At 39.5% G+C, this 144,179-nt stretch overlaps 1 protein-coding gene across 1 annotated transcript; it reads left to right on the forward strand.

Annotated features, from left to right (window-relative positions):
* Positions 1-23,820: 23,820 nt before the first annotated feature.
* On the forward strand, positions 23,821-114,889 carry TACR1 (tachykinin receptor 1; the record flags this gene model as incomplete). Its single annotated transcript, XM_082642270.1, has 5 exons — positions 23,821-24,209; positions 88,622-88,816; positions 105,633-105,783; positions 112,862-113,058; positions 114,598-114,889. 5 exons carry the CDS (start codon positions 23,821-23,823, stop codon positions 114,887-114,889), a joined length of 1,224 nt encoding a protein of 407 aa, XP_082498396.1.
* Between the last annotated feature and the right edge of the window lie 29,290 nt (positions 114,890-144,179).

Here is a 144,179-nt window from a genome sequence, read left to right on the forward strand (position 1 = left end):
AATTAGCAATTCAACTTTATAATTTGAATCTTATAATTTGTATCATATAACCCGTATCTTCCTTCTTTCACTTAATGTTACTTCATTAGCAAAGATGTCATTAAAAAAATATTTCACAACTGAGAGAACATAGGTACAGAACCAGTGGAGATGATGCTGATGCTCGGCTAGCTGTGGAGTGGGAGCAAGGTCCTGGAGCTGCCTACTCTGCCAGGCTTTCACCCTCTAGTGACTAATACCTCAAAAATCTATGTCAGCATCAAATATACCTAGAGAGCAATATACTATAGTTATATATGTGGATATAATACATGCACATAGTTTTAAATTAGAAATCAAATGCTACTAAATGGCTACTAGAAGCTACGATTACTATCTTTTTCTTTTCTTCTGGCATTTATCTCTATATTTCAAATACACAAACATACATCACCTGCAATAAAGTCAATAAACATCTAAATGTACATACACACTCATATACACAGATATATACATGTGTCTGTTTGAATATTATTTATTGACTTTATTGTATTACAGGTGAAGTGTTTTGTGTCATTTGTTTATTTGTTACCACATTCTTTTTTATTCCTACTGTTCCATCCTCTTAATATGGCTATATGAAAGTTTGGGAGTCAGTCTGTATTCCTCAGTTTTATCATTTTGACTATGCAAACATTGTTCACTGCTGCTCCAAACTGAGTACTGTGATTACATCTTAGAGAAGTGGCTTAGAACCTGACAATCTGAGTTTGAATTCCACTCTGGTACCTTAGGTACATCACTGCTCTATTATTCCCTCACTGTATAACAGAGAGATCAAGAATATCAACTTGTTAGGGTGATTTTAAAGATTAAATGAGTTTACATGTAACAAGGCTTAGAACATTAGTCTCATATCAGGAGTATTCAATAAAATTTAGCTATAATTATTGCTCAACTTATTTTGTACTATGGTATTAATATTGCCCCACTAAAATTTTGGCTTTTGTTTTAATCTCTTAGTCTTTTCACACCATTTAATGGTTCTATAAAACACCTCAAACCAACTTCCTACACATTCAGATATATCAGGTAGTCTTTCAGGGTTGAGGGATTTATAAGAGCGGTAGGGCTTATGGTAAGCTGGAGGAGGTATCCACTCAGAGGTTCTCTGTCTGCTTGGTGCACAGCTGTCCCCAGAGCTCTTCTTGCCAACATCCTTGGATTTTCCTGGCCTTCCTTCTATCTGAGACCCTGGCTTACTGAGCCCTATGCTCTTCTCTTTTTGGTGTAACTCCTTGCTTTGGTAGAAATCATCCATCTGTGGCTTCTTGAGAATATTTGAGCCAGGCTAAATTCAGGCATAGTTTTTGAGATTTTGCTTGTCAAAATATGCCTTTATTCTATTTTTCTACTTAATTGACGGTTTGGTTAAATATAGACCTCTAGGTCAAAAATCTGATTTTTAAAGGTATTTTTTTCTGGCCTATAGTGATCCTGTTGAGAAAGTATACTGACACTCTCATTCCAGTCTTTTGTCTGAGACCTGATTCTCCTTTCTGGAAGAATTTAGACTCTTCTATTTATCTCCAGTGTTCTGGGATTTCATAATCATGTTTGTGTGTTGTGGTTCCCCCCTTCCACCCCCACCCCCCATTCATTGTGCTGGGCACTCATTGGGCTGAGAAATCTGGAAATGAATATTTTTAGTTTTGGAAAATGTCCTTGCATTTCTTTTCTTTGATCATTTTCGTTCCCACTAATTTAATTAATTCTCCTATTAGTAAGATGTTGGCCCTCCCAATGGGTTCCCTGATTTTCTGCCTTTCTCATCTTTGTCTTTTCTTCTGCTTTCCAGGAAATAGTCCCAGTTTTGTCTTCCAAACACGTTACTGGATGAATTCTTAGCTATCAGGTTTTTAAATTTCTAAGATGATAGCACCACTCATTAGCAGCAAATTTAACTTTATGAATAGAACATAATTTACTTAAATTTTCCCCTAATATTGGGCACTTTGATAGATTACAAATTTTTATAGAAAATGAGGCAATAAACATGTAAATATATCTGCAACTATAGATCCAATGAATTCAATACAATTTTTCAAAAGTGAACGTACTGAGACAAATAATATGAATATTTTAAAGTTCTTTGTTATTGACTTATTTTTCATTTCATTTTTTATTGAAATATAGTTGACATGCAATATTATTAGTTTCAGTTGTACTATATAGTGATTTGGAATTTTCACACATTATAAAATGATATCATGATAGGTGTAATAACCATCTGTCTCCATACAAAGTTATTACAATATTGCTAATGATATTCCTTATGCTATATATTACATCCTTATCACTTATTTTATAACTGGAGATTTGTAACTGTTAATCCAGTTCGTCTACTTTTTCCATTCCTCTATCATTGGACACTTAGGTTGCTTCCATATCTTGACTATTGTAAATAATGTTGCAATGAACATAGGGATGTATATATCTTTTTGAATTAGTGTTTTTATTTTCTTAAATAAATACCCAGAAATGAAATTCCTGGATCATATGACAGGTCTATTTTTAATTTTTTGAGGAAACTCCATATTGTTTTCCATAGTGGCAGCACCAATTTGCAAACCCACCAGCAGTGTACCAGGATTCCCTTTTCTCTACATCCTTGCCAACACTTGTTATTTGTTGCCTTACTGATAACTGCCATCTGACAGATGTGAGATAGTATCTCACTGTGGTTTTGGTTTGCATTTCCCTGATGATTAGTGACATCAATCATCTTTTTTATGTGCCTGTTGGTCATCTGCATGTCTTTGGAAAAATGTCATTTCAGGTCCTCTGCCCATTTATTAATCAGATTGGGTTGTTTTTTGTTTTATTCTTTTGTTTTTTGCTGTTGAGTTGTATGATATGAGTTCTTTGCATATTTTGGATATTAACCACTTATCGTATATATTGATTGTTAATACCTTCTCCCATTCAGTAGGCTGAATTTTCGTTTTGTTGATGGTCTCCTTCACTGTGCAAAACTTTTTAGTTTAGTGTGCTCCCTTTTACTTATTTTTGCCTTTATTTCCCTTACCTGAGGAGACATAGCCAAAAAAATATGCCTAAGACTGATGACAAAGAAAGTATTGCCTATGTATTCTTCTTGGAGTTTTATGGTTTCAGGTCTTTGAGTTTATTTTTGTACATGTTGTGAGAAAGTTTGATTATAGTTTTCCCAACATTATTTATTGAAGAGGGAGATTTTCCCCCAATGTAGATTAACTGACCATATAAGTGGGAGTTTATTTCTGGCTGCTCTATTCTGTTCCATTGATCTATGTGTCTGTTTTTGTGCCAGCATTATGACACTGTTGTGATTAGTATAGCTTTGTAGTATATTTTGAAATTAGGGAGCAACTTTGTTCTTCTTTCTCAAGATTGCTTTGGCTACTTGGGTCTTTTGTGTTTCTACACAAATTTTAAAATATTTTGTTTTTGTTCTGTGAAAAATTACTTTGTATTTTGATATGGATTGCACTGAATCTGTAGATTGCCTTGTGTAGCATGTTTATTTTAACAATATTATTTCTTCCAATCCATGAGCACATTATATCTTTCCATTTGTTTGTGTCTTCTTCAACTTCTTTCATAAATGTCTTATTTTTTTTCCTTTTACCTCTTTGGTAAGATTTATTCCTACGTATATTCTTTTTTTATGCAGTTGTAAATGGAATTGTTTTCTTAATTTCTTTTTCTGATAGTTCTATATTAGCGTGTAGAAACACAACATATTTCTGTACATTCATTTTGTATCCTGCCTCTTTAATGAATTCATTTATTGTTTGAATAGTTTGTGGTGGCATCTTTATGATTTTCTATGTATAGTATCATGTCACCTGCAAACAGTGACAAATTTACTTCTTCCTTTTCAGTCTGAATTACTTTTTTCTTTTTCTTGTATGATTCCTGTGGCTAGGACTTCCAATAGTATGTTGAACAAAAGTGGCAAGAGTGGGTATCCTTGTCTTGTCCTTGATCTTAGAGGAAAGACTTTCAGCTTTTAATCATTGAGTACGATGTTGGCTATCGGTTTGTCATGTAAACCTTTATTACCTTTATTGTGTTCAGGTATGTACCTTATACCTCCTTTGTTGAGAGTTCTTATCATAAATGGGTGTTAAATTTTGTCCAAATCTTTTTCTGCATCTATTGAAATGATCATATGATTTTTTATTCTTCAATTTGTTAATTTGGTGTATCCTACTGATTTGCAGAAAACTGAAGCATCTTTTTATCCCAGAGATAGATCCTACTTGATCAAGGCGTATAATACTTTTAATGTACTGTTGAATTCTGCTTGCTAATATTTTGTTGAGGATTTTTGCATCTATGTTTATCAGTGATTTTAGCCCATAATTTTCCTTTTTTTGTGGTATCTTTGTTCTGGCTTTGGTTTCAGGGTGATGCTGGACTCATAGAATGAGTTGGAAAGCATTCCTTCCTCTTCAAGTTTTTGGTATAACGTGAGAAAAATAAATGTAGAATTCCCTTATAAAGGCATCTGGTCTTGGACTTTTGTTTGTTGGGAGTTTCTTTACTACAGATTCAATTTCATTACTGGTAATTGGTCTGTTCATATTTTGTCTTTCTTCCTGATTCAATCTTGGGAGGTAGTACATTTATAGGAATTTGTCCATATCTTCTAGGTTGTCCCTTTTTTTGGTGTATTATTGTTGATAATAATCTCTTATGATAATTTGTATTTATTTGGTATCAGGTGTAACTTCTTTTTCATTTCTGATTTATTTATTTGGGCTCTCTTTTTTTTTTTTTTCTTGATGAGTCCAGCTAAGGTCATTTTTCTCCAGGTATTTTTTATTTTCCTCTTTGGTTTCTTCAGTGACCTATTGATTGTTTGGTAGCATATTGTTTAGCTTTCACATGTTTGTGGCAGGGTTTCTTCCAGTTTTTTCTTGTAGTTTATTTCCAGTTTCATAACATTGATGACCTATGGAATCATACTTGGAACCAAGATGGAAAAAATGCTTCATAGGATTTCAGTCTTCTTAAATTTACTGAGACTTGTTTTGTGATCTGGCATGTGATCTATCCTGGAGCATATTCCATGTGCACTTGAAAAGAATGTATATTCTATTGTTTTTGGATGGAATGTTTATATATATATATATATTTACATAGTTATATATATATATATATTTATTAAGTTTATCTATTCTAATGTATCATTTAAGTCCACTGTTTCCTTATTGATTTTACGTCTGGATGATCTGCACATTGATGTACATGGGTTGTTAAAGTTGCCTGTTATTATTGTGTTGCTGTCAACTTCTGTCTTTATGTTGTTAACATTAGCTTTATGTATTTAGGTGCTCTTATGTTGGGTGCATATATATTTACAATTGTTATATCTTCTTCTTGGATTGATTTTTTTATTATTATGTAATGTCCTTGCCTCTTGTTACTGTTTTTGTTTTAAAGTCTATTTATCTGATATAAGTATTGCTATTGTGACTTTCTTTTCATTTCCATTTTCATGGAATACCTTTTCTCCAACTCCTCACTTTCAGTCTGTGTGTGTATCTTTAGATCTGACCTGAGGTGAGTCTTGTAGGTAGCATATATTTGGGTATTGTTTTTTATCCATTCATCCACTCTATGTCTTTTGATTGGATCAGTTAGTCCAGTTACATTTAAAGTAATCATTGATAGGTTCATTTTACCATTATGTTCAACTGGAAAACATCTGATTATTTTTGTAGTAGTTGTTTTTGTTGTTTTGGTTTCTTTCTTTGTCTCCTTTTGCTCTCTTCCTTTGTTAATGTTTTTTTAAACTTTTATGTATGTATGTATGTACGTGTGTATTTATTTATTTATTCAGGCTGCACTGTACAGCTTGTGGGATCTTAGTTCCTCAACAGGGATTGAACCCGGGCCCTGGCAGTGAAAGCACTGAGTCTTAACCACTGGACTGCCAGGGATTTACCGTCTTCCTTTGTTTTTTGGTGACTATTTTTTGTTTTATGTTTTGATTCCTTTGTCTTCTTTGTGTGTGTATCTAGTACAGATTTTTGGTTTGTAGTTACCATTAGGTTTATTTTTAACAATCTATATATTTACATATAATTATTTTAAGTAGCTGATCTCAAGTTTGAAGGCATTTAAACAACCCTGCATAATTACTCCTCCTCCCATGTTTACTGTTTTTGACATCATATTTACATCTTATTATCCCTTAAATATTTATTGTGGATCTATATGATTTTACTACTTTTGTCATTTAACCTTTCTACTAGCTTTGTAAGTGGTTGATCTACTACCTTTACTCTATATTTGCCTTACAAATGAGACATTTCCTCCTGTAAATTTTATTTTTCTAGTTGTGGCCTTTCTTTTCTGCTTAGAGAAGTCCCTTTAACATTTCTTGTGTGAAGCTGGTGTCATGGTGCTGGACTCTTTTAGCGTTTGCTTGTCTGGAAAACTTTTGCTCCCTTCTTCAAGTGTGAATTCTTGGTTGTAGGTTTCTCCCTTTCATCACTTTAAATATATCATTCCACTCTCTTCTGTCCTGCAGACTTTTTGCTGAAAATCAACTCATAGTCTTATGGGTGTTCCTTTCCTTGTATGTAACTAGCTGCTTTTCCTTTGCTGCTTTTAATATTCTCTCTTTATCTTTAACTTTTTGGCATTATAATTACAATGTATCTTGGTGTGGTCTTTTTTGGGTTGAGCCTGTTTGGATCTCTTTGTGATTCCTGGACCCGGAAGTCTGTTTCCTTTGCCAGGTTAAGGAAATTGTTACTTCTTATGTCTTCAACTATGTTCTTTGCCTCTCTCTCTTTTGTCTTTCTGTGACACTTATAATGAGAAATTTAGGATGTTTGATGTTGTCACAGAGGTCTCTTAAACTGTCCTCATTTTTAAAAATTCTTCTTTTTTTCTGTTCAGCTTGAGTGATTTTCACTATTCTGTCTTCCAGTTTGCTGATTTGTTCCTCTGTATCATTCACCCTGTGCAGAGGCTGCCAACTGCTGGTGGGTAGGGATGGGTCTTGTCATGGCTGGCTGCACAGCCAAGGGGGTCTAGGTCCTGGTGCTGGGCCACTTGTGGGTAGGGCCAGGTCATGAGGTAGCTGGCTACAGAGTCTGAGGGGTCCTGGGATTAATTCTGGCCCAGTGGTGAGAGGAGCCAAGGTCTCAGTGTGACTGGCTCTGTGGTTAGTTGTCTTGGAGTTAGTGTCAGCCTGCTGATGAGTATGACCATGGACCAGAGGCGTCCCAAGACTGCTGTTGGCCTGATAGTTGTTGGGGCCTGACATGGCTTGCTGCAGGGTCCATGGTGTTCCAGATCTAGTGTAAGCACACTTGTGGGTAGGATCAGATCCTGAGGTGGTAGACTATGGGACCCAAAATGTCCCAGTGCTGGTGTCTGCACATTGATGGGTGGGGCCAAGGCCCAGAGAGTCTTGGGGATGGTGCCAGACCACTAGTGGGAAAAGCTGGGTCCTTGGGTCTCTGGCTGTGGGGTTAGGGGTCCCTGAGATGGGTTGGCCCACTGGTGAATGGGGCCAGAATCTAAGGGGTTAGTTCTGGACCACTGGATGGTGGAGTCAAGTTCCTGCATCTCTGGCTATAGGCCTGGGGTTCCTGAAGCTGGTTTTGGCCCAGTGGTGGCTGGAGATGAGGCCTGAGGGGTCCCAGAGCTGGTGTCTGTCCCCTGGTGGGTGAGGCCAGGTCCTGGGGCTAATGCTGGTCAAATGCTGGACACAGCTGGGTCCTGTGATCTCTGGCTATGAGAACGAGGAGTCCTGGAGCTGGTGGGTGGCTCTGTTGTTTGGCTCTGGGGCCCTGGGTGTCCTGAGGTTAGAGCAGTCCCACTGGTGCATGTGACCAGGCCATGGGCCCTTGGTGGGTGGGGCCAGCTCCACTAGCTCTGAGCTAGAGGTACTTTGGAGAATAAATAGGAAGTAAGTGCATCCACCCTTGAAATTATGAGAAAGAAAGAGAACAGCAGCTATTGGAGGTGAGATAATGAATAAATATCAATAATTAAGTGTGAGCAGGAATTCGGAACAATAGATGACCATGAAATAATAAACAATCTTAGAATGGGGCAGGGGCTTAATCCACTGTACTTGAAAATGAAAGGAAGGATGACCTCAGAAGGCTAGATGACCTAGAAACATTTGGATTATACATTGTCATTATTTGTCTCATTTTTCTTCTCCTGCTGCACTCCATATCTAACTTATTCCCTTATTTGTTCCCCTAAATTGCATCTCTCTTTAGACTTACTTACCTGGAAATTGACTGGAATTATTATGACCTTTTTCAAGCCTAATAATTTATTGTCTACCCTTAGGAGACAGCTTATTTGACCCTAAATTTTTATAATAAATAAGAAACATGATCCTATTCTTTGTAATTATAGTTTCCAAGGGTGATTAAAGCAGATTTCTAGCCATAGCTTATAATATGACTGAGACATGAGTCATAGACTCAGCAGTGAAGTAAGCTACTATCTTCTATCCTCCATTGTTTCGATAAGAAGCCAACCATGATTTACATCATTGTTCTACTGTATGAAATACGTTATTTTTCTCTGGCTACTTTAATTTTTTTCCTTATCTTTAGATTTTACCAGTTTGACTATGTGTCTTGATGTAACTATCTGCTTGATGTTTGTGTGGCATTTTGAATCTCTAAGTTGATGGCTTTCATAAACTGTATTCATTAGTTCTTTAAGAATTTTTTCTCCCTTCTTTCTCTTTTCTCCTTCCAGTACTCCAACTGTGTATGTATTAAGCTGCTAAATAAATGGTTCCACAGGTGTTTGAGGGGCTCTGATGATTTTAAGTCAATCTTTTTCTCTATAACCTTCAGATTAGATAATTCCTTTTGATCCATTTTCAAATCAACTGACTTCTGCTATTTCCAATCTATAGTTAAGTCAATCCAATGAATTTTCATTTCAATAATTTTATTTTTCAGCTCTAGCATTTACATTTGTTTCTTTAACATAGCATCTATTATGCTATTTTCCACTTGATTATTTATTGCTGAGATTTTCCACTTGATTATTTATTGCTCATATATTTTTCTTTAAGTTCTTAAACATATTTGTAAGAGCTGCTTTAAAGTTCTTTTTTGCTAATTACAGCATGTAGGTAAACTTGGGATTGGTTTTTATTTTCACTTCCTCCTTCTCCTTCAGTATGGCCATGATTTTCATGTTTCTTCACATGTCTCATGACTTTATTGAAAACTGGAGATTATGAGTTTTGGAGTTTTAACTGGAGATACTGTACATGTTGAGAGCTGCAAAGTGTCAAGGTGGTCAATCTAGCCAAACTAAATCCTTAGTTCACTTTTTGTGATAGTATAAGCAAGAGGTCAAAAAAAAAAAAGAGTATTGTTGGCTCTCCCAATGTTCCCAGTGACAAGGGTCAGTTGGATCACTGCAGCTGGGGAACCAAAAGTTCCTGCTATTTTCTGGAACTGGATGCCAGGGTGAGAGAGAGGGGAAGAACTAGGACTGGAAAAGACTGAGTCAGAGTAGGGAAAAGTATCCTCTTGGAACTTTGATAAGGAAATCTTGGCAGAGGAGTCTGAACATGTCTTAGCTGAACATCCTCCCCACCCTCCTCCTTCCCCACATAAGGAGGTCTCTGAATGGAAGTGCCTGGGATAGAATTGAAGATATTCATAAGAGCATAGTCAGCCCAGGGATAGGAAGTGACTGAGTCCATTGCTACAACTACCTTCAGAGGACACAGGGCACTAGCTGTGCACCAAATCAGATGTGAAGAGAGCAGCTTTTCTCCCTATGAGGCTTGCTAGGTAAATTTTGTAACTGCCTATGGTCAGGCCTGAAATATCACACATAGGATTCTGACCTGAAGCTAACTCCAGTAGAGGCTTTAGATTCTGTCATGCTCCTCTGGAAAGTGATTCTTTTTTTCTAGCAAGAGTTAACTTGGCTAGACTCAAACTACAAACTGTCTTTGTTTCAATTGGCAGCTGCTAAAATCTTCATTTAGTTCTTTCAGCCTCTGGCTGCTGCTTTGTGATCAGGCTCCCTTGGGTGTCTCCCTTATTTGTGTAGTTTGGCAGCTAATCAAAGTTTTGGGCATATTTTAAATGAATATTTTGGGATTCAATCGCTCTGAAACATCGTTCCTTCTAGAATTTCTCCCATGTAATAAGTTGAGTTGTGGATATATCCACATTGCAATCTCAGGAACCTGTGAACTTTACCTTATATGGCAAAAGATGTGATTAAGTTAAGAATCTTGAGAGGAGAAATTTATCCTTGATCATTTTGGTGGGCCCTAAATGCAATCACATATATCATTATAAGGAAGAAGCGGAGGGAGTTTTGAGACAGACAAACAGAGGAGAAGACGGGCAGAAGAGGAAGAGTCAGAGATTCGAGTGATGTGCCTACAAATGAAGGAATGCCTGGAACCAAGAAGCTAGAAATGGTAAGGGATTGAGTTTCCCTAGAGCCACCAGAAGGATCATGGTCCTGTAAACACCTTGATTTCATACTACTGATTTTCAGAACTATAAGAGAATAACTTTCTCTTGTTTCAAGCCACGCAGTTTGTGGTAATTTTTTACAGCAGCCAAAGGAAACAACTAAACCTCCTAACTTTCTGGATGCTCTGCCACTCTGACCTTTGTCCTCTGGCACCTCAAGACAGTAAGGCTGTTGAAGTCTGTGGTTTGGTAAATGGAAACAAGAATCATCAAGAAGGAAAAAATAAAGGGAGTTTCATGGTTAAGGTCCCACAGCAAGTTAATGGCCAATCGATGTCATCATTATTTATTTGTAGATGTGGTGTGATTTTTAGGCATTCAGACACTTTCCCTGTCCACAGTTGCCTCTGTGGTGCCTAAAATCCTATCATCACTAAGGAGAAGTTTTATATGAATAGTAAAGAATTTCTGGCTTTTAGGGTCTTCCATTATGATGGAACTACTCTCGGATGAGGTAACAACTTCTTCCACAAATGAACATGACAGTGAAACTCTGTGGAGCTCCTGGGCATGGAAGCCTATGCACGTTTCCTCTTTCTTTTTTGAAGGGAATATACTCCAGCTTCCATGACCTTCCCTGAGTTCCAAAGGGCAGATTCAAACAGCTGCTAATCAGGGAAGGGAAGGGATGCAGAGACAAGGGAGGGGCAATCAAGAAACAATAGTACAACCTTGGGGCAGTTCTAGTTCTGCTTCAAGGGATACACATAACAATATCTTTGAGCTCTTTACAGAACTAAAACTCCCAATAAATGAAAGACATCAGCATTCTTCATTCCAGAGAAGATCACCTTAGGCCAGATTAAAGGAACCGGGAAACTCATCAAGAGATTACCTGAAACCAGATTAAAGGAGTGCAGGCCCTGCACACATCCTAATCTGATCAGCAACCCCACTCTTGAACTTTTGCTATAAAAATCCTCATCGAAGCAATAAAGCTATTCGTTTCAGCATCAACAATATTGAAAACAAACTTAAAACAAGGCTCTGTGGGAAAGAGACAATGTTAGCCATCTTTGGGAGGGTAAGGACATGACCCATGTCCACTGATTTCTACTTCATTCCTTAGCTTCCACAATATTTAGCTTATATATTTAACACTCAGAACTAGGATCAAAGTGTGCTGTTGAGCCAGGCAGATTGAAGGAAAAGATAGCCTAGGAATGGAAGAAGTGGCAGGAAGATATGTAAAGTAGCTGACCTAAAATTATCTACTAATTAAATTAAGGTGGATTAATTTCTCCAGAGGGTGGCAGGATGCTTTGTTTAGATGGGGTGAGGTAATTGAAGCTGTTCTGTAATTCATCACTGAAGTTACAGCTTATCACTCTTATTTCCCATGGAGGCCTAACCATAAGTAAGCAGAGTATGCTACCCAGAGGTTTGGAATGTGCTTGTTTTATTTCTATTCAAATGCAGTGCTGAACCCAAGTCTTGTGGTTATATGATTGCTAGAGTCTTCAGTGGAAGAGTTAATTCCTCAGTACATCAGAATATGTCCAAGTTGTCATGGTAGTGCTGAGCATAGTTGGATATGAATGGCATAATCAATTAAGGAAATCATCAATCTATTAATAAATTAATAAACGCTAATTGACTGTAGAAAAGTGGGTTAAGCATTTTAGGGGGATATAAATAAGTATAAGAAGTCCCTGTCCTTAAATTATGTAGGAAATACTGAAAGGCCATTTTCAGTCCTATAGACCTCACCTCACTGTACCAATATTAACCACAACCTGTAGCTTCATTCCAAGTCCATTATAGGTATATCAGGCACTCCTTTCCCTGAGAGAACTCTGGGAATCATTTGCCATCACCAGGCTGCTGTGAGTGACACATGCATGAGACCACATTAACATTGAGACACAACTTCCTCTTCTACCGCTGCTTGGGGACTCTTCATTTAACTGGCCTTCTGCCTTAGTTCCTAGGTTTTTGTTTTATTTTATTTGTTTGTTCCTGTTCTTCTTATTAATGGAGCCCAGCCCTGAACACCAGCTCAGTCTCAAGGTACCTGCTACCCTTAGTCTCTTTGCCCTAGCACTAAAGCAAGATTCCCTCACTTTGGCATTATCAACATTTAGGGTAGAATGATTCTTTGTTGTGGGTGGCTGTTCTGTGGATTGAAGGATGCTCTAGCAGCATCCTGGCCTCTAATCACTAGATGCCATTAGAACCAACTATTTCCCTCCCAGGTATGACAATCAAAAGTGTTTCCTCCAGATATTGCCAAATGTCTTGGCGGGGCAAAATCACCGTGAATTCAGAATCCTTACTCTAGACCCTCCTATAAATCTCTCCATTGACTCAGAAAGACTTCCTTTATCTAGGAGTTGTTGACTATAATCATAAACTTCTTACCTTTACTTTTTTATCCTCCCACAAGTAGACTAAGCATTTAATATTTATTTTCTTAATGCTTAGGAGGCTAAGTACTTCTATCCTTGAGCCAAGCTCTACTGAAGATGGATGCTGACTGGAATCAGACTGAGGTTGACAATATCCTTTAGAGTTGATAATTTGAAGAGTTAGCTGGCTGGTTATGCTTAGTACACAAGTTGGCTTGTCCATCCCACTTCTACCTCCCCACCTGATAGAACAGGCTTGTACTTGCCTAACAACTGAGAACACTTAGTACACATTCAGATAGGGCCATGTTTTTTATGGCAAACATAAAACCACAAGAAGGTTCCTAACACTGTAAAGCAGTATACAATAAATGCAGAGTGAAGGATGGCTGCCACTAACTGGGATAATTGTGGAGCATCTGCAACTTGAATTGGGCTTTAAAGAAAGGGATGATTTGATGGAATAAAAGTAGGAGAGTAAGGGAGTTAGTAATTATAAGTGTTTCATGTGCAAAAATTAATATGAGCAGTGCAAAAATTTGGGAAGAACATGATATGCCTTGGAGGGCCAATGTTATGAGGAAATGACCCAGATAGGAAAGAATGAAGATGTTCAGGTGTGAAAATACACAAGAATTTTTCAACAGTAGTTTGAAGGTATGCCTGTCTAGAGTGATTATTATGTAAAAAAAATTTAAGTATCCCTTAGAAGACGCCTGTCTTCTGGCAGAGAGGACCTGAGAAAAGGTGTACTTGATCAGATACACTGTTCATCAACAAAAATACATTGGCAAAATTCTCCTAATTGTATGAAAAGAAATGAACAGGCAAGAAATTTATGAAGTTTTTGAGAAAAATGAATATGGGGACCTGTCTCCAATGTCAAGAGTGAAAGTTTGGGAAAGAGGAGATGAAGCTGGCAGAGTAGAGGGACATAGAGCTCAACCCCTCCTACAAATACATCAAAAATACATCTACATGTGGAAAAATTCTCACAGCATACCTATTGAAAGCTTGCAGAAGGTCTCATCCAACTAGAGCTGCAGGAAAGATTCCCATGTAACTCGGTAAAAAGGAGAAGAGGAATCGGGATGGGACCTGAGTTTCTGGGAGGGAGCTGTGAAAAAGGAAAGGTTCTTTCACTCTGGAGCCTCCTTCACTGGCTGGGAGGTTCATCAAGACAGATAGGGAGATTCAGGGGCTTGAGAGGAGAGTGTGGAAGCTGGCCTGAGGCCAAACAGGGTAGAGAGAGGCCAGCACAGATGGTCCTTGCCACATCATCACACTTCCCAGCCCGAAACATGTACCTGCTGGTGTGTTCAGTGACTGGCTGCTGAAACTCAAGCTTCAGTGGACTGACCTGGGGAGAAAACTCATCTTTGCTGTGAAGAGACAGCCTGAAGGGCCTGGAGTGTAGCCTGGACCAAAACTGGAGCAGGATGGAATGCAGGTTCACCATAGGAGCCCCATTGTCAACATAGGAAGGGAAGGGCGTGGGTTACCATTGTAGCCTCATTGTGTGCTCACAGCAGGGGACAGCTCCAGCCATCACAGGTTTCGCAAACTTTGTGGGTGCACACATGGGGAGGCAGGGCTAAAATCGGAGCCAATTACCAGCACTCCCACTGTGGACATGGAGTTGTGGCTTTGGGGTATTTTTCCACTGGTGGCTTTGTGAATCTGCACACATGCCTGAGGTACATCTAAGCCAATTACGGGCACTCACACAGCAGGGGTGACACCTGAGGGCAGCATCAGCAACTGTGATCTTTTTGGGTGTGCACAGCAGGTGGCAGGCAGCATCACAGAGCTACACGTCCCAGAAGACAGCTCCTGGCGAAGAACCTGAATGGCTCCTTTCCCAGAGGGAGCAATCCAGTCCCACCTACCTCACACTGAAGCTTATAATTGGATGTGGGGGCTTCTACTTCAATAACTGGGGAGCAGACTCTGTCTCTGACAGGGCATTGACAACCACAGAGCAAAGAGGTGGCCCCACCCAACATCCACTGCAGGCTCTGGTCACCACAATACCAAGCATACCCCCTATCAAGGGGACAAGGGTCAGCACAATCTGAGGAAAGATGTGGCAAACATCAATAACAAAAAACAAACCTTGAACCAAAAATACTGGACCCTCATAGTCTACACATGGCTGTTCCCAAATAAAAACAACCCTTCAATACCACAGTAGATAACAGTTTCTCCTAAATTCATAGAGTAAAATGAAAAAGCATAGGAACTGCCTTTTTCAATTAAAAAACAACAGAAATTCCCCTGAAAGAATAAACAATGAAACAAACCTCTGGTAGACCAGGCCACCAGAACCTGAATTCAAAAAGGAGGTAATAAAAATGCTGAAGGTACTAAGGAAGACTATTGATAGAAATGTGGATCACTATAGCAAGGAACTAGAAAATATAAAGAGGAGCGAATCAAAATTAGAAAACGAAATTACCAAGATAAAAACCAACCTAGAAGCAGTGAATAGAAGACTAAATGAAACAAGAAAACAAATAAGTTACCTGGAAGATAGAATAATGCAAATCACCCAATCAGAACATCAGACAGAAGGGCAGAAAAAAAAAAAGAAAGCAATATATGAGATCTATGGGATAATATAAAATGACAACCAATTCATCATGGAGTTCCAGGAGGAAAGGAGAGAGAGAAGGGCATCAAAAATGTATTTGGAAAAAAAAATGTATTTAAAGAAATTATGGCTGAAAATTTCCCAAACCTAAAGAAGGAAACAGATATCCAGGTACAGGAAGCATAAAGGGTCCCCAAAAGATGAACCCAAACAGACCCACACCAAGACATATAATATACATATTATTATAAACATACAATCAGAAAACATGTTCAGGTAAGACAGCTGCTGAAAGAGTTACATGAACACCTGAATAAAACATTACAATAACAGTAAGTATCCTTAAGGAGATTCAAGAAACTAAACAAAAACATTTTGGCTAAAGTACTCTACATCTGTATTAAAAGACCCAAGGGAAAGGTTTAGAAAAATCAAGTGCAAGAAATATATTTGAACACAAATCAGAAATACAAAAAAGATGGAAACCATGAGGAAATTTTAAAGAAACTTTCAGAATCACGTTCAAAAAAAAATTTTTTTTACTGCAATTCACACAAGGCTGTAATGGAAATAAAAATTTCACAAAACAATACTTACCCTAACTCTATGTGTTATGCACTCTGACATTTCTATTCTGTTATTTCATTTTTTAGATACTAGTTACCACCAAGGGGTGAAGCATAGTTTTTAAAACATTCACAGAATGAATACAAGAGACATAGCATGACAAAAATAAGAGTCCCAAAAGGAGAAAAAAGGGCTAATGGAAAAGAGGTAATAATTTCAAAAAATACTAGAAGAAAATTTTCTTGAGATGAAGAAAGGACTCATCTAGTTTCATGCTTCATTTTAAATAACAGACCCCTTTATTTCCAAAACTTGCTTAAAGAGAAGACTGACTCAAAGTACTTGATAAAAGCACAGACCACTGAGCCCCAATCCAGTCCTACCAATTTAGAATTTTTAGGAGAAAATGATAACATGTTTATTTAACAAGCAATTCAAGATATATACATACACTACCAAACGTAAGGTAGATAGATAGTGGGAAGCAGCCGCAGAGCACAGGGAGATCAGCTCGGTGCTTTGTGACCGTCTGGAGGGGTGGGATGGGGAGGGTGGGAGGGAGGGAGATGCATGAGGGAAGGGATGTGGGAACAGATGTATATGTACGACTGATTCACTTTGTTATAAAGCAGAAACTAATAAAAAAATTTTAAAAAGATATTCTTATCATCTGAGAAATTTGGAAAACACTTAGACCTCTTTTAAGCTCCCCAAACTTTAATGTGCATACGAGTCACCTACAGTCTTTTTAAAAATACATCTTTATTGGAGTATAATTGCTTTACAATGTTGTGTTAGTTTCTGCTGTATAACAAAGTGAATCAGCTATATATATACATATATCCCCATATCCCCTCTTGCGTCTCCCTCCCACCCTCCCTCTCCCACCCCTCTAGGTGGTCTCAAAGTACTGAGATGATCTCCCTGTGCTATGCAGTTGCTTCCCACTAGCTATCTGTCTTACATTTGGTAATGTGTATATATCAATGCTACTGTCTCACTTCATCCCACTTTACCCTTCTCCCTCCCCGTGTCCTCAGGTACATTCTCTACATCTGCGTTTTTATTCCCGTCTTTCCCCTAGGTTCATCAGAACCTTTTTTTTTTCAGATACCATATATATGTGTTAGCATATGGTATTTGTTTTTATCTTTCTGACTTACTTCACTCTGTATGACAGACTCTAGGTCCATCCACCTCACTGCAAATAACTCAGTTTGGTTTCTTTTATGGCTGAGTAATATTCCATTGTATACATGTTCCACATCTTCTTTATCCATTCATCTATTGATGGACACTTATGTTGCCTCCATGTCCTGGCTATTGTAAATAGTGCTGCAATGAACACTGTGTAATAAGACCTACAGTCTTATTAAAATGCCTACCTAGTTTGATAGTTCTGCATTGGCCCAAGCACTTACATTCCCAAGTAGATTCCGGGTGATGCCAATGTTGCTGGTTCAGGGACCAGGAGTAATACTTTGGCCATAGTTAAAGATTAGATGCTTCACAGTTCATTTTTTGATACATAACATTGATACCAAACCTTATCAAGATAGAAGAGGAAAAAAAGGTAGACATGAATCTCACTTAGGCAAATAGATGCAAAATTGTTAAATAAAACATGAGCAATTTGATTCCAGCAATGTATCAAAGGAATGATATAGCTTCTGGCCAAGCAGAGTTCGTGCCAGGAAGGTTAGGGTAGGTCAGTGTTTGGGTCAGTGTTGGGAAGTCTATCCATTTAATCCATTGTGTCAACAAGTTAGTGAAAAAAATTGCACACTCATATCAACAAATCCCGAAAAAGGCATTAAAAAAAAAGAAATGATATGACATTCCAATGAAAACTTCAAGGCAAAATATAGTAGAAGGAAGCTATTTAAACATAAAAGACTGTTTAGCAAATTTAACAACAAATATTATCCTAAATGGTAAAAAACCAAAGCCATCCTAATTAACTTCAGAAACTGTATGGAAATACCTGCTATCACTGTTTTGAATTCGACTTTGTCTTGGAAGGTAAAGGAAATTCAATGAGACAAGAAAATGCTAAAGGTGTGATTGAAAACTACAGAAACTCAAGTGGAAAACACTAGAATTTTCTTGAATAAGAAATTTAGTAGAATGGCTAGGTCACACTCACACAGACACATATAAACAAATACATATACACAGAAGTCAATAGGCTTTCTTTGATCTAGGGTAAAAAACGAAAATGTTTCATTTACAATAGAAACAAAACACATGGAAATACATTTAATCAAAAGACTGGATCTATTTTAACCAAAATTATAAAATCTTTTTTGAAAAGCATAAAACAAGACTTGAAGAAATGGAAAGGCATACCATGTTCTTGGAAGAAAAAATCTAGTATCAAAAATGTCAATTTGGGGCTTCCCTGGTGGCACAGTGGTTGAGAGCCTGCCTGCCGATGCAGGGGACACGGGTTCGTGACCCGGTCCGGGAAGATCCCACATGCTGCAGAGTGGCTGGACCCATGAGCCATGGCCGCCGAGCCTGCGCGTCCGGAGCCTGTGCTCCACAACAGGAGAGGCCACAACAGTGAGAGGCCCGCGTACCACAAAAAAAAAAAAAGAAAAGAAAAAAGAAAAAAAAGGTCAATTTTGTCAAAATTAAATAAATTACAGGCAGTTCCAATTAGAATAGTACAGTAGTCTATTTTTTTGGGGGGGAATTTTAAAAGTTGAATTAAAAATACTAAAATTTAAATGTGATGTCCCAAAATAGATAAGAAAACCATGAAATGAGCACTTATGTGAACTTGCCTTACCAGTATCAGAATATTTTATTTCTGTGTTAGTCAGGATAAGCTACTATATCATAGTGAGTAACAAATTAATCCCAAACCCTAGTGCTTTAACACAAGAAGAATTCATTTATTGCTTATGCTACATGTCCATAATGATTTGGCAGGGGACTGTGTTATTCAGTCACTCCGGAATTCCAGATGATTGGGACCTGTCCTCTTGTAGCTGCATCATTTGGGACTTGGCAGGAGACAATATATGGAGAAATCTCTCTCTCTCTCTCTCTCTCACTCTCTTTCTTTTACTCCCTCCCCTGCCCCCCCCCACACACACTTCTATGCTTTAGCCTGGAAGTGATACATATCATTTCCACTAACAACCTGTTGGCTGAATTAGTTGGCTCTGCCTCATTGCAAGGGGGCTAGGAAAAGTAGGAGCTCATATGAATTATATGTATAATGTTGCTATAGAAATAGATAAATATATCAGTGGGAAAGACTGGAGAATATAAATATTAAATCACATATATTCAAAAATTTATCCTATGACAAGGATAATGATTTAATTCACTATGAAAGTGGATAGAGCTGTGAAAATGAGCAAACTATATGAAAAAAGTATTTTACATGATATAAAATAGCAAACTCGAGGTGAATTAAAGGGCTTAATGTAAAAAAAAAGAAACAGTAAAAAACTGAAAAGAAAATCTAGGAAACAATGTGAAAAAAGCCAGGATTTGGGGAGGTTCTTTTAAGCCAGAACTTAAAAAAACCCGAAAACTATTAAAGCAAATACAGAGTACTTAAAAATTGTTTACATTTTTATGGAAAATACATAAATTCAAGAGATAAATAATAACACTAGAAAAAATATTTGAAATATTCATGACATGCAAAGTGTATGTATGTATAACATACAAAGAGCACCTAGAAAAAAATGACCAGAAAGCAATCCAACAGAAAAAGGGACAAAGGGGTATGAATAGACAATTTATAAAAGGGAAAATCCACATAACCAAAAATATTAAAAGAAGTTGTCCAAATTCTCTAGTTGTCAGGAAAATAAACACTATGTATTAACAATGTTAACATATTTTAGACTGACAAAACTAAAAAATCCTTAATATCTATTACTGTAGGTGATGTGGGGAAAACAGTAATTTAATCACTAGTGAAATGTTATAGTGTTATACCTTTTTAGAAAGCAATCTGGCAACATAAAATAGAAACATACAACACATATACATATATGCATATGAATATGAACACAATCCATTACCTAGCAATTCCACTTGGAATCTATCCCATTGAAATAAAGCATCGGACTGTGGAGACATAAAAATGTTTACAGTAGCATTGTCTTTAGCATCAAAAACTGGAAGCAAAGTGAATTTTAATACAAATAGGGAAGAGAGTGTATAAATTATGATGCATCTATACCACAAGAATAATATTTAGCCATTGAAAAGAATGAGTTAAATCTACCTGTTGTCTCTGAAGCATCCAAACAATGTTTTGAGTGAGAAAAACAAAATTCAGGTGATAGTGAAAATCCTATATGTGTAAATGTATGGCTATTGTGCTTGTATTTCTGCCTATATGCTATTAAAGGGCCTGGACAAATAAGAAAGAATTTATACTAAGTTGTCAACAGAATTTTCTTTGAGCCTGGTGGGTCTGTGTTGTGTGCCAAGGAGGAAGTTCAGTAGAAAGGAGAGCTGAGGAAACAAATATCAACTCTTGGAGAAAAAAAGCATATATAGGATCTTACTGATAAAATTTTGCAAAGTTATTCCCTGTGTGGGGAAGGAGTGATGCCAGAGCAAGTCCCTGATTAGAAGGTGTGTGTGTGTGTGTGTGTGTGTGTGTGTGTGTGTGTGTGTGTGTGAATTAAGGACAACTTTTTTTTTTTTTTTTTTTTTTTTTTTTTTTTTACCTTGTAGCTGATTAATTAAGGACAACTTTTGCTACTGTATGGCTGAGGCATTTTATTAATGTGAAACTATCATGAATATGCTTTGTTTTTTATGTGGGAAAGAAATTAACTTCAGCAAATCATACATACTTAGGACATGGCTACCAGTCATGAGGACCCAGGAACAGGAAGGAGCTACCTAGGGCAGCCTCACCTACTCTTCGGGGCCAGGAATGCAGACTCTTGAAGACCAGAGTAAGAAATGTAGGTGTTCTTCTGAGTTAGCTGGACCTTGTGGGACTTTAAGCAGGGTGACATGATTTGACATATGAAATGTATATATGGGATATTCTCCTCCCTTTCACACTCAGCCTCCTCTCATCCTTAACATTCTTCAGGCTTAACATTCAAATCCACAGATATGATTTTCTACACTCTTCCCTGGTTCCCCTCATTGTCTAGATTAATGCCTGCCTCTTCTCTTATCAGGCCTAATACCTTTGCTCGTCATAATACTGCCCACTTTGTGTAGGTAATTGTCTCTTTCTCTGTCACTATACTGTAAATGTTTTCTAGGCTATATCCACAGCACAGTAGTACCTGGTTCAAATTATCGTCTTGCCCCACTAATGGAGGATTAATAGATAAATCCTGATTTTTTAGCATTTATTTTAAATTTATTTGTATTTAGCTTTTATTATATACTTAGGATTTATTCTCTTTCTCCCCACCCCACCCGCAAGCATTGAGTAAAATTCCTTTAGAAAAAGTCAGGCCGTCTCCACCGGACAGGGAGAAAGAGGGAAAGATAGCTTTAAGACAGCTTGGGAGGAGAAATTAAAGGTGGACGGACACATACATACTCACGCTCTCTGTCAGCTCTTCGAGGTGGTGGAAGCAGCAGTGAGAGATCCAGAGTGGAAGAGAAGGTGTTCCCTTCCACAAGAAGGCTCTCCTTTGCTGCCTCTCTGAATGGGGTGGGGTGGGGTGGGATGGGGCAGGGTGGGCACTGTTCTTTTCAAGGTATCACTGGAGTTTTCTTTTCAGGGTTTAAGGGTGCTTGGAGGAGCAGGCAGTGCAATATGCGATTCATATAAACGCTGAAATTCCAGGATTCAACAAAAGCAGAGTGAACTAGCAGATTCCCCGAAAGCATCGGATTTTAGCCCGGCTTAAATCCATACAATACGTTTCTGAACATTAAAGCGCTTCCCGCGAGATACTTTGCTCCCTCTCAGGAGAAGCGCTCAACCAGGCAGAACGAGTGCATCAACTCGGCTCCCAGTCGAGCGCCGGCTTACTCAAATCCGAGCTTCCGCGCCCATCTCAGCCCACATCCCACAGTTCCGAGTCCCCGCAGTGAAAGGTGCGGGATCGGGCAGAGGGGTAGATGGCCCCCAGAAAGGCTCGGAAGATTCGAGTGCCCACGGAACCTCATCTCCCAGGGCGTCTGGCTGGAACGCCCTCAGAACCTCAGTCCACCTCGGTTTCTGCAAAACGGTTGGCACCTACTGGCGAGCCCCTCCCAGCTTCTCCCAGCGCCCTGTACCAACTTGGCCATTTGAAATGGTCTTGGACTAGGAGAAGAGGCCTCGACGCCCGCCAGGGGCGGGTCTGGGGTGGGGAGATAAGGCGAACAGTCATGCCCTCTAGTATTTATGCAAACCTGGCAGCCGGGTGGGGAGAGGAGGAAGAGCCCCCGACGCCACCCCGGGACCGGCTCTGGCCCACAGGCCGGAGAGGCGCGGAGGCAGAGGCTGCTGGTCTCGGGGAGGCCAACGCGAGGACGCAGTGGGTGCTGGCAGAGAGCCCAGAGATGCGCGCCTGGGAGACATACCGCTTCGCAGGGAGCTCAGCCCAGTCCCCACTGCCTGCGCGGGGACCTCATCTGGAGAGCGCCACTGGAGCTTTTCATGGGATGAGGGGTGGCTGGGGAAGGTGTCCCCAAAGCTTAGAACCTGTCACTGCTTCCCAGGGGAATCGGCCTGCTAGGGAAAGGAACTAGGTATTTTGGGAGTGTTTCGGGCTGGAGCGAGGCCCGGAGCGAGCGCTGGCACGTCGCCCCCACACTTGGCCAACTCCGACCGCCAGAAGCAGGGGCCTCTGCAGAGCTATGGCAGCATTCCTGCCCTCCCTGGATGTTGAGCGTCCATCGCTACAGCTCTTTTGCGAATCCTTCCTTTCCCCTTGGTTCATCTGGGGTTCCAGCTGCGGACCCCATCTGGCGCAGTTACTCCGAGGTGACCTATCTAGCGCCCCCTCGAGGAGTGCGTGGGGAACCCGGCTTGCAGACTCTCACAGCAGGTAGCAGCAAAAGGCTTGGTGGCTGTGATGGTGCAGTGAGACAGTTGTCAACAGATGGTGCAGCTGCAGCTCTGCGCAAGGGGGCTGGCGAGCACGTAGCCAGGTACGGCCCCTTCCCAGTGACGTCTTCACAGTGGGTTATAAAGACCTCACGCGCAGGCTGCCGAGGTTCTGCTAACTCCCGAGCTGAGCAGGACCCGAGCCAAGAGGCGCCTGCAAAGCTGCAGACAGTGGCGGCGGTGGCGGTGGTAGTGAAAGCAAAGGAAAAAATCTCCAGCTGGGCGCAGGGCCCCGGAATTCCTGCCACAGGCTCTGAACTTTGACAGGTCGTGCTGTGACTAATACCCCCACCCCCACCTTCGCCCCGAAGTCCTCACGCAGCACAAGGCTTTGCCTTTCCCGCTGCAGATAGGAGGAATAACAGTTGCAAGCAGCAGCAGGTGCAGAAAGGTGGAGGATCTCTGCTTCCTGGAACCGTGACCCGTGGAATTTCTTTCTCTTTTCCAGCGCCACGCAGGAGAGACGCTGTCTCCAGATTACAGAACTCAAGTGCTTTCTGAAGCTCGAAAGTGGAGGAATTCAAAGCCACCAAGGACATACAGCACATCTAGAAGCTTTTATCTTAGTGCCAAGTCTTCTGCTTACAAAGAAAGAGTTCAGCCCAGAAAGAGCCTGCAGCCCTCCTGTCCTGGTTAAACAGGTCTCTGACCCCAGGCGCTGGCTCAGGACCCTGCTGCAAAGGATTTGCGTGTGTGTGTACAGAGAGGAAGGTTTAATCGCTTAGCAGAAGAATGGATAACGTCCTCCCTGTGGACTCAGACCTCTTCCCAAACATCTCCACCAACACCTCGGAGCCCAACCAGTTTGTGCAGCCGGCCTGGCAAATTGTCCTTTGGGCAGCTGCCTACACAGTCATTGTGGTGACCTCCGTGGTGGGCAACGTGGTGGTGATGTGGATCATCTTGGCTCACAAGAGGATGAGGACAGTTACTAACTATTTCCTGGTGAACCTGGCCTTCGCAGAGGCCTCCATGGCTGCATTCAATACAGTGGTGAACTTCACTTATGCTGTCCACAACGAGTGGTACTATGGCCTGTTCTACTGCAAATTCCACAACTTCTTCCCCATTGCTGCTGTCTTTGCCAGTATCTACTCCATGACAGCTGTGGCCTTCGATAGGTGAGCTTGCCCTTTGTGGAAAAGGGAAAAAAATCCTTAAAGGAAGATAGCATTGCTATGGAGCTTCAGGGCTGGATAGTGCCTGGTTCAAGGTGGAGATTGGCCACCTGAACCCCTGGATTTATACTGACAGTTAGCTGAATCAGTTGTTGATGGGGGATTTTATCTTATCTCACGATTTTCTTTTCTATTTCTCTTTCTTTTTCTACTCTTTTTCACCCATCACCAGTCTCCCTTCCTTTATGTATACATCCCACCTTTTTTCTTCATTTCTCTCTTTTATTTTCCCCTTCTCCACTCATCTTGCTGACATTTTCCATTCAACTCCTACTTTGCTTCTTTCCATATATTCCTTCTCTCTTTTGCCTTTAAAGCCTGAAAGGGATACCCAGGATGTGGCCAAGGGGCCAACCCCTGGCTAGGGCTTTGTGAATCCTTGCAGGCCTGCTATTCAGCTGTACAGCCTTTTGATACCTTCCAGTTTTAAGTATACATAGGACAACTTCCTCATTTTCAATCTTTCCTGAATATTCAGGAACTTTCTGCTCCCAACACAACTCTCCAATATTATTTGGATGTGAAGAGCATTTTATTAGAATCATGAAATACTCAGGATTCTAATCCAGCTCTCTCTATGCTGCTAGGGGCTCTCATTCAGAAAAGAGAGGCAGTTATGTTGTTCTGAAGGAATTCCACAGTTAAGGATCCAAGAGTTTTTCTAAACTTCTCTGGCCATGTGAGGACAATGTTTTTAGCCTCTCTACATCTACAGAGAAACATGCTTGGCAAAGGCAATTAAAGGCAATTGAAAGCTCTTTCCCTCCTGCACCCAACAGGCTAGGGTTTGAGAGGCTGATTAAAAGTGAAAATGTTGGCATTTTCACATATTGGAGCTACAGTTCTGGAATGAAAGTGTCCTAAGGTGACATGATGGAAAATTGATCATTAGAGCACAGCTCTATTTGTATTGACTTTTTTGTGGGTGTCCTAGGTTGCTAATGTGTATATCTATGGGTGTACAAGTGTTAAATGTTTACCTAGGATGTGGAGGTATGTTTAAAACACCTACCACTGTGATTGTAAAATGAGTTCTTTTGATGGCCTTGCTGAGATAAATGAATATGAGAAGCCCAATGAAGGAGCTAAGAGAAAAACTTCAACAAAATCATTCCCAAATTACTGAATTCCTTTGCATAGATATTTGTAATTGATTTGAGGTCTTTTGCAGGTTCTGTAGTCAATGATCACTTTTAAAATCAGAGAAAACAATGTTTCCTTTGCAGTGATGTCCAAATGCTAATTTTTAAGTTCCCTTTATGCAACTCTTAAGTGCTTAATATGTTGTGTGTAAAATAAGTGGTGGTGAATCAATTTATACTTTATATGTAGAAGGGAAGCCAATTACTCAAAGTGGTAGTGAAGTGAATTCTTTTGTAAATTTATCTCTTATGCTATTCTGGTTTTTAGATATTTGGTTTGCTGAAAGTGAGGTACCTGTAATCTTTCTGCACTGACTTGCTCTTTTAACTTCACATCAGCCCCCTTAAACTTAGAAAACTCACAGCATGATGTATAACTGATTATATGTGCAGTGAAACCTGGTGCCTTTTCGGCCTTACACACGCTGTCTTGATTATCCCTAAATTAGAGGGGAAGTTGGTATTTTTGCTACACCGGGTACTCGTGTGAGCTCAGGGGAGACCTCACAGTCAGCATGAGCCCAAGCATTCAGTAGCTGATGGAACACCAGAGGACAGCTCTCTTGCTTTGGCTTACACAGAAATGACATGTTCCACAGCCCTTCTCCTTCTCTTTGAACTTAGAAGGTTAGGGGCAAGATTCAGGGTCAAACTCTTCAGTGGGTTGGGCAAGGAGCCAGATTTTGGCTGCTTTGACTCTGGCATCACAGGCTCCACTGTTTCTCTCCAGGCAAACCATAGACCCTGACCCTTCATGACACCTGCTCAGTGAGGTCAGAGGATCTCTGGTGTCAGAGCTGAGAGCAATGACAACAAGAAATGTCACCTGTGCCTGATGTGCAGATTATCAATGGCATGCTCAGGGCTAGAGTTCAAGGTAGAGTTAAGGATGATGCCTCAAGGCTGTGTCGCCAAGTCCTCCAAGTGTTCCTTCTGTTTTTCCTTGCTCAGCCTCATGAGCTGAGTAAATTAATCTCCTCAGGCCCTCTGATGAATCTAGCTCCACCACAGGCATGGTCATCAATTCTCTCCCAAGAATGCTTTAGAAAGGAAGAGACCTCCAGCTCTTTCCATATGAATGATCGCTTCTTTCTCCATCATGACAATGCAGACTTTGAGGAAAGGTTAAATTATCTTTTTGTACGCTCCTTGAATTTTTAACAGGTAATCTTTGAATCATCTTAAAAATGAAAGCAACGTGGTTTTCCAGATTATAAAATTAAACCTTGTTCATGAAGGACATAGAAACAAAAATACAAATCAACCATTAATTCACAATGCAACAGTAACACCTGTTAACAGTTGAATTTCTTTTATGACTATTACACTACATAATTGAAGTCAGAGCCTAGATAATTTTGTAGCTTACTTTTTTCCATTGATATTAATGGAAAACATTAATAATATTTTCCCATGTTATTAAAAAGTCTTCAGTCACATAATCATAGTGGCTTCCTATTATTCCATTTTATGAATGTGCCATTATTACTTTAACCATCTCCCTACTGCTGGGAATCTAGGTGATGTCTAGATTTTTTTGCCATTATGATTAAAGTACTAATAAACATTTCTGTATGATAATTTTATTCTGCTTTCTTGAATATTTCTTTAGGGTAGATTTCCCAGAAGTAGAATTACTGGGTCAAATGAAATGAAATTTTTAAAAACATTTCCTCCTAACTTTAAAAGATTATAAACTCTGGGCAGAGCAAGGAACATTTCTCTTCTGTCTTGTTTATCTTCTCAGAACAGAGAAGAGTGCTTCGCACTTAACAGTCACTACATGTTTATTGATTAAATGAATGAATGAATGAATAAAATAATACATGTTCCTGGAAGAACATCATCAATGGCATGCTCAGGGTTACATTAGGCATAAGGCTTCAAGGCTGTATCTCCAAGTCCTCCATTTAAAAAAAATGTAAAAATCTACAATTCCACTATTGACAGTTAACCTTTTAAAAGTCTGGAATGCTAGCTTATACTTTTTCTGTGTTATTTATACCACATAAAGTCACTCATACTTTTTAAGATAAATTTTGGATCATAATAAAAACAGTTTCAGCAGCTGTTTTTTTTGTGTGTGTTTTGTTTTGTCCCTTAGCATCATATCATGGCCATTTTCCATGTCATGAAATAGTTTTCAAAATAGGATTTTTAATGGATGCATTATATTGCAAGGCTGTAATCATTTATTTAACCATTTCTCTATTTTTAGATGTATATTGTTTCCATTTTCAATGATTACGAGTAACTTTGAAATTAATATCCTTGACATAAATCTTTAGAGCATCCCTTGTTCTTTTCATAAAATAAACTCCTTAAAGTTAAATAGTTAGGTCAAACCGTCTTGGTAAACTATGCCAAATTTCCTTCTAGAAACAAAATGTAAGCAAAGAAAAAACTTCAGCTGCAGATTGTAGAACTAATTTGAATCTTTCTTGTAATCTTTCCATAGAATGAGGGGAGAGAGGGAATGAATGAGGTCCCCTTCAGAAGGAGTACTTATTTACTGAAGGCAATGACTACCTAGAATTTTTAAAAGCTGCAGAGATAAATATACTAAATAATATCATGTCTAACTCTAATTAAACTCCAAAAAACACCAGGGATTTTACTTTTTAAAACTCCATAAGATTTTTAAATTCCTTCCTATTGTACAAACTAAAAGGTGTGTGTGATGTTTCATGAAATTAGAAGCTGGAGGACACTGAGAGGTGACACCATTTTTCAGGAGCCAGTGATGATGACTGGTTCTAGTTTTGTGGAGCAACATCTAAGAAGAGAGGAGGGGGGATCCAATCCTTAAGCCCCGCAAAACGGGCTACAAAGGCAAAAGGTAACCTGACTTGGAACTGAGCACACAGCAACAGGAAGCTCAGAAAAGCTTTGGTCTGATAACACTGCTTCTCTACCTGGTAGGGGCAGTTATAATTTCATCAAGATGAAAGGTGAAAGTTGCTCACTACTCAGATTGGCTCCAGATATGTTGTATTTGAGTGAAAGAAAACATCTAATGATGGTCTCTGGACAATATGAAATTTGGTGAGGACCAAAAATATAGTTCCTCAGATAGGGGTAATTGTTGAAGATAGAAGAGGGAATGAACTCTCTGAGAGATTAAAAGAGGAACCAAGAGTAAAGACATGCATAAATAACAAAACTCTGCCTATTAATTCCCTGGTATCCATTTCAATCTGTTCCAGTCATACTCAGCTACAAGTCTAAATAGCCTGCTTCCCAAGTCTCTGCTAGACCTGCAGTCTGTCCTTGAACCTCACCTTGTTGACAGACTTGGATCTCAGGGTAGTCCTTCTCCATCACCCAGAGACGAGTCTTAGATCCCAAGATCCTTTACACTAATTTAGATAGATCTTACAATCCATGACTAAGCACCTGAGTGTTGATGAGAATGTCCATTCACTAGAGCTCATCCACAATAACTGACCCTGTCTTTCCAAATCAGGAATCTCGAATATCAGGGTTGATGCAGATCAACTTGAGTTGTTACATCTTGGATGAGTCATTTTGGCTGCAGAATTTTTCCTGGAGAGGTATAATGCCCACCTACTCTCTGGAGTTGCCCCACTGCACTTACCACATCCTCTCCCTATTCATATGACACCCCCTGCAGTGTCCTGAATGGTCAAGGCCCTTGGTGGTGAGGATGGGGTTAGCTATCAGAAACATAAATAGGTTCAAATGGGGGAAAATAAAGAGCAATTCTCAATGTAAAAGCATGTAGTAGGAGCACAGGACTTTGTTATTATTATTGTTGTTGAATTAGCAAATGGCAGAATAATGATCGTGAGGGAGAAACACATGGTTAACCTTGGACAAAGATCATCAGTCCATCAAGGGATGGGCCCACCAGGTAAGGTGGTTCCTGAATCAGGGCTTCATGTCTTCCCTCAAAGGGCTTATACTACATAATGAGGCAAATAAGACTGATTTAAAGATAACTATAACATAAGGTGTTATGTGATAGGTTTCACAGGTATTGTACAGACAAATTCTATAGGAGGGAAGAGGAGGGAGGTTATCTAGCAACAGTGATCAAGGAAGACCTCAAATGGTGGCAACTGATTTGGACCTTGAAGATTAGATAAGATTTTTAGAGAAGAAGATAAATAATGGTGACATTCTAGGTAAAAGAAACAGTGTGACAAAAGTATGGAAGTAAAAAGTTGCAAAGTGTTTGGGGAGAATGACAGGCTGACTCAACTGAAGCGAATTCACAACCGAATCAGGGAACGAATGGAGGAGTTGGTCAGAAGAAAATGAGTCGATTTTGTTGGATTTTATGTGAAAATATAATGATTAGTTGGAAATGCCCAACAAGCAGTTTAAGAGATGGGGCTAGAGAATGAGAACCCAGGGACCAAAATGTTTACTTAGGAATTTTCCAAACAGATGGCTTATGGGAGAGTTGAAAATAGAGAACATCTCTTTTACCTATATATGTGTTTCCAGAGAAGAGACCAAAGATTCATGGAAATGTGCTATCAGGCCATAGGAGGGGCAAATGAAGAAACAGAGAGTTAGTGGAATAATCAGGATATGAGGAGTGACAAAAATTAAGAGAGGAAAATTGTGGTGGGTTATATTAATTATAGCGTCATTAGAATCCAAGGATGATGACATTGATTTTGGCAATTAGAGAACATAGGTGAGCTGTGATAGTGTCAGCAAAGTATGATAAGGGGGTATAAAGTTAGATGGCAGTGAGGGAAATGGCCTCTTACTCATCCATCCATCCATCTATCCATTCATGAAACCATTTTTGAGCCCTTAACTATGTACCAGATGCTGAGGCAGTAAAACATTGCCTTTATCCTTCTGCTCTCTGTCTTCAGCTATTGACGAATTTATGAGCACCGTTATAACCCAATGTAATAAGTACCATGCAGAGGGAGTTTGGAGACAAAGCAAAGAACTGTCCTTCGGAAGATGGGAAACACGGTAAAATAAAGCAAAGAAGAGGAGGGGAGGAGGAAAGAAAGCAAAGTACAGAGAAAACAATGTGGAGTTTGGGTTTTTAAAAACAAACTTCAAGAGCACTGGATCAGGGAATTATCATAAGTATTTATTAATGTTTGTCACTTGGAAACTAGAAAGGAGATTTTATGTTAATAAAATTTATAATGATACCTTATGATGCATGCTCTCCAATCCATTGTCTCATCAAATCTTCATTACCAATGGGGATTGTGTTTCCACCTTGTAAAGACTATTAGAAACAATTTCTTTTAGCATCATCCTCTCCACTCCCTCATAGCTTGGAGACCCATGCAATTTTCATCTATGTGCCTTAGATATCTGCCTGTATACTCCTGCTCAAGGTGGCTTTTGAGTGCTATATCATTTAAGGAAAGTGATGAAAGGGTCCTACTGTGTCAGAGATGATGTTAGAGCACTTTTGACAAGTTTTCACTCAAATAGTAATTCAACCCCGCAACCTTCTAGACGAGGTCATTGTAAGAGGATCAAATTCTGCTTAAATATTTTACTCAATTTGTCTCATTTGTTAAATCCATTCCATTTTGAATCATTATAAAATTATTCCTTTTGTTGAAGGAATAATGCCCCTGATTTGGGTTGCCCTTACTAGTATAATGTCTCTTCCATGTGGCCGTCTCTGATAGATCCCTCCTGAAGCTTCTCTATCCTTGGTTAACTGTCCCTGATTCCTTCATCTTTCCATCTTCGTTGGTCTCTACTTGCTATTCCTGTTTGCTAATGGTCCTTTTAAATGAGAGTTTAACTAATGTCATGAACTGAGCATTACCCTGTTACAATCACCTTGTCCATATCTTCCTGCTGTGGGGCTGGCATACTACCTGGTGACTTTGTCTTCTTAGAGTTAGTTCAGGTGTCACCTCCACCAAGAAGCTGACCTTAATCTACAAGTCTAGATGAGGTGTCCTTTTTATATATTCCTATGTCATTTATGCAACTCTCTGTAACTTATTGGTCTCTCCCACACCTCCCTGCCCACTAAATTGCAAACACCATGAAAACAGGAATGCTTTATCTGGTTTCCTCTTACCAGCAGCTATCCAGTTGCCTGGCACAGAATAGGTACTCATTAAAGTGTTTATAGTGGTTGATATGACTGTACCTCTCTTCTGCACACATCAACCAAAATCTAAAAGCTAGATCCAATGCATCAGACAGACTTCAAAGCACACCTATGATGCTATGCTTTGAAGCAAAAGAAAAATCAGGCCAAATTTATGTCTACCACGGAGTTTTGCTACAATATAGAACACTTTTGGTTTAGAACTCCCTGTTCAAGAATAACTACATGTACTAATTCACCTTGTCTCTTCCATACTTCACTTGACTTGTCCCCACTGGATTCCTGACCCACACTCTGTCCCCAACAGGTATTACACCCCAGGAGAACACCTTTAGTTGAAAGAGGTGTTTATCATTTCTACCTTACCTCCAGTCTATCAAGGCATACTGATAACTGAGATATTTCATGAACACTTCTGTGGCCCAACTGTTGCCAACCCCTCTGGCTTTTTCTCCAACAGCCCTGCTAGCAACAGGAAGTGAACTCTCTGCTTTACTTAGCCTTCCTGAGGCAGGACCAGCAAAAACCTCTCTTCCATCCAGCCCTACAAGTCCTATAACTACAGTGGTTGTCTGAACACCTAGACTATACCATGTTAAAATACCACCACAGACACAGCAAAATTCCAGCAGAGTGGCCTGAGAACGTCATAGACCTGGAGGACAGATGGGGAAACTAACTTACATTGCCCAAACCTTCTCTCTTGCCACATTTAGAAGCTATGATTACAACTTATTAGAAGGGGAAATATGAGGCTCTATGGATAAGAACCCCAGGGATGAAAAGACGGTTTAATGATGCCCATGTGATATAAATCTTAGCATGAGTATTAATATATGAACTGCCTTAGGAACTTTGTCTAAGCAGCCTGGAGTCTGATGCCCTTTCCTTCTCTTTATAATTCTTTACTAAATCTACTTTCCAATTCAGCTTTATCATTACGTTTAATATTTGGGACTCTCCGTGAAGTGCCTTTCATGTCCTTTGTATAAGAATGTCTTTTAATAACCTTACATCTGACCTTTGATTATGGAGTTTAGTGTAGGAAAGAGCACAAGCAGTGGATTCCAACAGTGGTTCTACCACTTACTAGGTATGTGAATATGGGCAAGATACTTAACCTCTCTGGGCCTCAATTTCCCCATCTGATAAAAGGGATATTAATAAAAGTTACCTTGTGGAATATTGCTGCAAGGAGAGAAGGAAAAGGAAAGGAATGGAAAGATCTGAAAAGTTCCTGATCTGTGATCTCCAATAAACACTGACACACCATTATAGCCATTATACACACCCATTTCTGTCAGCCTCCTCTTGGATTCCTTCTATATTAGGTAGAACAGCAATAAGGTGAAACAATTATATCCTTCGCCCCAATAAATATAGTTTAAAATACTTCTAATTGGGTCACCAAACCTGTTGCTAAATGCCATCCATCTTCTTTCCCACCTGTGGAGATGCACACACCTTCTACCAGAAGCCAAGCATTTGGATATTGTATACTGTTGACTCTTGAACAACAGGAGTTTGAATTGCATGGGTCCACTTATACCCAGATTTGTTTCAATAGTAAATAATATAGTTCTACTCAGTCAGTGACTGGTTGAATCCACAGATATGGAGGAACAGAAGGCAGGCTATAAATTATACCGTGGATTTTCAAGGGTTGGTTCCTCTGATCCCTGTATTGTTCAAGAGTCAACTGTATTACAGCCCAGAAAAACCAAATCATTTTCTTTTATACCATCTCCAAAATTACACAGTCACTTCCTACATCCTGTATGTCCCAAAGTCACCACCTTCACATGAAGCATCATTTTCATGTTTAATGACTAGGGAGAACTTGGTTATAGCAAAAAACTCTTACTTGCTGCATGTGTTTTCGTTGATACTTAATTTGTATTTCTTTTGCCTTTGAACACATCTTCTAAATCTTGGAAGTTTTCTTATAAATCTAGTTTGTATGTATTAAACATCCACTTTCCCTTGTCCTGGGACTAATGATCAATTTACTATTAAGTATGAGATGGCGTCCTTCCACCTAAACATTTAGCAACATTTTCAAACTTAATCAATTGAACGATCTTACATATTTCCAATTAGTCACAAAATTTTATAAATAAATCAAATAAGCTTAAAAATGTAAACATCACATTTAAACTTGTAAATTTCACTAAATATTTCAAACTATAATTGCAAACTTAATACATCTGGTTTTGTTAAAACTTCAGATCCCTAACTGGATGATTTATAAGTAGGAGAAACAAAATCTTTCTTGGAACTTACATAATTCCAGCAAAGCTAATAAATCAAAACTTCTAAATTAACATATCAAATTCTCTTAAAACATGTCAACCTCCTAAGAACTACACTTACAAATTCAATAAATGAGGTTCTCATGAGTATCTAAACAATGACTATGATATTACTTAGTTAAATCTTCTTAAGTATTTCACTTAAAATTATAAATCTGGTAGGTCAAATTCTCTAATATTTCAGATTCTCATTTCCAACATATTAAAAACAATCACACATAAAGTAACATATACTACTCATAAAACTTACTTCTACACCCACACTTCTTACATAGAAGTACCACTTCTCCACTGTCTATTAACTTTTAAAAAAGGCCTTGCTATGGTTACAGAGTTACCCAAGCAGAGGTGGCAGAATCATCTTCTCCTTAAGGGGCCACTGAGTTTCTGGAATCAGGGTTGAGTCAGAGATCTGAATCTGGGTGTGCCTTTCAGGGGTCTTGCCCAGAGCTGCCACCCAATACCCTGTGCCCTTTTCACAGTGGAGCTCTGCTGGCTCAGTGCCCAAGGTACCACCCACACGTTGCTACTGGAATTGACTTTTGTAGGCCCACTGTGTCTGGTATTTCTGTGGCTTCCTTCAAGTTTTACCCCTTACCAAATTTCATCTTAACATTTTATCATCTGATTTACCTAGATGGAATCACACAGAGCTTCAGACCATACTTAGTTCGCATCCAACTGCTTTACTACCTGAGTAGAACTAGCTGCATACTGTATTCTTTTTTATTTTACCTTCTTATCAACTTCCATTTTGGACTAGCTCATTGATATGGATAAAATGACAAGAAAAAAAAAAACTACCATCTGTCCTGGTTCCTTCAGTTTCTTTTCTGAGACTTTGATGTCATGAAAAATATGTGCCAGAATTTTTATGGATGTATCCTGTCCCTTCACATGAATCATTAAAAACGGAAGGGCCTCCTTAGGGCCCACTGGGCCTTTGGCTTCTGGAACACACAGGGCTGAGTCCATGTTGACAGCTTGGAGGCTTCAGGACACAACAGGGTAGAGTTCATGCTAATGGGAGCCAAGTCTCCTCAGGACTTGCTGGGTCTTCAGCTTTGGGACGTTGTGGGGTCCAGTTCACACTGATGGGAGCCCCGTCTCCTCTGGACCTGCTGGGAGGTGGTGCAGCTGAAGGAAAAGGTAATCCACAGGACCCAAGACATGATAGCTACTAATATACTATTCCCATGGTGCCCCTTAATAACATGAGGACTCCCGGAAAGGAAACAAATATCACAATTTGGTTGAATTTGGTCTGGCCATGTGGCTGACAGGGTCTTTTTCCTTGGCCTGGTGTCAGGTTTGTGCCTCTGAGGTGGGAGAGGTGACTTCAGGATATTAGTCCACCAGAGACCTCCCAGCTCCACATAGTATCAAATGGTAAAAGCTCTCCCAGAGATCTCCATCTCAATGCTAAGACCCAGCTCCACTCAGTGATCAGCAAGCCACAGGTCTGGAAACCGTATGCCAAACAACGAGCAAGAAAGGAACACAACACCATCCATTAGCAGAGAGGCTGCCTCAAATCATAATAAGGTCACAGGCACCCCAAAACACACCATCGAGGACAGTGCTGCCCACCAGAAAGACAAGATCCAGCCTCATCCACCAGAACACAGGCACCAGTCTCCTCCACCCATAAAGCTGGAGTAGCAACCCACTGAAACAACCTTAGCCACTGGGGGCAGACACCAAACACAGTGGGAACCACAAACCCACAGCCTGCAAACAGGAGTCCCTAAACACAGTAAGTTAAGCAAAATGAGAAGACAGAGAAATATGCAGCTGATGAAGGAGCAAAGTAAAAACCCACCAGACCAAACAAATGAAGAGGAAATAGACAGTCTACTTGGAAAAGAATTCAGAGTAATGATAGTAAAGATGAGCAAAAATCTTGAAAGTAAAATGGAGAAGATACAAGAAACGTTTAACAAGGAGCTAGAAGAACTAAAGAGCAAACAAACAATGATGAGCAAGACAATAAATGAAATTAAAAATTCTCTAGAAGGAATAAGTAGCAGAATGAATGAGGCAGAAGAAGGATAGGTGACCTGGAAGATACAATAGTGGAAATAAGTACTGCAGAGCAGAATAAAGAAAAAAGAATGAAAAGAATTGAGGACAATCTCAGAGACTTCTGAGACAACATTAAATGGAACAGAATTCAAATTAAAAGGGTCCCGGAAGAAGAAGAGAAAAAAAAAAAAAAAAAGGACTGAGAAAGTATTTGAGGAGATTATAGTTCAAAACTTCCTCGATATGTGAAAAGAAATAGACAATGAAGTCCAGGAAGCACAGAAAGTCACATACAGGATAAATCCAGGAGAAACATTCCAAGACACATAATAATGAAATTATCAAAAATTAAATACAAAGAAAAAATATTAAAAGCAGCAAGGGAAAAACAACAAATAAAATACAAGGGAATCCACATAAGGTTAACGAAACTCTGAAAGACAGAAGAGAGTGGTAAGACATATTTAAAGTAATGAAAGAGAAAAACCTACAACCAAGATTACTGAGCAAGAATCTCTTTCAGAATCAATGGAGAAATTAAAACCTTCACAGACAAGCAAAAGCTAAGAGAATTCAGCATCACCAAACAAGCTTTACAACAAATACTAAAGGAATATCTCCAGGCAGTAAACACAAAAGAAGAAAAAAATACCTACAATAACAAATGCAAAACAATTAAGAAAATGGTAAGAGGAACATATATATTGAAAATTACCTTAAAGGTAAATGGATTAAATGCTCCAACCAAAAGACACAGACTGACTGAATGGATACAAAAACAAGACCCATATAAATGCTGTCTACAAGAGACCCACCTCAGACCTAGGGACACATACAGACTAAAAGTGAGGGGATGGAAAAAGATATTCCATACAAATGGAAATCAAAAGAAAGCTGGAGTAGCAATTCTCATACCAGACAAAATAGACTTTACAATAGACTATTACAAGAGACAAAGAAGGACATTACATAATGAACAAGGGATCAATCCAAGAAGAAGATATAACAATTGTAAATATTTATGCACCCAACATAGGAGCACCTCAATACATAAGGCAAATGTTAACAGCCATAAAAAGGGAAATCGAAAGAAATACAATGATAGTAGTGAATTTTAACACCCCACTTTCACCAATGGACAGATCATCCAAAATGAAAATAAATAAGGAAACATAATCTTCAAATGACACATTAAACAAGATATATATATATGGCTGATTCACTTTGTTATAAAGCAGAAACTAACACACCATTGTAAAGCAATTATACTTCAATAAAGATGTTAAAAAATTATTTTTTTTAAATGGAGGGGTAAGCGCCTGTTGGTTTGACAAATCCAGGCTCTCAGCATGTTTCACATCTGTGCCTAGAGACGTTATGTGCCTCCTGTGTAAAAGGTCTAAACAGCAGTTTCCACTCCTTAGTGGCAAGGCTTTTATTCTTGGAGCCTGGAAGACTTGAATCATCCAAATGGATAATGAGATTTTCCTTTCTTCAGATCAGCTGGGTTACCCTATGTGAACAGAGTCTCATGGCTTTTTTACAGCTTTAGGCGTGCTGAGTTCCTTTACCTCACCTTCTTTCTCAGCGTCATAGGTTTCAGATAACAAAATAAATGATGCTCTGTTCTTACAGCTGAACCCAGTACTCTAAGCCATATATGGACTGATGAGCATTCAACCTCACAAATCGCACAACTGCCTGCAGGGACAGTGCTGAACAGTCATACCAGCTACCCTTCCAATCTATCATAGAATATAACAGAGACATTAATTTTTTTTTTTTTTTTTTTTTTTTTTTTTGCGATACGCGGGCCTCTCACTGTTGTGGCCTCTCCCACTGCGGAGCACAGGCTCCGGACGCGCAGGCCCAGTGGCCATAGCTCACGGGCCCCGCCGTTCCGCAGCATGTGGGATCTTCCTGGAACAGGGCACGAACCTGTGTCCCCTGCATTGGCAGGCGGACTCCCAACCACTGCACCACCAGGGAAGCCCCAGAGACATTAATTTTTAAAAGCATTATTTGTACATTTAGTGGCATGAGGTGAGATTAGGAGGATAAACTTAAATACCAAACTTGTACAATTACTTAATTAACTAAATTTTACTGTGGAGAAATTTCCTCTTGAATAATTAATATGTTTCATAAGAGTATTTGTCTGACTCTGAAAATGTTTTTAAAAACCTCATTAAATATTCTTCTATAAGATCATGTATAATGGTTACAAAGTGTTATAATTTTAACAATCCCATCTCCAAAAAATTTGTAGGTGTTTCTAACTTTTGCTACAATATGTGATTTGTTATTGGTACGTTTTAGCTAAATTTGCACACAGGCACAATTATTAGGATAAATTCTTAGAAAAAAGGTTATTAAGGGTGTCAGATATTTATAAGGCTTTGGCTTCATTCTGCTAAATTGGTATTCAGAAAGTTTTAACAATTTAACAGGATGAATCAGAAAATATAGACCCATTGTATAGGAGTGCTACTTTCCCCATATTCCTAACAATTTCACGGATATATTTTCCAATTTTAAAGATTAAAATTGCTAATTATGATTGATTTCTTACTATTAAGATTGAATATTTTTGTATATTTATTATTCCTTTAGAATTCACTTTTTGTGCATTACCTACTTATGACCCTAGATTTTATTTTATTTTTCTTTTTTAAATTAAATTTAATTTTTTTATACAGCAGGTTCTTATTAGTTATCTATTTTATATATATTAATGTATATATGTCAATCTCAATCTCCCAATTAATCCCACCGCCACCCCCCCACACACACACCTCTCTTTTCCTCCTTGGTGTCAATAGGTTTGTTTTCTACATCTGTGTCTCTATTTCTGCCTTACAAACCGGTTCATCTGTAACATTTCTCTAGATTCCACATATATGTATTAATGTAAGGCATTTGATTTACTCTTTCTCACTTTACTCTGTATGACAGTCTCTAGGTCCATCCACATCTCTACAAATGACCTAATTTCATTCCTTTTTAATATTCCATTGCATATATGTACCACATCTTCTTTATCCATTCGTCTGTCAATGGGCATTTGAGTTTATTTTTGTGTATGGTGTAGGGAGTGTTCTTTTTTTTAAACATCTTTATTGGAATATAATTGCTTTACAATCGTGTGTTAGTTTCTGCTTTATAACAAAGTGAATCAGCTATACATATACACATATCCCCATATCTCCTCCTCTGGTGTCTCTCTCCCACCCTCCCTATCCCACCCCTGTAGGTGGTCACAAAGCACAGAGCTGATATCCCTATGATATGCGGTTCCTTCCCACCAGCTACCTATTTTACATTTGGTAGTATATATAAGTCCATGCCACTCTCTCACTTCATCCCAGCTTACCCTTCCCACTCCCCGTGTCTTCAAGTCCATTCTCTATGTCTGCATCTTTTTTCCTGTCCTGCCCCTAGGTTCTTCATAACATTTTTTTTTTAGATTCGATATATACAGGTTAGTATAAGCTATTTGTTTTTCTCTTTCTGACTTACTTCACTCTATATGACAGACTCTATGTCCATCCACCTCACTACAAATAAGTCAGTTCCGTTTCTTTTTATGGCTGAATAATATTCCATTGTATATATGTGCCACATCTTCTTTATCCATTCATCTGTCAATGAACACTTAGGTTGCTTCCATGTCCTGGCTATTGTAAATAGAGCTGAAATGAACATTGTGGTACATGACTCTTTTTGAATTATGCTTTTTTCAGGGTATATGCCCAGTAGTGAGAGTGCTGTGTAGTATGGTAGTTCTATTTGTCGTTTTTAAGGAACCTCCATACTGTTCTCCATAGTGGCTGTATTAATTTACATTGCCATGAACAGTGCACGAGGGTTCATTAGGGAGGGTTCTAATTTCACTCTTTTACATGTAGCTGTCCAGTTTTCCCAGCACCACTTATTGAAGAGACGGTCTTTTCTCCATTGTATATCCTTGCCTCTTTTTTCATAGATTAGTTGACCATAGGTGCATGGGTTTGCCTCTGGACTTTCTAACCTGTTTCATTAATCTGTATTTCTGGTTTTGTGCCAGTACCATATTGTCTTGATTACTGTAGCTTTGCAGTATAGTCTGAAGTCAGGGAGTGTGATTCCTCCAGCTCCATTTTTTTCCATCAAGATTGCTTTGGCTATTCAGGGTTTTCTGTGTCTGCACACAAATTTGAAGACTTTTTGTTCTGGTTCTTTAAAAAAAAATGCTGTTGGTAATTTCAGAAGGATTGCATTGAATCTGTAATTATTTTGGGTAATGTAGTCATTTTCACAATATTGATTCTTCCATTCTAAGAATATGGTGTATCTCTCCATCGGTCTGTGTTGTCTTTGATTTCTTTCTTCAGCGTCTTATAGTTTTCTGAGTACAGGTCTTTTACCTCCTTGTGTAGGTTTATTCCTAGGTATTTTATATTTGCAGTGGTGAATGGGGTTGTTTACTTGATTTGTCTTTCTGATCTTTCATTGTTAGTGTATAGGAATGCAAGAGATTTCTGTGCATTAGTTTTGTATCCTTCAAATTTACCAAATACATTGATTAGCTCTAGTAGTTTTCTGATGGCATCTTTAGGATTATCTAAATATAGTATCATGTCATTTGCAAACAGTGATCGTTTTTCTTCTTCTTTTCCAATTTGTATTTCTTTTTTTTTTCTTTTTCTTCTCTGATTGCCATGGCTAAGACTTCAAAACTATCTTGAATAATACTGGTGACAGTGGACATCCTTGTCTTGTTCCTGATCTTAGAGGAAATGCTTTCATTTTTTTCACCAAATTGAGAATGATATTTGCTGTTGGTTTGTCATATATGGCCTTTATTATGTTGAGGTAAGTTCCCTCTATGTCCACTTTCTGGAGTTTTTTTTATAAATGGGTTGAATTTTGTCAAAAGCTTTTTCTGCATCTATTGAGATGATCATATGGTTTTTATTCTTCAGTTTGTTAATATGGTGTATCACATTGATTGATTTGCATATATTGAAGAATGCTTGCATCCCTGGGATAAATCCCACTTTATCATTTTATATGATCATTTTAATGTGTTTTTGGATTCTCTTTGCTAGTATTTTGTTGAGGATTTTGCATCTATATTCATCAGAGATATTGGTCTGTAATTTTCTTTTCTTTTTTTTTTTTTTTTGGTAGTATCTTTGGTATTGGTATCAGGGTGATGGTTGCCTCGCAGAATGAGTTTGGGAATGGTCCTTCCTCTGCAATTTTTTGGAAGAGTTTGAGAAGGATAGGTGTTATCTCTTCTCTAAATGTTTGATAGAATTCGCCTGTGAAGCCATCTGTTCCTGGACTTTTGTTTGTTGGAGGGTTTTTAACCACAGTTTCAATTTCATTACTGTGATTTGTCTGTTCATATTTTCTATTTCTTCCTGGTTCAGTCTTGGAAGGTTATACCTTTCTAAGAAGTTGTCCATTTCTTCCAGGTTGTCCATTTTATTGGTCCTGAGTTGCTTGCAGTAGTCTCTTAGGATGCTTTGTATTTCTGTGGTGTCCGTTGTATCTTCTCTTTTTTTAATTCTAATATTATTGTTTTGAGTCCTCACCTTCTTTCTTGATTAGTCTGGCTAAATGCTTATCAATTTTGTTTATCTTCTCAAAGAACCAACTCTTAGTTTTATTGATCTTTGCTCTGTTTCCTTTGTTTCTATTTCATTACATCTGCTCTGATCTTTATGATTTCTTTCCTTCTCCTAACTTTGGGTTTTGTTTGTTCTTCTTTTTCTATTTTCTTGGGGTGTAAAATTAGATTGTTTTTTTGAGATTTTTCTTGTTTCTTGAAGTAGGATTTTATTGCTATAAACTTCCCTCTTATAACTGCTTTTGCTGCATCCATGGGTTTCGGGTTGTCGTGTTTTCATTGTCATTTGTTTTTAGGTATTTTTGAATTTCCTCTTTGATTTCTTCAGTGATCTCTTGGTTACTTAGTAACGTATTGTTTAGGCTGCATGTGTTTGTGTTTTTTATGTTTTTTCCCCTGTAATTTATTTCTAATCTCATAGCGTTGTGTTTGGAAAAGATGATTTCAATTTTCTTAAATTTACTGAGGCTTGATTTGTGACCCAACATGTGATATATCCTGGAGAATACTTCGTGTGCATGTGAGAAGAAAGTTTAATCTGCTGTTTTCGGATGGAATGTCCTATAAATATCAATTAAATCTCTCTGGTCTATTGTGTCATTTAAAGCTTCTGTTTCCTTATTGATTTTCTGTCTGGATGATCTGTCCATTGGTGTAAGTGAGGTGTTAAAGTTCCCAACTATTATTGTGTTACTGTCAAATTCCTCTTTTATAGCTGTTATGATTTGCCTTATCTATTGTGGTGCTCCTATGTTCAGTGCATATATAGTTATATTTGTCATATCTTCTTCTTGGGTTGATCCCTTGATCATTATGTAGTGTCCTTCCTTGTCTCTTGTAATATTCTCTATTCTAAAGTCTATTTTTTCTGATATGAGAATTGCTACTCCAGTTTTCTTTTGATTTCCATTTGCATGGAATATCTTTTTCAATCCCCTCACTTTCAGTCTGTATGTGTCCCTAGGTCTGAAGTGGGTCTCTTGTAGACAGCATATATATGGGTCTTGATTTGTATCCATTCATCAAGCCTGTGTCTTTTGTTTTGAGCATTTAATCCATTCACATTTAAAGAAATTATCAATATGTATGTTCCTGTTACCTTTTCCTTAATTGTTTTGTTTTTGTAGGTCCTTTTCTTCTCTTGTGTTTCCCACTTAGAGGAGTTCCTTTAGCATTTGTTGTAGAGCTGGTTTGGTGGTGCTGAATTCTCTTAGCTTTTGCTTGTCTGTAAAGCTTTTGATTTCTCTGTTGAATCTGAATGAGATCCTTACTGGGTAGAGTTATCTTCCTTGCAGATTCTTCCCTTTCATCACTTTAAATATATCGTGCCACTCCCTTCTGGCTTGTAGAGTTTCTGCTGAGAAATCAGCTGTTAACCTTATGGGAGCTCCTTTGTATGTTATTTGTCATTTTTCCCTTGTTCCTTTTAATACTTTGTCTTTAATTTTTTTCAGTTTGATTACTGTGTGTCTCAGCATGTTTCTCCTTGGGTTTATCCTGCCTGGGACTCTCTGCAGTTTCTGGATTGAGTGGCTATTTCCTTTCCCATGTTAAGGAAGTTTTCAACTATAATCTCTTCAAATATTTTTTGGGTCCTTTCTCTGTCTCTTCTCCTTCTGGGACACTTATAATATGAATGTTTGTGCATTTAATGTTGTTCCAGTGGTTTCTTAGTCTATCTTCATTTCTTTTCATTCTTTTTTCTTTATTCTGTTCCACAGCAGTAAATTCCACCATTCTGTTTTCCAGGTCACTTATACATTCTTCTGCCTCAGTTATTCTGCTATTGATTCCTTCTAGTATATTTTTCATTTCAGTTATTGTATTGCTCATCTCTGTTCTTCTTTAATTCTTCTAGGTCTTTGTTCTGTAATTCTTCTAGGTCTTTGTTACACATTTCTTACATCTTCTTGATCTTTGCCTCCATTCTTTTACCAAGGTCCTGGATCATCTTCACTATCATTATTCTGAATTCATTTTCTGAAGGTTGCCTATCTTCACTTCATTTTGTTGTTTTTCTGGGGTTTTATCTTGTTCCTTCATCTGGTACATATATATATATATCACAGCTTATTAAGCCAATCATCTTTGATGGTTACTTGGGTTGTTTCCATTTCTTGGCTATTGTAAATAGTGCTACTATGAATATTGGGGTGTCTGTATCTTTTCAAATTAGACTTTTCATTTTTTTCCAGATATGTATCCAAGAGTGGGATTCCTGGGTCATGTGGTAGCTCTATTTTAATTTTTTAAGGAAACTCCATACTGTTTTCCACAACGGCCGCACCAATTTACATTCCCACCAACAGCATAGGAGGGTTCCCTCTTATTCGCACTTTCTCCAGCATTTATTATTTGTAGTTTTTGATGATAGCTGTTCTGACAGGTGTGAGGTGATACCACATGTGGTTTCAACTTACATTTCTCTGATGATTAGAAATGGTGAGCATGTTTTCATTTGCCTGTTGGCCATCAGTATGTCTTCTTTGGAGAAACGTCTATTTGGGTTTTCTGCCCATTTTCTGAATGGGTTTATTTTTTTTTTTTGATTTTGAGTTTTATGAGTGGTTTGTATATTTTGGATATCAACCCCTGATGGGTCACATCATTTGCAAATATTTCTCCCTTTCCTAGGTTGTCTTTCATTTTCTTAATGGCTTTCTTCACTGTGAAAAACTTATAAGTTTGATTAGGTCCATTTCATTTATTTTTCCTTTTATTTACCTTGGGAGAGTGCTCTAAGAAAATATTGTTACAGTTTATGTCCAAGACTGTTTTGCCTATGTTCTCTTCTAGGAGTTTTATAATGTCTTTTCTTATATTTAGGTTTTTAAACCATTTCAAGTTTATTTCTGTATTGGTGTAAGGGAGTGTTCTAATTTCATTTATTTACATGTGGCTGTCCAGCTTTCCCTGCACCACTTGTTGAAGATACTGTCTTTTCTCCATTGTATATTCTTGCCTTCTTTGTCATATATTAATTTACTGTAGGTCTGTGGGTTTATTTCTGGGCTCTCTATCCTGTTCCACTGATCTATATGTCTGTGTGCCAATACCATGCTCTTATGATTAACTTTATAGTATAGTCTGAAGACTGGAAGGGTTATGCCTACAGCTTTGCTCTTTTTCCTCAGGATTGCTTTCGATCTTCTGTGGTTTCATGTAAATTTTAGGGTTATTTGGCCTAGTTCTCTGAAAGGTGCTGTGGGTATTTTAATAGGGATTGCATTAAATTTGTAGATTGCTTTGGGTAGCATGGCCATTTTCACAATATTAATTCTTCCAATCCAAGAGCATGGGCTATCCTTCCATTTCTTTGAATCAACTCCAATTTCCTTTATCAAAAATGTTTTATAGTTTTCAGCATATAGGTCTTTCACTTCCTTGGTTAATTATATTCCTAGGTACTTTTTGGACCTAATTTTAAATGGGATTATTATTTTACTTTCTCTCCCTGATATTTTATTGTTCAAACAGAACAATAAATGCAAACAGATTTTTGTATATTAATCTTGTATCCTGCTTCCTTGATGAATTCATTTTGTTCTAATACTTTTGGGGTGGAGACTTTAGGATTTTTCTTTATGTAGAAAAAATGATTATGTCATCTGCAACTACAGGAAGATGCTTACATATGAATGAGTTCTGTTCTGAGAGTGCATTCTTAATCCCAATTTGTTTGTAAGTCCAAAAAAGTTAGCCTAGGTACCCAGTTAACACAATAGGCTATACAGTACTATACAGTAATAGGTTTATAATACTTTTCACACAAATAATACATAAAAAACAAACACAAAAAATAAAGAAAACATTTTTAATATTACAGTACACTACCTTGAAAAGTAGAGTAGTACAGTACAACAGGTGGCATACAGGGGCTGGCATTGAGTGAATAGGCAAGAAGAGTTACTGACTGGAAGAGGGAGAGGAGGTGGGAGATGGTAGAGCTGAAGGATCATCAGCAATAGTAGATGGAGGGCAAGCTGCAATTTCACTCACTCCTGACGTTGATGGAATGCACGTTTGCATCCTTGAAAGTTCACATCTTGAAGGTTCGTATGTAAGGGACCTACTGTAGTGACAATTTGACCTCTTCCCTTCCAATTTGGATGCCATTCATTTCTTTTTCTTGTCTGATTGCTGTGGCTAAGACTCCAATGCTATGCGGAAGAGAAGTGGTGAAGTGGGCATTCTTGTCTTATTCCTGAATTTAACAGGAAGTCTTTCAGCTATTCACCATTGAGTACTATGTCAGCTGTGGGTTTGTCATAAATGGCTTTCATTATGTTGAGAATTGTTCTCTCTATTCCCAATTTGGTGAGAATTTTTATCATGAATGGATGTTGAATTTTGTCAAATGCTTTCTCTGCATTTATTGAGATGATCATGTGTTTTTTGTCTTTCTTTTTGTTAATATGCTGTATCATATTGATTGATGTATCCTTGCAAACCTGGAATGAATCCAACTTGATTATGGTGTATGAAGCTTTTTATGTCCTGTTGGATTTGGTTTGATAATGTTTTGTTGAGGATATTTGCATCTATATTCTTCAGAGGTATTGGTCTGTAATTTTCTTTATTTGTAGTATATTTGTCTGGTTTGGGTATCAGGGTGATTGTGGCTTCATACAGTGAATTTGAGAGTGTTCACTCCTTTTCAATTTTTTGAAATAGTTTAAGAAGGAAAAAAAGTATTAGTATAAGTTCTTCTTTGTATGTTTGGTAGAATTCCCCAGTGAAGTGGTCTGATCCTGAATTTTTGTTTGGAGGGAGATTTTTTTTTATTACAGATTCTATTCCACTTCTAGTGGTGATCTGTTCAAGTTATGTTTCTTCTTGACTCCGTTTTGGCAATCTGTCCATTTCTAGAAACTTGTCCATCTCTTCAATTTGTTAGCATATAACTATTCATAGTATTCTCTTATGATCTTTTTTTGAGGATTTTTGCATCTATGTTCATCAGTGATATTGGCCTGTAACTTTCTTTCTTTGTAGTATCCTTGTCTGGCTTTGGTATTGGGGTGATGGTGGGGCTGGGGTTTGGGGCATCGTAGCTTCAGGAATTGAGGTACTTGTGCTGCTACCTAGGATCTGGGCTGCCTCTCTGGTAGACTTCTTCTGGGGCCTATCTGCCCCAGATCTAATGCTAAGCTGTGGTGTGGAGTGGGAAGAGCTGTGGCACTCTTGTTGGGAAACAAATCACTGAGTACACCTGCCCAGGGCCTGTCTTCCTAAGATTCAGCACTTAGCCACTGTGTGTTCTTGTAGCATCAGCCAGTGCATGCATTGACAATTGTCTTCTGGGCTCAGCCTGGATCACAGCTCAGGCAACTTGCTGTGTCTCTGCATAAATAGACTGAATCTTTTCCCTGATCTTGCATCAGGCTGTGGTGCGGAGTTGAGTGGGGTTGGGGCATTCACCCCTTCAGACTGGGAAGTGCAGCAAGGTGGCAGCTGCCTATACAGGTCTCTCTCTGCCTTGATTGTTAGCAAGCCAGCACTGTTCGCCAGTAGAGTCAAGGCTTCCACAGCCCTTCTATCTTTCTCAATATATTTCTCAACAAGCAAGGGGGCTTGTCTCCTCCATGCAGGACCCCAGGGCTCAGATGTGCAGTTTGTGAGTCAATCTTCTCTCTCCTCAGGGCGAGAGTCCACCTCTGTGGACCTTCTCGTCCTTACAGATCCCTCCCAGGGTAGCAGGTCCTGACCTGATGCCTTTTTTTTCACATCCTACCTGGTTATGTGGAGATTTTTCTTACAGCTTTGGTTGTATAGGAGATCTTTTGCCAGTTTCCTGTTAGTTTACTGTGAGAATTGTTCCACATGTAGATGTATTTTTGATGAGTTTGTGGGGGTAGGTGAGCTCCATGTCCACCTACTCCACCACCTTGTTCCCACTCCAGATCTAGACATTTAACTTACTAGTTTTTTTTTTTTTTTGGAGGGGGGAGCATTCATCAATAAATTTTTTTCTATTGCCTGGTTTCCTAGTTTTAAACTACTCTAGAGCTCCTAGAATAAACAGTATTTGGTCTTATGCTTGGATCTAAATTTGCTTGCTAATATTTTATTTAAATCTTTGTGTCTTTGCTGTAAAGACCAATTGCCATTTCACCTTTTTTGATGCTGTCTTTTCAAGTTTTTGTTTCAGGGCTATAAGTGAAATAGGTATTTTCTAAAATTTATTCTGTTGGCTGGAAATAAACGAACTTTGGCAAGAAGCTTATGTAGCTTCCCACTTTTTCTCTGTTTACTCATCACACAGTAGTACAGGGCATTTCCCAGGCCCTCCAGATGAAGCAAAAGAAAAAAAAATAACACAATAGGTTGTTGATTCAGAAAACCAGTGGGAGTGAGGTCGACACAGTAGTTTGCAGATATCACCCTCTCAGTTTAAAAGCCTCACCAGCAAATGATATAAACACATGGAAAGAACCCAAGCCACACACGTTTGTGAGAATGATCAGTGCAAAACCAGCCCCAGGCAGAGCAGGAAAGATGCCAGCAGTAGTTTTCAGTGAATTGAAGTCCTTAATTAGAGGGAGAGGCTGAGCCTTGAGGCACCATCTTTTTTTTTTTCCTGCCACAATATGCAGTGTCCCAGGAGAGACAACACCTCATGGGCAGACAGATTTGGGGAAAATGAAACAAATAAGCAAAATATAGCAGCAAATACTTTATCAACTTGGGAGTACATTTTGTAAGACATTCAACAAGCCTGTGGTTAATAAAACTGCTTATATAAGGACCTCAGTTTAGAGAGCAAAATAAGCATTGCAATTTTTAAAGTTAAACTTTACTTTTAAAACATGGAGTTTTACTTTTTCCAGACTCTCTCTTCCCAAAACAATATGAATAAGGCAAGCCAATATCACTGATGAACATAGATGCAAAACTCTCCAACAAAATATTAGCAATCCAAATCCAGTAATACATTAAAAGGATCATATACCATGATCAAGTAGGATTTATCCCAGTGATGCAAGGATATTTCAATATCCACAAATCAATCAGTATGATACACCGCATAACAAACTGACAAATAAAAACCATATGATCACCTCAATAGATGCAGAAAAATATTTTGACAAAATTCAATACCCATTTATGATAAAAACTCTCCAGAATGTGGGCATACAGGGATCATACCTCAACATAATAAAGGCCATATATGACAAAGTGACAGCTAACAGCATACTCAATGGTGAAAAGCTGAAAACCTTTCCTCTAAGATCAGGAACAAAACAAGGATGTCCACTCTCACTACTTTTATTCAACATAGTTTCAGAAGTCCTAACCATGGCAATCAGAGAAGAAAAATAAATAAAAAAAATCCAAATTGGAAAGGAAGAAGTAAAACTGTCACTGTGGGCAGATGACATGATTCTATACATAGAAAATCTTGAAGACACCACCAGAAAACTACTAGAGCTCATCAATGAATTTAGGTAAAGTGGCAGGATACAAAATTAATACACAAAAATCTGTTGCATTTCTATACACAAACAATGAATGATCAGAAAGAGAAATTCAAGAAGCAATCCTATTTACTATCACACCAAGAAAAATAAAATACATAGGAATAAACCTACTTAAGTGGACAAAAGTCCTGTGCCCCCAAAACTATGACTATATTAGTCCATGCTACTCTCTAACTTCATCCCAGCTTACCGTTCCCCCTCCCAGTGTCCTCAAGTCCATTCTCTACCTCTGCATCATCATTCCTGTGCTTCCCCTAGATTCTTCATAACCAATTTTTTTTCTTTTTTATATTCCATATATATGTGATAGAACACGGTATTTGTTTTTCTCTTTCTGACTTACTTCACTCTGTATGACAGACTCTAGGTCCATCCACCTCACTGCAAATAACTCAGTTCCATTTCTTTTTATGGCTGAATAATATTCCATTGTATATATGTGCCAGATCTTCTTTATCCATTCATCTGTCAATGAACACTTAGGTTGCTTCCATGTCCTGGCTATTGTAAATAGAGCTGCAATGAACATTATGGTACATGACTCTTTTTGAATTAGTTAAGGTATGCTACACTGTGTGCCTCTACCACATTTTTTTTTAATTCTATCATTTTTCTTAAAGAAGTATTTAGGTTAGGTCATGAAAACACTATATTTTTGGATGACTTTGACCTTCATAAAGCTGATTTTGTAAACTTTTAATTGTATGGCTGTCTTCTGAATTTGCAGATATCACAAAGGAATAACATTTTATTCCAAGATGCACTTTCAGAACCTTCTTTTGTTCATGATGTGCAAATAGATTTCCAGTATGCTTCTGAGTAATGTTAATGGGAAGATTTCCAAAATTTCCTCTTTTTCTTTCCTTTCCTTTTCTTTTTTTTTTTTTAATAGTCTGTACTTGTTAGTCTTGGTTGGGCTTCTCCAACTCAGTTTTGACTAATTCATCCAATATTCACACTGGATTAGTGATTACCTGATTCACCCACTTACTCTTAGTCCAGAACTGCCCAGGTTTTCTCTGCAAGCTGAAGAGAAGACATGGCTCAATTCCACAAGCTGAATTTGTACACAGGGTGTCCATTTTTTTTATTTGCAACTTTTCCTAGGAATTCATTTTTTTGGAAGTCTACATACTTGTTTATATGCAGCTGGTATTTTAGGGTCATTTTCTATTAACTTTTTAGCCATTAATGTTCTTGTCATGATAAATATGCCTGATCTGCTTCTGCTTTATATTATTTGTTGTTGTTATTGTTGTCTATTTACTGTTTTCTGGTTTATACCCTCTTTACTACATGAACTGTGTTTTCTTTGACTTTGTTTCCACTAGTGATTTGAAAGTTACATACTCTGTAGTTAACTTTTGGGGTTCCAATTGTACATTTAAAAAAATTTGACACTATTCTTCTTATCGCTGCCAAGGCCAAGAATAAAACTGTATTTGTTGCATAGCTCTATGAAAAAGTAACGTTTTAGCATGCATTTTTAATTCCTCTTTACTTTCACTGACTCACCCAGCTTTAGAAGTTATATATGGGGCTTCCCTGGTGGCGCAGTGGTTGAGAGTCTGCCTACTGATGCAGGGGACATGGGTTTGTGCCCCGGTCCGGGAAGATCCCACATGCCGTGGAGCGGCTGGGCCCGTGAGCCATGGCCGCTGAGCCTGTGCTCTGCAACGGGAGAGACCACAACGGTGAGAGGCCCGCGTGCCGCAAAAAAAAAAAAAAAAAAAAAAAAAAAAAAAAAAAAAATTATATATGATTTTTTTTCTAGTGTAAAACCATTATATTGAGAGGCTTGGTAGGGGTATCAAAGAGCTGAGAGTGAAATCTGAAGTCCTCAGCCTCTCTGGGATCTCCCCAGCCTTACTGTCACAGAAAGATATATATGGGATTTCATTTTTATTGGAATATAGTTGCTTTACAATGTTGTGTTAGTTTCTGCTGTACAACGAAGTGAGTCAGCTATATGTATACATATATCCCCACCCTCTTGGACCTCCCTCCCACTCCCCCCACATCCCACCCATCTAGGTCATCACAGAGCACGAAGCTGAGCTCCAGTGCTATACAGTACGTTCCCACTAGCTATGTTACACATGGTAGTGTATGTATGTCAATCCTAATCTCCCAGTTCGTCCCACCCTCCCCTTCCCCCCTGTGTCCACATGACTCATGCTTTTATGCTATATATTTTCTCCTTTAAGAGCTATTTTTTAACGTTTGTATTGTCTTATAGTAATATTAAACTACTATTAAATGTTGGTTTTTATTGAAATTATTGCAATGTTGGCCATAACCTTTTTAGTCAGCAGCTTTCCTTTATTTGGACTCTGTGCGCTGTTTCTCTCCAATTAAATAATGTCTTTGGTGTTGCTGCTGTTGTTGTTGTTTACAAGGAAGTTATGGCTGGTATATTTTCTGAGCTTTTATGTTCCTGAGAACTTCTTTCTGATGCCTGAACACGTTAATAGTAACTTAGGTAGAAGATCCTCAGACTATAAGATTTCTCCTCCCATAATTTTATAAATGTGGTTCCTTTGTTTTCTGGAATTTTATAGTAGGAAAGAATTATGAGACCAGCCTAATATTTTTTTTCCTATAGGCAAAATGTGTATCTTCTTGGATGGCTGGTAGAATTCTTTTTTAACTCTTTTCTTCTTTTTAATTTATTAATTTATTAATTTATTTTTGGCTGTGTTGGGTCTTCATTGCTGAATGCGGGCTTTCTATTGTTGCAGCGAGCTGGGGCTACTCTTCATTTCAGTGTGCAGACTTCTCACTGTGGTGGCTTCTCTTCTTGTGGAGCATGGGATCTCGGTGCGTGGGTTCAGTAGTTGTAGCTCATGGGCTCTAGAGCGCAGGGTCAGTAGTTATGGCACACGGGCTTAGTTGCTCCGCGGCATGTGAGATCTTCCTGGACCAGGGATTGAACCCATGTCCCCTGCATTGGCAGGCATATTCTTAATTACTGCACCACCAGGGAAGTCCCTCTTTTTTAACTGTTGAAATAAGAAAATAAATATATATCAAAGTGTCTCTAAGTGTGTATTCCCTCTCCCACATACATTGATTTTGTTTAGTATAAGCAGCCCTAGATATTTATTCAACTTAGGAACATTTTTCTTTTATGTCTGAAATCATTACTTCTGCTCAAATTATTTAGTTCTCCTGTTCAAGAACCCTAACTTCCTCATTATTTTTATTTTGTTGTCATTTTCCTTTTCATTCTGGAACAACTTCTAAAGCTGGTTCATTCGTTTCTAATTTGCTTTTCTGCAATTGACTTGCTCCAATGCTGAAATCACTTCTGTAGACACATTTTTAACTCCTTCAAAATTGTTTCTCATTTCTATCAACTCTTTTTTTCATTCCTGCCTCTTATTTTGGCTATATACTTCTTTTTTAATTTCAGCTTTTATTCCTCTGATCTCATCTTTCATCTGTTTCGTGGAGTTCATATTATCCTGAATACTTTTTAAAGCCCAAAGCAACTGCATTATAAAATTTATTTCTGTAAACCACAGTAAGTCTTTTTTTCCCCCAAAACTGTGTTCTTTCTCTGCCTTTTGAGTATGTTCTCCTCCTTTCATAATACACACTCATAATTTATTGGCTCTAAGTTCAATTTTTTTCTATTTATTCATCTTTAAATGTGGAAAGTTCTTCTCAGGCTAAGGTTTACTGTAAGTGCCATATTTTTTTTAACTTGGTTTCCCTCACTGTCCACATAATTGCTGATAAGATTCTCATTTCTGATCTTCAGATCAAGTCTTGTTTGATATTTATATGTTCTAGTTCTTTTTTTTTTTTTTTTTTTTTTTTTTTTTTTTACTGTTTTGCAGTCTTTTATTTAGTATTGCCAGGAGGAGACGTCTAATTCTACTGCCTATTTATCTTTTCATCAGTGACAATGATTCCTACACACTAGTTCTTTACTTACCTGACCCAGTGAATTGTAGGTTTCCTTGCCACATAGTAAATGCTCAGTAGATGTGTTCTCTAGTATTCGACAGAACTCCCAGAACATACCACAACTCCCTCAGGCTCAGCTCCCTCCAGCTGCCAACCTGACCCTTCTAGATATAGGCACTCCCAGTAACACAGCATTGTGGGTAAGAACTGATGCAAGAACTGATGCAAGAAAACAGCAATTAATGCCAGGGAAGAAGTAGCAATATGGCTCCAGTTATTCTAGAAGGCAGATCTAGGTTAGCTTCTCTTTCTCCAGTAGAAAGACTCCATGTTTCTAAGGGAAGGATTTGTGGTAGACATATAGCTTTATAAAGCTATGAATGTCCTACCACCCTTTTCCTTTCTCCTACCTGTAAGTTTCCTCAGAACTATGGTTGATAGAAATTCTTTTTGTTTCCTGGCATAAACTTGGGAATACTCAGAGTTTCCAGTTTTATTGAAAATAGTTTCTTGGAATTGAAGAAGTTGGAGGAGAAAAAACATGATTTATTAGATTTTTTAATAAAAAGATAATACAACAATTAATTATTTAGATTTAACTGTGTTCAGTACTTACCAGTTGACCTTTTATAACACAGCATCACCATTTGTTTACTTTGATTTGTGTCTTAGCTGGTATAAGTACTTAGTACTTCAAATGATTTAACTGGCATAGGCATATTGTTTGTGGTCTTCTTTCTGAACACTTTCAAGTCTAGAATTAGTTAATAGCCAAGCTGGACTAGAAATAGGTCTCCTATTCCTTGGCCTTTCCTACTAAATTAGCTGCTTTACTTATCTCTCAAAAAAATACCAATAAAAACTTGTTTTATCAGCTCATGGTTGTTTTAAGAATTAAATGAGAAAATATATCTAAAGCACTTAGTACAAAACCCTTAGAGTTGCTATTTCTGTTTTACAAATACAGAAACAGATGCTCAGAGATTGACAACTTGCTGGAAGCCACAAAGCTTGTCAGAGGCAGAACCAGGGCTGGGACATGGGACAACTGAATTCAGAGCAGAGGCTCAACTCTCACTAAACAGCAAGCATCTCACAGACCACAGATTTCTCTTTTCAGTTCTGCTATCCTCTGGCATGTTAATTTGAGGAATACTCAACTTTCAGGGCTCAGCTCCCAAATTAGATTATGTTGCAAACAGTCAGCTCTCTCCCTGTGCTATAGCGCATGCTCAGCAGGCATTTCAACAAGAATTAATTGATGAAAATATATGACAATCACCCAAAGCTGACAAAAACAACTTTTACCCCTGCTGATAAAAACTAACAGATTCTAAGGTTAGAGCTTTACTTGAAGCTTGGATTAGAGACCCCCTCTTAGGACCATTTTCATTTATCTATTTAAATATATATTTTACCTTGGATAATAGCTGTGCTGTTGCTGCCCCTTATAGTAATCCCTTTTATTAAGTCAGACCCAAAGAATACACAATACACCTGCTCCACTCAGGAAAAAGGCAGAGAGTAAAGGAGACTTAGGAAGTTTTGGAAATCTCTCCTTGTCCACTGTTTCTAATCAAAATTATACTGATTAGGTAGTTACCTGGAATAATGCTTTCCCCACAAATGCCTAGGCATTCACACACCTGAAGATCTCAGAGACATTAACCTGAAATGAATTAGATCACAAAGTAATGAGGAGTGTTGGAGAACCAACCTGGGTCATAGTTAGAACTTCATATTCTCTCTGTCCTCAACTGTCTCTATGATCTTAGAGAAATTCTCAACATAGCAAGGCTTCCATTTTCTCATACATAAAATAAGGTTTAGACCTAACCTATGAGGTGATAATGAGAATTACATAAATCCATATGTGTCTATGCAAGTTCTCTGAGAAACCAGCTCTGAACTAAAGGTTATTTCCATGGGAACTTGGACTCAGAATGCTCCTACTTCCCTGTCTCTAGGTAGAAACACCATAAATTGCTTCACAGTTGTGAATTCTCTCTCAATAGTAAGAAGATTTTCATTCAGGCTCCTTCCCACATCTTCCTGATAGTGGCCAGTAACCAGAACTGAAAGAATGGAATGAAATATTGAAATTGTTCACCTCAAATTGTCCACATCTTCCTGAATAAAATAAATACATTTATATTTTTTTCCTTTTTTTTTGGAATATAGTTACCCCTGGGAGTGAGGGCAGTGCATCCCTGTGCCTGGCCTCTGCCCTGGGGTTCCCATTGATGCCACTTGTCAACGTTCTGATCCAGGGCTATTTGGGTGTTGCCTGGACTATCTATGTCCCTTTTTATGGCACATTGTACATGAACTGATGGGGAACTAAGTGAGTGCAACCCTCCATTTTCAGCTCTTACTGGTACCTTCTCTGAGCCCACTAAGTCAAATCCTTGTCTTTGTAGGTCTTTACCTTGTCTGGGTCCTCTCTTTTAGGAGTGTAAGAAAGAGAAGTGTGGGACCTAATCAAGCAGACAGGTGGCCTTTACTTCCATGGATAGATGAGGAAACTACAGTGGGCATGTGATACAAAGGAAAATGGAAGGGAAGATGATTTGTTCAGGTTTGGTGGAGTGGGGTCTAGCCTTCCTCCATGTCTCAGTTACCAGCTTGTTCCAAGTTAGCATTCTTTCCTCTTTCACTTTCCTTCTCAATGCTTCCCCAATCCCCATCTTACCACTATCACAAACTTGAAATAAAGCTGAGGACACATCACTTCCAGCCTCTATTTCCAGTCACCAGTGATCCAGGGCAGTGACTGGGATGCTTTGGAGAGATGAGTCCTTTGAAGAGATGGATGGAGCACCCAGCCCCCACCCCCACTCCCATCATGATGGATGAAGAGGTATCAGCATCACCCTGTGGACATACAAAGGCTTTCTTATTTTCCTATTCAACTTAATAGAAATGCAATGTATCCTTACATTGCATTATCTCTTTATCTCCTTTAGGAGAAAACTAAACTTGAATGAACATAACAAAATACAATGTAAAAATACAAATTGGAGCAGGGGTTGGCAAAATTTCTGGAAAAGGTCAATATATTAGTTTCCTAGTTTTTAACAAGTTACCACAACTTAGGTGGCTTAAAACAACAGAATATTAGTTTCTCACAGTTCTGGGAATCAGAAGTGTAAAATCAAAGTGTTAGCAGGTATGTATTTCCTCCAAAGGCTCTACAGAAGAATCCTTACTTGCCTTTTCCAGCTTCTGGTGGTTCCAGGAGTTTCTTGGTTTGTGGCTATGTAATTTCAATCTCTGCCTCCATTGTCATATGGCCTTCTCCTCTGTGTCTGCATGCGTCATCACCTCTGTATCTTACAAGAACACTTGTCATTGTATTTGAGGCCCATCCTGATAAATCTAGGATGATCTCATCTCAAGATCCTTAATTTCATCTGCAAAGACTCTTTTTCTAAATCAGGTGACTTTCACAGGGGCTAGATATCAGGGCATGACAATATCTTTTGAGGGGACACCATTCAACCCATGACAGTCAGATAGTAAGTATTTTAGGCTTTATGGGCCATAAATGTTGCAACTATTTTATGTCCCAAATACTTGATTCTGCTACTGCAGCACAAAGGCAGCCATAGACAATGCATAAATAAATGAGTGTGGCTGTAGTCCAGGAAAATTTAATTTATGGACACTGAGATTCAAATTCCATAGAATTTTCACATTATGAAACATTTTCCTTTTTATTTTTTTATCAGCCATTAAAAAATGTAAAAACCATTCTTTGCCCATAGACCATATAAAAAGACAGGCAGTAGGCCAGATTTGGCCCACAGGCTGTAATTTGCTGATCCTGGGTTGGAATTATAGAATATATTTTAAATTATCTTGATTTCTTTTTGGAGGTCTCCATTAACCTTCAAATGAGGCCAACTATCTTTTCTGCGTCTTCATTATTCTAAAAGCTTCTGTGTCTTTTGACATACCTTGTGACTGCTCTCCTTTTCAAACCTCTTCCTCCAGCCATGTGGATATGATAAAATGTAAATGTGGCTTCACAAGAAATATGATAATGGAGGATAATATGGTGACTCTCTAAGGCAGGAAGGTGATGGTCTTGACTTTGTTTATGTGTATCTGAGCTATATGACCCATAAGAACAGGATGTGGTGACTTCTATGGAAGGAATAGAACCTCCCACAAATGAGCTTGGCCAGATGTGCCATTGGGGTGGGAGATGAATGAAGCTAATGACATTAGAGAGAGAGAAACAGAGACAGAGAGAGGAGAGAAAGGGGAAAGAAGAGCATGTAAAGAAAGAGAAGGGGAAATGGGGAAAAGAAGGGAGAGAAAAGAGAAAGAAAGATGAAATCAGGTTGCTAAAGGCAGAAGAGGAAGTTAAATCCAAATAATGCTAAGGTAGCTTGAGGCTTATTAAGCCATACCAGGAGAGAGAGCAATTAGAGACATCTTAGAGCTGAGGAGAATTAAGATGTGTTAGGAGCTGAAATCTCAAGAATGGAGAGAAATCCTTGAAGGCCAAGGGCAGGATGAACGAGAACACTGGATCTTAAGGAAAGTTCCTGACTGTTTGGGGGTTTGTTTTGTTATTTTTTAAATGGCAGACAAGGTGTAACAACCTTCTAAAATTAACAAAGTAAGTTGTATTTAGCAGCCCTTTCCTTTAGTATGGAGAAGTGGCGTCCAGGAGGACTGTGCTTGGTATGAATTTCTGTGAACAAAAGAATGGGGAAAGTTTAGATTTCCAGGGAGAAGGGGCGCTTCCTCAGGCCACCGTGACTGAGGTAGAAGTGGACTGGATGTGGGCTCTGAAGCCAGCTGCACAGGGTGGGCCAGAAGTGGTGATGGGGTCATAACAGGATCTGAGCAGTACTTTGGAGAGTGATTCAGGGGACTCCTCTGACAGCAAGGGGATGCGGGGTGGATGGACAGAGAGAGACTGGGTAAAGAAAACCAGAGAACATAAGACAGTTAAGAGTGTGGGGAGGAAGAGATTTTCTTCTACTCTTCTAGGTTCTCCTGGCTGGTCTAAGAGTTAAATTGACATGAGACAGATTAACAGGAGAAAATCAAATTTTACTAACATGGGAGAGACCCAGGAGAATTGAGTAACTTGCCAAAATGGCCTCAACCTTTATCTTAAATACCATCTTCAGCTAAAGACAAAAGAGGATGTTGGAGCTAGGGGTTTGGGACTTCACAGGGGAAGGCCATTCACATGGAGATGAAAAAGCAAATATTTGATTAAAAAAATTTGCTGGGCCATGCAGAGATAATGGGACACAGGGAGGAATTTTAACAAATGGACTTTTCTAGGTTCCTCCCTCTCTACACACCTAGTTCATACTATAATTATCTATGATGATAGCTGTCTTCCTAAAACATGTCCTCTGTCTACATTCTTTTAGGCATTTAGGGGGAAGGTCAAAGTTTCTTACTGATTCTTTTGGGACTTGAATGTTTTCAGCTTGAAATAATCTGCATGCCAGAGATATTTTGGGGTGGCAAGTTTTGTTTCCCTACAGTGGCCTCTGGCCTCAGTCCAGGCAGGATGAATAAGAGCCTGCCCCACAGGTGATGAAAGGGAGAAGAAAGTTGGGAAACCCTTTTCAGAGAGGGACCATGGCTGGGTGGCTAACAGGCTGGCATTTTTCACTCAGATGTGCTGGGTTTGGTCTTGAATGCCTGGTGGTTTTTGCTTGGCTGATTATCTCCCTGGAGCCAAACTTCCAGTTAGAAACCTCCCAGAGTAGGCAGCTTCAGAAACACAGTTCTCCTTCATGACATGCTCAGTCTGGAGGGTCTAACTTCTCCCAAGTGGGCTCCTCAGGGGTGTTGCTGTTTGGGAGTTTTAAGGAAAAGAACGTTCATACCTCAGCAGCAATAGTGTGACCCTCATTGTTGGAATCCAAGGGGAAGTCAGGAGCCTGGGAGGAAGGCACCATCATGCTCAGCTTTCCTATGGGTCGAGCACTGCTTTGGGAACTAGGAGGGGAACCCGAGAGCTAGTGTTCCACACAGCCAGCCCCCAACACCCATCCTTCAATTAACCCCCGTCCTTCCGTTAACAAACAAGCTCAACCTTTATTGAAATCCTTCAGCTAGGCTAGTCCTTTACCAAGGCTGATGATGTCCTTATATAGCAGGGACACCTCAGTTGTTTTCTTTGTACAACACCCTGAATAAAGCTGAGTAGTGCTGTACAGAGTCAGCAACTTCAGTAAAATGTTAATGAGTCTAGTTAGAGTATTTACATAATGCCAATGACCTATAATTAGCGTGAGTAGAAGAGAGAACGTGCAAGGAGTCAAATTCTTACACATAGGAGTTAAGACTGTCTCCTCTGTTTTGTTCCCTGGGTTTTCCTGCCTGGATCTTCTGCCCTGATAAGTTAAAAGGGTTAGCAGCCGTGTGGAAGGAAGTGGGGAATGTGTTGGGTGATTTTCAGGAATCTTGCTGCTGCTTCTCCCTCAGTGATATATACCTACTCTAAGAATTAAGAGGTTTGTTTTAATAGTCTTTGTTCTGATTCTAAAAACGAATCCTAGGTCCTTAGATCTGGAAGAGATCTCAGAGCACAGGCAGCCAACATTGGTATTTGACAAATGGAGTCAGTGACCCTCAGAAGGGAGTAACTTGTCCTGGGTGAGTTACCTCATTTCAATGTCAGGATTATCTTCCCTTTGGGTAATTTTTCAAAATGTCCCACTGCGGTATGGATGACGTCAGAAGATTCCTGTCAACTTCTGCTTCCATGCCATGCCACAGTATCTCATTAGTTCAATCAAGGTGATTGTGACTATCGTGTCATTCCCAGTCGGCTATCCTGCTGAACTTTTGCTTAAAACAATTCTTCCAATAGGTCTTGGCCCCATCTCTCTTTGGGATTTAATAGTCATTGACCCATCTACTGAGGATGGCAGAGTGTGTTGTGTAGTCCGCTCTTCCAGGGAGCATGTCACTATTCCCTTAGAAATGAATTACTCAATGGGAAAAGAGTTCAAGTAATGAGGAGAGCTGTGATTGAAAGTCATGTTTAGTGGCATTTATCAATTGTGTATTAAGCATAATTGAACACCTATTGTGTATCAACTGCTAAGCTTGCTGTTTTCAGAGTCAGAAGGAATCAGACCTCTGACACTTCAACTCTTGGCTTTTTGGCTGAACTAAGAGCCTGGATGTCCATTTTCAGGGTTCCCATAGCCCTTTGAACATACATTTATTAAAGTTCTTATCCCACTGTGTTGTAATTCAGTGCTATCACGTTTCTTTCTTTCTTTCTTTTTTTTTTTTTTTACTAAACTCCAAGCTCTTCAAGAGCAACTCAGTGTCATTCATCTCTGTGAACCTTACCCCTAGCAAAGTGCCTGGTGTTTCATAGATGCTTAATGAATACATTTTGTAGGGATGGATGAAAGAAGGAATAAATGTGGGGCTAAGCCCATTATGTTATCACCACTTGACACTTGTCACTGAAATGTTCCATTAAGGGTTTGGAGAAACGTCAGTGCCGTGAATATTTGAGATCACAGCAACAGAGGGGAAGGACAATTGAAATGTCAGCTGGTTTGGGCCATGTGCCAAACATCCTGGGGTGAGGGGGGTGGTTGGTAGGGATGCTTTCCAGCTAAGTTCTGGGAAGGAACATAGTACTTATATAAGTGCTGGCATCTACTTACACAAACAGGAAAACACTCCACCACCTCACTTGACTGGAACTGGAATTCTGGTCTCCATTTGATGGCTGAAACAATGCAGGGCATTGTAAAACATTTCAGATCTGTTGGTTTCCCTGGCAGCTTAATTTGAGTCAGTGCAGAAGCACAGAGCAGATCATGTGTCTGTATTAACAAGCCTGTAGAACCTCCCCTGGGCTGAAGAAACAGGACTACAGAGGAAGTGATGGGAAAATTTTTAAGGACCATTATCTCAGGGCCATCATCTTTAACACATTTCATGTTATAACATTGCCTGGAAGTTGGCCAGAACTAACAATAACACCTGTATAACATCTGTTTTATAGTGGTTTATAATTTGTAAAACATTTCACAGTCATTATCACACTTTTTTTGGCAACTGCAACTCCACTTTATAGAAGAGGAAATTGAGACTCATTAAGGTTTGTTGACTTCACACAGTAACTGGTAGATTCCATGTGTACTGTCTCCTCTGTGGTTATTAGCATCACAAGAAATTCAGTAATCCTTATCTCAACTTTGGCACTACCCAATTCCACTGAAACTATTCTTGCCATTGTGACCAGCAATCTCCTAGAAGCCAAATATCATGGACTCTTCCATTTTTATCTTGCCTGATCCTCCTGTAACAAATGACCATGTGGACTACTTCCTACTTCTTAAGGCAGTCTTCTTTGGTTTCTATGATGCTGTTCCCTCCTGGTTTTCCTCCTCTGTCTTAAAACACACCTTTTCAATATCATTTACTGGCACCTCTGTCCCTGTGCACATTATGTTGGTATTCTCCAGGATTTGGTCTTTGGCCCTTTTCTCTTTGTACTCCACACTCTCCTAAGGAATCTCATCTATGTTCATGGCTACAACCATTAACTTGACAGTGGTAACTCCCAAATCTCTGTTGCCAGATCTCTTATCTGAATTCAAGTTGTATAAGTGATGTGATTGCTGCATCTCTCCACCTATATGTGCAAATTCCACACACTAGATTGTTCTAACATTACAGTATTGGATATGCCCATTCAGCAGGGTATAGTGTTTCTTCACGTATTCAACTTTTCATTATTTCTTTCAGTAAAGGAATATTTAGTAGTTTTCTTCATACAGATTTTACATAATTCAATTTACTTCTAAGTTTTATATACCTTCATGAATATTGTGATATGATCTTATTTCCATTATGATTTATAAATGGCTATGCTAGTATGTAAAGAATCTATTAATTGTTACACATTTGTTTTGAAACCATCTTCCGAAATCTCTAATTAGTTTTATCTGTTTTTTAGTTGATTCTTCTTGGTTTTGTAGATAGGCTATTATCTGCAAGTAATGATAGTTTTCTCTCACTTTACACTATTTAAACCTCTTACTCCTTTTCTCATCTTAATTGCATGGGCTAGCCTAGAACAATATTACCACCAGCAATAATAATCATTAGGCCACTTCAATTTTTCATCATAAATCTTAATATCCTTAATATCCTAAATTAAATCTATGTATATACTTTATTTTATTGAGGGAATATCATTCTATTTCTATTTTACATTAGTAAATGATGTTAATTTTTATTAACCGTCTTATAATTATCCAAAAAAAGATATTTTTTCTCCTTTGATCTAGGTATATAATAGATGATATTAATAGATTTTCTGATATTGAATTGTCTTTTCAGTAATTTTTTTTTTTTTTTTTTTTTTTTTTGCGGTACGTGGGCCTCGCGCTGTTGTGGCCTCTCCCGTTGCGGAGCACAGGCTCTGGACGCGCAGGCTCAACAGCCATGCCTCACGGGCCCAGCCGCTCCGCGGCATGTGGGATCTTCCCAGACCGGGGCACGAACCCGTGTCCCCTGCATCGGCAGGCGGGCTCTCAACCACTGCGCCACCAGGGAAGCCCCAGTAATTTTTTTTTTCTAGAAATTGCCCCATTTAATTTAAAAACTGAAAATTTTATTTACCTCAGGGGACCACATTCTAAATTTATTAATTATTGCCTCCCTTTCTAGAATTCCTATTATACTATATTTTTTCTCCTAAACTCACCCCTCATATCTCTTATATTTTATGTATTATGTTTGTTTTGTCTTTTGCTTCTGAGTTTTGGGAAAATTTCTGAAACTGAACTTTTGAGTCACTGATGTGATTTTCTTTTTTCTTTTTTTTTTTTTGCGGTACGCAGGCCTCTCACTGCTGTGGCCTCTCCCACTGTGGAGCACAGGCTCCGGACGCACAGGCTCAGTGGCCATGGCTCACGGGCCCAGCTGCTCCCCAGCACGTGGGATCCTCCCAGACTGTGGCATGAACCCGCGTCCCCTGCATCGGCAGGCGGACCCTCAACCACTGCGCCACCATGGAAGCCCCACTGATATGATTTTCTATGCTATCTAATCTGTTATTCACTACTACCACTGGCAAATAAAATCTGAAGTTTAAAAAGAATTTAAAATTTATAAGATAAATGTATGTTTTAAAAAATTAAATTAGTTTACAAATTTAAATGTTTAAGAATAATATTTCCTGACATCAGATTTTTGCCTTTAGATGGGGTGGGTGCTTAAATCCCAAGTTTTATTGAGAATATGAATCAATTTTGTTTTGTTTCTTGTTATAACTTTTACTTTTTGGAGTAAACTTCCTTCAGAGAACATTTATTCTAATTCTTCAGATGTATTTTCTTCATTCAAATTGCTGAATCATTTCATATAACTGATTTTTCTAACCCTGTTAATGGCTGTGAGTTACAATATTTTCTGTCAGAGATCATGGGGATACTTGTTCTAATCTTAAGTTTAAGAAAAAGAGAAAAGCAGAAGTCTGCAGCTTTAGTTTTGTAGGACTACAGTTGGCTGTGAAGATTGGGAAAAGGCTATAGCTAGAAACATCTGCACAAAAGAGAACCTGGTGTTGTGATAAATAATTTCTTCAAGGCCATAGAATAAGTCCCTGGTTAACTCTGAACCCCACAGGCTATGTCCACACTTTTAATCATCACAACTCTCAATCCTGGAAGGGCTCCATCTATCAGCTCCCACTGTATTTCCTGAACACTTATGAAACCCATGCCTTTTGTCCCAATCATGGCCCCATGGAGTCCTGGGCCTGCTGCTCAAAGTTAAGAACACTTATGCCAAGTCAGAATTCCCCTAAACTGTGGAAACTAAGAAAGTAATTACAAACGAAGGCAGTCTCATGGTGGGGAGCTTCACTGCTAAGTAGATGGGAAATCACTCTTCTTCTTCTTATGCACAGAACTGGAGGCATTGGTCACAAGTTAATGAAGACTACTAGCACCACATTTTTACAATATATTAGACAGTATAATGCTGTAAGTGCTCGGTCTCTAGAGCCACACTCCTTGGGTCCAAATGCTAGCTCTTTTACTAGCTGTGTGACTGATGAACATAGTTACCTTCCCTGTGCTATGGTGTCTTCATCTGTACTAGGGGGATAATAATAACCCATCAGTGTGGATAGTGATAACACTCACCTATCGTGGAGTACCATGATGTAAAGCATTCCAGACAATGGCTTCACAGAGTAATCCTCGGTCATTGTTAACTCATGTAAAGGCTGTCATCACTTATGGTTCAAGGAAGGCATCATTCCCTGATTATTCTTTTTTATATTTCTTTGGATATTTCTATGGAAATTTGAGAAAGAGTAGAGTTAAATGTGTAAGCCCAAATGTCTATCTTGTTCCAGAAATTCTGAAGTAATCTTTCTGAAATGAAAGCTGATCATTTCACTCCCTGATTTAAACATTTAAATGTAGTCCATATCAAATAGGGTAAAATTCAAACTTGTTGGTGCCATCAACAAGGTCACCTGGAATCTAGCTCACCTTCCAGCCTTTTCTCTAACCTTCTCCTCTCTCATACCCCAGGCTCCAGCCCAACCAAACCTCCTGGCTCATCATGGTAGTGCACTTTATTTGCTCTATTGCAATTCTGAAGGCTCACTTCAGATATTGCCTCCTCTGTGAAGCCCAGAGTTGTACCAGCAGACCCTTCCTTGGTATCCACACTGAACCCAGTGCAGGTTTCTCTATAATGTACATGTAAGGCTTTATTCTCAACTGCCATGGTTGTTGGAATCAACTAGGGAGCTTATCAACAATACAAATAATGGCTCTGGAAGATTCCAGTTCATTAGGTTAGGAATCCATATAAATTATAAAACAACTAAGGTGATTCTGAGGACCAGTCAAGTTTGGGTTAGTAGTACCTCCTCTATAGTTAACAACCGCCCTCTGGTTAACAAGCCTCCTCTCTTGTTAGGTCCTCCTTTCTGGTTAACATACCCTCCCTTCTGATGAGCATGTCCTCCTCTCTGGTTAACTTGCCCTCCCCTCTGGTTAGAGAGCCCTACTCTCTCTAATAGGCCATGGATTTCTTTCAAGCAGGCACCATGTCTTATCTGTCTTATGTCCCCAAAATCGTACACAGTCCCAGGCACTTAAAAATGTGTTGCGTGAATGAATGAATGAATGAATTACTGAATCACCTTTCCCCTAAATGTTCCAGCCTACAGTCTCCGAGGTGCTTCTGTCTTTTATTGTTCATTGCTTTTACCCACTCCCAGTTGAATATCGGGGACTTAACTGAGGAGCTTATAAGTGAGTCAGAAACCACTTGTTTCTACCTTGGCAACATATGCCAGACTTGGTTGTCAAACTTACAGTGAATCTTCTGTCTTCTTGAGAATGGAAACCCAGGGAATCAGAGGGGCTATTGAGTAGCAGCTTCCTCCTGAGACTTAAATATTTGGCAACTTCAGGCTTAGCATGAGGACTGGCATAAAAACAAAACAAACAAACAAAAAAACCTGAACACCTAGAAAGCACAAGCCAGCATCTTAAATGGACTTAGTGGTGTGCTAGACAGGACATAGGAGAAAGGCTAGAGACTCTAGGATTGAGCCATTCTCTCCTCCACTAGCTTCTACTGGCTGTGTTACTTTAGGCAAGTCATCAACTACTCTGAACCTCAGTGTTCTCATCCACAGAAAAAGGGATGAATACAGGATATCACAGGGTTCATATGAGATTAAAAGGAACAGTATATGTGAAAGCATTGAGTATAGTGTAAGAAATGTTTCCTCTCTCCTTTCTGTCATATCTTGGGTGTTGGCGTGGAAAATTGCAGCAGAACAGTAGAGAGCAACGAGAAACTTGGGCTTGGACTCTCACAGTGAGATGGGGCAGAGAGTGGGGTATGCAGCTGAAGGAAACTGGAGAGTTCAGTCTAGCAAGTAGACCACAGTTTCAGAAGGTATGAAAAACAGACCATTGAGATAGATCACACAAGCCACCTTCTTAGAATATCCAAGAATATTCATAGGGTTTCTGTAACAGGAGATGGCATAACACGTTTTTGGCACATATCAGTGCTCTTTGGGGAAAGGCCCATACCTCATTCATCTGTGTAGTTCTAGTGCCTATTGAGTGCCTGATAGAGGACCAATAAATATCTGTATATTGAATAGTGGGAGGACAAAGTCATAGCTTGACACCATCTCTCCCTTGCTCTTTCCTAGTTCCTCTGTCCTCCAGATGATGTGTGATGTGAATAAGTTGACGTTTACTGAGGGTCATACAGGCCATTTTGTTCATGCTCCTGCCTTCACACCTGGATGTGCTTAAGCCATTCCAGACAGACTTCTGTTTCCTGTGCTACTCTCCACAGTGCCCAGGATCCACATAGCTTGCTCTTGCATGGTGACTGAACTTTCTTCTCTCAGATAAAGTCATGAGTGTCACAAAACACTGTTATTAAGGAGGGTTTCCTGTTGGAGAGGCATCAAGTCCTGTTTAATGTGTCAGGAAAATTTATCATTTAAGGCTCCAAATGTTTTCTAAGGAGGGTGGGTCCCATTATGAGTTAGCTTTGCTCTCCTGAGACCCTATGGATTTGGATTTGCAAACTGAAAGAACTGGAGGGTTCCACATTCTGAAGGGAGAGTGACTTGGGATTTCTAAGGCAATCCAAGAGAAGAGAGAGAGTCAACAAGATGATGTGAGTTACTCAGTGAGACACTCCTGTGATCTCTAAATCCCAGTTCTTACTAGACTCTCCAACTTGTATGGAAACCAATAAAAAGTGAGTTTTACATCCAGGTGAATGAGGGGAAAAAATAGCCTATGCACTTAGGAACTAGTTACAATGGGAACCATGAAAAGAAAGACCATGAGAATCCCCACACATCATGAATAGGGCCTTGAACTTTACCAAGATTACAAAACTAAGAGTTTGAGCCAAATTAATCTGTACCACTGAAGGGCAAGGTAGGGACATCTCAAGTAATACTTGTATCCTCTGAACTTGGCATCAATCTAGACACCACAAAGAATGCATAATTAACATGCAAACTGTCCTTGTCCTCAAGAGGCATACAGTCTCATTGTACAGACAAGACATAAAGCCATTGGACAATGTGCTTTCAGGCTGCATTTTAGTTTCAGTACAGTAATGGAGGTGATTAAAGAAAGGCCTTGAGCAGGGCTTCTTGAGAGGTCAACCTGAGTTGAGTCTTAAAAGGGAGGTGGGAGTATTGAGTATGACAGACTACAAGAACAGCTTTTTCAAGAGCTCCCTGTCAGAATTTAAAACAGACCAGTCAGGAAGTACCCAAGAAGAAAAAAACAGCTCTATACACTGCTCATTTTAAGCATATACCTCAAATAATTTGCCTGTGTAAACTTTGCAGGCAAATTTGGCTTCTTTTTTCCTTTTAATGACTTGTTAAAGTCACTTCACCAGATGGACATTTACCTGACTTGGTTCTTTTTCTAAAATAAAACAAAACAAAAACAAACAAGAATAAAACAGAACAAAAATTTTTGCTGTCACTTTTAGCATCCTACCTTCGTTTTCTTTCATCCTTGGCCTTTTTCTGGATTAATCTGAGTTGGAGAAACTCATGCACTTGCCACTCCCCCAATCCTCTACTCCCAGCAAAGTGTGTAGAGTGTCTAATAGACATGCTATTAATAATAGAGTGTCTACTCTCTACTCTCTTGTAATAGAGCAGGCTACTTTGAGAAATTCGGTTGTAACTTCCAAAGGCCAATGGGTAGAATTATTTCCATTTCCATTGTGGCCAGGAAACATAGAGATAATCTTACAGTGTCCCAAAATTGACTCTGCATATAATGGGACTTCAATTTCCATTTTAATGGAAACATGTTGATTTAAAAGGAGCAAAAGGGCTTCCCTGGTGGCGCAGTGGTTGCGAGTCCGCCTGCCGATGCAGGGGACACGGGTTCGTGCCCCGGTCCGGGAAAATCCCACATGCCGCGGAGCGGCTGGGCCCGTGAGCCATGGCCGCTGAGCCTGCACATCCAGAGCCTGTGCTCCGCAACAGGAGAGTCCACAACAGTGAGAGGCCCGTGTACCACAAAAAAAATAAAATAAAATAAAAGGAGCAAAAGCATATTTCTGAATTATATGTCTTCTCTCCCCATTAACAACCTGGACGTGTATGGGCTACATTTTTATTCCAGTTCTGCTGGGGGGCACTGATCAGGGCTGTTGTGTACCTGATACCTGATCTTTCTTACCTCTCTGCCTTATTGATTCCCCTCCTGAATGAGATGTTAGTATCTTAGCTATGTCTCAAATAAACTTACAATTCAGGTTTTTGTTTCTACCTCAGTGGAGCCTCTCAAATCCTTTATCTTCAGCTCAACAGGAAGGTAACTTTGTTATCAGATTATTGAATGCTGATGATTTACTTGCTTATATATGAGGGAAAGAAAGATCTGAAATATTCAATTATATACGCAAAAGTTCCTGGTTCTCTATATGGGGAACCCAGTGTGACTGAAGTGCATAGAAAGATGCTGCTTTACACAGCTTCACTTAGTGAGAAGGAAAGCCCCGTGGGTCAGATAGAGCTAACCAGGCCCGTTGTTATGCCTTTGTAGCCACAGCAGGGAAGCCAGAAGCACGGATTCTCCTTTACCACTCTCATTTTAGTAGAAAAACTACAGGTGCTGAAGTCAGACAGCCTGGACTCCAATCTTGCCTGATCCCTAACTCCAGCCCAATAGGCCTATTCAGACAACTCCCTCTGCCCCAATTCCTCACTAGCAATGGGACCTTGGGCATATAATGGAATTGCTTTGTGTCTCAGTTTCCTTATGGACAAAATATAAGAGATAATACTTGGGTAACAGAACATTTTATAGGAAATAAAAACCAGAATAATGCCTGGACAGCCCCAGTTAAACATCCCATATTGAATGCTTAAACAAATGCTCATTTGATTTCCCTTTCCTTTAGAAGGTTAAATTACTGATTTGACTGTTTAGTGCAGGGGTGGGCACGCTATGACCAATGGCCCAAAGGCATCCAGCTACCTGTTTTTATAAGTGAAGTTTCACTGGAACACAGCCACACATGTGCATTTGTATGTTGCCTGTGGCTGTCACTCAACAGCAGTTGAGTGGAAAATGGCAGAGTTGAGTATTTGCAATAAAGGCCATATGGGGGTTCGGATCAAGATGGCAGAGTAGAAAGACATGGAACTTACCTCCCCCTGACAAACACATAAAAAATACATCTACATGTGGAACAATTCTCACTGAAAACCCACTGGAAACTGGCAGAAAGATTCCTGTACGACCAAGGCTGTAAGAAAAATCCATATATAATCAGGTAGGACAGGAAGAAAAGTGATGAGATTGGGACCTGTGCCCCTGGGAGGGGACTCGGAGGAAAAGGGAGATTACACAGACAGATACCCACCCTGGGGAGTGAGTGATGAGAGCCAGAGATTGGACGCCCCAATCCTGGGTCTTATGCAGGGAAGACGAGCTCCTTTGGCTGGTTGGAGGACCACTGGAACTTAGAGGAGGGCTGTGGGAGGGCTGAACTCCACTTGTGAGGAGTGCATGCATGCTGGCACGCCCTCAAGACAGAGTGGAGAGGGTGATTAGAAAACTCATCCAGTGGCTGCTGGGTTTCCTGCAACACCTTCAGCATTGCCTCAGCCCAAGCCAAGTGAACACTCCAACCGCACTCACTCCACGTCAGAGCTTCACACAGGATCTAGGGCTGCCACAACCAGGAAGAAAACTCAGCCATGGGACTCAGAGGTGACCTGGTCCTAGGATGGGACAGCAGTGGCCATTGTTGGGGCTTTTACTCAAGCAGCACCTCAGAAAAAACCCAGAACTCTGATAGCGACCACTTTACCACAACTCACACCCTGATATGACTGAAAGATCACACAGGCCTGCCTGATTTGCAGTACAGCTCCACAACAGGGCAGGGTGACAGAGGTTGGGGGGCGGTGATTGGCAGTGAGAGACAGAGGGGATTTGGACCCAAGGCTGTGTCTGAGCAGAGTGAGAGAAATAATTGCTAATACAGGCTTCCCATGCTTCAGCACTCTCCCCCTCCGGGGCAAAGGTACTGGTGCTAGGAGAGGGGAAAGCACACAGTTAAAAGGAAAAAAGCCAGCTCAGGCCCATACTCACGGCTTCTGCCCCAGCAACTTAGGATCAGATCCCAACTCCAATAGGGCAGTGTTGGCCACTGAGCAGATGGAAACCCCACCTCACACACGGCTCCAGCTTTATCCCTTCTGTCTCCAACCCCACCTCCTTCCACCTCTTAGCACACCCTGAGGAAAGATGTATCTTGTCTCCATGTCAAATTCAGCTCACCCACCAAAGGCATTGGGCACACACATAGTCTGTATAGTGATGCTCTCAAATAAAAACACCCCTTCAAGACTGCCATAGGTAAATGTTTCACCTAAATTCATAGAGGCAGAAAATGTTAAGCAAAATGAAAAGACAGAGGAGCTGGCTTCAATTGAAAATGCAAGAGAAAACTCCTGAAAGAATAAACAATAAAACAGAAATAAGCAATTTACCAAATAAAGAATTCAACTTTGGTAATAAGAAGGTTAACTGAATTAAGACCAAAACCAAAGACACTTTAAAAAACAGAAAATTACAAACCAATATCTTTGATGAATATAGATGCAAAAATCCCCAATAAGGTGTCAGCAAATCAAATCCAACAATATATAAAAAGGATAATACACCATGATCAAATGGGATTTATTCCAGGGATGCAAGGATAGTCCAGTATTCACAAATCAAGCAAGGTGATGCACAACATTAACAAAATGAAGGATAAAAATCACATGATCATCTTAAAAAGTTGGCAGAAGAACTGAATAGATATTTTTGTAAACAGAAAGTGCAGATGGTCAACAGGCACATCAAAAGATGCTGAACGTTGTTAATCATCAGGGAAATGCAAATCAAAATCATAATAAGATGTCACCACACACCTATCAGAATGATCATCATCAAAAAGAACACAAATAACAAATACTAGGATGTAGAGAAAAGGGAAACCTCCTACTCTGTTGGTGGGAATGTAGATTGGTGCAGCCATTGAGGAAAACAATGTGGAGATTTCTCAAAATACTAAAAATAGAACTTCCATATGACCGAGCAATTCCACTTCTGGGTATACATTCGAAAGATAGAAACACTAGATCAAAAAGATACATGCACCCTAATGCTCATAACAGAATTATTTACAATTGCTAAGTGTCCATCAACAGATGAATGGATGAAGAAGATATGGTATGTATATACAATGAAATATTACTCAGCCATTAAAAAGAATGAAATAATGCCATTTGCAGCAACATGGATGAAACTGGAGATTATCATATTAAGTGAAGTACGTTAGACAGGGAAAGACAAGTATCATGTAATATTGCTTATAGGCAGAATCTTAAAGAAAATGATACAAACGAACTTGTTTACAAAACAGAAACAGACTCACAGACTTAGAGAATGAACTTATGGTTACTGGGGGGAAGGGGGGAATAGACTGGGAGTTTGGGATTGGCATATAGACAGACTTTTTCTTGCTTCTTTGTTTCCTGGTGCACAAAGAGGGGATTAAGAGAGCCACTTAAAGGAGCTCCAGAGATGGACACGAGCCGCGGCTATGAGCGTGGACACCCGAGATAAGCATGAGATGTTAAGGCTGCTGACGCAGCCACCAAGAAGCCTGTGTGCAAGCACAGGTCACTATCCACAACTCCCCTTCTGGGAGCCAGTGCAGCCCGCCACTGCCAGGATCCCATGATCCAGGGACAACTTCCCAAGGAGAACATACGGTGCACCTCAGGCTGGTGCAATATCACACTGGCCTCTGCCACCACAGGCTCATGCTGAACTACCTACCCCTCCCTCCGCCCTGCCTGAGTGAGCCAGAGCCCCCAAATCAACTGCTCCTTTAACCCCGTCCTGTCTGAGCAAAGAACAGATGCCCTCAGGTGACCTACATGCATAGGCAGGGCCAAATCCAAAGCTGAAATGCAGGAGCTGTGCAAACAAGAGAAAGGGAAATCTCTCCCAGCAGCTTCAGAAGGAGCAGATTAAATCTTCAAAATCAACCTGATGTACCCAGCATCAGTGGAATACCTGAATAGGCAACAAATCATCCCAAATTGAGGAGGTGGACTTTGGGAGCAAAGATATATATATATTTTTCCCTTTTTCTCTTTTTGTGAGTGTGTATGTGTAGGCTTCTGTGTGTGATTATGTCTGTATAGCTTTGCTTTTCCCAATTGTCCTGGGTTTGGTCTGTCCTTTTTTTTTTTTTTTTTAGTATAGTTTTTAGTGCTTGTTATCATTGGTGGATTTGTTTTTTGGTTTGGTTGCACTCTTCTTTCTTTTTTTATTACTTAAAATTTTTTTAAATAATTATTTTTAGTTTTTATTTCAATAATTTAATTTTATTTTACTTTCCTCTTTCTTTCTTTCTTTTGGTCCTCACTTTTATTCTGAGCCTTGTGGATGACAGGATCTTGATACTCCAGTCAGGTGTCAGGGCTGGGCCTCCGAGGCAGGAGAACCAGGACATTGGTCCACAAGAGACCTCCCACTTCCACATAATATCAAATGGCGAAAATCCCTCAGAGATCTCCACATCAATGTCAAGACCCAGCTCAACTCAATGACCAGCAAGGTCCAGTGCTGGACACCCTAGGCAAAACAACTACGAAGACAGGAAAACAAACCCACCCATTAGCAGAGAGCCTACCTAAAATCATAATAAGGCCACAGAAACCACAGAAACCAAAAAGTTCCACCAGAGGTGGATCTGCCCACAATAAAGACAAGACCCAGACTCATCAACTAGAATGCAGGCACTAGTCCCCTCCACCAGGGAACCTACACAGCCCACTGAATCAACCTTAGCCACTGGGGGCAGAAACCAAAAACAACAGGAATAACGAACCTGAAGCCAGTGAAAAGGAGACCCCAAACACAGTATGTTAAGCAAATGAGAAGACATAGAAAAACACAGCAGATGAAGGACCAAAGTAAAAACCAACCACACCTAACAAATGAAGAGGAAATAGGCAGTCTACCTGAAAAATAATTCAGATTAATGATAGTAAAGATGATCCAAAATCTTGGAAATAGAATGCAGAAAATAAAAGAAACATTTAACAAGACCTAGAAGAAATAAAGAGCAAACAAACAGTGATGAACAACACAATAACTGAAATGAAAAATTTTCTAGAAAAGATCAATAGCAGAATAACTGAGGCAGAAGAACGGATAAGTGACCTGGGAGATAAAATAGTGAAAATAACTACTGCTGAGAAGAAAAAAAGAAAAAAAAAGAAAAGAAAAGAACAGAGGACAGCCTCAGAAACCTCTGGGACAATATTAAACGCACCAACATTCACATTATAGGGGTTCCAGAAGAAGAAGAGAAAAAGAAAGGGACTGAGAAAATATTTGAAGAGATTATATATGAAAATTTCCCTAATGTGGGAAAGGAAATAATTAATCAAGTCCAGGAAGCACAGAGAGTCCCATACAGGATAAATCCAAGGAGAAACATGCCAAGACACATGTAAATCAAACTATCAAAAATTAAATACAAAGAAAAAATACTAAAAGCAGCAAGGGAAAAACAACAAATAACATACAAGGGAATCCCCATAAGGTTAACAGCTGATGTTTCAGCAGAATCTCTGCAAGCCAGAAGGGAGTGGCAGGACATATTTAAAGTGATGAAAGGCAATAACCTTCAACCAAGATTACTCTACCCAGCAAGGATCTCATTCAAATTTGACAGAGAAAATAAAACCTTTACAGACAAGCAAAAGTTAAGAGAATTCAGCACCACCAAACCAGCTTTACAACAAATGCTAAAGGAACTTATCTAGGCAGGAAACACAAAACAAGGAAAAGACCTAAAATAACAAACCCAAAACAATTCAGGAAATGGTAATAGAAATATACATATCTATAATTACCTTAAATGTAAGTGGATTAGATGTTCCCACCAGAAGACATAGACTGGCTGAATGGATACAAAAACAAGACCCATATTTATGCTGTCCACAAGAGACCCACTTCAGACCTAGGGACACATAAACACTGAAAGTGATGTCGTGGAAAAAGTTATTCCATTCAAATGGAAATCAAAGAAAGCTGGAGTAGCGATTCTCATGTCAGACAAAATAGACTTTAAAATAAAGACTATTAGAAGAAACAAAGAAAGACACTACATAATGATCAAGGGATCAATCCAAGAAGAAGATGTAACAATTGTAAATATTTACACACCCAACATAGGTGAACTTCAATACCTAAGGAAAATACTCACAGCTATAAAAGGGGAAATCAACAGTAACACAATCATAGTAGGGGCTTCTAACACCCCACTTTCACCAATGGAAAGATCATCAAAAATGAAAATAAATAGGGAAACAGAAGCTTTAAAGGATACTTTACACAAGATGGAATAATTGACATTTATAGGACATTCCATCCAAAAACAACAGAGTACACTTTCTTCTCAAGGGATCATGGAATACTCTCCATGATAGATCATACCTTGGGTCATAAATCAACCTTTGGTAAATTTAAGTAAATTGAAATCGTATCAAGTATCTTTTCCAACCACAGTGCTATGAGACTAGATATCAATTACAGGAAAAAAATCTATAAAAAATACAAACACATGGAGGGTAAACAATACACTACTTAATAACCAAGAGATCATTGAAGAAATTAAAGAGGAAATCAAAAAATACCTAGAAACAAATGACAATGAAAACACCACGACCCAAAACCTATGGAATTCAGCAAAAGCTGTTCTAAGATGGAAGTTTATAGCAATACAATCCTACCTCAAGAAACAAGAAGCATCTCAATTAAACAACATAAACTTACAACTAAAGCAATTATAGAAAGAACAAAAAAAAGTTAGCAGAAAGAAAGAAATCATAAAGATCACATCAGACATAAATGAAAAAGAAATGAAGGAAACGATAGCAAAGATCAATAAAACTGAAGGCTGTTTTTTTGAGAAGATAAACAAAATTGACAAACCATTAGCCAGACTCATCAAGAAAAAAAGGGAGAAGACTCAAATCAATAGAATTAGAAATGAAAAAGGAGAAGTAACAACTGACACTGCAGAAATACAAAGGATCATGAGGGATTACTACAAGCACCTATATGCCAATAAAATGGACACCTGGAAGAAATGGACAAATTCTTTTTTTTTTTTTTTTTTTTTTTTGCAGTACGCAGGCCTCTCACTGCTGTGGCCTCTCCCATTGTGGAGCACAGGCTCCAGATGCACAGGCTCAGCGGCCATGGCTCACAGGCCCTGCTGCTCCGTGGCATGTGGGATCTTCCCGGACCGGGGCACAAACCCGTGTCCCCTGCATCAGCAGGTGGACTCTCAACCACTGCGCCACCAGGGAAGCCCTGGACAAATTCTTAGAAAAGCACAACTTTCCAGGACTGAACCAGGAAGAAATAGAAAATATAAACAGACAAATCACAAGCACTGAAATTGACACTGTGATTAAAAATCTTCCAACAAACAAAAGCCCAGGACCAGATGGCTTCAAGGGAGGATTCTCTCAAATATTTAGAGAAGAGCTAACACCTATCCTTCTCAAAATCTTCTAAAATATAGCAGCAAGAGGAACACTCCCAAACTCATTCTCTGAGGTCACCATTACCATGATAACAAAAACAGACAAAGATGTCACAAAGAAAGAAATCTACAGGTCAATATCACTGATGAACATAGATGCAAAAATACTGAACAAAATGCTAGCAAAGAGAATCCAACAGCACATTAAAGGGATCATACAGCATGATCAAGTGAGATTTATCCCAGGAATGAACGGATTCTTGAATACACGCAGATGAATCAATGTGATAAACAATATTAACAGATTGAAGGAAAAAAACCATATGATCATCTCAATAGATACAGAAAAATCTTTTGACAAAGTTCAATACACTTTTATGATAAAAAAAACCTCCAGAAAGTAGGCATAGAGGGAACTTACCTCAACACAATAAAGGCCATATATGACAAAGTGACAGCTAACATCATTCTCAATGGTGGAAAACTGAAACCATTTCCTCTAAGATGAGGTACAAGACAAGGTTGTCCACTCTCACCACTATTATTCAACATAGTATTGGAAGTTTTAGCCACAGCAATCAGAGAAGAAAAAGAAATAAAAGGAATCCAAATCAGAAAAAAATGAAGTAAAGCTATCACTCTTTGCAGATGACATGATACTACACATAAACAATCCTAAAGATGCTACCAGAAAACTACTAGAGCTAATCAATGAATTTGGTAAAGTAGCAGGATACAAATTAATACACAGATATCTCCGGCATTTCTACACACTGAGTGAAAAATCTGAAAGAGAAATTAAGGAAACAGTCCCATTTACCATTGCAACAAAAGGAATAAAATACCTAGGAATAAACCTACCTAAGGAGACAAAAGACCTGTATGCAGTAAACTATAAGACACTGATGAAAGAAATTAAAGATGATACAAATAGATGGAGAAATATACCATGTTATTGGATTGGAAGAGTCAATGTTGTGAAAATGACTATACTACCCATAGCAATCTACAGATTCAGTGCAATCCCTATCAAACTACCAATAGCATTTTTTACAGAACTAGAACAAAAAATTTCACAATTTGTATGCAAATGAAAAAGACCCCAAATAGCAAAAGCCAACTTGAGGAAAATGTGGAGCTGGAGCAATCAGGCTCCTGGGCTTCAGATTATACTACAAAGCTACAGTAACCAGGAGAGTATGGTACTGGCACAAAACCAGAAATATAGATCAATGGAACAGGATAGAAAGCACAGAGATAAACCCATGTATATATGGTCACCTTAATTTTAATAAAGAAAGCAAGAGTATACAATGGAGAAAAGACTATCTCTTCAGTAAGTGGCGCTGGGAAAACTGGACAGGTACATGTAAAAGAATGAATTAGAACACTCCCTAACACTATACACAAAAATAAACTCAAAATGGATTAAAGACCTAAATGTAAGGCTAGACACTATAAAACTCTTAGAGGAAAACATAGTCAGAACACTCTATGACATAAATCACAGCAAGATGCTTTTGGATCCACTTGCTAGAGAAATGGAAATAAAAACAAAAATAAACAAATGGTACCTTATGAAACTTAAAAGCTTTTACACAGCAAAGGAAACCATAAACAAGGTGAAAAAACAACCCTCATAATTGGAGAAAATATTTGCAACTGACAAAGGATTAATCTCCAAATTTACAAGCAGCTCATACAGCTCAATATCAAAAAAAAAAAAAAAAAAAAAAAAAAAACCAAAACCAAAAACAGAAAATAAAACAACTACCCAGTCCAAAACTGGGCAGACGACCTAAATAGATATTTCTCCAAATAAGATATACACATTGTCAACAAACATGAAAGGATGCTCAACATCACTAATCATCAGAGAAATGCAAATCAAACTTCAATGAGGTATCACCTCACACCAGTCAGAATGCCATCAGCAAAAAATCTACAAACAATAAATGCTGGTCAGGGTGTGGAGAAAAGGGAACCCTCTTACACTGTTGGTGGGAATGGAAATTGATACAGCCACTATGGAGAACAGTATGGACGCTCCTTAAGAAACTAAAATTATAACTACGATATGACCCAGCAATCTCACTACTGGGCATATACCCTGAGAAAACCATAATTTAAAAAGAGTCTTGTAACACAATGTCCGTTGCAGCTCTATTTACATTAGCTTGGACATGGAAGCAACCTAAGTGTCCATCAACAGATGAATGGAATAAGAAGATGTGGCAATATATATAATGGAATATTACTCAGCCATAAAATAAAACGAAACTGAGTTATTTGTGGTGAGGTGGATGGACCTAGAGACTGTCATACAGAGTGAAGTAAGTCAGAAAGATTAAAATAAATACCATATGCTAACACATATATATGGAATCTAAAAAAAAGGAGAAGAAAATGGTTCTGAAGAACCTAGGGGCAGGACAGGAATAAAGACGCAGATGTAGAGAATGGACTTGAGGACATGGGGAGTAGGAAGGGATGAAGTGAGAGAGTGGCATTGACTTCTTTATACTACCAAATGTAAGCTAGATATCTATTGGGATGCAGCTGCAAAGCACAGGGAGTTCAGCTTGGTGCTCTGTAACCACCTAGAGGGGTGGGATAGGGAGGGTGGGAGGAAGACACAAGGTGGAGGAGATATGAGGATATATGTATGTATATAGATAGATAGATAGATAGATAGATAGATAGATATAGATATAGATATATAGCTGATTCACTTTGTTATAAAGCAGAATGTAACCACCTTTGTAAAGCAATTATACTCCAATGACATTGTTAAAAAAATTAAAAGATCAAAAGCTGTTTTTTTGCAAAGATAAATAGAATTGATAAACCTTTATCCAAACTCATCAAGAAATAAAGGGAGAGGGTTCAAATCACATAGAAGAAATGGACATAGTCTTAGAAAGGTATGACCTTCCAAGACTGAACCAGGAAGAAATAGAAAATATGAACAGGCCAATCACAAGTACTGAAATTGAAACTGTGATTAAAATCTTCCAACAAACAAAAGTCCAGTACCAGATGGCTTCACAGGCGAATTCTATCAAACATTTAGAGACAAGTTAACACTTATCCCTCTCAAGCGCCTCCAAAAAATTGCAGAGGAAGGAATAATTGCAAACTCATTCTATGAGGCCGCCATCACACTGATATCAAAACCAGACAAAGATGCCACAGAAAAAGAAAATTATAGGCCAATATCACTGATGAACATAGATGTAAAAAATCCTCAAGAAAATACTAGCAATCGAAATCCAACAGTACATTATGATGTACTCCATGATCAATTGGATTTATCCCAGGGATGCCAGGGTTTTTCAATATCCACAAATCAATCAGTGTGATACACCACATAACAAATTGAGGAATAAAACCCATATGATTGTCTAAATAGATGCAGAAACCCTTTTGACAAATTCAACACCCAATTATGACAAAAACCCTCCAGAAAGTAGGCATAGAGGGAACTTACCTCAACATAATAATGGCCATATATGACAAACCTAACACTAACATCATGCTCACTGGTGAAAAGCTGAAAGCATTTCCTCTAAGATCAGGAACAAGACAAGGAGGTCAACTCTCACCACTTTTATTCAACATAGTTTTGGAAGTCCTTGCCATGGCATTAAAGCAGAAAGAGAATAAAATAAATGCAAACTGGAAAGGAAGAAGTAAAACTCTCACAGTTTGCAGACGACATGATACTGTACCTAGAAAATCCTAAAGATGCCACCAGAAAAATACTAGAGCTCATCAATGAATTTGGTAACGTTTCAGGATACAAAATTAATACACAGATATCTCTTTCACTTCTCTACAGTAACAACAACAAAAGGTCAGAAAGAGAAATTAAAAAAACAATCCCATTTACCATTGCATCAAAAAGAATAAAACACCTAGGAATATAACTACCTAAGGATACAAAGGACCTGTACTCCAAAATCTGTAAGATGCTGATGAAAGTAATTGAAGGTGACACAAACAAATGGAAAGATATACCATATTCTGGATTGAAAGAAGCAATATTGTCAAAAAGACTCTCCTACCCAAGGCAATCTACAGAGTCAATGCCATCGCTATCAAATTACCAATGGCATTTTTCACAGAACTAGAACAAAGTATGTTAAAATTTGTATGGAGGCACAAAAGACACCGAATAACCAAAACAATCTTGAGGAAAAAAACAGAGCTAGAGGAATCAGGCTCCTTGACTTTAGACTATACTATGAAACTACAGTCATCAAAACAGTATGGTACTGGCACAAAACCAGAAATATAGATCAATGAGATAGGATAGAAAGCCCAGAAATAAATTATGATGTACTCCATGCACCTATGGTCAATTAATCTCTGACAAAAGAGACAAGACTATACAATGGAAGAAAGACAGTCTCTTCAATAAATGATGCTGGGAAAACTGGACATCCACATGTAAAAAAAATGAACTTACAACATTCTTTAACATCATATACAAAAATAAACTCAAAATGGATTAAAGCCTAAATGTAAGACTAAGACTGGTTACTATAAAACTCTTAGAGGAAAACTTAGGCAGAACATACTTTGACATAAATCACAGCAATATCTTTTTTGATCTGTCTCCTAGACAGATCAAACATAAACAAATGGGACCTAATTAAACTCAAAACCTTTTGCACAGCAAAGGAAACCATGAACAAAACAAAAAGACAACCCACAGAATGGGAGAAAGTATTTGCAAACAATGCAACTGACAAGGGATCAGTCTCCAAAATTTACAAACAGCTCATGTAACTCAATATGAAAAAAACAAACAATCCAATCAAAAAATGGGCTGAAGACTTAAACAGACATTTCTCCACATAAGACATACAGATGACCAAGAGGCACATGAAAAGATGTTCAATACCACTAAGTATTAGAGAAATACAAATCAAAACTACAATGAGATATCACCTCACACTTGTCAGAATGGCCATCATCAAAAAGTCTACAAACAGTAAATACTGGAGAGGGTGTGGAGAAAAGGGAACCCTCCTACACTGTTGGTGGGAACATAAATTGGTACAGCCACTGTGGAGAACAGTATGGAGGTTCCTTAAGGAACTAAAAATAGAGCTACCATATGATCCAGTAATCCCACTCTTTGGCATATATCCAGAGAAAAACATTGTTCAAAAGGATACATGCACCCCAATGTTCATTGTAGCACTGTTTACAATAGCCAGGACATGGAAGCAACCTAATTGTCCATCAACAGATGAATACATAAAGAAGATGTAGTATATATGAAATGGAATATTACTCAGTCATTACAAAGAATGAAATAATGTGATTTGCAGCAACATGGATGGACCTGGAGAGTATCATAGTAAGTGAAGTCAGACAGGGAAAGACAAATAGCATATGATATCGCTTATATCAGAATCTTTTTAAAATGATACAAATGTACTTATTTACAAAACAGAAACAGATTCACAGAGAAGGAACTTATGGTTACCAGAGGTGAAGGGTGGGTGGGAGGGATAGATTGGGAGTTTGGGATTGACATGTACACACTACTCTTGTATTTAAAATGGATAACCAACAAGTACCTACTGTATAGCACAGGGAACTCTGCTTAATGCTCTGTAATAATGTAAGTGGGAAAAGAATTTTAAAAAAGAATAGACACATGCATATTTATAACTGAATCACTTTGCTGTACACCTGAAACTAACAAAACATTGTTAATCAACTATGCTCCAATAGAGTAAAATAAAAATTAAAAAAAACCACAGAGATTGATATCTGGATGTGAATGATCCAGAGACTATTAAATGCTAACCTACCCACACCAGCTACCCCAGCTCCTTTTAAAGCTTCCATTATAGAAAGTGGGATTGCTTAAAAGCCTTCATTACAAACAGATTGGTAGATTAAAATACCAGCATCCCTACTGACATCAGGTAGTGTGTGGTTTTAACTTGTTTGCTTTTCCTTTTATTTGTTTTTAATATGGAATAAACATCTTTGCCCATTTTTTTAAAAATGGCTGCCTTCATTGTCTATGTCTCCAGTGGGAGTCCCAGTTCCCTCTTACCTCTCTGAGGGGCTCTCTAAGATCAGCAAGTGGGTCTGACCCGGTCTCCTTTCAAATTACTGCTTCTGCAGTGGGTCTCAGAAAGTGTGAAATTTTGCATGTACCCTTCAAGCCCAGAGTCTGTTTCCCAAAGCCCTCCAGCTCTCCCATATGCAAACTTGGTTAGCCTTCAAACCCCAGTGTTTGGGGACTCACCTTCCCAACCCCTCTGGGATTGGGAGCCCTATGAGGGACTTGGGCCCCTCACTCCTTGGGAAGAACCTCTGCAATTGTGATTATCCTCCTATTTGTTGGTCACCTCACCAGGATTGTGGGTCTTAACTATACCATATCTTTGCCCCCCATCCCACCTGTATCCTTGTGGTTCCATCTTTATATATTTAGATGTGGAAAATCTTTTTGGCTCATCTTCACGTCATTCTCACAAATTTTGGTGTGTCCATGGGAGGAGTCGAGCTCAGGGGCTTCCTACTCTGTCATCTTGGCTGTTCCTCAAAACACTCAGGATATTATATTTGGTTTAGACCTTTACTGCATTTTACCCATAGTCCATTTCAGTCCTTAATCATGTACCCTTTTATGGTAACCCTGGCTGGAGACTCTACATCTGAATCATATTTGAACCACATTGGTCCACCTGAATAGGACAACTTAGACAACAGTCAGCCACATCCCCTCCTTCAATTCACTCTAAATTGTCACAGGCTCTTGGTCCCATCTGTCTTTGTACCCATTTCTTATGGTCTTGTTTACTGCAATCTTGCTGTCATTTGGTACTTTTTGAAATGAGTCCACCAACAGTGTTATGAATCTACTTGGGCTTGGAGGCAAAAAATTCATGCTATTTAGAGTTGTACATAACATAGCAGTGAGAATGTGAGAGGCTCTGCCATTACCACAATGATTTAGTAGATGACTCTGTGTCATCTCTATTGGCTTCTCAAAGACCTCTTTGGTTATAAGTTGTGAGATTTGTCTTAGTTACGTAGATAAAGTTGCTAGTCAAATGATCTGGCTAAATAAGTTCCCTGAATTTTGATGATTAAAGAAATGTCCTGGAAGAAAACCCCAACTGATGAAATATTAGCAACCTCAGGTAGAAAGACTATGTGCTCCTTATAATGGAAGGGAGGGGAGTAAGAGAAAGGATGAAGTGACCTCTTGTTCAGAGGAAGAGCCAAAGGGTGATGCCCTGTAGAAAGACTGAGTTTTGTTTTGTACAGTTACCAACATATTGGTCAATGCAGAATTTATTTGACAAATAATTATTGAGAATTTAAGGGCTTAATGTCAAGATCTAGGAAATTCTGAAGACCTGGGTCCAGTGAGATCACTCCTGCAGGATGATCCTGGATGTCTGTACGACAGAAAACACTGAGCAATAATTATTCTCACATATGTTCAGACTGGGAGAAAAAAGGTATAATACGCATGTACTTCTCCTGCTGCATGTATTTTTATTCAACAACCATTTATGGAGCCCCTGCCATGTGCCAAGAAATTTGTATATTCATTTATTAAATTAAGCTTTCATTGAGTATTTACTATATCCTAGGCACTGAGGAAGCCAAGGATACCAGCATGAATAAGTCACAGCAACTACCATCGTCAAAGAATTTGTGGAGGATAAAGAGAGAAGAGATAGCCATGCTCTCAGCTGTCACCCCTCCTGGTCATTTGAACCCAGGGAGATGCAATCCCTCAAAGGAAACTTGTACCATCACAGGAAGAAGTGAGTGGGGATAAGGGAGGGAGAGCAAGGACTGGAATTGGAGGGGAAAGTGTAGAAGAAGGATGTGGAAAGACAGATCTCCTAGCCGAGGAAAGACATTCTGTTTGCCAAATGACTTAGGGCTGGTATAGGTGAAAGTTATGAGAATACTGCAGCTTGTCAGAAGATTGGAATTCTTTCTCACAATAAGATTGTTTCACTCTGTGTTTTTAAAAATGTGCAGGCTTATATTTTGCCAGACTTAAAGCACTATATGGAAAGTTCTTTTTATAAAGCAAAATCATGCAGGAGGAAGACAGCACCTCAAGTTTTCATCAGAGAGGCCACATAAAATTCAAATCAGAGATCATGGCCTGCCATGGGACTGAAACAACCTGAAGTGGAGAACATAATCTACATCTCACACAGCCTCCAGACAGTCTCTCTGGTAGCCTGATGATTAATGCATAAACTAGAAAGACATTTCATTGACTGCCTTCTAGTCCCATGAGCACAATGTAGTCAATAAATATTTATTGAACGTAATTTCCTGGGGCTTGCAGCACTTACTCTGTGATAACTTCCAAGCGAATAAGCAAGAATTATTCGGGGTGGTTACAAATAAATATATAAATGTATGTTAATGGAATCCAAAATACAAATGGACAGTAAGAAAGGAAATATGTATCCTTCTGCAGACAAGTCATCCAAGTGGTACTAGATTTGGGGTAAATAAGAAAGAAGTGCATTACACAAGCCCCAGAAGTGAGAATTGCAAGAGAGAGAAAGAAGAAAGGAAAAAAGGGAGGAAGGAGATTTATAAATGGCTCTATTTCATACAAATGAAAATATATATGTTTTTTAAAGTCAATCTTTTTTAGTGTCTCTGGTTTTATGTGTACAATACTTTCATCTGTCACTGAAATAGCTCCTACACTCAGGAAATGGCAGAGTTAACTGAAATGGGCTTCCAAATTACAATTTTTGCAATAAAAATAAAATATGGCTTTCTGCTATCCATTTGGAGCTACAGCACCAATATGCTTATGTGATCCCCCTTAAGCCCCAGTCACATTAGATTCTGAGCCATGTATCACCAATTCGTCCATGAGGATGACTGTTAGGTTAAATTTGTTTAAGTCTGAACATTTATTCTGAGTTAAAAGTAAATTAAAAACTTGCATTTGAGATAATATCCAAAAGGGACAGTGTAATCACCACATTCTCCCTTGTGCATCCTCTCTAAGCTCCTGTGAAGTCTGAGAATGCACAGACACAGTGAAAGCAAGAGCCTGGGAGGTGCTGAAGCTGAGACAGGCATCTTCACGGCCGCATGTCCAGCTTTGTAGGGGAAAGATCTTGTCTCTTGGAAATTCTTCAGTAAATAATTCTACAATTTTAATGCAAACACTCAAAAGAGACTCTAGTCATGACCAACCAGGTCCAGCCCTTCAGCAAATTGGAAAGAAGACAATAGTGATTGCACAAATCCACATCCATTGGCTCTGATTCTAGGATTGCCACAACCACCACATGACTAAAAAGGAAACAAAGGTTTCATTGCTGTCAGGCAGCAGGAAAAAGGGAGAACAAAGAGGGAAGTCAAGACTTCTCAGTATTCTTTTCAGGATACCACCCTAAGTATGGAAGGTCATCAGGTCTGCAGTATGCTGGACCTCCCTTGGAAGTAGCCAGACAATGCTTGATTCACTGCAGGTTGAGAGTTGTCTTTGCCCTTTCTTTTTAATTTATTTATTTGTTTATTTATTTATGTATTTATCTATTTATTTATTTATCACGGTACACGGGCCTCTCACTGTTGTGGCCTCTCCCGTTGCGGAGCACAGGCTCCAGATGCACAGGCTCAGCGGCCATGGCTCACGGGTCAAGCCGCTCCGCAGTATGTGGGATCTTCCCGGACCAGGGCACGAACCCGTGTCCCCTGCACCGGCAGGCAGACTCTCAACCACTGCGCCACCAGGGAAGCCCTGCTCTTTCTTTTTTATATATAAATGTATTTATTATTTATTTATTTTTGGCTGCGTTGGGTCTTCCTTGTTGCGTGCGGGCATTCTCTAGTTGCGGCGGGCGGAGGCTACTCTTCATTGTGGTGCGTGGGCTTCTCATTACAGCATCTTCTCTTGTGGAGCATGGGCTCTAGGCACGCAGGCTTTGGTAGTTGTGGCGTGTGGGCTCAGTATTTGTGGTTCACGGGCTCTAGAGCCCAGGCTCAGTAGTTGTGATGCACAGGTTTAGTTGCCCCGTGGCATGTGGCATCTTCCCAAACCAAGGCTCGAACCCGTGTCCCCTGCATTGGCAGGCAGATTCTTAACCACTGTGCCACCAGGGAAACCCCTGTCTTTGCCCTTTCAATGCTCTGTAGATGGTAGTTGAGTAACAGACTTTATGGCCACCAAATCAACCAGGGAAATTTGCCCAGAGATTTATAGATTACTGCTCACCTCCACCACAATATCTTTTGCAAGTCTCTTTCTAATTCCGCTCTCTCCTGACTTCAAGACTACCTACACTTAGTGTCTTTTTGTTAAAGCATAATTATATTTCCCAAATAGGTCATAACATTTTCAGGGTCATGCTGACACTTTTGTGTGTTTGACAAAGGAGGGGTACAGTGACTTGCTGATATGTCATGACTAAAATATTCAAATAAGAGTGGAGACATGGGTATGAAATGTACAGTGTGAGAAGTCAATAATTATGTAATATATTTTTATGTTGACAGACCATAACCAGACTTTTTATGGTGATCATTTTGAACTACATAGAAATATCCAATCACTATGCTGTATACCAGGAACTAACATAGTGTTATACTTCAAAAACAAACAAACTCATAGAAAAAGAAGGTCAGATTTGTGGTTTTCAGAGGTGGGGGTTGGGGGAGTGAGAATTGGGTAGAAGTAGCCAAAAGGTAAAAACATTTCATTATAAGATAAAAAAGTACTGGGGATGTAATGTACAACATGATAAATATAATTGACACTGCTGTATGTTATATATGAAAGTTGTTACGAGAATAAATCCTAAGAGCTCTCATCACAAGGAAAAAAATTACTATCAACCCTTAGAATGTATATATATAAACCACTTTGGTGTACAGTAGAAACTAACACTATATTATAAATCAACAATACTTGAATAAGATAAATTTAAAAAAGACTACCTAACCACTTTCCAAAAGAGGGAGAAGGAAAAGATCCTGGGGATTTCCTTCCGGGGAGCTATCATCAGTTCTGATTACATGTGTAAAAGCTGACCTGAGGCATCCTAATATACTTTCATGTACCGAACACTGTCAGTTACAGAGCAGAGAAGGAAAGCCTAGGTCCCTAGCAAGAAAATCTGGGAAAAGGTGTTCTAAAGTTTAGGATGATAAAAGGACAATCAGGGAAGCCTTCATGAAAACTGAGCCATCAAGCTTCTCAGACAGGGAAGATCTAACTAGTCATAGCATGGAGAAGGGAAGAAGTCTCTGAATGCTTCTTGCCCTTCAAGCCACATGCTCAGCAGGCTCACCCCAAATCCAGCAAAGCACACCCCTTTAAGCCTCTTCAATAATCCACCTGCCATTCCGAATCTTCAGCCTCCCTAAGGCTCTGAGGTATTTATCAGATTACCACTTGAGGTCACACATCCTACTGTCATGTTTTGTGGCTGTTTATTTATATGCATTTTCTCCTTGGAGAAATTAGAAGCTCGGAGTTCACAAGGAAACACCGTGCTCTGCGTGCGGCAGGTGCACAGTGTGAATTTGTAGTGCACATACTGAATGAAGTTGCTTTCCTTTTAACCCTGGCCCCAGTTCCAGCCTAGAGATCCTAGAATCCAAAGACTGTAAAAAAGAATTATGTGGAATTATGTGGAGCCAGCTGACAGCTGTTCTATTTGTCTGCTCATTTCTGAAGTCTCCATTGACTATTCAGTCCCATGGAAGCCAGAAACACCAGCCTGTCAGAGAATCAAATGCATGATTCGGAGATTTTGTCAGATACTTAAACCCCAAAGGCAGTATAAGACATAATTCCTACTCTGAAAAAAAAATGCATATTTTAAGGGATGGATCCATGAACTCTGCAATAAATAATTGTTTTCACTGTAGACAATATTTATTGGCAGGTGTTAAGAGTGCAAAATAGTAACAAAGGGATGAGAAAAGAGGTTGGTATGGCTCCCCTTCCCCAAGTGAGGACCCTGTAACCAGGCCAGTGAGGTGGGAGTACTTGACTGCAGCCACTTTGAGTCCAGCATCCTCTGGAGAACAAGATTCCAAGCAGGAGGGGTCCTCACAACATGGGGGAAGGGAGCAGTACCCTAGAAGGGATGTGAGCTGTGTTCCATCCCAAGCTGCTTTGTTCCTGTCCACCACACACCTCAAAAACTCGGCGCAGGGATGTTAGGGGACTGGGTTAAACCTATCCCTTTAAAAGGTAGATGACTTTTTCAATGCAGGAGGCAGAATTGATGTGACTATAACTGATATGAAATGCTGATTGGAATATTTGTTAATCCTAAAATCTCTGTTGAATCTCAAAGTCTATACACAAATTCAGACGTGGACACTCATTCAGATGACACCACTCAGTGCTTGATCCCAAGTAAGAGATGGAGAAATGGCTCCAGACCTAAAGTCATCATTCACTTTGCTTCCCTCTTCCTGCAGAGAGGTTTCATCTACCCTGGGCTTTGATATGCTCAAGTGTGTCTGTCTCAGGATGTGGAGAGTCTCTTTCTCTTCATGAAGCATACTTTATTAGCCATACACTTACTTCTAGATGTTCAAAGAATTGGTGAAGATTTCTCCAGGAGCTGTTGGTTTTTTGTTGGCTTTAGGCCACTGCTTTCTCATTCGTACACATTCACTTCCCTTCAAACTGTATGGACCTGTACAGGATTGCCAGCCTTTTAAACTGCCACACCGGGACTTTAAAAACTACTATTTCTATCACCATTATTCCTTAATCCAACAAAGGTAAAGATAGGCTTTACATTGACTAAATTCACAAAGTTGTTCTTATTTTTCTTATTTCACTGTAAGCCACTGACATATACTTAGGTATCATGTCCCTAGTATAAGGACAAGGATGAAAATTTCTCTCCTGGAATGTTGCTAGATGGGTTCTAAAATATTAGAAATACATGGCTGAGTTTAGCATTTATGTCATAAAAGTCATAAAGCTTAAGGATAGAATATGAAAAAGAAAATAATTGTAAAAATCACCAGGACTCAAAGGGTTTCTGGAGAATTTTTCACTGGGCAGGAACAATGCATAATCACTAATGCAGATTTTGGTGACCAAATTAGAATTTTGTCCTTTCTTCTCTGTTCCAGGTACATGGCCATCATCCATCCCCTCCAGCCCCGGCTGTCGGCCACAGCCACCAAGGTGGTCATCTGTGTCATCTGGGTCCTGGCTCTCCTCCTGGCCTTCCCCCAGGGCTACTACTCAACCACGGAGACCATGCCCAACCGAGTGGTGTGCATGATCGAATGGCCGGAGCATCCCAACAAGATTTATGAGAAAGTGTGAGTAGAGATGAATTTCAATGCCTTCTTTGCCCTTTCTTGTTCCTTCTTTCTTTTGTTCTTTTGTTGGTTAGGATTTAATTTGTATGTTAGGATTTTATTTGTAAACATTTCTCACAACAACTCTGTGTCAGGTTGATGTGTCCATAATTATCAGGAGACTATTATGTCCCAAATACTATTCTGGACTTTGAATGAAAAGTTTTAAAATATAAGACCTGGATCCTGTTATAGCATACCATTTGGGCACACTACCGTGTCCCTCTTACCAGTGACTTTGCCTTGCCAGTGTCTGCATATTTTTGCCTGGGAACTTTTTCCTAACCTATAGAATGCCATTTTGCCCTCTTGCACAGCATGCCAGAGGGTAAGGGAATTATCCTTCCCTCCACACTCCCAGCAGCTCTCAAAAACAACTGATGGGGGAACTTCTCTGGTGGTGTAGTGGTTAAGAATCCATCCGCCAATGCAGGGGACAGGGGTTCGAGCCCTGGTCTGGGAAGGTCCCACATACCGTGGAGCAACTAAGCCAGTGCACCACAACTACTGAGCTTGTGCTCTGAAGCCTGCGAGCCACAACTACTGAAGCCCACACGCCTAGAGCTTGTGCTCCGCAACAAGTGATGCCACCGCAATGAGAAGCCCACGCACTGCAGTGAAGAGTAGCCCCCGCTCACTGCAACTAGAGAAAGCCTGCACACAGCAACAAAGACCCAACTCAACCAAAAACAAAAACAAAAACAAAAAAACAAACCCCCCCCCCCACACACACACAAACTGATGGGAGTTGGCATATGAACACCCCAGCTCCCTCCCCCTTCAGGTGGGAGGTCTCTGAGGTGTGTGTTTTACTGTGTTCAGGGTTTCCTCTTGGGATTAAGCTCGAGTCACCCTGGTAGCAGCTGGCTCAATGACACAGGCTTTGTTAGTCCCACTCCCTACTGGTGTTTCTTTCTCCTTCCAAATAAGTCATTTGCATCTGAATCTTTATCTCAGGATGTGTCTCTGGGGAAAGTTAAACCAAAACACCTACGGTCTAGGATTTTGCAGCTGGAAAAATACCTATACATGTGAAATGCATGGGAAGGCAAGGCCAGGACATTGAGAACTTATGAGTTACAGGTTCCCCACAGGACAGGCCTGCTTCTCTTCCAGCCACCTGACCGATCACATTTAGGGTTTTTTAAAACTATCTTGGCACATTTTCCAAGATTTCTTATCTTAGAGGAAACATTAAAATGGTTTATTCTTTGTTTTGTTCTATTCAAGTGAGCAGCAATTTGACGTTTATATTATCATCAGTTTTCTGGATTCAAAGCACATTGATAATATGGCTCCTTTTGAAAGTCCTCTATAATTTTCCAACCTTGGGTTTATTAAGTGAATTGTAAAAGAAAGACCACTTGTGTTAGAATCAGAAGATCTGGGTTTTAATTACAAGATTGCCAGTTTCTAGCTATGTGACCCTGGGCAAGAACACAGTCTCTCCTCGTTGTTAAGTGGAATATGATAAAGCGCTGTCTCACATAAAAAACTGTTTTGAAGAGCAAACAAGATAATGTATTCTCACCTTGTAAGCTATTAAATGCCATACGAAAGATAAGATACTGTTATTGAACTAAATTCATTAGACAGTATAATATAATCATTATAGACCTTTGAACTTATTAAATGGTAAAATGAGACACTGTACCTGTTGGCCCTCTAGATTTGAGGGTCCCAAAGCCTGTTGCACACAGAGTTACACTACTGTATCTGTTCCATGGAGCATGGAAATGTGGCTTGCCAGAAAGCGATACATAAAGCTCAGACTTTGCCTTCCAGACACAGCGGGATTTAATTGATCAGGCAGTGGGAGGATTAATGCTTAGCCTAGGAGATGTTGAACATTTTTCTTTCAAGTGAAACTACAAGCCTGAGCAGAGTCACAGCGGGAGAAAGAACATAACCTTACAAGTTGTACAGGAGGACTCATGAACATGTTCAAGCCAGAAGCTTCCCTCAAAAGGGAGGAAAAAACCCCTCTGAATTAAAACTCATTATATAAACTGCTTCAGAAACTGCCGTCAACTTCATGGACCTTAGCTCAGTTCTTAGTTCTTGTGATCTTTTCAAAGTCTGATCGCCTTTCTTCAACTTTTTGCTTCAAATAAGCACAGTTCTTTTATCTTCCAACAAATTCAAATTTTAACTTGGAAATAAAGGCTATTTTCTCATAGATCTCTGGGATATCATGCAAGAAACAGTAGTGTTTAGTGTTTTACTTTTAAACCTTTTGCCATTTTATGCTTACTAATGATTAGAAAGTCCCTTTGAGACTCAGCGTTTTGGACTGTCCTTTCAAGTTACTTTTAAAGAATTTTGGGTAACTGCTACTGGATGCATGGTTAGGTTTGCCATTATTGTTTATTTCATGATTTTAACCTAAAAAAAAAAAGGGCCTGGATTAAGAGCTCCTCATTTTATCTATTCAAGATGTATAAAATGTTTATAGATGCAGTAGTAAGTTGAAAGAGTCCATATTTGCCATTCACATATTGTCTGAGATACAAGCATAAGTGTAAGCTTTTGCAAACCTATTTTATTTTTGTCAGTATCTGTCATAATGCATCATGATATATTTTTTAGGGAATTTAAATTCCATCAGTTCTAAACTAAGTACTTTATTATATTCTCTTCTATTAGAACTAATGATTGTCATTTCCACAGTACACAGTAATTCCAAATTTGAAACCATAAGGAAACTTTATTTTGAGACAGGGTAAGAGCATAGGCTTGAGAGTTAAATGAGTGATCAACTCCCAGCTACATCTCTCTCTAGTTGAGTCATAATGGTCAAGTTATTCAAGCTTCTAAACCTAATGGTACAGTCCATATAGAGGTGTTGAGAGAAATAAATAAGGTACTTGCTTAGCTCAGTGCCATGCACATTGGAAAGAATCTAGTGAATATTACCTACTGTTGTTAGCATCATTCATTGATCTGGGTACATGGGCAGAAAACTGGCAGCAGAGAGTGAGATGGGCAAATGCTTAGGCCCAATTCATCTGATGAATAATTTATGCCAGATAATTACACTAAAAGGTTTTGTGAAAATCTTAGATTGCTGCATTTGCCTTCTGGATACATGGTTAACCTCTAACCCTGATCATTTATCATTTAGATTCTTATTAATACATGGATTAAATTAAGCACTTTTAAAGAAAGGCAATCCAATAAAAGGACAGGCAAAAGATATCCTTATATGTTAAATGACCAATTAATATATAAGGAGGCACACAACTTCATTCATCAACAGTGAAATGAAAAGTAAAACCATAATGAGATCTTACTATCTACCTATTAGACTAGCAAATGTTCAGAAGTCTGACTAAACTAAGCATTTAGAACTTTTGGTGAAGAACCTTAGTAGACTGCTAAAAGTAAACATTGATAAAACCACATTGGAAAACATTTTGTAGTATCTAGAAAAGAAGAAACTATTCACACCCCATAACCCTGCAATTTCACTCAGGGGTAATTAATTACCCTAGAAAAACTCATGCTATGAACCCACAAACATGTAGATATTGTTTATATCAGCATCATTCTTAAAGCCCTAAACTGGAGATATTCCAAATGTCCATCTTCAGTTAGATGGATATTTAAAATATGGTACAAGCATGCAATGGAATATTATGTAGTTGACAGAATGAACAAAATGTAGCTCCATGCGGCATAAATGGCTCTTGTAAATAAGGTTTTAAAACAAGCAAAATGAAAGGTGGTAATACTACACTGCAAGCAGAAGTAGTCACCATGAAAGTGAAGACTGTGATTATCTTTCAAGGGAGAGAAAGGGATGTGATCAAGAAGGGACACTAGGAGTTGCTTCTGAGGATATGGCATTATATTTCTCCAGCATAATGGTAGTAGCATGAGTGTTTGCTTTAAAATTACTCATAATACCAAGTAGTTTGACTTATGTACTTTTTCTGGAATTTATGTTTCATTTTTATTTAACTTAAAATTAAATGCTGTCCAAAGGTTTTTGTTTTTGCAAGCTCTCAAGATACTGCTTCCATTGGGATAACCCCAAACTTCCTCCATAAGAAATTATCTTCTGAAGTGTGGGCTCTGCCTGGGGTGACATTCATAAGTATTCGTCTCTGAATTAGCCGAAGTATGGCTGGGCCCCATTTCATTCTCATGGTTACTTGCATTTTGCCTTGCTAACTCCTAAGTGTCATCCCATTTGGAATTTTTCCAATTGGTCTAAGGGAGGTTAGGACAAATTATTGTCCCTGGAAGGATGTGACAAATGTTAACCAGAGAACAAGCCCATAGTCTCTCCACAGCACTCATCCCTTGCTGCTATTATTCATAAGCACGTACCTCTGGGTTACAAAATGCTACAGATAGACTTGGTTCATCTTCCTGGAAAATCATTTAAAACTTCATTTTGCATTTAAAAATATAAATAAATTATGGGGTATAATGAAAATTCTTATAATTTCTTTAATCACCCATATTACCATCATTTACAAAGGCTCTAACATTTTGATGAATTTCCATCCAGGGAAATATTGTTCTTAGTTTCTTTTGAAGTGTATTGTGTACCTACAAGTCAACACAAATATAGATTGTTTTCCTTTTTGTAACACAAAATGTAGCTTATTATGCACATTGTTCTGTACCCTGTTTTTTTTTTTAACTTAATACGTCTTAGAGATCTTTTCATATCAGTTCATGAAGAGCTTCTCTATTCTTTTTTTCAGCTACACAGTACTCCATGTTATAAATGTACAATATTATTTAACCAGTCATTTTTAATGGACTTGAGATTGTCTCCAGCCTTTTGCTATTGGAGTGCTGTCATGAAAAACCTTTACATTTATCATGTAAGGCTATGTGGAGCATAAAAATCCCAAAAATGGAATAGCTGAGTCAAATTTTTATATTTGCCCTCCATACTAATTTACATTCCCACCAGAAATGTGTGAAAGTCTCTGTTTCTCCACAGCCTCATCAACAGACTGTATTATCAAGATTTTAGATTTTTACCCACTAAAGTTAAAAATACATTTCTTTTATTAGGAATGGGGTTGAATTTTTTTCATAGTTTGAATCATTTTTATTTACATTTTATAATCAGCCATTTACCGTATCATAAAGAATTTTTTATGTCATTAAACATGTTTCTACAATTTGATGTGAACATATATGTGTGTATGCATATGTAAATAATAGTTTTTTAAACTAATCTCCTTCTTTGAAAATTGATTATTCTAGTGATTTCCCTTAGCTAACTACTAAGACAAAACAGCAAACTTCATAAGCAGGCTGCTTCTAGCTACATCCCTAGATCCCTGCAGGGACAGGTTCAATGTCTTCTGCCATCCACTGTTTATGTCTACAATCTGCAGTTATGGAATGTTATTCTAACATTCATGAAACTGGAGACTTGAGTTCATTATTAATATAGTATTATCATAGTTTGTGATTGAGTCCTGCCATAATTTTAGCAACTTGGCAGCTGTGACTGCTCTCATGAAACTGTGACACTACCTAGGAAGTCCTATAATGGTAGAGTGATTGACTGGTGAGGAAGAAAAATTTCACAGGTAACCAAAAGTAACTCTTCCCGATGGAGAAAAAAAGCACAGTAAAAGACAAATTAAAGTATAAAGAAGAAATATTTGGCTTTGCAAAATGCAAATTCAGTAGCTTTCAAAATTATTTGGATCCAAGCCCACTCTTGAGGATGCTATCCAGGCTGTCAAGTTGCCGTGGCCCTGGAAGGTTATGGGGAAATACCCCTGAGGACAAGGAAGATGAATGAGCCAATATTTCTTTATCAGAGGGCTCACCAATACGGCCAAGTAAAAGTCTGTAATAAGGATGAAAAATGAGAAATACATCCCAAAGAATGAGATTTAGGCAGCCTGGGGAATTTCAGCTTCCCTGAATCATTTATTAATATTGGTCATATGTCATTTTCTGTTAATTAAACTTCTTTGTACATAACTTTGTGGTAAAGTTTTAGCATGAAGTAAGATGTGCTTATCTGAATTACAAATATTACCAATAGTCCTGGGAAAGGAAACTATGTCAGAAAACAGCATCACTCATGACTACAATTACCTGGAGATTTTGTGGAAGTGTACATGAATGTGGATATATTAACTCTAATATAATTCTTTTATTTTTTATAAATTTATTCATTTTATTTATTTATTTTTAGCTGCATTGAGTCTTCATTGTTGCTCTCGGGCTTTCTCTAGTTGTGGCAACTGGGGGCTACTCTTCGTTGCAGTGCACGGGCTTCTCATTGTGGTAGCTTCTCTTCTTGCAGAGCATGGGCTCTAGGTGCATGGGCTTCAGTAGTTGTGGCATGAAAGCTCAGTAGTTGTGGCACACGGGTTTAGTTGCTCTGTGGCATGTGGGATCTTCCAAGACTAGGTCTCCAAGCCGTGTCCCCTGCATTGGCAGGCAGATTCTTTTTTTTTTTAAACATCTTTATTGGAGTATAATTGCTTTACAACGTTGTGTTAGTTTCTGCTGTATAGCAAAGTGAATCAGCTATACATATACATATATCCTCTCCCTCTTGTGTCTCCCTCCCATCTTCCCTATCCCACTCCTATAGGTGGTCACAAAGCACTGAGCTAATATCCCTGTGCTTGCAGCTGCTTTCCACTAGCTATCTATTTTACATTTGATAGTGTATATATGTAACTGCCACTCTCTCACTTCGTCCCACCTTCCCCCTCCCTGTGTCCTCAAGTCCATTCTCTACGTCTGGCAGGTGGATTTTTAACCACTGCACCACCAGAGAGGTCCTCTAATATAATTCTTTATTAGTACCAATTGTAACAGAAGACTGTCTTTATTTATAGCATTTTGTCTTTTGTATGTCATGTCCCATCATCTTAGCTGAAATATTTACATTTATACATATCCTTTAGTTTCATTAATAATAATGAAAATTAAAAATCAACTAACTGGTGGAGAATAAGAAGGAAAAAAGAATATTAGAAAAAGTACCTGCAGTTTACTTCCCCAATTTTCCACATTCTTCATTATTTCACAAATAAAAAACAAGTGTGGATCCTTTACCAAGCTGCTCCAGGCCTTGCCAAAAGGGTGTCAGCATATTTGTGGTTCCAGGACTGTTTATGCTAGCTTCTATGATTAATCTCCTCCCTGACACCCACTACATTTATATAGCCCAGCACTCCTAGTATTGCCACTGCTGTTGATGGAAAGCAGTTAAACTGATAAGGAAAAGTGCATTGATATTTCAGGGGAAAATGGTTGCATAAAAGCAAGTGTTTAACCCTGACTCTCGGACAAAATCGTTACAGTAAATAAAGTAAAAAAAAGAAGGCGAAGGAGAAGGAAAATCCTACATTAATGCAGAAACTAGGAAGGTTGCCATAAAAATGCTAGAAATTTCACTACCTTTCTGGTAGATATTGCACAGATAGAGACAAAGAGGAGGCAGTAGCTACCATGGGAAGTCATGTGCAATACATATGGCAACCCCTAATTTGGAGGTGAAAGTGTAAGCCTGAAAAAGATGGGACTACCAAATTTGGTATTCCTTTGTGCTGTCATGTTAAATTTCCAGAGATACCTGAACTTACTGAAAGAGAAAACACAACCAGGCCTGAAAGTGTAATTGAATGTAAGAGTAAATGGACAATTTTCTACAAAACTGTAAATCACATTAATGCAGCTTGAGAGGGGAAGAATGAAAATACTGTTCAAGAGTTACAATTATAAAAGGCAATGGAATCAAAATTTGTGCAGAAAATTTCTTTCAAATACCTTATAAGCTCTTAATGAGTTCGGAACCATATGGAGAACTTGCTAATTTATTATACGCATTTGGTATGACCTAAATGTAAAAAGTTGACAAACTAAGCTCCAAAAACAAACATTTAGGCCAATTCCATTTCCAACTATAGATAAGAGATCCACACAAAAGAATTCAATATTATATTAAAATAGCAATGTTTTATTTTTTGAGCATGACTTCTTCCAGCAATAACGTTAGTAAGTTATCAGTAAATTGTTATTTTATTTTATCAAATGAATTGGTCAAAGGGAAGTATATATATTTCTCAATAAATGTCAAAAATAAATTTTTTAAAAGGTAATATGTATTAAAGAAAAAAATAGTTTATATCAGCAATAATCCTTGAGAAAATAAAGTGAATAACACATCTTCTTTACAACAGAAACAAACAAAACCCCAGAAAATTAAGAAATAGGCATTATATGAAGAAAAACAAAAAATCATGCTATTTTAGACTTTACTGAATGGCATAACAGAATATTTGAGAAACACTTCACATGATCCAAAACGTGGAAAGTATCTAAGGGTATATAGGAAACAGTCTCCCTTCTATATACATTTTTTTTTTGTACACCAATGTTCATAGCAGCATTATTCACAATAGCCAAAAATGTGGAAACACCCTTCTGTTTTTATGTAATTCCATGAAGATATCAGTTCTTCTCAAACTATTCCAACAAGTATGTTTAGGTGGCTGATAAAGCAAATCATCTGAAAGAGTAAATGGATAAAAATAGTTCAAGAAAATGTTGAAAAATAAGAATTAATTTTGATGTCAGCAAAATAAAAAAAAAGAAATATAAGAAGTGGCTTACTCTTTCAGATATGAAAATACTCAGTACTGAGGATAGAATTGGTCAATAAAAAACAGAATAGAAATCACACACACACACACACATACACACACACAGAAACCCAAGAATATAAAATTTTGTATATAGTATATGCTACAGATAACATGTGAATTCTGAAATGATTTTTCCATAATTTTTTTGGAAACCTGAGAACCCCAAATTCTGTAGGATTTTGTAACTTGAATGAGTTTATAAGTAACCATTGTGTGTAAGCACATAACTCACAGCTACCCACAACTTAGAGAGTCAAAATTACATTAGTGTACTGAAGCCTTTAAGAGGCTTTCCAGTTTTTAATTTTTAAATTTACTTCTTTATATAATATATTCATGTGGTTTAAAAATCAGTAAGTTTAAAAAGTAATCAGAAAAAAGATTTCTCCCTCTAACCATTGTTTAGTTTCTTTTGAACTTTTAAATTTAAATTTATTTTTTATACAGCAGGTTCTTATTAGTTATACATTTTATACATATTAGTGTATATATGTCAATCCCAATCTCCCAGTTCATCACAGCACCACCCCTACCCCGCCACTTTCCCCCCTTGGTGTCCATATGTTTGTTCTCTACATCTGTGTCTCTATTTCTGCCCTGTAAACTGGTTCATCTGTACCATTTTTCTAGGTTCCACATATATGCGTTAATATACGACATTTGTTTCTCTCTTTCTGACTTACTTTTCACTCTATATTACTGTCTCTAGATCCATCCACGTATCTACAAATGACCCAATTTCATTATTTTTTATGGCTGAGTAATATTCCATTGTATATATGTACCAAATCTTCTTTATCCATTCCTCTGTCAATGGGCATTTAAGTTGGTTCTATGACCTGGCTATTGTAAATAGTGCTGCAATGAACATTGGGGGGCATGTGTCTTTTTTAATTATGGTGTTCTCTGGCTATATGCCCAGTAGTGGGATTGTTGGGTCATATGGTAATTCTATTTTTAGTTTTTAAAGGAACCTCCATACTGTTCTCCATAGTGGCTGTATCATTTTACATTCCCACCAACAGTGCAAGAGGGTTCCCTTTTCTCCACACCCTCTCCAGAATTTCTTGATTTTAGATTTTCTGATGATGTCCATTCTAACTGGTGTGAGGTGATACCTCGTTGTGGTTTTGATTTGCATTTCTCTAATAATTAGTGATGTTGAGCAGCTTTTCATGTGCTTCTTGGCCATCTGTATATCTTCTTTGGAGGAATGTCTATTTAGGTCTCCTGCCCATTTTTTGATTGGGTTATTTGTTTTTTATAATATTGAGCTGCATGAGCTGTTTATATATTTTGAGATTAATCCTTTGTCCATTGATTCATTTTCAAATATTTTCTCCCATTCTGAGGGTTGTAGTTTCCTTTTCTGTGCAAAAGCTTTTATGTTTCATTAGGTCTCATTTGTTTATTTTTGTTTTTATTTCCATTAGTCTAGGAGGCGGATCAAAAAGGATCTTCCTGTGATTTATGTCAAAGAGTATTCTGCTTATGTTTTCCTCTAAGAGTTTTACAGTGTCTGGTCTTACACTTAGGTTTCTAATCCATTTTGAGTTTATTTTTGTGTATGGTGTTAGAGAGCGTTCTAATTTCATTCTTTTACATGTAGCTGTCCAGTTTTCCCAGCACCACTTATTGAAGAGACTGCCTTTTTTCCATTGCATATCTTTGCCTCCTTTCTCATAGTTTAGTTGACCATAGGTGCTTGGGTTTATCTCTGGGCTTTCTATCCTATTCCATTGATCTATGCTTCTCTTTTTGTGCCAGTACCATATTTTCTTGATTACCGTAGCTTTGTAGTATAGTCTGAAGTCAGGGAGTCTGATCCCTCCAGCTCCATTTGTTTCCCTGAAGACTGCTTTGGCTATTTGGGGCCTTTTGTGTCTCCATACAAATTTTAAGATTTTTTTTGTTTTAGTTCTTTAAAAAAATGCCATTGGTAATTTGATAGGGATTGAATAGAATCTGTAGATTGCTTTGGGTAGTATAGTCATTTTCACAATATTGATTCTTCCAATCCAAGAACATGGTATATCTCTCCATCTGTTTTGTTCTTAGTTTCTTGTGAGCTTTCCAAAATTCCTTTCTGCTTATCAAAAAGGGTTTGACTATATATTCTAATAGTCTCCTTTCTTAACACAAAGTGTCATATGACATACCATATTTTTGTTTTTTCCACTTACAGTTTAACTTAGATATCCTTTCCCCTTAATATTGAGCAAATAGTCTCATTTTTTTCTTTACAGCTGCATAGTATTACTTTGTATAGAAAAAACATAACTTATTTATCTGGAATGATATTGATTTATATTTGGATTGCTCCTAGTGTTTTGCTATTTCAAATAATATTGTAATGAATAGGCTCCACTCTGATAATTTTTCAGTAAAGAAACCTGATGGTTTCATTTAAACCTTGTGTTTCCCAAATTTACTTGATCATAGAATCCTTCTTTTGACTAACCCCTGATAACATCTCACAGAAATATTGTCCATAATATATATTCTGGTGAAACTCTGCACTAATCATAAAAATGTGTTTCTTTCTCACATCTTAAAATGAATATAAATTCCAAATATATTGGAAAGGAGAGAAAACTTTCAAAAAATAACACTCAAGACAAAACTAAAATGAAAGAGATGGTTGGTTTGAGTATAAACATAGATATAGATACAGGTATAGATATATTTGTTAAATACTGAATGCCAGGAAACTCCATGAGAGAGTTTGCCAAATGACAAAGTGAGGGAAAAAAACCCACAATGTATGAGACAAACCACTGATGTAATTAACATAGAGGAGACCTGAGCACCTGTGGTTGGAGCACCAAGTCCAAACCACTGGACTAACAGAGATCTTCAGGTCCCAGGAATATTAGTCAGTGTGAGCTCTCCCAGAGGCCCTCATGTCGGCAATGAGACCTGCCTCCATCCAACTGCCTGCAAACTCGTGGTGGAGGCTTCAGACCAAACAATCAGCAAGGCAGGAACACAGCCCCACCCATCAAAAAAAATGAGATGACCAGAAAATATGTTACAGATGAAGGATTAAGGTAAAAACCTACAAGAGCAAATAAATGAAGAGGAAATAGGCAACATAACTGAAAAAGAATTCAGAGTAACAATAGTAAAGATGATCCAAATAGAAATAGAAATGGAGGCATGGATTGAGAAAATAAAAGAAATGTTTAACAAGGACCTACAAGAACTAAAGAACAAACAAACAGTGACGAACAACACAATAACTGAAATGAAAAATACACTAGAAGGAATCAATAGCAGAATAACTGAGGCAGAAGAATAGATAAGTGAACTGGAGGACAGAATGGTGAAAATAACTGCCATGGAATGGAATAAAGAAAAAAGACTGAAAAGAAATGAGAACACTCTCAGAGACCTCTGGGACAAATTAAATTCACCAAAATTCGAATTTTAGGGGTCCCAGAAGAAAAAGAGAAAAAGATAGGGTCTGAGAAAATATTTGAAGAGATTATAGTCAAAAACTTCCCTGACATGGGAAAGGAAATAGCCACACAGGTCCAGGAAACACAGTCCCATACAGCATAAACCCAAGAAGAAACACACTAAGACACATATTAATCAAACTAAAAAACAAATATTCATATTCAAGGAAAAAATATTAAAAGCATCAAGAGAAAAGCAACAAATAATATAAAAGAGAATTCCCATAAGGTTATCAGCTGATTTTTCAGCAGAAACTCTGTAGGATCGAAGGGAGTGCCAAGATATATTTAAAGTGATGAAAGGCAAAATCCTACAACAAAGATTACTCTACCCAGCAAGGATCTCACTCAGATTCAACAGAGAAATGTAAAGCTTTACAGACAAGCAAAAGCTAAGAGAATTCAGCACCACCAAACCAACTTTCCAACAAATGCTAAAGGAGCTTCTCTAAGTGGGAAACACAAGAGAAGAAAAGGGCCTACAAAAACAAACCCTGAACCAGAACCAGCAGCAGCATCACCTGGGAACTTGTTATAAATGCAGATTCTCAGACTTACCTCAGGCATGCTAAGTTGGAAACTGGGTGGGGCCCAGAGTGGGGCCTAGCCATCCATATTTGTATAAGCCCTCTAGGTGATTCTGAGGCTGGTTTAAGTTTGAGAACCACTGGTCCAAGGTAAGGAGTACCTGTGACTTGACTGCAGTATTCTCCCATCACATCCCTGATTCCAAAAATATGCTCAGCACTCTGAGGGAAAGACCCCACAAAGCTCAGTTAACATGTTTTTATCACCAAGTAAGTATTGGTCTTCAAAAGAGAGGGCTGTTCTTACAGATAGAAGAAGTAGATGCAACCTGCACGTTCCCAGGGTCTCCCTGACACCATAGTCTCCAAACATTTTGATTTCAAGCAGTATCTATACAGCAATCAGGAAGAGGGACTGAGATCAGGTAGGAAACCAGTATGCAGTCACTGCTGCGGTGACTAGAGAACTGAGGCTCCCAAGAAGTCTTCCAGATGAGACAATCAAAGTGAACATTGAAAGTCTGGTAAGACTGGAACAGCCTGTCTGCATTGAACAGTCTGTCTGCACAGAACAGCCTGTCTGCACGGAACAGCCTGTATGCACAGAACAGCCTGTCTGCATGGAACAACCTATCTGTACATAACAGCTTGCACTAAACACCCTGCTTTGCTGAATCTGTGGCTTGTTACTTTAAGAACTCTTCAAGTTTCTTCAAGTTGCAAATTTTAGCATTCAGAGGAGGCAGAATAAGTGGTAAAACTGTGGGGCTTTGCAAAGAAGTGATTGAAAACAAACTCTTGATAAAGGAGAAATTGAGTGAATAAGTGGGTTTTCCTTTTTGGAAAAAAAGTATTGCAGAAAATAAGCATAAATAGTAGAAGAAAATATCACTGGGTGACTAGAGCTAATCAATGAATTTGGTAAAGTTACAGGATACAAAATTAATGCACAGAAATCTCTTGCATTCCTATACACTAAGAATGAAAGATCAGAAAGAGAAATTAAGGAAATAATCACATTCACCATTGCAACAAAAAGAATAAAATACCTAGGAATAAACCTACCTAAGGAGGTAAAATACCTGTACTCAGAAAACTATAAGACACTGATGAAAGAAATCAAAGATGACACAAACAGATGGAGAGATATACCATGTTCTTGGATTGGAAGAATCAATATTGTGAAAATGACTTTAGTACCCAAAGCAATCTACACATTCAATTCAATCCCTATTGAATTACCGGGGGCATTTTTTACAGAACTAGAACAAAAAAAAAATCTTAAAATTTGTATGGAGACAAATAACCCTGAATAGCCAAAGCAGTCTTGAGGGGAAAAAAGACGGAGGTGGAGGAGTCAGACTCCCTGACTTCAGACTATATTACAAAGCTACAGTAATCAAGAAAATATGGTACTGGCACAAAAACAGAAATATAGATCAATGTAACAGGATAGAAAGACCAGAGATAAACCCACGCACCTATGGTAAACTAATCTATGGCAAAGGAGGCAAGGATACACAATGGAGAAAAGACAGTCTCTTCAATAAGTGGTGTTGGGAAAACTGGACAGCTACATGTAAAAGAATGAAATTAGAACCCTCCCTAACACCATACACAAAAATAAACTCAAAATGGATGTAAATGTAAGACCAGACAATATAAAAATCTTAGAGGAAAACATAGGCAGAACACTCTTTGACATAAATCACAGCACGATCTTTTTTGATCCACCTCCTAGAGTAATGGAAGTAAAAACAAAAATAAACAAATGGGACCTAATGAAACTTAAACGCTTTTGCACAGCCAAGGAAACTACAAACAAGATGAAAAGAAAACCCTCAGAATGGGAGAAAATATTTGCAAATGAATCAATGGACAAAGGATTAATCTCCAAAATATATAAATAGCTCATGCAGCTCAATATTAATAAAACAAATAACCCAATCAAAAAATGGACAGAAGACCTAAATAGACATTTCTCCAAAGAAGACATACAGATGGCCAAGAAGCACGTGAAAAGCTGTTCAACATCACTAATTATTAGAGAAATGCAAATCAAAACCACAATGAGGTATCACCTCACACCAGTCAGAATGGGCATCATCAGAAAATCTACAAAGAACAAATGTTGGAGAGGGTGTGGAGAAAAGGGAGCCCTCTTGCACTGTTGGTGGGAATATAAATTGATACAGCCACTATGGAGAACAGTATGGAGGTTCCCTTAAAAACTAAAAATAGAATTACCATGTGACCCAGCAATCCCACTACTGGACATATACCTAGAGAAAACCATAATTCAAAAAGACACATGCCCCCTGATGTTCATTGCAGCACTATTTACAATAGCCAGGTCATGGAAGCAACCTAAATGCCCATCAACAGAGGAATGGATAAAGAAGATTTGGTACATATATACAATGGAATATTACTCAGCCATAAAAAGGAATGAAATTGGGTCACGTGTAGAGACGTGGATGGATCTAGAGACTGTCATACAGAGTGAAGTAAGTGAGAAAGCGAAAAACAAATATTATATATTAACTTATATATGTGGAGCCTAGAAAAATGGTACAGATGAACCAGTTTGCAGGGCAGAAATAGAGACACAGTGTAGAGAAGAAACATATGGACACCGAGGGGGAAAAGTGGTGGTGGTGATGGTGGTGGTTGGGTGAATTGGGAGATTGGGATTGACATGTATACACTAATGTGTATAAAATAGATAATTAATAAGAACCTACTCTATAAAAAATAAATTAAATTAAATTAAAAAATTAAAAAAAATATATATCACTGGGTGACTTTTCTCCAGTGACAAGAAGCTGGCTCTGTGGTCACAGTCCTGCGTTCTAATCTCAGCTCCTCATTTTACCAGCTGTGAATTTCAGAAAGTTAATTAAATTCTAAGCTTTGGTTTCCTTATCTACAAAATGGGATTATGATAGTATCTACCTAATCATTTGTTTTGAGGATTAAAGAAGATAATGCCAGTAAAGTGCATGGCACTGTGCTCTTCACTCAATAAAGTCTAACTTCCAGTTCAGCTATTAATACTATCATTAATGTTATTATGCACACAGTGACCTAGAGTAAACCCCTTAAAATATTAGCTGTTCTTCTTCTTCTTCTTCTTCTTCTTCTTCTTCTTATTATTATTATTATTATTATTATTATTATTATTATTATCAGGAATGCTGAGGCTTTGCATTAAACTCACATCAGAGGGAAAGGCCTATAACTAGCCAGACATGCCAAGGACCATCTGAGAAAAAATACTCTTTCTCAAAATTCAAATAACTTACTAAAATGTCCAACTTACAATGAGTTTCATCTTAAACAGAATAGGATAAGTTGTGCTGTTGTAAGAAACCTCAAAATCTGTTGTTTAACACTGCAAAGGTTTGTTTCTTTCTCATATTCCAATCAGACTCAAATCATTTGGTATCTGTACTCTAAGTGGTAATTCAGAGACCCAGACAGCTTCCATCTGGAGATATATATTTAAGGACCAGGCCTAGAAGTAGCTTAAACTTTGTGGCTCTCACCTACTGATTCTTATTCTAGGATAAGTCTTATCTCTCTCCAAGATAATTATGCTTATATCCGTGAAGCCATTTGTCATTTAGGATAGATTGTCTCATTAACCATGACGATGGTTCTCATCTGAATGTACTAGTTAGTCTATGTCCCTGCACCAAAACTGACCCTAAGTTTAAATCTGACAAGTATGTATTGAGCAGTAAAATCACCTCCTTTATTCTAGAGAATATACTTCCATTAACGCAGCCTTAGATTGCATTTTCTCTTTGGAGGGAGAGGTAAGCAATATTGAACTTAACATCAACTAAAATTGCCATAGATATACAACAGATTCAGTTCCCTCTGATCAGTGTTTGTTCTTCTCTTTTCATTCTGAATAGGAATCTCCATTATGGAAAATGTCCATAAGAAAAACATAAGTTGAAGAGATTTTCTTTCTCTACTTTATCCATTAACATATCACCCATCCATCCAATGCAGGCGGCTAGCCTTATCATCAAAGCTTATTAATGGCAAATGCTGAGAAATGTAACCGTCAAGGCTTGACCAACCCTATTATTTCTTGAACTGACCCCTTCCATCCACCTTGTTGCAGGTACCACATCTGTGTGACTGTGTTGATCTACTTCCTGCCCCTGCTGGTGATAGGTTATGCATACACTGTAGTGGGCATCACACTGTGGGCCAGCGAGATCCCTGGGGACTCCTCTGACCGTTACCACGAGCAAGTCTCTGCCAAGCGCAAGGTGAGCAAAGGGCAAGCAGCACTTAACCCACCCTGGCATATGTGACAGACCGGCAAGCTTATGAGCCCCAGAGCCTCGGGAGACCCAGAGGCAGCAGGCACAAAACTTCCCTGGGTCCTGGGAACAATAGAAGGGAGTGGAGGAAAGGGGAGGGAAGAGATCTTTCTTCAATGTTTTCGTAACCTAGGCCTGCCTGTACAGGTATAAGCCACCTCACTCTCGCCTTAAGGCTAATTGAAAACTGTCAAGTCATTAAAACACAAACACACATATTTAACTACAAAAGCATGAAGATATATTCAGTTCTCTTTTATTATTAAAATTTGACAAAATAGTACACTTACTTGGTTCAAACATCAAAAAGTACTAAAAGAAGCAAAATTATGGTGATGGAGAACAGACTAGGAGTTGCCAGGATTAGTACTGTGGGAAGAGTCTGTCTACAAAGGGGTAGCATGAGTGAGTTTCTTTGTGATGATGGAGCAGCTATGTATCCTGATTGCTGTGGGTTTTTCACTTATCTCTGCATATGATACAATTTCATAGAACTATACACCAAAAAAATGCATGTAAAAACTGGCAAAATCCAAATGCAGTCTGTTAATAGTATTGCACTATCATCAGTTTCCTGATTTTGATCATGTGGCATAGTTATGTAAGATGATATCATTGGGAGAAGCTGTGTGATGGGTACCTGGGAACTCTCTGACCTATTTTTGCAACTTCTTGGGAGTCTTAAATTATTCGAAAATTAAAAGTCAAAAAATATATTGAGTCTTACCATGAAAGGGCTCCCTCCTTTCTAGGTCCTCCATCTACACAGTTCCCAAATGTGTATGCACGCACACACACACACACACACACACACACACACACACACACACTATGATAACCACAGTTGTTGTTAATCCTTTCAGATATTGTAATGCATTTATAAGCCAAATAAATATATATTCTTTTCTTTCTTACACAAATAGTAAATACACGTTGTTCTTCCTCTCATTTTTATATTTAACAATATCCACAAAATCTTCAAAAATCAATATAGAAAGAGATTTCTCATTCTTTATTTTTCTCTTTTGGTACTTCTTTGCATAGTATTTCATTGTGTGGACGCTAGATAGCTTTTCTTTTTTATTGAAATATAGTTGACTTACAATCGTATGTTAATTTCAGGTGTATTACATAATGATTTGACATTTGCATCCACTAGCACCACAATAATTCTAGTAACCATCTGTCCCCATACAAAGTTATTAAAATATTACCGACCATATTCTTTATGCTGATTATTACATCCCCATGACTTATTTAAGGTTTGTACCCCTTAATCCCCTTCACCCATTTCACCCACCTGCCCATCCCCCTTCTTTCTGGCAACCACCCTTTTATTCTCTACATCTTTATGAGTCTGCTTTTGTTTTGTTTGTTTCTTTGTTTTGTTTTTTAGATTCCACATATAAGTGAGATCATGTGATATTTGACTTTCTCTTAGGATAATACCCTCTATATTCATCCATGTTGTCCCAAATGACAAGATTTTTTAATGTCTGGGTAATATTCCATTGTATGTGTGTGTGTGTGTGTGTATATATATATATAATATATTTTTATATCCATTCCTCTATCAATGGACACTTAGGTTGCTTCCATATCTTGGCTATTGTAAATAATGCTCCTATAAACATCAGGGTGCATGTATCTTTTCAAAGTGTTTTTGTTTCCTTTGGATAAATACCCAGGGGTGTAGTTGCTGGATCATACGGTAGTTCTATTTTCAATTTGTTGAGGAATCTCCATACTGTTTTCCAGAGTGGCTGCACCAATTTACATTTCCACCAACAGTTTACAAAGGCTCATTTTTCTCCACATCCCTGCCAATGCTTGTTATCTGCTGTCTTTGTGATATAGCCATTCTGACATGTGTGAAGTGATATCTCATTGTGGTTTTGGTTTGATGAGTGATGTTGGGCATCTTTACATGTGCCTTTTGGCCAACTGTATGCCTTATTTGGAAAAACATCTCTTCAGGTCCCTGCCATTTTTTAATGCAGTTGTTTGGTTTTTTTGATGTTGTTATAGTAGTTCTTTGTATAGTTTAGATATTAATCCCCTATCAGATATATTATGTTCAAATATTCAGTAAGCTGCCTTTTTGTTTTGTTTATAGTTTCCTTCACTGTGCAAAAGCTTTTCACTTTGATGTAGTCCCATTTGTTAATTTTAGCTCTTGTTTCTCTTGTCTGAGGAGACAAATAAAAAAAAAATGCTAAGGCCAGTGTCAAAAAGGGTGCTTTCTGTTTTCTTCTAGAAGTTTTGTGGTTTCAGGTCTTCCATTTAAGTTTTTAATCCAGTTTGAATTTATTTTTATATATGATGTGAGAATGTAATCCAGTTTTTTTTTTTTTTTTTTTTTGCACGTAGCAGTCAACTTTTCCCAACATGGTTTTTTGAAGAGGCTGTATTTTCCCCACTATAATTCTTGCCTCCTTTCTCATAGATTAATTGACCATATGGGTGTGGGTTTATTTCTGGGATCTCTATTCTGTTCTTTTGAGCTCTGTGTCTGTTTTGTGCCAGTACCATATTGTTTTGATTACTGTAGCTTTTAGTATGTTTTTGAAATCAAGAGCATAATGCCTCCAGCTTTGTTCTTCTTTCTCAAGATTGTTATGGCTATTTGGGGTCTTTTGTGTTTCTGTATTAGTTTTAGAATTATTTGTTGTAGTTCTGTGAAATTGCCTTTGGTATTTTGATGGATTGCATTGAATCTGTAGGTTGTCTTGGGTAGTATGGTCATTTTAACAATATTAATTCTTCCAATCTGTGAGCATGCTATATCTTGGTTTTTGCTTGTGTCCCCTTCAATTTATTTTATCAGGGCCTTATGGTTTTCCAAGTACAAGTTGTCTACCTCCTTGGTTAGGTTTATTCTTAGGTATTTTATTCTTTTTGATGCAATTGTAAATGAGACTGTTTTCTTAATTTCTCCTTCTGATATTTCAGTGTTAGTATATAGAAATGCAACAGATTTCTGTATATTAATTTTGTATCCTGAAACTTTATTGAATTTATTAGTTTTAATGGGTTTTGGTGGCTTCCTTAGGATATTCAATGTATAGTATCTTGTCATCTGCAAACAGTGACAGTTTGACTTCTTCCTTTCTAATTTGGATATCTTTTATTTCTTTTTCTTGTCTGATTGATTTGAATAGAACTCCCAATACTACATTGAATAAAAGGAGTGAGAGTGGGCAACCTTTTCTTGTTCCTGATCTTAGAGGAAATGCTTACACCTTTTCACCACTGAGTATGATGTTAGCTATGGGTTTGTCATATATGGCCTTTATATGTTGAGGTATGTTCCCTCTATACCTACTTTGTTGAGAGTTTTTGTCATAAAAAGATACTGAATTTTGTCAAAAGTTTTTTCTGTATCTATGAAAATGATCATATGATTTTTATTCTTCAATTTGTTAGTGTGATGTAACACATTGACTAATTTGCTGATGTTGAAACATCCTTGCATCCCAGGCACAAATTCCACTCAATCATGGTGTATGATCCTTTTAATGTATTGTTGAATTCTGTTTGCTAATATTTTGTTGAGGATTTTGCATCCATGTTCATCAGTTATATTGGTCTGTAATGTACTTATTGCCATTTTGTTAATTGTTTTCTGGTTGTTTTTATAGTTCTTTTTTCTTCTCTCTTTTTTGCTCTCTTACCTTGTGGTTTAATGTCTGCCTTTAATGTTATGTTTGGATTCCTTTCTATTTTTTTTTCATGTGTATCTATTAGAGATTTTTTGGTTTGTGGTTACCATGAGGTTTATATATAGCAAACTATATATACATACACATGTGATTTTTATTTTTTATTTTTGGCTGCGTTGGGTCTTCATTGCTACATGCAGACTTTCTCTAGTTGCGGGTTGTGGGGGTTACTCTTCATTGTGGTGTGAGGGCTTCTCACTGTGGTGGCTTCTCTTGTGGAGCACGGGCTCTAGGTGTGCAGGCTTCAGTAGTTGTGGCATGCAAACTCAGTAGTTGTGGCTCACGGGTTCTAGAGTGCAGGCTCAGTAGTTGTGGTGCATGGGCACTGTGGCATGTGGGATCTTCCCAGACCAGGGCTCGAACCTGTGTCCCCCACACTGTCAGGCAGATTCTTAACCACTGCACCAAAGGGAAATCCCACATGTGATTATTTTTAAGTTGGTGACCACTTAAGTCTGAACACATTCTAACCACCCTTCATTTTTATTTGCCCACCCTCACATTTAATGTTTTTGACATCATATTTTACATCTTTTTGTTTTGTGTATCCCTTAACTACTTATTGTGGATATAGATGATTTTACTACTTTTGTCTTTAATCTTCCTACTAGTTTTATAAGTGGTTGATCTACTATCTTTATTGTATGTTTGCTTTAACCAATGAGATTTTTCCTCTCCTAATTTTCATATTTCTGGTTGTGGTCTTTTCTTTTCCCCTTAGAGAAGTCCTTTTAACATTTCTCATTAAGCCAGTTTAGCGGTGCTAAATTCTTTTAGCTGTTGCTTGTCTTAAAATTTTTCTCTCTCCTTCAAATCTGAATGATAGCCTTGCCAGATAGAGTATTCTTGGTTGCATGTTTTATCCTTTCATCACTTTGAATATATGGTGCCACTCCCTTCTGGCCTGCAAAATTTCTACTGAAAAGTCAGCTGACAGTCTTATGGGAGTTCCCATATATGTAACTATTTGTTTCCTCTTGCTGCTCTTAATATTCTCTCTTTATCTTTAATATGTGCCATATTAATATAATGTGTATTGGTGTGGACTGCTTTGGGTTCATCTTGTTTGGGACTCTTTGTGCTTCTTGGACATGGATGTCTGTTCCCTTTCCCAGATTGGGGAACTTTTCAGCTATTATTCCTTCAAATAAGTTCTTTGATGCTTTCTCTCTCTCTTATCCTTCTTGGACCCCTATGATGCAAATATTTGTACACTTTGGTTGTCCCAGAGGTCTCTTAAACTACACTCATTTTTTGTTAATTATTTTCTTTTTTAATTTTTTCTTCAGCTTGGGTGTCTCCCAGTTTGCTGATCCACTCCTCTGTATCACCTAATCCACTGTAGATTCCTTCTAGTGAATTTTTAATTGCAGTTATTGTATTCTTCAGCTCTGTTTGGTTCTTCTTTATATTTTCTAATTTTATTTAAATTCTCATTGTGTTTATCCATTCTTCTCTCAAGTTCATTGAGCATATTTATTATCATTACTTTGAAATCTTTTTCAAGTAGCTTGTTTATCTCCACCTCATTTAGTTCTTTTTCTGAGGTTTTGTCTTATGCCTTTGTTGAGAACATATTCCTCTGTCTCCTCAAATTGTGTGTATTTATTTCTCTGTACTTATTTCTGTGCATTAGGTAAGTTGGTTACATGTTCTGATCTTGGAGAAGTGGCCTTGTGTTGGAACTGTCCTGTGGGGCCCAGCAGTACACTCTCCTCTGATCAACAGAGCTATATGCTCTAGGTGTGCCACCTATGTGTGCTGTGTGGGCCGTTCTGTTGTGGTGGGACTGACTACTGTGGGCATGCTGGTAGGTGAGGCTGCCCCCCAGCCCAGTTCACTGCCGACCCTGCCTTGTGACTGTTGGCCCACTGGTGCACAGGGCCAGGTCCTGGGGCAGTTGGCTGTGGGTCTATGAGGGCCCTGGGGCTGGTACCAGCCCACTGGTGGGTGGGTAACCTCCCAGAGCTGATAGGCTAGAAGAACTCCAAAATGACATTTGCCAAAACCAGTGTCCTCATGGTAGAATGTGCTCCCTAAAATGGCTGCCACTGGTGTTTTTGTCCCCAGGGATGTTCCCAATTGCCTCCTTCTTCTCCAGGAGGCTCTTCAAGGTCAGCAAGTGGGTCTGGCTCAGGCTCCATTCAAATCACTGCCTCTGTGCTGAGACTCAGAGCATGTGAGATTTTTTGTGCACTCTTTAAGAGCAGAATCTCTGTTTCCTACAGCTCTCTAGTCCTCCTGTGTGCAAGCCCTGCTGGCCTTCAAAGCAAGAGATTCTGAGGGTTTGTCTTCCCAGTGCAGGACCCCCTAGCTGGGGAACCTGATGTGGGGCTCAGACCTCTTGCTCCTTGGGGAGGACCTCTGCAATTGTGATCATCCTTCCATTTGGGGGTGACTTCCCCAGGGGTATGGGTCTTGACTATACTGCACCTCTGTCCCTCCTATCCATCTCACTGTGATTCCTTATTTATATCTTTAGTTCAAGAAAATCTTTTCTGCTAGTCTTCAGGTCGTTCTCATTAATAGCTGCTCTGTAACTAGTTGGTGTGCCCATGGGAGGAGGTGAGCTCAGTGTCTTCCTACTCCACTATCTTGGCCACACCTCTCTTAGGTCATCATTTTTTCTCTGAAGGTTTCTTGGGAATAAAAAGGAATGGGTTATATCACCCAGTATTCATAAAACCATGTTATTAATATCCCCTTTAAACATCTGACACTCCCTTGCTGCAGCTGTCCAAATCCCACCCCTTCTCTTTCCCTCTCCCTGAGTCTTCACACGTAGAAGCCTGCTCTGGCTCATTGCCCCTTTCCCTCTGCTGCTTCCTCCCCATTCCTGGGTCTTTCCCTCCTGAACACCCATTCCCCTTTGCTCATTAATCTGGTCTCCCTTGGCTTCTCCAGTCATTGCCCAGAAGTATGGTATAACACAGAAGTTCTCAAACATGAGTGCACATCAGAATAATCAGAAGGGCTTGTCAAAGTCTGAATTCTGGGACCCACACACTCAAACTTTTTGATTCAGTTAGCCTGGAATGGGGTCCAAGAATTTGCATTTCTGACAAGTACTCAAGTTATGGTTATGTTGCTGGTCCTGGGGCCACCCTCTGAGAATCACTGACATAATCAATGTCCTTTGGTACTACATACAAATGGTCCTTCCTCCACCTTGAAAGGTGTTATTATAATTACTTTACACTCCATATCACACTGTGCACAGTCAGAGGGAAGGATAAGAGAGAAAATAACCATGAGAAAGGTAGGATGTGCTGGTGGTCTCACCTGTCTCACCCTCTTGCCAGGTGGTTAAGATGATGATTGTTGTTGTATGCACCTTTGCCATCTGCTGGTTGCCCTTCCACATCTTCTTCCTCCTGCCTTATATCAACCCTGATCTCTACCTGGAGAAGTTTATTCAGCAGGTTTACCTGGCCATCATGTGGCTGGCCATGAGCTCTACAATGTACAACCCCATCATCTACTGCTGCCTCAATGACAGGTAAGAACCCCATCCCCCATACTCTCTCCACGACAAGAAACTAATCATCACACTGTTCAATCCCTGCTGCCTGAACCATGGGATGATTAGTTCTCTGTAGTCTTTACCACTCCCTCTTGTCTTACAGCTGGCTTTCCTCATTTAGGTTGGCTACTTGGGGACTACAAAGACAAATTGTCTTCTTGTCACCATGCAGGAATATGAGCCCTGAGGAGACTTTTTTTTCTTTTCCAAGATGAACCAGAAATCCATGCTTTTATGTGAAATCTTCTGACTTTTAAACACTCGTTACTAAGTCAGTAGTAGAGGGTGGGGTGCAGGGGCAGATAAAAAATCCTCTGTGATTAATATATATAAAGCAGGTTGCAAGCTGGATCAAGTTCATGAATTGCTCAATCTGTTCTATGGATTCCATGCACAGAGGGTTGTCCATGCAGACAGAGAGAAAGAGAATCAGAGAGAGAGTCAGAGAGTGATAGTGAGAGAGAGACTGAGAGAGAACAAGAGAGAAAGAGAGAGATTGACGTCCCTAGAATAATTATCCACCACATGGCATCTTTTCCCTTCTCTGGTCTCTCATTTTCTTCTTCCCATCCCATCATAAAATCTCGGCAGCTTTGTCCAGTTTCTTCCAGCACTTCCAGCAGGACAGGGTAAGCAAAAAGAAGTCAGAGCCTCAAAGGCCTGATTCTGCCTTTACTTGGCCACAGGGGCCAGAAGAACCTTCCCTGAAGTGGAAGCCAACCTCAGAAAAGTAAGAGAAGGGAGAGCCATCTAGAATGGTGTTCAGCAATAGGGAATTCACCACTCTGTGCAGAGTCCCCAAGAGGCAGCTGGTATGCCATGGTGGCAGTTCACTCATCTGAAGCACCATCTCAGCCTCTGTGAAAAAGGAGGCAGGAGAAGGAGGGGAGGGGGAGGGAAAAATGCCTTGTCGCATTTATAGCCAACAGTTATCAGCCTATAATGTGCCTTCTCTGAATGAGACACTCAGGTGTTATGAATTTGGGGACAGATATTCCCTGGGACTTGTCCAAATGGTCTTGTTTGTCTAACTCATGGATTTATCTTTCTTCTAGGAGCCTCATAACATGCCTAAACATTTCTAAGTTTAATCTCCCAAAAGCTGATTCTGAAGGGACATGATTGGCAGAAAGTCAGTGGGCTACTTGAAGGAAAGGACTGAGTCTTGACACAGTATTGTGCATATAGTAAACACTTGGTGAATGTTTTTACTGATGTTGAACTGACCCAAAATCAGCTGACCCTGAACCAGTGGAGGCAGCATATTTTAACAGCCACCCTAAGTACAGACATGCATTTCACATGAACTTGGGTTCTAGTCCTGGATTTGACCTTGATCACTGACCTTTGAATCTTTTTACCCTTAGCATCTTCAGCTGTCAATTAATTTAAAAAATAATAACACAGTGTCACATTTGGGTATGTCCACGTATTAAAGAGCTACCACAATGGTGGGAATACCCTCTGAAAGGAGGCCATACTCAAGGATTACCTCTCCTTCCACTCTCTCTTCAGGTTCCGTCTGGGCTTCAAGCAAGCCTTTCGGTGCTGCCCTTTCATTAGTGCTGGTGACTATGAGGGGCTCGAAATGAAATCCACTAGGTACCTCCAGACGCAGAGCAGTGTGTATAAAGTCAGCCGCCTGGAGACCACTGTCTCCACAGTGGTGGGAGCCCATGAGGAAGACCTGGAGGAAGGCCCCAAGGCCATGCCCTCATCCCTGGACAAGACCTCCAATGACTCCTCTCGCAGCGACTCTAAGACCATGATGGAGAACTTCAGCTTCTACTCCAACATGCTCTCCTAGACTACAGGGCCTTCAGTAGGCGCAGTCACCTTTGTCTTTGTCTTGCTTCATTTCATGCATGGATAAATCCTCAATATAGAGACCATAAGAAACACTCTTGCAGCTTGTGAAAGGGTCAGAATAGTTTAGGAAAAACATTCTATTCTGGAGTCAAAAACCTGCATTCTTCTATGTCTTTGCCACCCACATGCTGTGTGACCCAAAACAAATCATCGAACTTCTCTGAGCCTGTACAATGGGAAGGTTAGACTCGATTTTCTCTACAATCCATTCCAAGATTCTAGAATTAACTTTAATTGCATGTTGGCAATCATTTCAGGGTAATTCCTGCAATGCAGCAACAGATCCGACTGATCTGTTTGCCTAGAGCTGCGTCTTATTTCAATAAAGGTGTTCTCAGTCTTGCTTAGATTATTTTCCTTTAGCTGGTGGCTCATACTGCATCAGCCTCTGCTTGATAAGGTGAACAAAAGGAGGAGCCACATAAAATCTGAATGAAAGATGTAACACTCTCTTCTAAGGACCCATGAAAAGAAGGCATACTTCTGCCCCTTTTTGGCATCTCAATATCTCAGTGCAGTATGGGATTGAGAGCCTCAAGTTTATCTGCATTATGTCCCCAGCAACTGTCCTGAGCAATCAGTGCAGATAGAATATGTCCGCTGATACTAGCTAATGTCTGTTATGAACCAAGACTCAGGAGAACTGTGCAATACTTAATCTATCTGATCTTTTCATCCCTTATTTGTAAAACTATGAGCTGAACTACATCATCTAGGTGTCCTTTTGAATTTTAACATTCATTGGTTCAATGATTGTATGAGTCTTTTTTTGTTGTTGTTCAACCAAAAATTTGTAGTCTCAGGAAGAATAGAAGCAGTAAGTCCAGCGAATTAACACCTAGAGATGTAGCAACTGCTAAGACCATGTATCAGTATCCACATATGACATTCTCTGATTTATCCTAAAACTGTGAGCACTTTCCTTCTCCTGAAGATTCTGGCCTTTGACAGAGCAGAGGACTTCATGTCAAATCCTACATCTCTCTATAAGGCTTTAACAGGCTAAGTCTCCCAGCTGGAGAATGCCACCAGGGAAGAAAAACATGTAGGCTCCCTGCTCTGGCCTTTTGGGTATCTTAGGGCAGGGGCACTCACCTAGATTTTTAGCTTTATACTAGCATAAGGCATGAGTTCAGATGCCCAGTGACTGAGGAGGCTGCACCCTGCAACAACACTTGTGGGAAGAGGCCACCTTGCATCTTCCCTTTAGACTCTCTGAATCTCCCCTTCCTGCTGGCCTCCTGTCTAAAAGAGGTGGGATGATCAATCAACCCTACAGAAGAGTCAGTTGACAGAGAGTCATGAACTTAAAGCTTCGTGTCCTGACACAGTTTGGGGGTTATAGCAGGTGAGTGTGCAGTTTCTTTCTGTCTCCCAGATCTGTGCTTTGTCCAGATGTGGCTGAAAGCAGAAACCTCATGTAACTACCATAAATGCCTTCTTCGTGGTTTGAAGAATACATGCACATAGTCTGCATCCATCATGTTGAGGGAGAACTGTGCTGCACATAGGGTTTACAGCCTTTACCAGCTGTGCTGGCCCTAACCCTACCAGGGCATTGACAGGCCAGGAAGAAGCTATATAGTAACAGTATAAGCCAGAAAGACCTGACAGTCATATCCTCCAAAGCAACATGAGAAGGATTAAATAAACTAAGAAAACCAGCTCAGTGCAAATATAGGAATGAAACACATAATTTAGGGGCAACAAAAGTCAGTGCCCAAAGCATTAGTCTTACTTCTGATAAAGGATCATGCCATGTATGGATTATCCACTTCAGAGGGATGTAAAGAACTGGTATGATAATGAGAAGTACCTAAGAAGAAAGTGTTAATGAGTAGGGGACATCCCCTCTATGGAAGAGGTTAGAGTTGAATTCAACAAGGTTTATTGAGCACTTGCTCTGGACTTGGCCCTGAGCTGGGGACACACAGCTCCTTCTGTTCTTGAGGAGCCTACCGACAGGCCATTGTTAACTCACCAGTCTTAGTGGGTCTAGGCTGCCCAGCAGGCATGGAGGAAGTTGAGAAGCAGATTTTCCACAGGATTCTAAAGACCCACACTCAACATGGGTAATCGGGCCAAAGACCTTAAGATAGCCTTTTGCAGTGAGAGCCCTCTGAGATAATTCCAAAGAGAGCATCAGCCAATCCAGGGGAACTGAAGGGATGCGTTTGGACAGCATCATCACTGCACATAATAGGAGTGTACAGTTTCAAATATGTCAGAACATTTGCTCTGAGAGAGCCCAGCAAGCCTTCCTCTGACCCACTCTCCAACACCCATTGAACTTATAAAATTGTTGTCTCCTCCCATGTGTGAGAAACACCATGATCTGCACTGTGCATTTGTCTCATTCTTATAGAAATCTGTCATCCTGTGTTTATCTCCTAAGTGTTTTTCCTTGACATTCTGTTCAGTAGTAATAGAATATAAGGCATCATGGGGCTATCACTGTTATGTTACTTCCAAAATGTGGGATCCAGTTGCTGTCAGTGAGCTATTTGTATTGTGCTGCTTCCTCCTCATTCTTTCACGGAGAGAAGCTGATGTATATAATGGACTCTCAGTAGTACCATAGCAACTGAGGGTTGAGGAGGGACACTATATGGCAAGAACTAAAGGATAAGGGTCCTTGTCTTCCTCACCTCCCACTGGAGTGCTAAGACATACTGGAATGTCCTTTCTCTTGGAAGGACTGAGTGGAACCCTTGGAAAAGTGGACTTGGTAGCTAACCTTATTGACCTGGTTTCAGGAAGAATCATGTAAGTGGAGAGGGGTAGTTCTTGAAGTTTCTATGTTTTCCAACCTGAGATCATAGAAAGAATCTCCATATAGAAATAAAGTATGTTTTTAACTGTTTCATGTCACTGTCTCATCTCCAGGGAAACTAAGCACCCTACAAGACGCTGAACAGGGTGGTACTATGAATCTTAATAAATTGCAAAGACCAAAGAATGGAACCCAACACCCAGAAAACTCCTAACTCTGTGACAAAATGGGTTGGCAAGATGTGGGAAATGTTTCCAGATGGGGATCTGGGAAGGTAATATGGGATTGTATGAAGTGACCAACAGTGTCACCTATGAGTAGAGCTGTATCAGTTCAGGTCCTCCTAGAAGCAGACACCAAGATAGAGTCAGAAGTGCAAGAGATTTATTGAGGGAACACTTGGGAAAGATAAGGGGTGAGGAAGGTAAGCAGGGGAGGCCTTGAGACCACTATGCAGATCTGACACCTGTGAAAAAAGGGGGAGGGGAAGATTGGGCAGGAGGAGCTTTCATATGAGGAGCAGCCCTGAGAAAGTCTCAGCTGGCCCACCAGTGTGCAAAGGGTGCCCAGAGAAAAGCCCCAGCGGGCAGAAATGGCCAGGCCTGGTACCCTCAACATGCTGGGTCACTGACTGGGAGCTCTCCGGGGAGAGGGTGGTCTGCTCTTGAACACTGTGGTGGTCCCTGAAATTACAGCAGCTGGAGGCAGGCAGCTGATGGCACTCCCACTGCCGGGCCTCTCCTGAAGGGAGATCTGTACCATCACTTCCACAGCTGCCACCAGAGCTTTTGTCCAGCCCCCTCTGTTTGAAAACACATATCAGGAAACCCTTGGAAGTATTAGAAACTTCAATGGTTAATCTCTGTAAGCCCGGGCAACCTGAACGGAAGCCCAGGAAGTAGAGGCCACCCTGTACGACCTCACCCCTCAGGCATGCATCCTGAAAAGAGTGATGAACAGCTGTCAGCAAACTTGCGATGACAAAGATTGTAAAGCCTTTTACAAGAGGGAGGGTTTTTTTTTAACATCTTTATTGGAGTATAATTGCTTTACAATGGTGTGTTAGTTTCTGCTTTATAACAAAGTGAATCAGTTATACATATACATATGTTCCCATATCTCCTCCCTCTTGTGTCTCCCTCCCACCCTCCCTATCCCACCCCTCTAGGTGGTCACAAAGCACTGAGCTGATCTCCCTGTGCTATGCGGCTGCTTCCCACTAGCTACCTATTTTACATTTGGTAGTGTATATATGTCCATGCCACTCTCTCACTTCGTCCCAGCTTACCCTTCCCTCTCCCCGTGTCCTCAAGTCCATTCTCTACGTCTGCGTTAAAAGAGGGAGCTTTGAGGAGAATCTAGGTATCTTCGCAACACGATGAGTATCAGAAACAAATAATAAAGATGTTTCTGTTTAAACTAAGGCATCTTAAGTTGAGGTGCCTGGATAAGCTTCAAGAAATCCACAACCTCCCTTCAAGGCCTTCACAAATCATATGTAAGTGTGCAATAAAGGGTGCAAAACCTGAATCTTCTCAGAAGAAATCATTCATCCTCCACTCTCTAGAGAAGGAGAGAAAATTAATTGTTTATGGGAGAGGGGTGAGGAGCCCTGAGGCCTTCAGAGCACATTGAGAGGTAGGTGAGCCCTGGGAGAATCAGAGTGGCTGCCATGAAACTTGAAACAACTTTGGAACAAAATCATAATTCACCTCAGGCGCCCAGATGTGTTAAAGCTGTAGAACATCCTTAAAGATGTTGTGGCAGTAAAAACACCAAATTCATGATTAAGGGGTGTGCTCACTTTTCCATGGAAAGATGAATATTTGTTAGCTGAAGAAAGACTAACCTTAGTTACAGGTCAACAAATAATATCAGCTGTGGAGTATTGACATTCTTGTGGAAATGCAAGCATGTTTTCATTTAGTCCTGTGTAGGCACATGTGACCTCATACGCGCTGAAGGTGCTTAGCTTTAGGAGCCAGTCTGGCTTTGGTAATTCTCCCTGCATAGCTGCCTCAGATTATTTTCATGAGTAAATGGATTTCTTCAGCTCTGGAACCCAAGAGGGGGTTTCAGTCAAGGACTCAAACAGAGGCAGGCGAGGTAGGGACACACCAAGAGCGTTCCTCTCCATCTTCAAAAGTGAAGGGAGCACTTGACTGTAGAAACTGCTTTCCTGAACTCCACAGGCAATGTTCTGAGACACCCTCATTTATCTTTACCAGTTAGGAAAACAGGGAGGAAGTGGAATGAGGCATGGAAGGGCACATCTCATGAACACCAAATTCAACATAAAATTCAACCTTTGGTTCTGGCTTCTTTCTCAAGCAGTGCAGCTAGCAAGGAGAAAAGGCTGCTAATTAGAAACAAGTGACAAAGTGTATCAGCAATGACATAAGCCCCAGCGGGGGTGCTGCCCTTGCCTCACCACGTGCTAGCATGTTAGCAGTATCTATTTCACGAGCTTCAGAGATTTTCACACAGACAGATTCAAACCCAAGTCCTCTGCATTGTGTTCACATGTCCTTTGTCTCTTTCCTCTTCTTTTTGTGTCCAGTATCCTTCTGTGCTCCACTCTTTAGTCCAACATTATTTTCATCCCTAGAAACTCTCTCCTCCTAACATAATCCCTGCTGAAATCTCTAGGTTTTAATCCCACTACTCCGGATGCCTTCTTAGCACACAGTTTAATAAAGAGCGTATTTGGTGTAATAGTGAAAACCCACCATCCCTAACAAATTCCCATTTCCTATCTCAAGTACCCTCTTGCCCACTCATATACCCACTCACCCAGTCTTTTCTTTCAGACCCTAACCTCACCTCCCACTCACCCATTTTCTGAAATTAAGAGGGCTTTCAGAGCAGGACTCTGAATTAGTGCCAACACTCAAAAGAAGCAGCTGAAGCAAGAGATCCAGCCACTAAGCTGGGCTGGGAGAACAGCAGACTGAAGAGGGATGCCAGGTTCCAGTGCTGTCATCTCGTAACCATGCCAATACATGAAGTTAAAGAAGAATGGTAGTGCAGGAAGAGGCCAGGCAGTGCATGCTCACTGCCCAGAAAGCTCATTCTGGATCTGGCCGTGCTCCTCTGGCCTTTTCTGACTCTTTGACCCATGTCCATTGCCCTCCTGTTCCATAACCACCGCCTGGAGGAGTACCTGTTTTGGCAAAAGTGTCCTACGGGACAATAACTATTCCTGAAACACGGCAGCCACCTGGGCTGGTCCAGATAGTCAAAAAGAGATGTTGTTATAGATGATTATGAACATAATTCTGCATTGAACTCAGAAATTTGGGGATAACACAAACACTATCTCAAAAAGAGAGGCAGAACTTTTCTGCTTATTTTATACCTATAAGGACTTGACAGCTGATAATTCAACTTCATCCAATGAAGATTTGCCATGATGTAGCAGGCAGTCTGTGGGGGGTTGGAAATATAAATTTCAATAGCACATGGTCCCTGCCCTCAAAAAACTTACAGTCCAGAGGGGTAGACAGAGTTTCACCACAGTCCAGTGGGAGGAATGTCAAAGTAGAGCTGCTGCAAAGAACTCTTGAAGTTTTACCACAACAAATGTTGTAGAAAGACAACAAAATCTTAAGCCCAATGTTTTCCTCAGTGGCAATGCACATACAGTCACTCACAGAAAATGTTTTCCTGTCTCATTGACTGACTTCCACAAACTCCTAAGTTTTCTCATATCAGATGGACATCCTTACTTTTTTAGGTTGTGAAGTTCCAAATTCTTTAACCCTCTTTCAATTGTTGATTTTTCAATTGGGTTTATTGTTAAGTTTAAATCCTCCCAAATCAAAAGGCAGTCCCTCAGTAGTCTCAGTTGAATCTGACCACCACTACCTGTACCCTCACCTCTCTCCAGGTTCCACCTTTGGACCACAGGACTGCTTTCGGCTGCCCTCTGGAGGACTCTATATAAAGGCACAGGTTACGGATTGAAATGAATGAAATATCCAACATTAAAGCCAAATGCCCTCTGCCAGCAGGTGGCGATGTCACTTTAATGTGTCCCAGGAGCCAATGCCATAAGCATGACTCTCCTGTGCCTGGGTGTTTGGGTTATAGATTCAAAGAAAGAAGACACACATTAGGATATGTGGACGTGAAAATGGGGACTTCTCATACAATTTACTCATCACACATACAATCACCTTTGTTCCCATCAGAGCAGCTCCCAATCTGATTATGGGAGCCAATCATGGGGCTCCACCATGGACTCCTCATGTCATTGTCCTTCTCTCCTCTCTAATCTGAAGATCCAACATCCCTAACCATGGTGGGCATTCTGCCAACTCTGGAATACCCTTGTGTTGATCCTAATGTTCCAGTGGGAGTTGTCATAATGGGAGTAAAGAACAGTGGAGAGATATGACCACACGGATAAGCAGAGTAGGTGACATGGCATCTCAGCAGCCCACTCAGAGATACCATGCAACCCCTCTCTTTAAAAAATAACAAGCTTGGGGGAGGAGCTTCAAGATGGCGGTAGAGTAAGACGTGGAGATCACCTTCCTCCCCACAAATACATCAGAAATACATCTACATGGGGAACAATTTCTACAGAACACCTACTGAACGCTGGCAGAAGACCTCAGACCTCCCAAAATGCAAGAAACTCCCCACGTACCTGGGCAGGGCAAAAGAAAAAACAGAGACAAGGAATAGGGACGGGACCTGCACGAGTGGGAAGGAGCTGTGAAGGAGGAAAGGTTTCCATACACTAGGAAGCCCCTTCCCGGGCAGAGACTGCGGGTGGCGGAGGCGGGAAGCTTCGGAGCCGCGGAGGAGAGCGCAGCTACAGGGGTGCGGAGGGCAAAGCGGAGAGATTCCCGCACAGAGGATCGGTGCCGACCGCCACTCACCAGTCCGGGAGGCTTATCTGATCACCCACTGGGACGGGTTGTGGCAGGGAGCTGAGGCTCAGGCTTCACAGGTCGGATCCCAGGGAAAGGACTGGGGTTGGCTGCGTGAACACAGCCTGAAGGGGACTGGTGCACCACAGCTACCTGGGAGGGAGTCCAGGAAAAACTCTGGAGCTGCCAAAGAGGCAAGAGACTTTTTCTTGCCTCATTGTTTCCTGGTGCGCGAAGAGAGGGAATTAAGAGCACCACTTAAAGGAGCTCCAGAGATGGTTGCGAGCCACGGCAATCAGCGTGGAGCACAGAGACGGGCGTGAGATGCTAAGGTTGCTGCTGTAGCCACCAAGAAGCCTGTGTGCAAGCACAAGTCACTATCCACACCTCCCCTGCTGGGAGCCTGTGCAGCCCACCACTGCCAGGGTCCCGTGATCCAGGGACAACTTCCCCGGGAGAACACACGGTGCGCCTCAGGCTGGTGCAAAGTCACGCCTGCCTCTGCTGCCACAGGCTCACCCCACATTCCGTACCACTCCCTCCACCCCGGCCTGAGTGAGCCAGAGCCCCTGAAACAGCTGATCCTTTAACCCCGTTCTGTCTGAGCGAAGAACAGATGCCCTCAGGCGACCTAAATGCAGGGGCAGGGCCAAATCCAAAGCTGAAACCCAGGAGCTGTACGAACAAAGAAGATAAAGGGAAATTTCTCCCAGCAGCCTAAGGAGCAGCGGATTAAATTTCCATAATCAACTTGATGTACCCTGCATCTCTGGAATACCTGAATAGACAAAATATCATCCCAACTTGAGGAGGTGGACTTTGGGAGCAACGATATATATATATATATATTTTTTCCCTTTTCTCCTCTTGTGAGTGTGTATGTGTATGCTTCTGTGTGTGATTTTGTCTGTATAGCTTTGCTTTTACCATTTGTCCTAGGGTTCTGTCTGTCCATTTTTTTGTTTTGTTTTCGGATTTTTTTGTATAGTTTTTAGCACTTTTTATCATTGGTGGATTTGTTTTTTGGTTTGGTTGCTCTCTTCTTTCTTTCTTTCTTTTTATTATTTAAAAACATTTCTTAATAATTATTTTTTATTTTAGTAACTTTATTTTATTTTACTTTATTTTATCTTCTTCTTTCCTTCATCTTTCTATTTTTTCTCCCTTCTATTCTGAGCCGTGTGGATGACAGGCTCTTGGTGCTGTAGACAGGTGTCAGTGCTGTGCATCTGAGGTGGGAGAGCCAAGTTCAGGTCACTGGTCCACAAGAGACCTCCCAGCTCCACATAATATCAAATGGTGAAACTCTCCCAGAGATCTCCATCTCAGTGCCAAGACTCAGCTGCACTCAACGACCAGCAAGCTACAGTGCTGGACACCCTATGCCAAACAAGTAGCAAGACAGGAACACAACCACATCCATTAGCAGAGAGGCTGCCTAAAATCATAATAAGGCCACAGACACCCCAAAACACACCACCAGATGTGGAACTGTCCACCAGAAATATAAGATCAGCTTCATCCACCAGAACACGGGCACTAGTCCCCTCTGCCAGGAAGACTACACAACCCACTGAACCAACCTTAGCAACTGGGGACAGACACCCAAAACAACAGGAACTATGAAGCTGCAGCCAGCAGAAATGAGACCTCAAACACAGTAAGTTAAGCAAAATGAGAAGACAGAGAAACACAGAGGGGATGAAGGAGCAAGGCAAAAACCCACCATACTTAGCAAATGACGAGGAAATAGGCAGTCTACCTGAAAAAGAATTCAGAATAATGATAGTAAAGATGATCCAAAATCTTGGAAATAGAATGGAGAAAATACAAGAAACGTTTAACAATGACCTAGAAAAACTAAAGAGCAAACAAACAGTGGTGAACAACACAAAAAGTGAAATTAAAAATTCTTTACAAAGGATCAATAGCAGAATAACTGAGGCAGGAGAATGGATAAGTGACCTGGAATATAAAATAGTGGAAATAACCACTGCAGAGCAGAATAAAGAAAAAAGAATGAAAAGAATTGAGGACACTCTCAGAGACCTCTGTGACAACAGTAAATGCACCAACATTCGAATGATAGGGGCTCCAGAAGAAGAAGAGAAAAAGAAAGTGATGGAAAATATATTTGAAGAGATTATAGTTGAAACTTCCATAATATGGGAAAGGAAATAGTTAATCAAGTCCAGGAAGCACAGAGAGTCCCATACAGGATAAATCCTAGGAGAAACATGCCAAGACACATATTAATCAAACTATAAAACATTAAATACAAAGAAAAAATATTAAAGGCAGCAAGGGAAAAACAACAAATAACACACAAGGGCATCCCCATAAGGTTAACAGCTGATCCTTCAGCAGAAACTCTGAAAGCCAGAAGGGGGTGGCAGGACATATTTAAAGTGATGAAGGAGAACAACCTATAACCAAGATTACTCTACCCAGCAAGGATCTCATTTAGATTTGATGGAGAAATTAAAACCTTTAAAGACAAGCAAAATCTGAGAGAGTTCAGCACCACCAAACCAGCTTTACAACAAATGCTAGAGGACCTTCTCTAGGCAAGAAACACAAGAGAAGGAAAAGACCTACAATAACAAAACCAAAACAATTAAGAAAATGGGAAGAGGAACATACATATCCATAATTACCTTAAATGTAAATGGATTAAATGCTCCCACCAAAAGACACAGACTGGCTGAATGGGTACCAAAACAAGACTCATATATATATATGCTGTCTACAAGAGACCCACTTCAGACCTAGAGACACATGCAGACTGAAAGTGAGGGGATGGAAAAAGATATTCCATGCAAATGGAAACCAAAAGAAAGCTGGAATAGCAATTCTCATATCAGACAAAATAGACTTTAAAATAAAGACCATTAGAAGAGACAAAGAAGGACACTACATAATGATCAAGGGATCAATCCAAGAAGAAGATGTAACTATTGTAAATATTTACACACCCAACATAGGAGCACCTCAATACATAAGGCAAATACCAACAGCCATAAAAGGGGAAATTGACAGTAACACATTCATAGTAGGGGACTTTCACACCCCATTTTCTCCAATGGACAGATCATCCAAAGTGAAAATAAAAATGGAAACACAAGCTTTAAATGATACATTAAAGAAGATGGACTTAATTGATATTTATAGGACATTCCATTCGAAAACAACAGAATACACATTTTTCTCAAGTGCTCATGGAACATTTTCCAGGATAGATCATATCTTGGGTCACAAATCAAGCCTTGGTAAATTTAAGAAAATTGAAATTGTATCAAGTATCTTTTCCAACCATAATGCCATGAGACTAGATGTCAATTCCAGGAAAAGATCTGTAAAAAATAAAAACACATGGAGGCTAAACAATACACTACTTAATAATGAAGTGATCACTGAAAAAATCAAAGAGGAAATAAAAAAATACCTAGAAACAAATGACAATGGAGGCACGATGACCCAAAACCTATGGGATGCAGCAAAAGCAGTTCTAAGAGGGAAGTTTATAGCAATACAATCCTACCTCAAGAAAGAGAAACATCTTGAATAAACAACCTAACCTTGCACCTAAAGCAATTAGAGAAAGAAGAACAAAAAAACCCCAAAGTTAGCAGAAGGAAGGAAATCATAAAGATCAGATGAGAAATAAATGAAAAAGAAATGAAGGAAATGATAGCAAAGATCAATAAAACTAAAAGCTGGTTCTTTGAGAAGATAAACAAAATTGATCAACCATTAGCCAGACTCATCAAGAAAAGAAGGGAGAAGACTTAAATCAATAGAATTAGAAATGAAAAAGAAGAAGTAACAACCGACACTGCAGAAATACAAAAGATCATGAGAGATTACTACAAGCAACTCTATGCCAATAAAATGGACAACCGGGAAGACATGGACAAATTCTTAGAAATGCACAATGTACCAAGACTTAATCAGGAAGAAATAAAAAATATGAACAGACCAATCACAAGAACTGAAATTGAAACTGTGATTTAAAATCTTCCAACAAACAAAAGCCCAGGACCAGATGGCTTCACAGGCGAATTCTATCAAACATTTAGAGAAGAGCTAACACCTATCCTTCTCAAACTCTTCCAAAATATAGCAGAGGGAGGAACATCCCCAAACTCATTCTACGAGGCCACCATCACCCTGATACCAAAACCAGACAAGGATGTCACAAAGAAAGAAAACTACATGCCAATATCACTGATGAACATAGATGCTAAAATCCTCAACAAAATGCTAGCAAACAGAATCCAACAGCACATTAAAAGGATCACACACCATGATCAAGTGGAGTTTATTCCAGGATGCAAGGATTCTTCAATATACGCAAATCAATCAACGTGATACACCATATTAACAAATTGAAGGAGAAAAACCATATAATAGTCTCAATAGATGCAGAGAAAGCTTCCAACAAAATTCAACACCGATTTATGATAAAAACCCTGCAGAAAGTAGGTAAAGAGGGAACTTTCCTCAATATAATAAAGGCAATATATGACAAACCCACAGCCAACATCGTCCTCAATGGTGAAAAATTGAAAGCATTTCCACTAAGATCAGGAACAAGACAAGGTTGCCCACTCTCACCACTCTTACTCAACATACTTTTGGAAGTTTTAGCCACAGCAATCAGAGAAGAAATGGAAATAAAAGGAATCCAAATCAGAAAAGAAGAAGTAAAGCTGTCACTGTTTGCAGATGACATGATACTATACATAGAGAATCCTAATGATGCTACCAGAAAATTATTAGAGCTAATCAATGAATTTGGTAAAGTAGCAGGATACAAAATTAATGCACAGAAATCTCTGGCATTCCTATACAAAAATGATGAAAAATCTGAAAGTGAAATCAAGAAAACACTCCCATTTACCATTGCTACAAAAAGAATAAAATATCTAGGAATAAACCTACCTAAGGAGACAAAAGACCTGTATGCAGAAAAATATAAGACACTGATGAAAGAAATTAAAGATGATACAAATAGATGGAGAGATATACCATGTTCTTGGATTGGAAGAATCAACATTGTGAAAATGACTCTACTACCCAAAGCAACCTACAGATTCAATGCAATCCTTATCAAACTACCACTGGCATTTTTCACAGAACTAGAATAAAAAATTTCACAATTTGTATGGAAACACAAAAGACCCTGAATAGCCAAAGCAATCTTGAGAATGAAAAGCGGAGCTGGAGGAATAAGACTCCCTGACTTCAGACTATACTACAAAGCTACAGTAATCGAGACAGTATGGTACTCGCACAAAAACTGAAATATAGATCAATAGAACAGGATAGAAAGCCCAGAGATAAACCCACGCACATATGGTCACCTTATCTTTGATAAAGGAGGCAGGAATGTACAGTGGAGAAAGGACAGCCTCTTCAATAAGTAGTGCTGGGAAAACTGGACAGGTACATGTAAAAGTATGAGATTAGATCACTGCCTAAAACCATATACAAAAATAAGCTCAATATGGATTAAAGACCTAAATATAAGGCCAGAAACTATCAAACTCTTAGAGGAAAACATAGGCAGAACACTCTATGACATAAATCACAGCTAGATCCTTTGTGACCCACCTCCCAGAGAAGTGGAAATAAAAACAAAAATAAACACATGGGACCTAATGAAACTTCAAAGCTTTTGCACAGCAAAGGAAACCATAAACAAGACCAAAAGACAACCCTCAGAATAGGAGAAAATATTTGCAAGTGAAGCAACTGACAAAGGATTCATCTCCAAAATTTACAAGCAGCTCATGCAGCTCAATAACAGAAACACAAACAACCCAATCCAAAAATGGGCAGAAGACCTAAACAGACATTTCTCCAAAGAAGATATACAGACTGCCAGCAAACACATGAAAGAATGCTCAACATCATTAATCATTAGAGAAATGCAAATCAAAACTACAATGAGATATCATCTCACACCAGTCAGAATGGCCATCATCAAAAAATCTAGAAACAATAAATGCTGGATACAGTGTGGAGAAAAGGGAACTCTCTTGCACTGTTGGTGGGCATGTGAATTGGTACAGCCACTATGGAGAACAGTATGGAGGTTCCTTTAAAAACTACAAATAGAACTACCATATGACCCAGCAATCCCACTATTCAGCCTATAACTTTATGTGAGTTCCCTTGTACGTTATTTGTCATTTTTCCCTTGCTTTTAATATTTTTTCTTTGTGTTTAATGTTTTGTCAGTTTGATTACTATGTGTCTCAACGTGTTCCTCCTTGGGTTTATCCTGCCTGAGATTCATCATTTACTGGACTTGGGTGACTGTTTCTTTTCCCATGTTAGGAAAGTTTTTAGCAGTTATCTCTTCAAATGTTTTTTCAGGCCCTTCTCCTTCTGGGACCCCTATAATGCAAATGTAGGTGCATATAATGTTGTCCAAGAGGTCTCTTAGAGTGTTTTCAATTCTTTTTTTCTTTATTCTGTTCCATGGCAGTGATTTCCGCCATTCTGTCTTCAAGCTCTCTTATCTGTTCTTCTGCCTCAGTAATTCTGATATTGATTCCTTCTAGTGTACATTTTGTTTCAGTTTTTGTATTGTTCATCTCTGTTTTTTTGTTCTTTAGTTCTTCTAGGCCTTTGTTAAACATTTCTTGTATCTTCTCAATCCTTTACCAGTGAGCTTTCCCGTTTGTGCCTCCATTCTTTTTCCAAGATCTTGGATCATCTTTACTATCATTACTCTGAATTCTTTTTCAGATTTAGATTGCCGATCTCCTCTTCACTTAGTTGTTCTTGTAGGTTTGTATCTTGCTCCTTCATCTGCAACATATTTCTTTGTCATATAATTTTGTCAAACTTACTGTGTTTGTGGTCTCCTTTCCACAGGCTGCAGGATCATAGGTCCTCTTTCTTCTGGTGTCTGTCCCCTGGTGGGTGAGGTTGGTCCAGAGGCTTATGCCATTATCCCCTTGAAAGAGGGTTTGTGGTGAAAAGAGTCTGCCCTGGATATTAAGTGGGGCCTCCCGTTTGCTCTGTGGTTGTCCCTGACCTGTCAGGGTCAGGGTCTGCTCTCTGGTTCTTGGAGTAGAAGCCCCCAGATATGTGTCTTCATTGTGTTTCTGATCTGTCACGTGAGGTAGTTGGGATTTCAGCACTTCCACTGTGAAAGAAGCCACTGAGTGTTCCTCCTCTGTAGCTGTTCACCTGTGAATGTGCTCTGTTGTGTCCCTTTCACCCACTGTATGGGCTCAAAAATTACACTGTTGTTGGCACTGCTCTTGGTCCCACCTTAACTGTGGGTGTGCCAGCAATTGACCCTGGTGTCCCTCAGGCATTGTTTTCACCAGGCCACTGGCACAGATACACTGAGATCAGGTCCCAGGACTGCAGTACCTGTGCATCTGGACTTGCTGTGAGAGCTATGGAGGCAGCTCAGACTCTGGCCTGGCCCAACCCCAGCATGTATGTGCCCACAAAGCCCATAGCTGTTAAAGCCAGACCCATCCCAGCTGCTGGAGCACTTGTTGTCCTTTTCAATGTTTCTCAGGTGCTGAATTTAGGAAGCCATCAGTGGAGGTGTAACTCCACAGTTTGCGCAGCCATGAGGAGAGATTCCAGCTCTTCTTCCTTACTCACATGGCCAACCCCTAGGGCCAAGCTGTGGTTTCAGCCCTTCCTCTGCGTGTCTTCCTCCCACCACAGTCTGCCCCAGAGGTTGCTGGAGCACAGGAGTCCATCAGGCAGGAAGGACCTGAGGTGGTGATCAGGGTGCGTGGGTCACCCAGGCAGGGCAGGTGGGGGCAGAGGAGGCGATGGCAGGGGAACATGAGCCTGCTCTGGTGGGAGCCCTCCCTAGTGCCCGTGGAGGCAGGGCCAGCATGTGAGGAGAGAGGCTGCAATGGTGGCCCAGCCCTTTGTGCATCACTCAATGATGGCACTTCTCTTCTGTGGCAGTCTGGGTTTCCTCCACGAGCATTCCCATTTGTGGAGCTCCTCACTCCCATCGCCTCAGGCTGTCTCCTCCCTGGGTTTGCTCTCCAAACCCCATGTTCCAGTACTCAGCCCCCATGCGCAGTGGTGGACAACTGTCTCAGCCTGGGGTGTGCAGTGCTGTGGCACGGACAATCTGGGTAGGTCTCACTCTGTCCTGCCTGCCACAGACTTGTTGCTAGGATCTCCTCCAAGCCCCTGAAATTCCCCTTCTGTCCCAGTTGATCCCCCAACCAGTGAGGGGGCTTCCACAGATACGGGAACCTCTCCTCACCTTTAACTCTCTGCCAGGGGCTCAAGTCCCATCCTGCTTCCTCTCCTCTTCCTTTTCCTTTCTTCTTTATTTCATCCTACCTGGTTACGTGGGGATCTTTCTTGTCCTTTTAGGTGTCTGAGGACCTCTGCTAGTGTTCAGTGGGTGCTCTGTGAGAACTGTTCCATTTGTAGTTGCGTTCTTGACCCATTTGTGGGGAGAGATGAACTCCATGTGCTTCTACTCCTCTGCCATCTTGGAAAGTCCACCAATCAATTTTAAATGTTTGAAATCATATAGAATATATATCCTCCAATCACAATGGAATTATTTTAGGAAGAAAATAATTAATAAAAAGATAGTTAGAAAAATCCCAAAGTAAGCAATATATTTCTAAAACAAAACTCCTGGGGGTCAAAAAAATCACATTTTATGGTCACATTTCTAAAAAATAATTTAGAAATTATTCTAAATGGAAAAAAATTATTCTAAATGAAATGATAGTTAAAATATAACATATCAAAAATTTTAGGGTGCAGCACTTAGAGGAAAATGTAGACCTTTAAATACTTGCATTAGAAAAAAGGCTGAAAATTGATTACCTAAGTATGTATTTCAAAAGTTAGAGAAAAATTAGCAAATTAAAACATAATCAAAGCATGATTAGCCTGGTATATAGTAAGTACCATAAAGTGTTAGCTATTATTATTACCTAGCTTAGGGTAAAAATGGGTGTTATATATGCTACATGGTTTACTGAAAGAAACTTACCAGATTGTCTGCCCTGGAATGTGAGTTTAAAACCTGATATGTTAATAAAATAGCAATTCTAATTTTTTAAAGATGAAACAAAGCAAAGACCAATGGTTAAGGACTTCTCTGGTGGTGCAGTGGTTAAGAATCCACCTGCCAATGCAGGGGACACAGGTTCGAGCCCTGGTCCAGAAAGATTTCACATGCCGCAGAGCAACTAAGCCTGTGCACCACAACTACTGAGCCCGGATGCCACAACTACTGAAGCCCATGTGCCTAAAGACTGCTCTCTGCAACAAGAGAAGCCACTGCAATAAGCAGCCTGTGCAACGAAGAGTAGGCCCCACTCGCTGCAACTAGAGAAAGCCCACATGCAGCAACAGAGACCCCACACAGCCAAAATTTTAATTAATTAATTTAAATTTTTAAATTAAAAAAAAGAGCAATGGTTAAGATGGATAGCTCTAAAGCTAAAGGTACATCGGTTGGACTCCAGGATCTATGGCTGACAAATTATATGACTATTTCCATTATTTATTGCTCTATAACAGACTATCCCAACAGTCAGTGGCTTAAAACACCACCATTTTATTGCATACAATTTTTCGTGTTGGAAATGTGGGTAGGGCTCAGCAAGCAAGTCTCTGTCCCATGTGGCATTAGCAAGGCCCCTGCACGTGGCTGCATTCAGCTAGTGACTAGGCTGGGCTAACAGGTCCAAGATGGCTTCACCCACAGGACAAGGCTTAGGTGGGGCTGTCAGCTAGCACACTCTGGTTCTCCTCCACATGGCCTCTATCTCCACATGGTCCCTATTATCATATGGCCTCTGTCTCCAGCAGCCTGGACTTTACATGGGGGTCAAGTTAGTAGGAGAATGAAAACAGACTCTGCAAGGCCTCCAAAAGAAATCATAAACAAAATGAAAAGGCAACCATAAGAATGGGAGAAAATATTTTCAAAGGATGTGACTGACAAGGGGTTAATCTCCAAAATATACAAACAGCTCATAGCAAAAAAAAATAAATAATAATAATAATATCAGAAAAACAACCCAGTCAAAAATTGGCAGAAGACCTAAACAGACATTTCTCCAAACAAGACATACAGATGGCCAAGAGGCACATGAAAAGATGCTCAACATCACTAATTATTAGAAAAATGCAAATCAAAACTACAATGAGATATCACCTCACATGAGTCAGAATGTCCATCATCAAAAAGTCTACAAATAATAAATGCTGGAGAGGGTGTGGAGAAAAGGAACCCTCCTACACTGCCAGTGGGAATGTAAATTGGTGCAACCACTATGGAAAACAGTATGAGGACCCTTAGAAAAATAAAAATAGAGCTACCATACGATCCTGTAATCCCACTCCTGAGCATATATCCAGAGAAAACCATAACTTGAAAATATGCATGTACCCCAATGTTCATTGCAGCACTATTTACAATAGTCAAGACATGGAAAAAACCTAAATGTCCATCGACAGAGGAATGGATAAAGAAGATGTGGTACATGTACGCAATGGAATATTACTCAGCCATAAAAAAAGAATGAAATAATGCCATTTGCAGCAACATGGATTGACCTAGAGATTATCATACTGAGTGAAGTAAGCCAGACAAAGACAAATATCATATGATATTGCTTATATGTGGAATCTTAAAAAAAATGATATAAATGAACCGATTTACAAAACAGAAATAGACCCACAGACATAGAAAATAAATTTATGGTTACCAAAGGCAAAAGTAGGGGGAAGGGATAAATTAGGAATTTGGCATTAACATATATACACTACTGTGCACAAAATAGATAACCAACAAGGGCCTACTATATAGCACAGGGAACTCTACTTAATATTTTGTAATAACCTAAAAGGGAAAAGAATCTGAAAAAGAATATATATATATATACAGTGAATCACTGTTTCGCTTTGGTGTATACCTGAAACTAACACAACATTGTAAATCAACTATACTTTAATTTTTTTAAAAAAGAAGTTGTACCATATCTCTTTCATTGCATTCCATTGGTCAAAGCAAGTCACAGACCAGTCCAGTTTAAGGAAAAGAGAAATAGACTACACCTCTTGATAGAAGTGACAAAGTCACTTTGAAAAAGTAGAAGAGATTGTTGTCACAATCTTTGGAAACAATACACTACAGGGACCTTGAGCAATTTACTCATACTTTCTGTGCCTCAGTTCCCCCACCTGTATAGGGAGATGATACTAATTCCCAGGTTGCTCTGAAAATTAAGTGAGAAAAAATATGATGAACTTAGATGCGTCTAATGCAGTGATTCTGAAACCTTGGTATTTATTAAATGTTTATTAAAAAAAGATTCCTAGGCCCCACCCTCTAGAGTTTCAGATTGAGCAGGTCTGGGGTAGAGCCCGCACATTTCCATTTTTAAAAATTCCCAGGTGATTCTATTGCTGCTGGTCTTCAACCACGCTTTAAGTAGTACTGGGATGGTATACAATCAGCACTCAATAACTCTTAGCTATTTTTATTGTAAACAAAAGAGGAAAAACATAATTATAGACAACTTTGCTATTTTTAGACCCTGAAGGCACAAGGAAGTAACATTATTGTCTTTCTCTCCCCTGAAGGAAAGAGTTTGTATGTGTTAAAAAATAAATTGCAAAATGGGACTAAATGCATGGCTGAGCCTTTCAGTGCTGGGGTTCACTGAGGGCCAGTCAATGAGGAAGCCTCCTTAAGCAAGCACGTTTGGAGCTATGCAGCAAAGGATAGATAGAAACAAGACAAAGGGGGGAAGGGCCTTCCAGGAAAACACACGAAGAGATGTACATCAGTCATAGTCACTATGTGCACTGTTCAATGGGTTATTTTTTAAAATCAGGCAATGGGGCAGAACTGTAAGGGAAGAAAAGAATATTCATCCTACATAATCCCCAGGCCTCCACAGCCCCATTTTTCTCATCTAGAATCAGGATGCCGAGCTTTGTCAGCTCCACTGTATCATTATCCAGCCTGGGCCTCTCCAAGTTGTCATGGTAACAGAATAACTTCATCTCCTGCTTTTTCTCACAAACTATTCAAAGGAATGAAATGCCATGACACCAGCCTATCTCCCATTTTCAGCTGAATTTCTTTGGAAACTGCATGTTCGCAAGAGCAGATTTATGAATTCTCAGGGTTGAGGCCTCTCTTTTGTGGGTAACCCTTGTCAGAAATCTAACCCTTTGTTTTCTGAAGCAATGTGTGACCCTGTACTTCAGCTCTGGGAGCCCTTGACTTTTGCAGGCTGAGTCCCATGTTCCCTGTGGCTTTGAATGTATCTGTTTTCTCAATGAGAAAGAAGTAAATGCAGTTTTAATGCCAAATTTATTCCAGCCCTATGCCCCATCACCCTGTTCAATAACAATCCTCAGAAGGAAAAGGAGAACACAATTTAATTTCTAGATACTGTAAGGATTAATTGGGCTTTTTTTTTTCTTCTAGAGTCAGCTCTCATGGTTTCATATCATCTATTTTAAGTTAAAAGAATCCTCAAATGTGTAGTGCTTAGGTCACACTTAAACTTGCATCAGAATCAACTGGGGGGCTTGTTAAAACACACTGCTGGCATTTCTGATTCAGCAGGTATGGAAGGGGTCTGAGAATTTATATTTCTAACAAGTTCCCAGATGATGTTGATACTGCTGTCTGGGGACCACACTTTGAGCACCATCAATAGTTGCTGAGGCTAGTTAGTAAGGCTGTGAATGACCAACAGTTGGTAAACTCCGGGAATGCACCTCTAGTTAGCCTGTTAAAAGCAGGGGTGGGCAGGGGAAGGGCTCTCACAGTACTTGCAGATAGAAGATATTGGTTCCACATCTACATTTCCCCACCCCAACTAAATAATTTGTCCTCGTAGGCAAGTCATAGAACTTCTCTAAGACAAAATTTGACCTTAAAATAATAATAATATCCCCTTACTTAACTTTGCAAAGTTATTGTTCTAATTGAATACAACAAAGTGTGTGAGGCTACTCAGTCAGTGGGGAACTGCTAAATAAACACAAGCTGTTAAGAGTGTTGCTGCCAAGACTAACTCTTTTCATAACTATTGAAATGAAATTTTATTCATATTCTCAAGGCCACCTCAAAGGTTACCTCCTCAGGAACATGGCCCCTAATCCCCATCGACAGAACTGATCCTTTTCTCATCAAAACTGCCACAATATTTAGTTTATACCTCTCTTTTGATACTTAATTTTTGTAAGATGTAAAATCTGATAAGTTACATGCCTGTCTCCCCCATAGATGCTGAGCTCTTTGAAGACAGGACACATGTCTTTTTTACCTTTTGAAGTTCTGAACCCCACCTTCATTCTTAGCACAGTGTTATTCACTTTTAAGCATTTAATAAATACTTGTTTGAACTAATAAATAAATAAATAAAAATATTAAGTCACATATCCTTGATTTCAGATAAGATGATAACATATACACAGTGTATACCTGCATTCTTCCCCTCCTCTCTCACAACCTCACTACCCAAACATATATATATATATATATATATATATATATATATATATATACACACACACACATATATACTGTATATATTATATGTAATACATAGGCTGTATTTACTATGTCATATTACATATATATATATACACACACACACATACACACATACACACAAATAATAAAGAGTGAACTCAAGAAACTAAGACTTGTAACTTGTGGCCATATCCAGCATGGCTCTCCCAGTTTACATGGTTCAGGTACCCTCAAGGTAGACTCTTTGGAAGATGGAAGCAAGCTGGATAGTGAGCAACTCTCAGCCCCACACCAGATGGTTGACCTCTACCAGGACCAGCTCCCAAGAAAAGAAGCAACAGGACAGAGACTGCCAGACCTGAGATTTCCCTTGATAATATGGCTCCCAGTGCTGTGCTGTGGGCATTGACCTTGGCCATGCAAGCCTGGGTTGGATCAAATAAACTAGAATTAGTGAAGATCTGTATGTTTTCAGCTGTCTTGGCCACTAGAATTCTGCAACTGCAGAACACCACCACCCCTGCCTTTTCTTTCTTAAGGATCCTGGTTACAAGAGAAGACTGGGTGGAAAGTGAGGAACAAAACACCATAATTTTCATGAAGCCTATCCAGGAATCACTAGACACCTTCAACTAACCAGGAAGCTCCCACACCTTGTCAGCATCTTGACTAGCAGAGGGAAAGCCTGATGAGCCCATTCCATGAGCAAGTGCAGATGACTTGCCAATAACCTTGGCCTCAAGCTCAGGAGGGAGCACCAGATCAATTGTACAGTCCTAAACAGAACAGAGGTCACTTCTTTCTCTATATATCTGGGAACATCTTCCCCTAGGCAGCATGTTTATCTGGAATTCTTGGCATGGGGTGTAGAGGGTAGATTCTAATAGGAAACCTAGGCAACACTGGCTCCAGAAACTTGAGATGAAGGAGAAGACACAGGTTCGTCAAATGGCCCAGCCACGGACCTCAGCCAGAGGAAGCCCCAGTTAGACCAAGGAGAGGTAGACCAAGGGCCACAGCAGTGGCAATGCACTGCACCTGACACTCATCCTTGTCCACAGCCCTCTGCAGGGACAATCTTCAAGGTCCTCACTCTTGCAGGGGTATGGAGTGCTCATATGCATAAATCTCCTTTGGACTTGGTTTTTCTGAGACTGTCTCTGAATTTCTGGCAAAAAAAGCAAAGACCCAACCAGGAATATAATGGCCTGACACCTCTGGGGCCCTGATCTCAGCACCTAGATGGCCTTCCTTCCTCTTGATTTCACGTCTGTCCTCTTTAATGTCAATAATGAACAGAAAATATTTAAACAAAATTTACAAACCCAATTCACATATTAAAATATTTTAACCAACCCTGGTTTTTGTCATCTGCAATTGAACACCACTTTATTATTATTGTGTAAATATTCCCCAAAATACATTTTCTCATTTAAATACCACAGGAAACTGAATACCTAAGAGGCTGTCATTTGTAACTGTCACTCACCTCTTCTAAGTCCAGCAAGATAAATGGATTATGGAGAATTTTCTTTCTTTATACTCTGCACCTCAGTGTCTACTCACTTAAAATAATTCTTGCTCTGTGCCATAAAATATTTAAAAATATAATATTCTGTTTATCTTTTAAAGTGCATTTCTGGTGACATTCAGTATAAAAATCCCTATAAAATGCCCTCCTCCAAAATGTGTGTACTGGAGCCCTGTGTCCTTTTTTTTTTTTTTTTTTTTTTTTTGCGGTACGCGGGCCTCTCACTGTTGTGGCCCCTCCCGTTGTGGAGCACAGGCTCCGGACGCACAGGCTCAGCGGCCATGGCTCACGGGCCCAGCCGCTCCGCGGCATGTGGGATCTTCCCAGACCAGGGCACGAACCCGTGTCCCCTGCATCGGCAGACGGACTCTCAACCACTGCGCCACCAGGGAAGCCCAGCCCTGTGTACTTTTAAAATCACCCTCAGTATCCTGGGTCCTCTGTCACTTGCCCAAATTTGGTGGATTTGTTCACTGCAGCCATGCTTGTCATCAGATTCATACCCTCCTTCGTGTCATTTAAGGAAATGGCCAATAGGATGCACAAGGCCCTCCGGGTTTTCAGAGTCTGGAATTTTCTTTTTTCTATCAAGTAATTTGAAAGTGGTTTCTTCAAACCAGCTAGAAAGCCAACTATTTCTGAATGTGACTCAGATGAAAGAAGACAACAGGAAAGCACTTTGAAGGAGACCATGAGGGGGAAGCTCATTCAGTCCAAGATACTTTTTAATCAGCTACCTTCTACTTGGCCCAGAAGAATAAGGAAGAGAAAAATAAAAAGCAAAAAGGGATGGCTAAAATGAGCAGTACTTATTGGTGTCCCACCCAAGAGGAAAACAAGGATTTAATAACTATGATACTTTAAACTTTAGAGCACTTCTAAATTTTCAAAGTAATTTTACATGTATTATCTCTTTGTATTCTTCTAGCAGGGGTGCAGGAAGGATTGTTTCCATTTGTATTATTGTTATTATCCTAATTATTATCTCTGCTTAACAGAGACCAAGGACAGGGCTGGAAGAATATGGCAAATCACCTTATACACATGAGAGCAAGTGGCTTTTGTCCTTAGAGACTCTTCTGTTTTACACATTATGAAGTACATTTTTCCCAAGGTCCTGCCAGTGACTTCAAGATGGAACATGGTTAGGGACTTCCCTGGTGGCACAGTCGTTAAGAATCCACCTGCCAATGCAGGGGACACAGGTTCGATCTCTGGTCCAGGAAGATCCCACATGATGCAGAGCAACTAAGCCCATGTGCCACAACTACTGAGCCTGCGTGCCACAACTACTGAGACTGCGTGCTGTACCTACTGAAACCCATGCACCTAGAGCCTGTGCTCCACAACAAAAAAAAACACCACAATGAGAAGCCCACGCACTGCAATGAAGAGTAGCCCCTGCTCGCAGCAACTAGAGAAAGCCTGCATGCAGCAACAAACACCCAACGCAGCCAAAAGAAAAATAAAAAAAAGATGGAACATGGTTAGAAAGTGAGGAAGGTAAGGGACTGGGCAAGAAGTGGGGTACAAGGAGGGAAGAGCAAATGGTCCCACATGTGGGCTGTGAACAGAAGTGCCAGGAGCATGCTGGAGGCCACTGTAAGGAGCCATATCAGCCCACTGATCTCATAGTCAGCAGGACAGGGGATGGTTGGGTTGTCAAGATCTAACCAAAAGATTCTAAGAAACATGGGGTTTACTGAAAAATTGATGAAGCTACACCAGCAATACCCATTTTCAGTCCCCAACCCAGATTAGGGTATTAGAAAAACACTTTTAGTGGCAGACAAAATTTTTCATCATTGTAGAGAGTTCTACTGGACAGTGCTGGTCTAGACTAGATTTGAAATTATCTAGGCAGTAGATGATAACAGGGTCCCCTCGTTACCTGGGCCCTAAAGGCAGTGGTGTGACTCTGAGTCAAGTCCTCACTTGGTAGAGCTAACAGATCTGCTTACAGACTCCACAGGAAGACCATGTACCAGTCCATAGGACAGCATTTGCCCGCAGGAGGGTAAGTGGTTAAAAAGGAAGCTACCTAGTAAATACTGGAGGTACATCTTCCCCTTTTCCAGACAATGCAATTCTAATTCAAAAGTCCAGGACTTCCCTGGTGGTCCAGTGGTTAAGACTCCGTGCTTCCACTACAGCGGGCGTGGGTTCAATACCTGGTGGAGGAACTAAGATCCCACATGCCATGTGGTGCAGCCAAAAGAAAAAAATAGAAATTCAAAAGTCCTTTGCCCCCCCACACAACTTCACCCATTCCTTAAAGGTCTTAGAAGGCCAATTGGCAATACCGATTAGACTAAAGGAGAGACAAAGAGCTCCTCAAGAAAGATTCTGCTCTTTCACCTTAGTACATGTATCTTTCTTCCCAGAGACTTGTGTTTTCTTCTCTCAGAATTAGGAAGGATGGTACCAAAGCTCCATTGCTCACTTACTGGGAATCTGGCTGGATTGGGGACCACAAATAAGTACTTGTTTGTGTGGCATCAGCCATTTTTCATTAACCCCCACATTTCTGAGAATCTTCTTGCTGGATCTTTACAACACAACCATCCTGTGGGATATATACCTCTTTTTATATACCAGTTGACTGTTCCATGTGATTTTATTCCAGCCCAGGAAAATCTTAGGCCCACCAGATCCAAGCAAGTGCCAAGACATCAGAGCCAAAAGTAGTGATGTTTTTGTGCATTGCTATGAAGGCTGGAGTCAAAATGAACTAGGAGGTAATGAGATATATAGAAACAGATATGACTCAGAAATAGAAGATTCAGGTGAGGAACCAAGGACCAGGACAAAAGATGGAATATGTTAAAAAAAAAAAAAAAAAAGAACAGAGGTGGATGGCCTAGGTACTGTTAACCAAAACTTCAGAAATGGAGACCTGATTGAAATAAAGAGGCATTTATTTGAGGTTTGTTAGGACTGCAGCCCAGGAGATCCAAAAAGCACTTAAATTATGTTCTGTTGAACTACAAAATGGAGGAGGTTTATAAAGGCAAAAAAACACAAGGTTGCATAAGTTGTTTGTCAAGAATTAGGATTGGAGCTGGCAGGAAGTATGGGTGCTTGTTAAACAAGGATTGGCTGGGGTCTGAAATGATTACATAGTTGCAAAGGACAGAATTGGGGTGACTTTGAAACTACAAGGTTGTAACTAGCAGCTTAACAGGTATTGTTTTGAAAATGGCTGGTAGTGTCCTTGAGTTTGATACAGTTTAGAGAAAATTCAACTTCTCAGTGATGCAGAAACATGTCTGAAACCATATCCACAATGGCTACCTGGCTCCATTTTGGATGCCTGAACCATAGCTACTCCATTTTGATTTTTAAATGATCTTAAATATGTCATCAGTACTAAGAAGTACACCAAAACAAATGGCCCAGGACCCCCACAGAACTGGGCTTGGGGATCCAGGCTGTCAGGGTGGTCATCTGCCCACAGTGTCTCTTCTAAATCTGTTGGCCACACTGCCCATTGGCCATAACAGTTAATCATATCCTGTACCCAATATACAGAGTCAACAAAGCCAGAAGCTACCTTTGGGGCTTTTCTTTGCTCTCCCTCCATTCCACCATAGTCATGTCCCTTCTAGAGTGTACAGTGCAAATCCCGAATCTAGAACTAGATTAGCTGGTAACCTCACCTCCTTGGAATATTGGTAAAAATAAAGTCTGAGAAAATACATGCATAAAGGTCTCCAAACAACAAAAATAATGGTGTTAAAGTTATTGCAGTCTACTTACGGGATTAGTCTTCAATCTCTCATTCAGAATGTATTGATCTTATTTTACACCACATAGTAACAAGTTTAACTGTCTGGTTTATCAGTCCACAGCAAATGTGAAGCAAAAAATCAGGGAAAGGAGACCAAACATTATAAAAGAGACATAAGGTCAACTCATAAAGCACAAGTTACGGCCATTTAGTATAGCATTAAACTATTCCACTTCATAACAGTAGCTTCCAGTAATTAGCGCAAAATGATTATATTATGTCCAGTTTTCTCTGCTTAAATCACAGATTTTTCATAATAATTCAGAGATTAAAGATACTGGTTTATGTGCTAAGCTGTATCTCTTTTTTTGTTTTATTTTCATCTTTTTATTTTACCCTTGAAGAAAGGAGGAAGAAGTTACTTTCTTCTCTCGAGACCTAGCAGAGGTGGATCCTGCAAAATGATGATCCAGTTACAGAAAGTGGAATAAAGGTCATCAGAGGCGGCAGGGAGGGAGAAATGAGAAGTCATTGTTCAATGCATATAGAATTTCTGTTCAGGATGATGAAAAAGTTCTGGAAATGGATAGTGGTGATGGTTGTACAACATAGTAAATATAACTAATGCCACTAAATTGTACCTGTACACTTAAAATGATCAAAATGGTAAATTTGATGTTATGTACATTTTACCACAATAAAAATAAACTAATTAATTAATTAAAGATTAAAAGGCAGCCCAGCTAGGGAGCTATAGAGTGGGGGAAGGGAAAAATCTCCGGGAAGGAACTCTAGGAGGCATGATCTCTACCATGCAGTTTGAATTTTCCTTTTCTGCATGGTAATTACCACCTGTTCTCACCAAATCTTCAGGTAAAGCCTGCTCTAGGCTGTTCTTTGGAGAGAAAAAGTAAGTCATTTCTGGACTATGATGAAAGCACAGTCACCTGGAGAAAGAGTAATGAGAAGAAGTATTGACCAGCAGAGGAGCTATTGGCTACAGCTGCATGTGGGAATGAAAGGATATGGAGGACATGTGAGCATTCTCTGGAGCCTCTCAGGAACAGCAATGGAAGGAATTCTTTCACAGCCTGGACTCCCACAGGCTGTGAGCCACGTACTAAAGGCTGGACCACTGGCTACAACCCTAACTTCTTCCCTGACCCCAGCATCTTCTCAGATTTCTACCCAGCCAGGCTCCACTACATGCACTGTGGCACTGGCGGCCTCTTGGGGACACTTTGGACTTGAATCCAACGTTACCCAGAGTCCTCCTGCAGCTGAGACATTCTGGTCACCTTCCATCCCCCAATCCATCCCATCCTCCTCATGCCCTGCCCCTCCTAGAGTTATTGCCACCCTCACTCCTAGGATCCCCACTGAAGCCAGCTTCACCCAAGCCCCAGGAAGGATCACAGAGTTCTACTGTGGCTGACACCTCTTCCTCAAGCACAGAGCCACCTCTGTTGGCCCAGAGCTCCATCCAGTACAATTTTTTCAATTCTGTTGGTCATCAGGGGCTAAAGTAAATCCAGGAGCATCTCACTGCTCAGGTACTATAACCTTCCTCCACCTGGTCCTAGGTGCCATCATTATCAAAATACAGCTCTTAGGGTCCCTCTAATATGGTGTAGTGTGGGGCTGACTAGTCCCTGGTACCACTCTATGTGACCCCTCTTGAGAGTAGCTGAAGGATCTAAAACCAGCCTCGGGTGTTGCTTAATTTTCTTGCTATTTAGGACTCCCTGGATACAGCTAAGCATGAGATGCCTGTATCAGTCAAGGCCCCAGCATCCTGAACTGAGATGTCACATGCAACTTTGGATAATTTGAGAGCAGTTTACTAAGGGACTATTTACAAAAGTGTAGGCAAGGAGTAGGGACTTCACAAGGAGTAATGTGGTAGCCCAAAGTCAGAAACAGCCATCATCTCACCCCTAGGACTGAAGGGGTGAAGGAGGTGTGATTAAGGGAGCTCGAAGATGAGGAGGCTAAGTTGAGAGGAGGTCTGCCAAAAGCTGAGGCCTTTGGTCAAGGGTCACAGCTACTTGTGGCGATCCCACAGGGAGAAAGGAAATGTACATTGGCTTGACTCTCCCTCTCTCCATCCCATCTCCTGCGGAGATTGAAGGAAGCCCACTGATGTAAGGGCATGCAGTTCAGCTTCCCAGGGCACAGGGCAGCATGGAGAAGGATGCAGGTGGATGATAACCAGCACGGTGTCCCTGCCCTTGGTAACTGAACATCACTCACCTGCATAGTGCTGACTAATATGTGCCCACAGTGCTGGTGACAGGGTAGGGGGGGGGAGGGAAGACTAAGGTAACCTATGAGAGTTTCAAACCCAGACATTGAGACACAAACCCAAAGAAGGCAGATTAAAGATCTGAGCAAGACAGATCTTCCTGGCCACATTTAGTGCTCCCAGCACTGGGTACAGCTTCCTCTCTCCTTTCCTACGCTCTCACTCACTGGCTGATTTCCCACTCAAAAATAGTGTTAATAACACAATTTTTAAAATCAACCCATAAAGACATAAATAAGCAATTTATAGACAAAGAAATACAAATGACTTACCAACATATGAAAACATGCTCAATCTCATAATTTATGAATTGTTAAAGTACTAATTTTTTAAACCTCTCATACTGGAAAAGATTAAAAGATTCAATGATACACAATACCTGCATGATTATGAAGAAACTATTGGTAGCAATATAAATTGATGAAATTTCTTTGAAGGATCATAAATTTAAGATTTACATATTCATTAATTTAGCAAT

Source organism: Mesoplodon mirus (assembly GCF_964341445.2).
Source record: "Mesoplodon mirus genome assembly, chromosome: 14".
In the NCBI taxonomy this organism is placed as follows: domain Eukaryota; kingdom Metazoa; phylum Chordata; class Mammalia; order Artiodactyla; family Ziphiidae; genus Mesoplodon; species Mesoplodon mirus.